The sequence below is a fragment of the Chiroxiphia lanceolata genome, chromosome 3, assembly GCF_009829145.1.
Source record: "Chiroxiphia lanceolata isolate bChiLan1 chromosome 3, bChiLan1.pri, whole genome shotgun sequence".
Classification (NCBI taxonomy): Eukaryota; Metazoa; Chordata; class Aves; order Passeriformes; family Pipridae; genus Chiroxiphia; species Chiroxiphia lanceolata.
In genome coordinates this window covers 2,006,239-2,119,020 of record NC_045639.1, presented here as the reverse complement: position 1 = coordinate 2,119,020, position 112,782 = coordinate 2,006,239, and the positions used below count along the sequence as shown (strand labels likewise).

Here is a 112,782-nt window from a genome sequence, read left to right as displayed (position 1 = left end):
GAGCTGCAGGGGGGAAATACAGGACTGTGAAGGCACTTGGAGATTTACTGGAGCTTGCAGTTTGTCCCAATGCACTTGGCTTAAAATTCTATTTTAAAAAATAATTTAAAAAAGGGTTTTCCCATTCCACGAGACTCATGTTCATCCCTGTTTTGCTTGAGGTCAAAAATTGTGTTTACTTTGGATTTTTTCCTGGGGAAAAAAAACTAAAGGAAGAGAGAGGTTTAAGGTCGTGGTGAGAGAGGAAAGGTTTATCTTTGGTTCTCTAATGTACAAATTTAAATCTGGGTTTGAGGTGATCTTGACTTCAATGATTAATGGTCACTTGGCTATTTTAGAGTGCAAATCTTTTCTTTTCATCTTGAAATTCCATTGAATACCCAAAAGCTTAATTTCAAAAAGTAGCAGTATGCTGGTAGAAAGAGCTCTGGATTTAAGTAACTGCTGCTTTTTCTTTTGATAAAAATAGCATACGAACTGTTGGGGGAGGAACCCTAATGGATATAACATCTCAGAGGGGAAAATAAGGGCTGAAATCCCCACTGTAACTTCCAGGAGAAGGTATATCCATGGCAGGAAAAACAGCATTTAAATCACTTTGAAAACTCAATTCTCTTTATGGCAAAATTGTTAAGTGCATTTTGTTCTACAGGATCTATGAATATTTCAGTTTTTCCTCTTGATTTGGAATGCAAATAGATACTGAATTATCAAAATTTGCCACGGGGCAGCAGATCTGAATTTCAATCAATTTTGCTAAGTACCCAGCAATGAAAGGTTTTTTAAAGGCTCTATTCAATATTTTTCATGTGCATGTGCAAGGAAATGTGATCTTGAGGCTTTGAGATCATCAAGTAATTAGTTTGGGGTTTTCCTGGTGAAAACTTCAGAAGAAAATATACTGAGGAGCCAAAAATGTTGCAAAACATAGATTTTTTTATTTTTTTTAATGGGAAAAATTATATAGAAATTTAAACAGTGTAAAACTTCTATTACGTTTTCCATGAGGGTCCTGATTCTTCCTGATGAAAATTAGTCTTTTGTTCAGAAAGATTTCTATTTAATGCTGAAAATCAGGTTCTCTATCTCACAGCATCTCTGATTTTTTTTTCCCTTTTCTTTCTCCATCTGTATAAGAGCCTTTAATTATTTATGTTACCACTTTTTTTAACATGCAGCTTGTAGATGCATTGGAGGTAGTTGTGAAAACCTTGGTTTTCACACTCAATCCTATATATCATTTTTGTCCAGCACTTCAGTCCAGCTATGTGAGTGCATTAGAAGCACCCAAAATAAGCAGAGGTGAAAAGACATGTCACAATTGCTACTTTGATAAAGCACATTTACTTGTACTCACTGAAAATTCACTGTTTAAAATCTCTTAACACCATGGCCAGACTTAGTGTGGTTTCCTACACCTCCCTCCTGGTGTTCTGCCAAGACATTATCTGGAATCCTGACACCTCCAGTCCTGATGTTCCTGCTCTTATCATGAGAGGAGGAAATCTGAAACGTGGTGGCTGCAGTGGCTGTTTTCCAGGAGGCTGGTGCTAGCACAGGGGATATTTGTTTGAAATAAAAGGTATTGAGAGAGAGGCATGAACTCCACATATTGAGTGAGAGATAAAGTGACATCTCTCCCACTCCCTGCATGGGGATAAAGCAAGAGGGGTGTAAATGTGGATGAATTTGTGTACACACACAAATCTGTTTCATCCTTCAGAAGGTAAAATGTTGTGTGCTTTTCCAGATACATTTCCATTTGCATGTCTTGGTGTGTGTCCAGGGTAATAGGTCCTTGGCCCACTTCAACCAGAAGATGCCTGCTAAAAATTCAAGTGTTCTTTCTGGAAAAGATAGTTTTGCTTTTTTTGGGACACCCCAAGTCAGTGTGATCAGTGCTGATCCCAGTGATGGGCTACCTCCTCCATCAGAGAATTTTTCCACAGGCACATCCTTGTGGGGCCTTTCCTTGCACGCTCCTGACTTACCAGGGATATGCCGAGTGTTTGTCAGCTCCTGGCATTACGGTTTGCTTCAGAAATCCCTTGTGGGGGTGACCAAGGACACCTCCTGAAAGCTCAGCCCTGATTTTGGGGTTACAGGGTGAGCACGTGCCTTGTGTTCCAGCCCTTCCTGCCTGTTGATGTGGTGTGTTTTGGTGGCTGGTACCATTTACCAGGAACTCAGGAGGGATTCCCATCCCACAGCACTCTACCCAGTTTATACTCAGGTCAGCCCCATATTCCATAAGATTTATCCCAAGTGGTGGTGGTGTTTCAGAGGCTGTGAGAGGGATGTTTACACACATCCTGAGCAGCACATCTGAGCCCACCTTTGCTGGGACTGGGGGAAGCAGCAGAGGGAAGAACTTGTGAAAGGGAAGCATTGGAACTTGTGGGTAGGAGCACTTTTATACAAGAGGGGATGTCTGGCAATAAAACTCAACTGGTACCTGCCATTGGTAGGTACAGAATGGAAAAGAGAAATAAATCAGGGATTAATTGCAGGTTTTTCCATTCAGATGAAGAACCAGGTGGTGAAGTGTACACAGTAAGACTCTGAGTTTTCTTGGGTTTATTTGAACATTCAGTATCACTTTGGTACCAGCTCCTCACTGCTGGTTTTTTAAGTTTGTTTAGTATAGTCACAAATTGTATATAATCATTTTCTCCAATCCCCATAGTCTTTTCTCATCCAGTGAAGGATTAAAAATGAAAGTCATTACTGGGAGGTGAAATTAGAGTATTAATGTCATGTTATCCTTTCATGTTTTGCCTTTTTTCATCCTTTATTATTTTTCTGTCTTTAATCCCTTCTCCTTAATTGACTCTTTGAGGCAGTGGGAATGGCTTATAAAAGGACATGAAAGCATGAATGGAGTAATTGTCTCACCTGAGTATTGCAAATGGGCCATGAACCATTTTGGTTCAGAGCTCAGTGCCTCTGATTTCGTGTTTGGCAGTGCTGTGTGAGATGGTGCAAGTCAGGCCCCCCTGCACTCCTGTAATCCCTGCTTTGCCCTGCTCTGCTTCCCTGATATCCACTCCATGGGCATTAAATTGGGATTAAATAGATACAACTCACTGAAAGAATATCAGACTCTTAATTTACACCTGCGAGCTGTTTAACTTACCCTCTTTCCTACACCACCACATTTAGCTCAGCGACGAAGAGACCAAAAGAAAATGTCAAAAATATGACAAATAATTGTTTTCTCTAAAAAACCATCCCATGGATCTGCCATTCTCTGTATCCAGCAGTCCCAGGACAAGGGGGTGCAGAAGCTGTTTGCTCTGACTGTGGGGCAAGGAAGGAATAAGCAGAGGTTGTGTTTATAGGTACCAAGGGAACAGTGAAATTGTGTGTAAAATACTGAAAAGTGGCTGCTTCCAGAATTTGGGACCAGCACCTGGAGCCTGAGAAGGTGTCATTGGCAGTGGATATCTGCCAGTAAGGGGCTGAAAGTAGCCAGGAGAAGATGGGGAATCCAGAGGTTTTCTTTCAGAGCATCAATCAAAAGCTTTTAAGGGATAAGGATCATAACGAGATATGAAGTGAGATATGAAAGAGTACTAGCTGTAAAACCTGCCAAATGATACTTATCAGCTCCATTTGGATTGGCCTCCATTGGGATCAGTCTGACACCATCTAGAGTTACTTTGCTAAGGCAGAATCTCAGAAGAAAAAACTCTTCTAATTACATTGAAAGATTTGGGGTTTTAATCCTGTATTTAAACACTGTCTTTGTCGCTGTCTTGGAGACTGGTAGAAATGTTCCACTTGACTGTGCTGTCAGGCAGCCCTTGATGGATGTAGCTCCTTTAATTGGTGATGCTGTGCTGGCATGAAGAAGGAATTAAGGCCAATTTAGTAATTTATTTTATGAGTGTAAAATCCGTGTCACTACAATGCCAGTGCAGTCAATTGAGCACACAGAGTGCTGCTGGTTGGGTGTGATGTATCAATTTGTTTGTGCTACAAACCAAACAAACCTGTCAAATGCACCTCCTGCTCATCCCCAAGGTAGTGCTGTGTCCCCCGTTTCCTGTGGACACCGAGGAAGTGGAGCCTCAGATATTCCCAGCTGTGTGTGTGTTGTGAAAATAGAGGCAAAGCAAGAGGATTGGGCTTGTTCCCTCTTACAAACCTAGTCCATGGAAAAATGCTCCAGTGAGCTTGGGAAAAGCCTGAACAGGGGCCAAATCTCCATCCTTGGATGCATCCAAAGCTTGGCTGGACCAGCCCTCAGCAACCTGCTCTCCTTTTGGCTCAGGGTTAGACCAGATAAACTGCAACCAATATCATGCCATGCTTGTAATTCCAGAGACAGGAACAGCTCAGGTTTCTAGAATTCCAGTTCTTTGTCTGGTCTCTGCTCTGTCGTGCAAGGTAAAGATATATTTTTCCATCAGAGAGGGAAAAATTAAGCTCTTTTTGGCACACTTTATTTGGCTGGAGCACTGTGGGAGAGGACTTGAGAGCCAAGTCACAGTTGTCGGCAGCTCAGTTCAATCTGTGTCTTGACAGTCAGGGCAAAGCTGGTGCAGTTGGTGGGAAAGGAGTGTGACCACTGAGCAGAAAAAAAGGTTGTTTATTGAAGGATCTACACACCAAGCACCTCCTGCGTCTGTGAAATGCAGCTGTGTCACATTTTGCAGACACCCAGCCACACCGGGGAGCAGCTGCGTTTATCCAGCAGTCAGTCCCGCAGCCCTTGGCTCAGCCAGGGATCCGGTGGCACTGGTAACCATGGCACCCTGCTCTTTGCATTTAGCAGCCTCCTCACACTTCAGCTTGTGCTGGCCTGAAAAAAATAAAGCCAGGCTCAGATCCCTGTCTTTCTGAGGGCAGTGGGGTGCGTGGAGCAGTTGTTCTGGCAGCAGGAAGTGTTTGTGATGAAGGCAGAGGCTGTTTGGTGATCAGTCCAGTGCTGTCCAACACAGAAGTCCCCACTGTGCCCTCATGCTCTTCCCTGGTATTTTGGGCATCCCTGGGGAGTGAATGGCTGCTGGAAGCTGGGAAGCTGCCCCAGGCCCTGTGTGTGCTGTGCCATCTGGCAGCAAACATTGACTTCTCAGTGCCATCTCCAGGGACAAGTTTATTTTATCCACCCACGGCTTTCTATTAAAGACACATCAATCCCCCTCCCAGGAGAGTGTCCTAAGCGCTGGGTTAGCAGCTCTTACACACACATGCTCTGCTCCTCAGAGATTTTGGGGATGGCTTGTTTTGTTTTTACAGTGTGGAGTGGATTTCTCAGCTCTGAGTCTCCCCCTTTTCCTCACACAGATGCCATCCAGGCATCTTCCTTAGAGGTGAAAAATACAGTTGAAACCTCTTAGGCTGGGTAGGGAGTTGCAAAAATCTTTCATGTCTTTGTGGCAGATTTATCACAGAGCTGTCACATAAAAAGGGAGGTGCTGGTGGCTGTGTTTTGAAAGAAATGCTTCGTTATGAAAAGGGGAAAGAAAAAAAAAAGGCGTGAGGGAGGCTTTGACAGACCCAGCTGTCCCAGTGTGGGAGAGGAGACAGCTCTGCCCAGCCCCAAGGAGGGTGTGAATGGTGGAATAGTGACAGCATTGCCCACACTTCCTTGGGTCTTCCTGTGTGGGATGGTTCACAGAGCCCCTTCCCGGGGGCCTGTGCATCACATGGATCATCTCAGAGCCGTCCTGGCACGGTGCAAAATCCTCCTTCTGCTTTTTTGGGGGGTGTGCTGGTGCCCAGGTGAGAGCTGAAAATAGGATATGGCATGGAAACGAGGGCAACTTTGCTAGTAATGAAAACCAAAAGGTTTTCTTGGGGGGAAAAAAAATTAGCAATGCCAATTATAGGTTCAGATGCAAGTTTTCCTCTGTGTTTCTCAGTGAAGAGATTTAATGAAGATTGGTTGTTAATTTTGCTCTTCCTGCAGAGACATTCTCTTCCCTCAGTAAAGTGAGACCCAAATTGGGTTGGTTGTCAGGAGCAGACATTTTTTGTATGTGACTGATGAAGACCTTGCTTGAGGCTGAAGCTCAGTAGGTTTTTAGCTGAAAACTTTAGGAGCCTTCCTAAAAACAGAAAATACTGGCACATGGAAGGAGCCCTTTGAGGAATTGCTTTGAGACAAGAAAATATTCCATGCTGCTCTGTTCTGATCCAAGTTTAGTTTGTGCTTCCACTTATTGCCTGGATACATCTCTACTTGCTTTTTTTTCTTTTTACCAAACTGGATTGCCAGAGCAAAATGAAGCATAAAGCCACAGCCTAATGTTTGCAAAATGCCCTAATTTTTGTTAAAGAGCAGCTATTTTCCTTGAGCCTGTGCCTGCCACTGGCTGACAGAAATCAGATCTTCCCTGAGAATTGCCTTAATGAAGTTGAACGTTTCCCTTAACAAGAGAGAAATAACTATATTGGTGGATGGTATCATACAGAAAAATGGAGCTTTTGCTCTTTTAGTAATAAAAATAGTATTTCCTTAAGCTTTGCCTTAAACCAGGTATGTATAGATTAGTCAGAAAGCTCTGGAAGACACATATTGGCATGTAGTGGCCCAAATCTTTGGAAGCCTTTAGCTGTGCTATCCTGGATGCTGGAGTGCATTTGTGATGGAATTACAAATTGCTCCTCTATAAATACCAAGAGTCTTTGTGGTGATTAGTGCTTTTCAGTGAATAAGAAGTGAATTAATACCCATTAAGTTGCATTACAGAAATAGAACATTTTCACAGCATTGGAAGCTGCTTTGCCAACAGCACTGTGCTGGGTACTGGGAACAGTTTCAAGCTACGTAGAATTAATGAATAAGAATTATTGTGTATAAACATCATCTTTTTTATTATTATTTAAGAGGATGGTTCTCCCGGTCTTGCTGATGTTGAGCTATAACAAGATACGTATTAACAATTTTGACATTAATTATGTAACATCCCACTTGTCACTTTTTTTTTTTTTTAACAGAACATTTTACCCACCTTTAAGCTAATGAGTAGTGGAATTCCACAGTGATTGATGCCTGTTGAGGCTCATAATTCAGCATTTTTACCGTGTGAGATCACTTGGTATGAGGCAAAGGAGAATTGTGCCTGTTCTTAGGTGGTACAAAGAATGCAGAGAGGTTAATGTAACATTGCCCAGTGACAGTAAGAAATAATCTCCATATCTCTGTTTATATGTAGCATTTTCTTGGCTTGCACTGTAAAACATGACTGTCAAAAGTATTTACGGTATGACTTTACCTGAGAAGTCACATAACTGAGGTAACTTTATTTTTTTTTAACATACTAAATCCTACAATAAGGAGTTAGCATTGAAATAGTTGTATTGGTTATAATGGTTATTATCAAATATGTTCTCAAGTTACAGTAGTTACATTTTCAAAGTGTTCTGCATTTTGCTCACTGCACGTTGTCATGAGAGACTGGCAATGAGAGATTTTCTAGAAAAGCCCTGAGACAGAAGAATACAGATATTTAAACTGTGTTTCTTCTCTTTCTGAAGACCCTGTGTTTTAAGGACATCTGTGTAGCACCGAAAAAACTAGAAAGAACAATATGCTTTGAGGATTAACACCATATGCATTGATCCTGGAAATGATCGGAAGGGAAGGATGAACCCACAGATTGAGTTAAATACGCTGGTGTGGGGACATCACTGTGCCCACAAGGTTTGTCACAGATGGAAATCTGCAGATGTTGGAAAGGCAGGAGGAATCAGACAGTGCTGGTGGGCAGAGCCCGGGCAGATTCCTTGGGAGCAGGAGTGTGGGGCGGGAGCCATTCCCCTGGAATGACCTGCTGAGGTTATTCAGCACGACTCAGCTCCACAGATCAATGACAAGCTGCACTTACTGACATCAGCAGATGCTTCCTTAGCAGAGGTGCAAGATTTAAATCAGGTTAAAACACTAATGTCATTTTTAATGTCTGATTTTCCACTGGAAGCTATTCCAGTATCCAAACCAGCAGGCAACCTCTGAACTTGGTGTCCCCCAAACTGGCAGAAGTGAAAGGAACCCCGTGTACCACTGGACTTGGCCCTTTGCTGGGGGCTGACACCCAAACACGTCGTTCAGGCTTGTTTCTTGTTCCCACGTTTCCCAAGCTTTCCTTGGATGATGTGTGTCATTAATTCCTGTGCCTGCTGTGAAACCATCTTTGTATTTTCTATCAGTTTTCAGTAAGAGGAAGTGAAGCACCAGCACTGACAAGCACATTTGCATCTTGATTTGTGAGCAGTGTTTTGGTCTTTACTGCCCCAAAGAAACGGTGTCAAATTTTCCTTTCGCTCTCTCACTGGAAGGAAAAAGCAGAACAAGGAGAAGAACAGAGATGGATTTCTCCTTCCCTTTGCTCCCTTCAGCCCTGTCTGTGATTACTGTGTATCACCTCTTGCTATTTTGTAGCAACATATAGAACGAAATCTTTTCCTTTTGATTAAACGCCAACAAAGCCACAGGATGGCAGAGCACAAAAATAGCAGCTGACAGCCCTTTTATATTCCTGTGCAGACACAAACAGGGGCACAGATCTTCACTGAGCAGGGCTGGCACAAGACAAATCGTCTGAGAGCAGAACCAAACTCGTGCTACCGAGGCTTAATTAATTATATTAAAAATAATAATTTAATTACCAACCAAAATTAACGAGGGGAACAACCTCCTGCCACCTGCTGTGGGAAATTATTTTTGGGAAAGCTCGGGCATTTTTTAAATGCTGATCAGGAGTTTGGGCGTGGTGTTTTCTGTGTGTCTGAGCCGCCAGGGATGCTTTGCTGACCTGTGGTTTGGGATGGCACTGAGTATCCAGGGACCAGCCTCCTGGATCCTTTCCTCAGGGACTGCTCGTGTCCCAGGGAGAAGATCCAGCCCTGCCACCACTAGAGGACACCCTCGCACTTAAGATACAGATCTTGCTTTACATCATCCCAGCCGGGGGGAAGCAGGTGTGTCTGCTGGGAGGGTTCAAAACACACTGAACACACTCGAGGTCTGTTTTAAAAAGTGGATTAGTACTTATATATGAAGCTATTTATTAAGGACAGCTTCAAAACCCATTGGTGCCTCAAATAAATGAAATTTTCCCTGTCTTAACCCAGGTAGTTATTTTTATTTGTATTCCTTAAAATATTGATGACTGTCTCTTATTTTCTCAAGGTGTTTGGAAATCATTCTGCATCCAGTTAGAGTTGAGGTTTTCAAAATATTCAGGGAGGTTTTCAGAATATTCAGCACTGACCTGCTCCTGTGGCAGCTGAAATCCTCTGCTGAGGAGGAGCAGAGCTGGGCATCTCTAATTGCAAAACCAGCCTCTTTGTCCCTCCTCCCCTGGTGCTGAAGCAAGAGCAATTCCAAGGCAGTGCAGAATAAAAGTAGCCTGAATTTTAACACAGGGTTACGGGGTTTATGTTACCATAGCCTGTAATTTGTAGGAAGGAAAATGTAAAGGTTTGCAGAGGGCACCGGGCAGCAATACATACAGCTGAATCAGATCATCTCTGGGGGACAGAATATTAGGTAGAGAGGAATGGAAATCCTTGAGTTAGGAAAGATGGAGATGCAGCAGAAGCCAGGTGAGGAAGACAAGTGCTCAGTGATTAGGGAGAGCCTGGACACCAGGGCTGGCAGGAGTGGCCTCAGTGAGAGATGAAGTGCTCTCTGGAGGAGTTCGGGGGATAATTGGGTGCTGTCAGCAAACAAAGGGACTGGCAAATCACGTCTGTAAATCTACAGCTCGGTAAAAGAGCAGCTTGGGAAAACAAACACTCCTGAGGGGGTTGTTGCCGAGGCTTAAACACAGGCAGGGTGAGTCTGTGCAGGAGGAACCGTATCAAGAGTGACTCTGCTCATGGTCCTCCTGTGATACTGAACAAGGAAATCCCATTCCCTGGATGGAGGATAGGGCAGGTCTCCAGTGGGCTTCGCTGGGAGAGGGATCTTGCAGTACATTTTTAAGGAAAAGAACAATGTGTAATGCATGTTGGTGGTTAATGAGTGACATGTCTGAAGAAAGCAACAAGTCTTGGTTGCCTTGGGAGAAGAAATTCAGTTTTCCTGTTTATAATTGATCACCCTCCAGAGCCAAAACTGTATATTGGATATCTTCTATTTTGGATATTGGGATTAACTATCTACATCTAAAGACTGTAGGTCTTGGAACAATCCTGCTGGGTTCCCCTTACAGGAACACAGGACCAAACTGTCTAGATCAAGTCTAAAGAAAAAAAAAAACACCCAGCATTTTCCCCAGAATCTGAGCATCTTTGGATATTCCTACAGGACCATGGATTGCATTGTGTCAGCACCCCAAAGGCAGCACAGGGTTGTATTTGTTGTGTGGATTGTCACGTTCCCAGATCCCTGAGTGACTGAGCTTTCTCTGGGTGAAAAGTTGTGAAATGCACATTTTTGCAGCCCAACTCTCTGTCACTGAGAAAAGCCATGAATAATTCTGAGTTTGAGACAGACCTGAGGACTCTGCAGTCTGCTCACAAGCAGCAGAAGTTTCCCTGAATAAATAATTGTTTGGGAATTAGCCAGGCCATTCCACTTGTTCCCAAATCCTTCTCAGAAGAGGAGTTTGGCCTACAGGGAAACTACTCACAGCTACAAGCTTTTGGAACACACTTTGGATAGAATATTTAAGTGAATGAAAACAAAATATTACGTATTGAGCAGTGAACAAAAGAGAGCAAAATGCAGCCCTTTGGTGACAGAGCATTAAGATGCAATTGTGCTGTCAGAGCAGGGGAGGCTGAATGCAAACACACCTCTGGTGGCACTTGTTTCCTTGCAGTGTTTCAGAGGTGTGAGGGAACTTCTCCTGGCAGGAATGCCTGCCATTGCTCTGCTGGCTGCTGTCCCACCACTGTGTCCAGGCTATGGCATGTCCAGGAAAGAAAACAGTGGGCTCAAAGCACCTTGGCACTGCAAGAATTCATGGCTGATGATGGATCAGCTTCAGCTTTCTTCCTGCTTATAAACAGAGCAAAGCTGTTCCCTAGGACTGCTCCAATGGAGGAGAGAGGCAGGAAAGTGCAAAGATGTCATTTTTGCCTTGTATCCTGAGTTTCACCAGCTCTATTTGTGTTGGGCAAACAAGAATCCCACCAGCTACAGAAGGGCTCAAACGTGTTTTGTCCTGAATGTAGAGGGGTTGGTCCTTTGCTGCTGCTCAGAACCTTGTGAACAGAGGGAAGTTTCTATCCTGGCACACTGGTGTGGTAGAGGATGTCCAAGGGCACCGAGCTGTGCCCCGTGGCTCTTTGTCCAGCAGAGTGCCAGGAGCTGTTTGTGGGGCTGTCAGAGAGCCAGAAATATCCCCCTTTGCCATCAGGGTCACACAGAGTTTGCAGAGCTGCTGCTTGGAGGAGTCACCTTTTCTTTCTGAGGCCAGACAGAAAAATGCTTCTGTCATTTGTGTTACTTTGCAGAGGAAAGAAGTTGTACTACAGAATCCCTGCTGTCAGTGGTGAAAACTGGGGTGAGTTGTGTTCCTGCTGTGAAATGGCACAAGGTGACACCAGCTGGGGTGTCACCTTTGTCCAGTGAGATCACCCTTCAGGGGGCAAACAGGGAGAGCAACATCAGGTCCCAATACAAGTTTGTTTTGCTTTGAGGCTGCATTATTTCCAGCACTTCTGAAGGAGTTTTGGTAGATGTTTAACTTAGGTAAACGTGTTGGGCTCCCACAGGCTCCTCTGAGGTGCAGTGCTTTGGGGGAGATGCGTTGCCACAGATTTTTTGAGTTTTACCTTCATCCCTGATTTTTTTTTTTTCCAGTCATTCCTGGGGAAAAAAATAAGTAACATGCTGAGTGTACCCTGTAGTAATTTTGTGCCCAGAGATGAACCCTGCATACCTTTGTTCCTCAAAGCACTGGTTCCACTGAGCAGTCCTCCAGTGCTCCCAGCCAGGTGTGTTGAAGTCCTTCTTTCCATTTTAAACCTGCATTTGTGAGTGAATGACCACAGGCTGAATGGCCCCAGCTTTGCCTCCCAAATTACACTCTATTAATCTTCATTTCTAAAAGAAAAGCTGCTGCTGCAGCACAGGAAGACGGGGCAGCCCAGCAAAAATAAGAACTGGTGCTTCATGAGAGGTTCCTCTAAGTAAAGTTTCCCTACCAATCTAAACAGCAGGTCTAAAACAAAAAGGTTTTGTTATCCTAAGAAAGCAGAGAGTAAAGTGATTTATCTTCCTGTTGGCTGCTCCATGATACCATCAGCTGAACAGGTTTCAGTGTTTAATTATCGCAGAGAACCCATTCATTTGGATCCTGTATATTGAAAGACAGCCAAGAGGTAAGAAAAGAACAACCCATGGTCTTTAGGTCCTTTCATCTGCCAAAGGTTTCCAAAACAGAAATAATTCAGCTCAGTCCTTTCTGGTGAAGGGGAATGAATTGCTGGAGGTCCAGCTCCTGGAGGAGGTTTGGGGTGTTAACCCAGCTCCACTCAGTCTCTCCCTGTGAAATTATGGCCAAAGTTGCTCCTCAGATGGCTTTATATTTGCATTTCTATTAAATATTTATTGTTCCTCCTCCTGCAAGGAACCATTATGTGGTAGACATCCTATATATTTTTCTCCTGTTTTACATGTGCTCTTGCCCGCAATAAACATGCTCAATCATAAAAGAAAATCTAATTTCCAAGGTTGGTTGAGCGTTTTCTTTCCTGAGGTTTGATACAATTAGCATTTTTTATTTCCAAAGCATGGTAATTTCCTTGAAAATGAAGGAAAAGGAAAGAGAAACAGGGCAGATATTTCCAAGCCAATGCAGAAACATGGCAGTAATAGTAATGCTGTGCCCTAGGATGCCTCTCCTGTGAGTACCTTAAAATGCAGGGCATACATTAATTATAAATGCACCTTCCATACTATCTCTGAAGAAGTTCCTGCTAATTGAACTTCACAGGCAGAGTAACCAACTGGCAAAGGTGTGTGCTCTGAACCCATCTGCCCTAATAAGTCCCTTAATGCCTTTATTGCCTGTGTCAGCAAGTGCAGTTTAAAACCAGAATTTTCCAGTGCAGCCTTAAGAGGGGGCCCAAGGGTGCCCTGTTGGAAGGGCTGGGACAGGAGGGAGCTTGTTCCCAGCAGTGTGTTGTGGTCTGTCCTGCTGGTGGCTGCTGGAGCTGCTGCCCAGAGTTTTGTCCCTGCCCTTGTTTGCTCAGTTCCTTGGCAGAGAAGAGGGCAGGTTTGCTGCAGCCCTGAGTGCCGGGCAGCTGCAGGATTAGGCCCAGGATCAAAATGTGGGCTTGAAGAAAGCCCAAAGCAGGAGCAAAAGGCAGGAATTGAAAAAGAGAGGTGGAGAGGGAGATGTAGAGGCAGGGTGGTTTTGCATGGTTGGATTGCTGATTAAAGCTCATCCTCAACGGGGCAACTCCTGTAAATGAACCTGGCAAGTGAGACTATCCTGGCTCTTCCAAGTGCAGCAACTTCAGGGGCTGATTTTCAGGGAATGTCCCCAAGCTGATGAAGTGCTGGTGGGTTTTCCAGATTTCCATTTGCTTATTCACATGGAAACACGGGGGTTTGAGATCCAATTGGGTTTCAGCTTTTATTGCAAATTTAATCACAAATGTAAAGTAAGCAAGTACATCTCCCAGGTAATGAACTCCAAACCTGGCACTGTGTTGTCTTGGTGGAGTATTTCTTGCCCAGATTTATCCCATGTACTCATTAAACTGATCTAAGTGTTCTTTTAGAACCCATAGATTTTTTTACTGCCCTATTAAATCTAAATTAAATGCTTTTTGAGGCATTTATAGTGCTATCATTTGCTCCAGCAGGGAATATGCAAAAGAAATACTTTAAAACAAATCAGGGTGTATTCTCAGGAACTCTTAAATAAAGGCAGGGCAAGGCAGTGCTGCACTGGGCATCACTGCAGGTGTCCCCGAGGGGCTCTGCTACTTGATTTTGGGGTTGCTGATTAAAAATTGAATTAAAACCTAAATGAAGTTTGGATGGGAGCCAGGAGCAGCTCCATCTGTACGGAGGTGCCAACAAACAGGGTTCAGACTGTGTTTGGGGTATTCTAGGCATGGATGATGTCCCAGAGCCACCCTTGTCAGGTCACTGGTGCCACTGGAGAAGGTGCAGAATGACTCTGTGCTGGCTGGAGCTTCCTTTCCCAGTGGGAATGCTCAGACATGGTGTTGCTGTTGCTGCCAACTCGGGCCTTTCCAGAGTTTAAGAAAGAACTGGAATTATAGGAGTTATAGCCTGCTGCTATTATTACCACATGATTTTGAAAGGTCCTGTACACCAAATTTAGGATGTTGTCACCTTTAGGATTCCAGCTGTGGCATGGATGCCCGTCCTACATTCAGGATGGAGGGAGGGGAGGTTTGCAGTGCTGTAGGTAACTTTTTTCAGTGTATTGGAGACTTTGTCCTGCTCAGAAGCTCTCCAAGGATCTAAATCTTGTCCCTCCCAAAATCACAGTGAGGTGGACCATTGCACCAGTGGGATTAGGATGTCCTTTGCCTTTTGGCCTCTGACATAACTGCCTGAATTATTAAAAAAAAAAATAAAGAAAAAGAAAAACCAAATAGAAGGCAGCAGCAGCAGCACAGAAGGTCACAACCTGCTCATTTCGTTGGCACCTGGGGCTGAATTGGTCCTTGGACTGATTTGCTTTTACACCACAACAACAAACACCTTGGCCCTGCCCTTGTCACTTCAGTGCTGAGGTTTCCTTTCAAACCCACTGTTTTAGTTTCATTGGAAACCTGCTTTTCTTTTGCCCTGAGTGGATGCACAGTTCTCCCTAATAACAGCATCAGGGTTACCATGGCTACAGCTTTCCACTGGTGAGGTTTAGAGTGTGAAAAAGAGAAGAATGACTCCCAAACTCCCTGTTAGATGTTATTAGGAGAAGCAGGCAGCGATGGATGGATGGAGCAGCTCCCTGGTGCAAGGACTCTGCTCCTCCAGGCACAAGCCTTGGGTTCCTCCATCAACATCCAACTTGTCTCACACAGTCAGGAACCAGGAGCGTGGGGGGTGTTGGAGAGTTCTCTGCACTCAGGGCACAACTCGTGGTGTTGCTGCCGTTCTGATTCATATATTCAGTTCTTCCACACCTTTTTGCCCTTTCCCTGTCTCTCTCCTGGACTACATGGAATGTGGAGGTACAGGGAATTCAGTATCTTTGATTGCCTGTTATCTCCTAAGCAGTTAAATTCGGGGTTGTGTGAATTCCTGAAACCAGAGTATGAAGATTAGGGTTTGAGGGCTTTTTTTTTTTTTTAATATTTAATGTATTTCTGGGAATTAAGGCACTTTGGGGAGGGGGAAAAAAGGTACAAAACCTCTAAATGAACGTCTATTTCTCACTGATTTCCAGTGATACGATGATTGTGCTCTCAAGATATTTGAAAAAATAGCTGTAATTCCTTTAGAAAGTTCAGAGTGGGTGGTACATTCATAGATTTTAGTGTCATATATTCCTGCTATTTGTAGTTTTTAGTGTTATATATCCTAATTTTGCTGGATAAGTGTGGAGGCAGGTTCCTGTGCAAAGTTTGGTCATTTGGGCTTTGAGAAGAGCAGTAAAATAGAGGTGCTGGGACAGTGAACTCAACCACAGCAAAGGGGCCTGAAGTTCAACCAGGGTTTTGTTCACAAGCTGATTTTGTGCAGGGCTGGCCAAGGTCTCACAGCACTCATGAATTATTCACTCCAGAATAAATGACACAATCTGAACAAGGGAAATAGGATAATTTGGAAAAAGAGGGTGTTGCTTCCACCATCCTAATTCACAACATCTGTAATTTTATACTTTGGAAGGGGTTTTTAATATTTTCAACGTTTCATAGGGGAATCTTTCCAGTTATTTAAGAGCTTAAATTGCTTGTGAAGTCCTGGCCTTTAACACTCAGATATTAACAGGTTGGTTTAAAAAAATCATATATTTATAGTGATCTCAGAAACAATTTAAATTATATTTTAAAGTATTTAATTTAAATTATATTAAAGAGGATTTAATATTCAGAATACATTTTAGCATTTGCAGATGTTTCTTGTAATTTTTAATGTGATGCCCTCAGGAGAAAAACGATGTGGTGGGATAATCTGAGCCCATGAGCCCAGGAGATTCCTTTAAAAACTGCATTACAGTGTTTGAGTCCAGGAGAAACTCAGAAGGAAAAATCATGAGTGTGGAGTGTCTGTGATTCCTGGCAGGTTTTGTTCCATGTTGAATGGGACATGGAATCCTGGATAGGTCCCTAAAACACAGGGGCTGGAACACCCCCCCAGCTGTATGGACAGAGATTAATTGAAGGTTTATACATAATCAAGTGCTAGATATAAATGAGATTATTTGAGAGCAGCCCTAGATGGCTCTGAACTGTACTTTTAGAAGGAATAATAGTATTTTGTGAAATATTTTGGAGGGGGGGAACAGGGGCTGTCATGTGGTTGTTTGATGGTTTTATCCAGTGTACTGATTCTTCCCCACTGGGCTTGTTGGCTGCACTTGGTGAATTGAATGTTCCTCAGTTGTTGTGGCTTTTTTTTTTTTTTTTGAGGATAATTTTTCTGAGAAGTCCAAGTCAACTCATCATTCTGGAGCTTGCTCCAATTCCTTGAGCAAAGTTAAAAAAATTATTCATTTGTGTACAGTTGGTAAAGTTTTAAGGCAGAGACCGAGAGGGCAATTTTGGAGAAGAAAATGTGTTCTTTTTAGGAGAAAAATATATATCTGATGTGGAAGTGCTAGGAATTCCCACTGCAGGGTGTGTGAATTGGACAGTGCTGCAGTTGGTACTGGAGCTCTTGTACCTGGACTCCTGAGATGCCCCCAAAACCTGCCCTTTGAATACCCCTCATTTGGAGAAAGAAACCGGAATATTTCTCTGTTGGGAAAACTTGTGTACGGTTACGTATCTTTATGACTTCAGAAATGAATGTACAACATTCCTGGGGAAAGAGCACAAACAAAAGGCAGAGGAATTGTCAAATCTGAGGAGAATGCAGCCCATCAGAGCTGCAGTGCTGGGTGCTCAGCAGCTGCAGACACGAGATGTTAATGACTGCGAGGAAGGCAACCACCTCCTCTTTGCTCAATAAAGCTTTCCATCCAGAATTGCCATCTCTCTGGCACAGACATAATAGAAGGAAGGCAAAGCACAACTGTTTTGTTTCCAGGAGGTTGGGCACGTTTGTGCATTAACTGAGTCATGCAAGAGCGTGTTTGCTCTGTAATAGGGACGCAAACACAGACACAAACGCTTGGACAGGGACTCGGGAGACACTTTTGCCTCTCGACTTTCATTCCTTGAGTTTCTGACATTGTAAGAAATGTTATGGCTCCAAAGATTTGTTTGTCATTTTGAGTATTTTCAGGCCAGGCCTTGAGGGCTGGAATTCTGCACCTGCCAGTCTGCTGGGCAGCAGAGGCACCAGGGCTGGATCTCCATGGGATCAGAGCAGTAAAGTGCAGAGCTTTTCTAACCCTTGCTCTGACATTTCGATTACAAAAGCAGATTTTGGGTTTTGTGAGGGCCCTGGTCTGTGTGAGGACCCTGTCTCTAACACTGGGCCTGCTGGGAGGCCCTGGGAAGGAACACTCAGTTTAATCTCTTGGATTCTGGAAGGAGGTTTTCATTTTCATTTTGTTGTTGCCAGGACTATTTGAGTTCCCGGGTCTTGGTTGCTTTTCTTTCACCCTCCTGCTCCTCCACAGATCCAGTTCTCCAGCAGGAGAATTGGTGGGATGTGGTGAGATCGTTGCTGCTGTTGTCCCTCCCTTCTCCTGGTGGATTTATCCATGTCTATATTTGCCTTATCCATTCTACAAGACTTGAGAGAAGCCTGGACTGGGTGTTTAATCACCTTCTTAGTCTGATGTGATCAGTTGTTTGCCACAGGCAACAAGAACTTCACAAAAGCCAACACTAATTGCTTTTTTTCAGATTTTGGGATCTTTATAGCTATATTTCAGTCATTAAAAAGTGAAAAATAAAAGAGAACTATTTATCTTACACGAGGTGATCATTAGATACAAGTGAAACAGGCTTTTGAAGCTCTCCCAGCGTGGCCATTTAAGCAGAACATCCCCTTTCAAGGTCCTGGTTGATTTGTTTTTGTTGGGTTTAATTTGGCAGCCAAACTCGCTGCGTTCCCACTCACTCCTGGTTCTGCAGCAGCTGCTGCTCTTCCCTGATTCATTATTCAGGAGATCATTAGTGCTATTTGTGGGAACTGGCCCGGGGAGGGCTCCCCCTTCTCAGACCCAGCTTGTTTTGGGGATGTCTTTGGGAAGGGTCTCAATTATCCTTTGGCCTCAGGCCCCCAGGTGGGGCCTTTCCTGGGAACACGGGCTGGTGTCGCCGGCCCGGGAACAGATGGCTGGAAAACTGTGGATGAGGAGATTTATCCCCAGGGGCAGGAGCAGGAGCCAGGACACGGGCTGGCACACGGATCAGCCCTGGCTGGCAGGTGCTGCCTTGGTGTGCCAAGTCCAGGATTCCTGCTTTTTGTGATCCTTCTCATTCCACTTCTTTCCACTGAAAGCCGAAGGACCCCTGGAAGAAAGTCAGAATGTCTTTCCTTAGTCAAACTAAGGCAGAAAAAGGGTAAATTTACACTGAGGGGCACTTAAAAAAAAAGTTTTGAAGATTTGTCTTCTTAATGAGTCACGAATTTATTTTGATTCCTTTGAAAGTCTTAGTTCATTTGCTCACATTTGCAGCATCAAATCCTCTGCTCCCTCCTGACTCTTAGTGGTGTTTAAACATCTCTAACACCCCATTCATGGGGCCTGAGCCTTGCAGAGCCCCCCAGATGTTCTGCTGAGCCTTCATCCTCTTATTTCTCTGGAGACAGCTGGCTTCAGGATGTCATTCAACTTTGTAGTCAGATGACAACATGTTTTGGATGTTTGCAGATGTTTTGGGAAATGGGGCAATGAATTTTGATGTTTTGCTTTCGGTGGTTTTTTCCCCTTCTCTCGTTATTGCCCGTTGAGCAAATCATAAATAGGAAAAGTTATAGGAAATGTAGTAAAATGGGGAGACAGAAAGCTGCTCCTATGGCTTTGACATAAAATTCACCCCAGAAGCCTCAGACCTTTTCCTTTCTCCATCTGCTGCTTTCTCAAGTGCAGCAATTCAGAGCCCCAGCATGAAGAACACAAGTCATAAGAAATTGGAAGCAGGAACTCCCCTGGTACTTCCCCTGGGTGCAATAAGAGTAATTGTTCTGTGGAATTCTTGCAAGGACAATTCTGTTTCCCATTTTACATGTCATTGTATAGATGATGCTTTGTCAGAATTCCTCTTTAGTATCAATTATGTCCATCTTTTATTAATAAGAAATGACCTCTAAGGTGAATAGTCTCGACAAGCAGGACACACAGATGATTCTGCTCTGACAAAAGGTGGTTTTTTAAAATAATTTAAAAAATTATTCTGCTTAAATTACTTTTTCCTGACAATGAATATTAACCCTTCTCACTGCTGTCCTACAACAGCCCATGTCAAAAGACAGGCAGAGATCTTCAGATATTTAGAGACACTTGGAGAAGTCCAGCTGTTGTCTTGGTACCAACCTCACTTATCACTTGAATGATAAATGAAGCAGCAGAGCAAAAGCACGTGTTGAGTGTTAACCTGGGCTCTGAAACCCCCACACAAACCATTTCTAGCAGTTTCTGTGGGCAAGGATATTCCAGTCTGCAGGGCCATGGTGGTGTGGTCAAGTAGAGGAACCAGTTTTAAATGCTGGTACTCACCTTTCCAAGGCATAATTCATAAAGGATATTTATTTATATATATTTAACTTACTGCAGGAAGTACCAGAGGAGGTTTCTTGGCTGCCTTTGTTGCTACCACCACCAAAGCTTGTTGAACAGTCGGCAGTAGAATCACAGAATTCCAGAATGGTTTGGGTTGGAAGGGACCTTAAAGCCCACCCAGTGCCACCCCCTGCCATGGGCAGGGACACCTTCCACCATCCCAGGTTGCTCCAAGCCCCATCCAACCTGGCCAGGGGAGAGGTGGGAGCTGCAGAACTGTGGAAGAGTTACCTTTATGGTACTTTACATACAGGGTCTTTGCTGGTTCTCATTGTGAATAAATAATTGGAAGTAAAAAATAAAAGAGAAATGAGGCGTGGAGCAAAACATTTAATAGATTTCTATCTTTAAAACAGCCAGAAATGTTTAGAAATCCAGGTTTTTTTCTGAAACAATATCCATTTCCCTATTTGTATAAAACATTTCCATATTAGTGGAGCCCTTTAAATTATGCAGTTGTTTTCTTCTCATTGATTTTTCTCTTTGAGCGTGGTAAACATTTATTTCATGAACCTAATTTTCTCTGAATTTAGAGGCAAAAACTTCTCCACAAAAACATGTGAAAAGACCCATCAGTGTGAAGACCTAAAGAGCCATTAGTTAAAGTCCATAGAACTGCACTAATAAATAGAGACCAGATCAATCTTCTGTGCAAACCATGAGAACATTCATATTGTTGGCTCAGCTTCAAAATTAATGGGCTTTGCATTGCTTTGTAAAAAAGCAATTAATGACCTGCCTTTGATCAGTTCACCACAGACATAAAATGAACTGGCTCTGGAAAGATGGAGAGGAGTAAAATCAGGAGTTTGTTGATAAAGCTCTCAATTCTTTCAGGATGAAAAACGAGCCAGATGTGAAACCCTGGTCACACTGAATTTCATGACAGTTTGCATTCAGGGGAGCAGAGTTTAACAGCACTGGGGTGTTGGGGAACATGTCATTCCATAAAGCCCTGTTAGGAAGGTTATATGACCACCTATTTCAGTGGAATCAAACACAGAAAAACTCAATTTATACGTTGGCAAAGAGAAATTATTTTGCAATGTCCCATCCTATTTAAGTCTGCTTGGACAGAGCTGCTCAAATTTTAGCCCTTTAGTTCTGTGCAGTGCAAAATGCTGGTGGTTTTGCTAAACCTCTTGTGCCTACAAATCCAGCCTGGGAATTATCAGTATTCCCACAGTCTGTGGTTCCTTACACAGTGTGCAAACAGCTGGGATGGGGATGGAAACCAGGAAGTCCTGAGCACAGCACGGCTCTGCTTGGCCCTCTGGAAACACATGAGCAAGTGGAAGGGAGCAGGGAATGAAATCCACAGTATTTGGGTTTATTTGGGGAAGTTTCCTGTTTCCAAAGTGAATGCCAGGGATGCTGTAATTAATTAATCTTTTATCTCCCTCATTCTCTGCAAAACCAGTAACTGCACACAGGCAGTAAAAGATGTTTGTTTGAGCACAGCAAGCAGACAGTTATTTCTTGGAAAAAGATCCTTGCAGACACGTTGTCATTCCTTCAATAAACACTCAGAGGGAGCAAGTGGAGCCCTTGATTTCTCTCTGCTTTCCCTCATCCTGGAGAGTCTGGGTCAGTTTGGAGTCTGTCAGGTCAAATATATATTCAGGGCAAAAATTGACAAAGAATATGCTGGAAAAAGTGCTTTCCCAGCTGTGAGCAGCCATTTGGGAGGATTGTTATTGTGTGCAGTGGAATAGCTGTGGGCAGCAGGGCTGGGAAACAGGGTCAGCTTTGTTCTGGGGGGAGAACACTGGGACTGGATTGAGGAGTTGCCTCTCTTGGTTATTTTAGTGCTTTGCTTTGTTTTGTTTTATTCCATTTTTGACCAGACAGATACCTGGTGAAATATAACAATTTCTGAGTCTGGATGAGCTCTTTGCCTTCCTTCCCCCGTTCATAATCCTGGAAATCCCCATGGAAATCACATCCACAGCCTCAACGCTGCATCTCCTTAAGAGCAGAGAATATGATCCCTTGTCCTAAAATCACTTTATAGAAATGTGGTGTCTCTCCATTCACCACTGTTTGCTGCTTCTTTTGGAGTGATTTTGGAGCAAGACGAGGATGTGATGAGTAACTTCAGTGCAGTTCAGGACGTGTTTCTGGGGCTGGCACAGCTGAGGGGTTCTGACTTCATGGCTAATAAAGTATCCAGCATGTCTTTATAGCTAAAGGTATGGCCCCATTCTGGTATTCCTGGGAATCCTAATGCTGGTGGAACACAAAGCATCTCGTGCAGTCCGAGTTTGCCTTTTCCTTTCCAGCTTCCTTTGCTTCCAAGCCAAACATGGGTGCTGGGAGGTTTTAAAGCACAACTGTGCAGCTTCACTTCCTTAACTCCCCTCTTGTATTTCTCTCCAAGCCTTTCCAACATGAACCACCCTTCCTTTGCTGCCCTGCACAGACCCAGGTGGGGATGGAGGGGATTATGGATTTCTTTGAGGGCAAGATTTTGGAGACAACAACACAATGTTTCACATTGATTCATCTCTGATAACATTGTTACTTCTTGACGTATTCCAGAAATCTCCTCCACTATACTATAAACCTTAGGAAGTTTTTCTGTTTTAGGGATGGAGTGGGACACTTCATAAAGCTGTTATTTAGGAAAAAGCCTCTCTAGTGCTATAATTTAATATTATTTGAGGTTAGTTATAAGTAAACACTAACACTCATGTTAGTGGGAAGAGAAACAAAGTTGGGGAGCTCCTCATTTTTGGACAAGTGGGATATTTTCTTACTTTTTGCAGCAGAGTAGCTGGAATCTGTTGGCAACTGGGCACGTGGGTTATGCCCAGGTACCACGTCAAAATGGGGCTCCATCCACACCAGTCCATGTAATTATCACTTCACCTGCTCAGCTGTTCTTCTGTGTGACCACATGAGTCATCTGGACAGTTGATGATCCCTGTGGAGTTCTTCTGTGATTAAACGACTCTACAGAGGAAAATGGATGAGCTTTTAGTTCCAAATGATGGGAGTTGAATATTTGGTGATGTATTTTCCTGTGAAAAAGACAACAGACTCATTCTGTGCCCACTTTCCCGGCCTTTTCTCGCGGTGTTTCCTGATGAACAAACACCACCAGAAAAAAAGCGAAGTTTGCATCGCTTTCTTTAACTGAAGAATGTGTCCCCAGTTACTGAACTTTGAATATTGTGTTAAATATCTTGCTATAAATTCCAGATAAACCAAGTCAGAAGCTGAACAGTTGCCATACAGAACCTTCTGCCATGGCTATAAAAAAATGGACTATTTCTGAAATAAGACCGTGTATTTCCTCATGCCTTGCCACACAGACAGGTATAAAAATACACAGTAAAAACCCCAAAGCATTGACTTGTAGACATACAACAGCCAGTTGCTGACTTGCTCTATGTTGCCTTTTGCTCAGAGCAAAAAAAAAGAAATCTTGCAAATAACCTTTGAAAGCTTTAAAGTTATTCTTGGTACCAGCAGAGTCACTGTCGAATCAAAACATTTCTATTCATTGTGTGCAAGTGCAGTTTGTGGCCTTCGGACCTGATGAACAAAAATTCCATTGAGCTTTTACTTTTAATTTGGCATCTCTGTGAGCAAAGATCTCCCTGGGGACTGGCAGAGGAAACCTGAACCACGATCTTGGTTTCAGCTGCAATGCAGAAATGCAGCTGCTCCTGGTGACCTTCAGGAACAGATTGGCTTTCCTTAGACTTCCAAAGACTCCTGCGCTGGGAAGAAACGCAACCTAGAAAGTTTAAGAATAAGAAAGAACAATCCCTTTCCTTAGAGGAAGGGCTGTTCCACCACCCTGTCGGGAGGCAGAGGTGTGGGAAGGATGTCACTCTGAGATGGCTGGTGCTTGTGTGCCAGTCCTTGTGTCCCATCCCGCAGTGGTGACACAGGATGTGTGGCAGGTGCATCTCCTCACCCCTGTTTTCAGAGGAAAATCTTTCCCAAGGGGGAAAGCTGGTAATGCACAAGACTCATCCCTTAGGTTGTACCAACTTCAGGCAGGTAGAGACTGACAGATCCAGGGGTTTCTGGACTGTGGATTCGGTGGGAATCAGGTGCTTGATACATGTGGAAAATTCCTCTTCCTCAACTTGCAGCTTTACCCCATTACAGCACCCTTCAGAACTCTGCCTCTCTGACACTTGCTGGGTCACTTTATCCAGCAGGGCTCTCAGGGTGGTTATTGTGTGTGTGATCCATGGCTGCAGTTGGAGTGGGAAGCAGGGCCTGGACTCTGCAAGCAGAAGATTCAAAAGGAAGAGTCTTTTCCAGCTTGGCACAGTTCATCCCTTCGATTGCCGAAGCTGCTGTTCACAGAGAGGAAATGCAGGAGTGACTCGTGTTCCTCACCAGGAGGCCTCTCAGGGCATTCCTGCAGCTCCACAAATGTCCTGGGTCCCAGTGGCTGTGCTGTCCCACTGCTGAGGAGACACTGGCTGTGTTCTTTTGCCCTGTGCTCCACTGCTGAATTCCATCACCTTTCCTCACTCACAGACAGCAATTAGAGCAGGGCTGGCCCTGGCAAACAGGGCTCGAGGGGGAGGGAACTGAATAACGTGTCAGGGTAGAGGCTAGAAAGGAGCTAATTCTTTCCTGCACATACATTTCCAATCTTTCTTGCTTTTTTTCCTTTATTTTTCTTCTTTTCCCCAAACAATATATTCACTGATGTCACCACTACTACCTTGTATCTGTCAAACCCTGCCATCAGTCAACACTTAATTCCTTTGCTTATTTATGAAGTTGAACACTTTAAAAACCCAGAGGGGAGATCAGAATGTGTAATGAATGAAGAACTGATGTTATCTGTCAGTGAAGTGAATGAGACGTGGATTCAGGGATTTCAGTGGAAGCGGGACAAGCCCAGGGAGGTGAGGAAAAGGCATTGAGGTGGGGCTGCTGAAGGATGTGTTGACTTTGCATGGATTAAAAAGGGCTGGTTTGATATTTTGTGCTCCCTTAAGTTGTGACCGAGCAGCTGCACTTAATCCTGAACTGTGCCACGTGACCATTCCCATGGATTTCCGTGGATTGATTTCCGTGAAGAAACTCAAGCCACATACATTTTTGTAGGATCCAGAGCTTTATTTAGGATTCTGTTTGGAAAAACAATCGAGCCAAGTGTTATTAACTCATCCAGTGGGATATTTCCGGCACAATTTATTTGGGTGCACAGACAGTAAATATTGAGTTGCCGGTGCCGTCCGTGGGCTGTGCAAACACGGCCAGCCCGGGGAGTTGTGCTCATCAATAATAACAACCCAGCCACGCTGCCCAAGCTCCTCACAACGCCAGGGAAGGACCATCTTCATTCACAGCTGGAAGGGACTTCAGATGAGGTGCCTGAGGTCACAAAATAACTGCGTTAGGTCTGAAACCTGAGCTGACTGCCAACCCAAAATTGAAATGTAATTGTCTCTGTTCAGCTGTAACTTGATTTTCAATTCCTGATTAATGTTCAGATTTAATGGGTAAGAAGGTCAAATCTTTCTGACGGAAACATCTTTAGTCAAATTCACTCTTTTTATCTAAAACTCATTTTTAATTGCTGACAATCTAGAGCTGCACTAATTGTGACTAATTGTGCCGCTCTGTTGTTAAAGTAACTTCAATTCTTTATAGATTTTTGATGTAGTATTTAAAAGCGCCGCTTAAATATCACTTTTAAATTGCCCCCTTTTGATCTCTCACCATCTCCTGCTTCCTTGGAGCGCCTCAAACCCACTTGGAACAACAGCAAACACAATAGTGACTCCAAACCACACGTGGGGCTGGGAGGGACGTGGTTTCATCTGATTACATGAATATTTTAGTGGAAGCAGTGTGACAAACTGGAGGCTGATTGCAAACAGTCCCTGACTGTACAGAATCCTGGCACTCCACTGCCTCTTCAGCTGCTTTAAGGAGCCATCCCAAATCTGCAGGAAAACTTTAATTTTGTAATTTAAATTGCATCTCTCACTTAACGAGGTGTTTAGCTGATTGTAATTATGAAAACACTGTGATACACTCAGTAAAGCCTTAGAAGACCTAGGACAGGGTATATTACCAATAATATTCCTTATCATTTTCACTACAGTAATTTATTTCAAACCAGTGAGAATAGAACTGCTTTTCTTCAATTGCAAAACACTTTTGACTCAATCAGATTCTCTTCCCAGAGATTATGATTTTTTTTATTGTACAACCCTCTGAAATGGTTACTTTAATTATGGATCTTGATTTAATAGATGTAAGACATTTTGTAGCAGAAACCTTTGCTAATTATAGAATGACTTTCAGTGTTTCCTGGGATGCTGCAGTCAGCTCTTAGCAAAGCTCAGCCTAATCCTGCAGTCCACAGCTGTTCCCAGGTTTAGCAGCTCAGAAATGCTGAATAATGAGGATCTTGCAAATGCTCTCAGAATTTTGCAGGGGCTGCTCTGGGTCACTGTTACACCTTTGGAATATTCAAGTGAATTGCTACTTTTATTGGAATTTGGATGATGAAATCAGAGCTTTCCTTTGACATGTCCCTGTCCTCTTCTGGCTTTTCCTGGAGATCCAAGAATGCCTCCAGGTTCGGTTAGAACTGGGAGCAGACGTTTACACTCCTCAAAACAAATTATTTTGTCTTTGCAGAGTAAATGCTTTAGAAAATGTGCTGCTCTTGCTTGAATCTGGGATAGTTTAAAAATTCTTATGGTGAAATTGCACTTTCTATGGTTTATAAGTTCTGCAAGAGGGAAATGTCTCCTATTCACCCTCATTAATGGTGTAAACACAACCATTGTTTATTACTTTAATGGAGCAGAATTTAGTCTGGAGTCACAAACTCGACATGAGATTTGCAATTGTGATATTATCTGAAAGTGGTGCTCCAAAAACTCGCTGTTCAGGAAGTTAATGGGAGTTGTTCCATCATTACTCACAGACAGAACGTTTATTTTTACATGTTTATTCTTGAACAGTAAATCCTGCTAACTTTGTGCTTCCCTCAGTAGGGTTTTAGTGTTCTTTGGGTTTAATTCTTAGTTTTAGTATGTCCTGTTGGTGGAATTCTCCGTCACTGTCTCTCTGCTGCCTAAACCAGCAAGTTTTAAGTTTGTTGTTCATACCCCCTTAAGGAATTTTGAAGATTGTTGGAGTGTTTGATATGTTCTCTGTATCAGATCCTTACGGAATTTATTAACAGACTTTCTAATTGATTTAATTCTTGGACGTGTCTGAAGGGATCCTGGCCACACTTCCATGAGAAGTAAATAAAAAGATATCGATATGAAAAATAATCCACAGATGATCACCTTAATCATCTGCTTGAATTGTGCAGGTGAGCCTGTGGAGGCTGGGGATTATTGCCTGGGAACCAGTGTAAATGTGTTACTGGGTTCTGTCTTATCCCCAAAAGCTGGGCTTAGGGCCTAAACATTCCTTGGGACTGCCAGAGCTCTGTGGGACAGGATGTGATGAATGAGATCAGCTTTGAAATGATGATGGTTTATCATCCACACAGGGACAGCTGCTTGACTGGTTCAGTCCTTTTTGGGTTGGACTTTGCCTTTGGTGTTTGGTTTTGTGGCTTTTTACTGGTTTCAGCTTTCCTGCCTCTCTCTCTCATAGGCTGAAACCTCTCTGACAGTTCTGTGCTGAAAAAAACCCAACCCAAACAAACCCAGAGCAAACCAAACTCATTTTGGGGTGAAAGTGGGTTGGACTCCAGGGTGAGCTCTGAGCTCTTGGTTGCTCTCGATGGCTGATCGAGCTCTGAGCTGAGGAATCTGCCCTGGAGACCACAGGGAGTTGTTTTCATGGAAACTCAGTTTAATACCCTGTCAGTTTTGTTTATTATTTTAATGCAGTAAAATTTATTCTGTAGTCACAGACTTCACACTAAATTCACAATTTTAATATTAATTGAAAGTGCTGCTCCAAAAACTCGTGGTTCGTGAAGTTAATTGGAGTTTTTCCACCCACCCCTTGACAGAACAGAGGGAAAACTGCTCTGAGGTGCCAGTGCCCCCCACTTCCAGCAAGGCTGTCAGCCTAAAACCATCTTCTTGCAGTCTGAAACCATCCCCATCCTAAAGCAGGGCAGTGTCCTTCTCCAGCTGTGCTGCTGTACTGGTAGAAAATTGGGAATATACAAGGCAAACTGCACGGAGATGAGGATTCTCACTGCTCCTGGTGGTCAGGAGCTCTGTCACAAGTGATGTGACACTTGTTGTGCCCTTTGTTTTCAGTGAGTCTCTGATCAGGAGTAGAGTTGAGAATACCTAATTTGTGTGATTGTTCACCCTGTGAGACAGCAGTAGCAGGGCATAATTTGCAAGTGCTCTATAGGTAGAAATGTCTTTGCACGAATTAGGGACCAAATAAGTAGAATTTGTTCAAATCAGCTCATGGAAAAATAACGAAGAGGCCAAATGAACCCATTGAACACCCGGTTGAACACACTTCCCCCATGTGTAGTATTTATGATTTCAGTGCTATGTCACTGGTATCCCATCCCATGACAGGATTTTGTGGAGTCTGTGGTCTTATTTCTAGGACAGTAATCTCCACTAGTAAGCACCCGGATGTCTGGAGTTATGTGACTACATTTCCCTGGCAGAAGGTGTCTCTGTGGGTTTTTTGCAGGATGAGGGAGGAACGGGCAATCTGGGAATGCAGCTTCCTTTCAGTGCTGCCTCTCTTCCTGTAGGGCTGACAAAAATCATCAGTTACTGCTTGTTAATGCAGCACCATTGCATTGGAACATCCTGTGCTGCTCCAGCTTATTTATTAAGCCCCACCTAATCAGATAACAGGAAAACATTCCATCCTGGTGGAATGTTCTCGTATTCCCTAGTGCTGTGCAACGTGCTGGAATCCTTGTTCTGCTGTGGGTTTGGGGGCATGGAGAGGACTCATGAGAGCACTTCTCCTGCCAGGAGGCTTTGTGGCTCTGCCTCTGCTCCAGGAGGCTGGAAGGTGCCCAGTTATCCATCTCAGCTGTCCAGGCAGTGCTGGGTGACCTCACCTCAGGCTCAGGAGCGAGGAGGTTCATGGTGAGGGATGTGCCAGGCTTTTGGGGGCCTGTGGGGAACAAGAGGAGGGAAGTGAAGGGATTCTGGATCTGGTCACCCCAGATGACTCCTGGGAAGCCACGAGTTCCTGCCAAACTCGGTGGCAGTAAAGCAGCAGAGCCCTGGGGGAAGGATGGGGGAGAGGCAGTGACAGTGGTGAGTCTTTGATGGGCTGGTGAGCAAATCAGCCCCTCGGCTACTCCAAAGGTCACACTGCGGAGCTGCCACAAACCTCCTCCTTCAAAGTTGTCTTAGAAGAACCTTCTAAAACCCCAGTTCAACCCTGTATGTTTTTACTGCGTGCAAGAGCAGCAGATATTCTCCCAACACATTCCACAGAGCTCTCCCCTCCCTGCTGCATGGGAATGTGGGATCTTCCTCCTGCCTTTGAGTTCACAGCACCTGTAAGGACACGACCCGATGGGCTGCAGGAGAAGTCCCACAGCTCCAGCATGCAGAAGGCTCTCAGGGGCCCTTGGAGCTGGATGGAACCCACTGGAACCAGCTGTGGGCATCCCAACCTCTCCTCAGAGCACCCTGCAGACAGTTCCCAGTGCTGGCACCCTCCAGAGTCCTGGGGGTGACCCTCAGCCAGCACAGACCCTTCCTCCCCTCTGACCCCCACAGCAGGGTGATGGTCACCCTGCTCCAGCACTTCCCACCCATGGAATGGCTCTTGGGATCCATCCTTCTCCTCACACCTCCTGGGAGCCAAAGGCCCCGGGGGCAGCAGGTTCCCGAATCCCTGGTCCTTTTCTTTGTCCTCCTCCTCTGCCACCTCTCTGCGGGCACAGGCACTGCAACTGTGTGTAACCTCTGAGCCACAGACTGTGTGTTCCTGTGGTTTTCTAGGGCTAAAAATCATATTTTAAGAGACGATAATGTCTCAGATAAGAGATGTTAATCTATTCTGTGAAACCCACGTTCCATTTCCACTCTGTTTTCAACAGAAACCAAACACATCCCATTAAACCCAATAAAAGCTGTAACCAGGTGCCTTGACAGGGCACATTAGAAGCACAGCTTATTTTCCCCTCCTCAAATGCACAGAAGGTTTATTGATAATATTTCCTGTTAGCCTAAAGCATCTCTTTTAGGAACAAGTGTCTCTCTCGTGGCTGTTTATCAGCGTCACATGGAGCTGAAATGTGCCCCGGGCGGGCCAGGAGCGCTTTCGAACCCACGCTGGGTACATTTAGATGTACATATTATGCAGGGCAATAGGGCAGCAGACTCAGTGGAGTAACTTCAGAAATAACTGAAAGCAGGGCCTGTTCCTGGTACTTCGTAAATAGCAGCAATAACTCTTCAGGTCTCACACATTATTTCAGCTTTCAATATTCTGCTGGGCCATTCTGTGGCCAGGAGTGAAAAGTGAAATCCTTTCAGATCTCTGGTGAGCAGAAAGCTTGAAGGGGTAAATCTGAGCTAAAGAGGAATAATTAACTTTTTCAGAAGTCGCTTTCACCCAGGAGAATTTAAGTCTTACTTTTAATCTTTCAAATTGACCCTGAACCTTGCATTCATTTTATGTGTTACAATATTTGACTAAGTAGAGCTGCACTGTGGACAAAATGAAGTGTGGAAAGTGTTTTGGAGGAGATAGAAGCAAGTTAATGGGAAGTATATGAAAAATCTAATCAATAAGATAACAATTTCCAAATAAAAACATGAACTGCAGGAGAGTCCGATAAATCCCATCGGTTGTGTGGAGCAGCACTATTGGATTAAATTGCATAGTGGGGAGAAGCAGAACACATCAAACACAAGGAATTAATTCTGTCTCTCTCAGTCACTTACCCTGGTTTCTGTTGGAGGTGCAGGGATTGGTTTGCCCTGCCAAGGCTGGGAGAAGGAGGAGAGGAGCACAGGCAGAGCGGGTTCACAGTGTCACCCTCTGCTTTTGCAGATGAGCCCCCAGCACACCCCTAACCAGCCTTCTGAGCCCTCCTAACGCACAAATAGGGGCTGATGTCACATCTCATTACTGTCATCTGGGCAAGATTGAAATGTTTTCCTCCCCGATAGCAAATTCCTCATAATTTACCTGCCTGAGACACGAAGAAAGAAATTAGGGAGAGTGATAGTTTCTTCTGGAGTTGCTTAATATTCCCTCAATGGCATTTAATTCACTTTGCTAGAGTGGTGCATTTTGAAAGATTCAATGTGTGTATATAGTGTGTATGTATATATATATACACCCTCCCTCCAAAATTAATAGACTCCTCAACCACTTTAGTTCCTTAACATTCCAGGCCATTCCCCAGAAGCTGGAGTCAGTTTGGTGAATTCCATGGTGCTTCTTAGCTGGAGCGAGCACCTCCTAAGCTGTTTTATTGTCCTTTTAATGTCTGAACCTGAGGATATTAGGGCTGTAAAGTGATTTATAATGATGTGCTAAACTGGAGTCGTTTCAGTCATTTTGTTAAGGCCTCTGTGGATGAAATGGAGGTTTGCTGGGGCTGTATTTTCTTGGAATATACTCCCTATGCCTCTGCAGCTCCTCAAGAAATGAGGATACAAGCCATCTGGTAGAGCCTGGAATGCAAAAGTGCTTTTTTAACCTCTCAGTGATAATTCAGATGTTTTACAGCAGCATCTCCCAAAACACCGAGAAAATCTTCTCTAGTTTTATTGTGTGTTATTTCTCATAGTAAAATGATCTGTCAGTAACTCGAGTGATTAAGTTACTGTTGCTAAAGAACTTTATTCCCTCTCCACATTTTCCTTCCTGTGGCTCCCAAAGAAAAGACCATTTCCTGTGAGGTGAAGTTGGGTTAAGCTCATGTGATTTTATTTCTGTATATTTTTCTGTGTAATTGTCTGTAGGACAGTCGCTTTTAACAAGATTTTTACACATAGAAACGTTAATATCTAAATGTGGGGAAAAGCACTTTTTGAAATTCAGGTGAGGCTTTTCAGTTGTGTTTTTCACACTGTACCAAGAAGCCCCATTCGTAGGAATATGTAGTTCTAAAGCTCTACAGGACCTATTATTTTTTATTATTCATTAAGTGAATCACAGATTCTTTGGGGAAAGAGCAGTTCTTTGGTGAGTTTGGGTCACAAGGCACATCTGTGCCAGGCCAGTGTAAAAAACCAGGATAATTAACAAAACACAAGGGGTAATGTACAGGGTTTTTTCAGTTACCTTTGAAACCATGAAAGACCAATTCTCTTCCAGTTCCTAAATGCTGCTCAATGTTCAATCACTTATAATTGTACAGAAAATCAAAGTGGAAGCCACGGAATCAATACCTTCGAAACCAAAGAAATCCAAAAATCCCTGAGCCTGGGAGATCCTGAAAAGAAGTAAAAGACACTGCTACATATTCATGAGGCTTTACAGAGATGAATCTGAGTGATGAAAAGTGTCTCTGAGTGTAAAATGCCCACGTTCATTAATCTCTTTTCAACACTCCCCAGGGCAGCAGAGCAGCTTTTTGGGAGCACAGCTCAAGGAGAAGGAATTCTGTCTCCAGGGCCATCCCTGGTTGTTCTTCAGTGGGAGTGAGCAGATGCTGCCCAGGTAGGATCCACCAGACAAACATATTTAGAGCTCTGCCAAGCCCAGGATAACTAAGGAAAAAATAAGGGGTTTGGGTTTTTTTTTTCATTCTCCCTCTCTGAGGGATTCATGTTCTGTTTTATTTCTTGTTTAAAAACTATCACCACTATGAAGAGTTGAACTCCACCAGAGACTTTTGGACCATTTTGGTGGTTCCAGGAATGGAGGGTCACCTGAATATAGGGAAAAAAATCCCACAAAATAGCAATTCCCAGCAATCTGTTGAAATTTAGGAGAGTTCTTGTGATAACAAGGCCGTCGGCTGCCGCTCTGGGTGCCATGGAAACAGGGGAGGCTGCTTTCAATCCATTCCTAGGCCAGAAAAAATAAGAAAAAAAGAGAATAGGCTTTTGTGGGATGACTCATTTGAAGGACTTTTCCCACCTCTTTTATCAGTGCATGTAGCTGCTGCCCTGGCAGAGGGACTGAGGGGTGTCCCAGGGCTGGTCAGTGCCTGCCAGAGAAGGAATACTGGGGATTTCTGAGTCTCTGGGCTCCTAATTTATGAGGGAGTTGAGGATCAAATAGTTGAGGGTATTTTAAAATTAATTTTCAATTTAATTTTTAAGTAAATTTTAAATTAATTTTTTGATTCTTTTGCCATTCATACTGAGCAGGTTAATGCACCTTGTCTGGTGCTGTTTCAGTGCCAGTCCCACAGCGCTGGCACACACAAAACCCTGCCCATCAGTGGCAGGAATAATGCACCATTAGGGAAAAAGGAGCTCTTCCTTCATCCTTCTCCTGTGGGCAGCCTTGGGGAAGGAAAGTACAGAGTGAAAGGTGAGGGGATTTCTTTCCTCTAATTCTATTTTTGGTCCATGGTGCAGCCTGAACTGCAGTTTGGGCTCCCTGGAGCTGCAAATCTTGGGCCAAACCCCTCAATTCCGAATAATATTCCATAAGAGAGGGGGAGGAGGAGGCAGGAGAGCATTTCAAGAGGCCCAGATTAGTTGTGCTCCTGCAGAACTGAGCGTTTTAGAAACACGGAAAGATAACAACCTCGAGCACCAGAAGATTTGATTTTGCTGGTGTTGTTACTTCCTCATTTAAAAGTAGCTAAAATGCACTGAGAAACTTGCAGGGGATGAATTCTGCTGAATTCCAGTTGGTTTTGTGCTGAGGGATTTCCTGGCTGCTGTAGCCAGGCTTATCCAGGGCCAGGAAGAGCCTGTGACCCCAAAAAGAGAGGAAAGGGAAAACGCTGACATCACCGTGAACTCCTGCTTTGGTTTTTGTACTCAGATATCCCAAATTTTAGATATTTTTATGTGTTTCAGTGCTCCCCTCCTCCATATTCTCAGTAAAACATCGTCACAAGGAATTTCTGGCTCCAATGACGGGAATCAGTGTGATGGTTTTACCATTTGGAGCCTCATAAATGTGTTGTGCAGAGGATTGGAGTTGTTGTCCTCGAGATCCTGTGATTGCTGCACTAAATGTTCAAAATCCATGCAGCTATTCATGTGCTAAGTTTTATGGCTCTGAGGGAACATCTGCAGATTTCCATTTGGAGTTTCCTCAGCTTTCTTTGCTGGGCAGGATGTGGGATTTCCCTCCAAACTCAGAGAATGAAAGCAGAGAGATGAATGTGAGGGTTTTGTAAGACATAATGATCCCATCCTTATATAAGATCTATGACAAAAATCCAGGTTTCTCTGCAAAGTGCACATGGGTTGTTTGTTCTTCATGTTCCTCGGTAATACAGTAATTTGTTATGCCTAAGCTGATGTTTTTCCAGTTTCTTTACATTTGACTCACATTGTTTCTGTGCTTACGTGGAGATGAAGCCAAAGAGACAGATAATCTGGAGCAACATATCCTTGCTCTCCGTGCTTCAGCCATTTATTTCTGCTCTCTGTGATTTTCAGGGTCTATTGGAAAATAATTTAAATAAATTGGCACATACAAACCTTGAAGGAAACCTAAATAACTTTAGCAGGTAACAGGAAAAATGTTTTTAAAACTGACAGGTTGCCACTGCAGAGCCTTCAGCTGATGAGCTGCTTTCTGGCCCACTGGAAATCAATCACACTGGAATCCTTGGGAGCAAATCATCGGATGGAACGTGGGAAAACTGGTCTTTGTTGGGATATGGAGAAAGTTTGGGGAGAACAATAGTGTTTATTTACAGATAACTGCCAAGATTGGCTGTTTGGTTCCACATTAGCCCTGCCAAGTGTCGGTGTTTGGAGGGATAAGGATGTGGGTGAACTGTGCTGGAGGGGGAGATGGCTCTGCTTTGGGCTCTATCCAGTGGGATGCTGCCTTATCCAGCAATCAAGGTAGGAAGTCACAGGAAATCCCTGGAGTGAGTATGTGCTGGCTGGAATCTCCAGGAAGGAGGAGCCCGGAGTCCACAGTTTATTTCCATAGGAAATAAGAATTCCCGTATAAAGGTTTGGCAGGGAGAACTGCACACACACCTGGCCATAAATTTAATCCCATCAGATGGAGTTGGTTTTTTGTTTTAATTTACAAATATTTGCCTTTTTTCTTCTCTTTTCTTTCTTTCTTTCTTTTTTCTCTTTTCTCACTTAAAAAGTTTTCTTTGAGAAGGGTTTGTTTAACTCAGCTCAAAGCTCTCTAGATACTTGATATCCTGGCACTTTTGTGATATTCTAGAACTCCATTAAACTTTTCATTTTATTCCTTTAAGCCCAAGGGTGCAAAGCAAAATCCTTGGTTGGGGATTCATCCCCCCTTCCCCCAGTATTGTGGGTTAACACAAAAGCCACAACTGAGCTCTGGGTCTGCCAATTATTGAAAGATAAAATAGCAATTAGAGGGGGTGAAGAAGAAGGATGACAAACCTTTGACATGTTATCGTTCTTCCTGCTGGGAGATGATTATCCAAAGGGAGCTGGAGCTGTGGGAAGCCACCCAGCCATCCTTCAAAACGGGAATTTTGTCACTCATTGCAGATTCCATTCCTTTCCTGGGCTGGGGTGTTTCATTTATTTCAATTAATGGGCGCACTTGAGCTGACAAGATATTCACTTGTTTCTTTATTTTTTGCATTTTACTGTATTTTAGTGTCTGTGACTTGTCTCAGCATTGATGTTTCTCGCCATGATGTGTCTCCTATGACAAGGAAGGTCACACAACTGGAGATGCATCATCCATCCTTCAGGGCACTGAGAGGTTCTCAGCCCTGCCTCTCTGTCCCACTGCTGCTTGTCTGCCCATCTGGAACACCCAATTAACACCTGGGCTAATTAACAATGCTGGGGGGGCCTCTTCTATTACCTGGTTTCAACAGGGATAACTCACACTGAACACCACAGGAATTGTGCTAGGCCATGCTGGAGAACATAAAAAAATGCACTTGTAGATTTTAAATATTCATAAAATTTGTAATAGAAGATTTTGTATGGTGAATAAAGCTGATATTTTACTTCTTCTTTGTAGACCACTAACAGGGCAGGCACTGTGTACCTTGGGCTCAGTGCAGGGGCAGTATCAGCTCATGGAGAAATAGCTGATTGGTATTTTTTTTAAGTTTGGTTGTTTGCTGGTTTTGACAGTGGAGTTTGGCCTTTGGAAACTGTCCATTTGAAATGTATTGGTCTGTACAAAACTGCAGATGAAAGGTTGAGTGCAATTATTCCCCATGGATTATCTCAGGGCAAAACACTTGGTCATTGAAGTCATGGATCCACAAACTCTTTGTATGATCACAAACTCTTTGTATGATCACAAACAGGAGCATTTCTGGTTTACAAATCAGCTCCTAAAGCTGAAAATATATGATTTAATTCCTGTATTATTTCCACTTTCATGCAGGATCAGGTTTCCCCTTGTTGAAGAATATTTCTTTTCAGTTTAGGTCATTTTTTTATAGAAAAAAAAATTCCTTGTGCTGGGAGCTGCTTTATAGAAGGAAAATTGCCTTTCTCCTCATCAGTTTTTCCAAGCCTTTTGCAAAGATGAATTGGTGACTGTATTTCATTTTAACTAATCACATGTTATTCCAGTTTTGTAGATTAAATACACAGACTGGCAGTGGGACTTCAGAAGTCGCAGTTTCAGCGTTCCTGAAATCATCTTGAAAAAAAAGAAATTGAAATTATTTCTTGTTTCCCACCCTGTGTTGCTTTGAATGCAAAATCTTGGTAGGGCAAGAGGCAATACATTGATTTTCAGGGAATTCCAATCAGAGATTGTTGAGGTTTGGGTGTTTAGCACCAGGATTAAAGCCTGGAGTGGTACCTTGCTCTGCTGGCACTTCCTGGGAAAATGGGTGTGAAGAAACTGCTCCATAGACTCTTCCTCAGCAATTTTTTCTGGAGGAAAATGAAGATATCCTGGCCCAGGGCTCCCTTCCCGTGGCATTTGACTTGGAGGCAGAAGGAATGTGATGGAGGTATTTGGACACTCTCCTTTTATCAGGAGCTGTCTCTCCTATTTTGCTCATTACCAGAGTGATGAGCCCTGTTAAATCCTCAAAGGAAATGTTCCTTGCACCAAAAGAGCTTCAGCAGAACAGATTGTTTGAGCTTTATCCCCAGCAGTTTAAATAAGGCATTACCTCTCCCTTGTCCGTGTGCAGGGGCTGAGCAGAGCTGGAATTCAGCAGGTGGGAGATGCAGGATCAGCTTTGGAGCTGACTCAGTAACAGCTCAGTGTGTGCTGGTGCTGGGTCTCCCTTCAAAACCAGCAGTGATTTATTTATTTTTAAAGAAAAATGATCCCCTGTTTTGTTTAAATCACATATGGAAGCCAAAGGAAAGATAAAATAGCAAGAGGAGGCACCACTTCTTTCTGCTGATGAGGCAGTTGATGGATGGCTCTCTGAGGACCTGACTGAACTCGGTGTTCTGCCCACCAAATGAAGATAAATCATTGGTGAAGGGTTTGTGGAGTACATGCCCCAAATCAATTATGCTCAACATGGAGATCTATTAATCTATTCCTTCCTCTTCACTCTCCCCAGCCTCCTTTAAATGGCTTTTTATCATTCCAAACACAGGTTAGTTAAGTGATGGTACAGTTAGCACTAAAATCACAGCTGTGAGGAGTTCTTTCACCCCTTCCCTGTGCTCTGCCCAATTACCTGAACTCAGTTTTATAACATTTCTCCCCAAAGAATCCCTAAGTGTCTCCAGTGAGATGGTCCCATGGACACTGATCTTTCTGCATGGCTTTGGTGGGTGTTGTCACCTTTCCTTGGAAACACAAAGATTCCTGTATGGAGAAAAAACAGCAAATCGTGCCTATATAAGGCTGTAGAGTTGAAAACACTGCAATGAAAAAGTCATATCCAGGAAATTGTCTCTATTAAATGATTTTTTAGGGAAATCCAGTGGAGTTCAAAGCCAGACTGTATTAGATGCTCTCAGTTCCCAGGGAAAAATAGTCTATTCGTGGTCAATGCCTAACCAAGGAGGATGAGGGAGGCAGAGCAAGCATTGAAGGGAGGGTAAATAACAGCTGGGAATTTAAAATTTTAATTTTGACAGTTTTTTAAATTCTGAGGTCACCTTATGTTTCTAAACCAGGGACATTTCCTTGGTGAGCAGCTGCCTCCAGTCTACCTCTTCCCACCTGATATTTCCCCATGTTAACAGTGTTAAGGTTGTTAATCCATCAGGTAGGGAAAGCATTCCTAATGAATTCCAAATCCCAGCCCAGATCATTTCTGTCCTGGCAGTGAATGACTGGCATTAGAATGACCCACTAGTTCTGATGCCATAAAAAGCAGCCTCTTTTAGGATGACTTTTGTGACTGTACTCAGAAGTTCAAGGAGCCATGTAAAGTCTCTAAATCCCACGAGAACATATTCCCTGGGAGAATCCCCTTAAGGATGGGAGGCACTCAGGCATCTTTGCAGCCTCTAAGGATGGAGAAAAATCACCTTAATATTAAAAGGTGATGCTTTGCAGCTCCACAGGTTGGAGCTTTCACCCAGACATGATCAGCCCCCTGTCTGAGACCTCTGGGGTCTCTTCCTAGAAAGTGTTTGAAATGCTATTTTTGTCTTTCAGTAGCTCAAGAGTTCCTGTCAATAAAGCCTGAGATACAAAAGCAATACTTTGAGTCTTTCAGAGCAGGGTTTCAGTTTCGTGGCTCTGAATTTCATTGACTTTCTAAACAGAGTTGAGCTTTTGTTGGTAATTCATTCAAAGCAAGTAGCCACTGCGTAAATCCTTAGTTCTGTGGTAAAGCCCATGCATACAAAATTAAACTGGATGGAATCTGTAAGGCTGGGGTGGAATTTCCAGCTTTTATACTCAGCCTTTCTTCTGATGGAATTAATGAATGTTTGGGATTGTTGCAGATGCAGTCAAACTCTGTAACATATTGATTAGTGGTGTATTGACAAAAATTGGTCTCTTTGTTAACAAGAAACAACACAGTGATTAATAGGTTACATAAGTTGTACGCAGTGTGCAGACAGATGTTTGAAGAAGTGAAGCATCCCAAATAATCAATGATGATGGAAGCAGGAGAGAAATTTTCCATCTCAGTCTTGATCATCATCAGCAGAAAATGATCCCAGTGTTTTAGGGAAGGACTAACTTATTTTCATTTCGTTCTCATTTATTGTTATTATTTTAAATTTTTTAATTTATTATTATTATATGAATTTGCTGAGTGGATTTTCCAGCCACCAAGGGCCACCAAGAAAAGAGGTTTTCTCAGATTGTACCATCAGGAATTTCTGATCCCAGACAGATCTGGTTTGGCAGAGCAAAAACTGGCCTCAGCTCTCTGGTACGATCCAAGTCAAATCCATGTTTGACATCACTTCAGCATGACACGAGAAGGAAATCTAGTTTAAATACAGGCAAATGACTTCAAAATACGTTGCTTGAGCTTTATTTAGCATAAGGATTTTTTTCCACATGAATTCACATGGGAAAGGGCTGTCAGTGAGGATGTTCCTGTTTTCCTGCCTTTTTCAGTCTGCCGGATAAAACCACAAAGGTTATTGTTGTTAAGATTTCCAGTTTGTTTTCCCAATTTTCAGATGTCATTCAGAGAAAGAAACTCTACAAAGGTAAGAATCGAGCCAAGTGTCAAACTTGCTCAGCTCCACTCCTCTTTTTTTACTTTCCTCAGTGTAGGAAGAAAGAGGCAGAATGAGCAGAAAGGAGTCAGAGCTTATGAGGGAGAAGAAGGAATAAAGCAACACCTCTTTTTCAGCTGAAACCTGGCTTAGAGAAGCATTGACTTTCTTAGCACCGCTTAGGGCTGAAAAGATCTATTCATAGCAAACTCTGGCCCAGGAAACCAATTTTTTTACTCATTTGGCTTTTAAGGCCTATTTTTCATTTTCCTTTTGTTCTGTGGCAACAAACGTATTCCAACCTTTGCGTGGAAGTTTTTTCTGTTCCCAATACCATCCCCCTTTATGGGTAAGGCACTTAATGGACTTTACTCCCCAAGACAGAATTAAAAAATACTACAATAATGACACTTGCCACCGTGTTTCCAGAGCCTTGTGCCGTTTTTGCTTTCACTAAACAATATATTCATGTGGGTATTCTCCGAAATCACTGCGAATTCAGCTACCACAAACGTGAGGGCAGAGAAAACCAATCTGAGGTGGCTCAGTGAAAACACCTTTATTTCTTCTGAGCTATCCTGAAGGACTGAAAAACAATCCCCTGATTTATGGAGTGTAGATGGAGATCTAAGGATTGTGCCATGTTCAGAAACTGGGAAATAGATATGGGGATATCTAGATATAAGGATGGGAAATATTATCCATACACTGATATCCACATCCCCTGGATTAAACACAATTTATGGAGTTGATACAAAGACTCTATAAAACCACAGTTCAAAGGCAGGTGAACAAAACCTGATGGTTTTCTGAAGGCCATTTCCAATGCAATGATCCCCCTCAGCTGTGGTGCCAGGGCACTGCTGAGGGTGCATCGCCTGCAGCTGGGCCTCATCCCCTTCCCCGGCTCCATTCCCCTTCCAGCACCCGAGCAGGGCTGTTCTCCTGCACTGTTTCCAGGATATTTGTGTTCTTGGATCCCTCGTGGCTTCAGGATGTTCCTCTGTCAAGGTAAGAGCCTGTGGCTGAGCCTGCCCTCATGAGGGGCCTGGTTTGGGGAGAGGAGGGGAATAGGGATCTGGGGCTTTAACTTGGACATGAGACATTTTGAGGCATTTGTGTTGGCTTTATTATGTCTCTGCTTTATGAGGTTTAATTTAACATTCTGTGTATTTGGATATGAGGTTTAATTGAATGTTCTGTGTGTTTTGACGTGCTGGGTTTTTTTTTTTTTGGGGGGGGTGTTGTTGGTGGTGGTTCTTGTGGGTTTTTTGCTATTGAGCTTTTAATGGTTTGATCTGTAAAAATGCTTAAATTAGGAGCAACTTGTGTGGAAAACTTGCTTTTTCCTGGAGTATCCCTGAGAAATGTGGTCCTTTAGTACATAAGGGGAGATTTTGTTTGTGGGGTTTTGGAGTTTTTCTCCAAATGTCAGTAATGGTGGTCTGAGGGAAGAGCTGTGTTTGCACTGTGAAGTAGCTCTGGATTGGGTGGAAAGGCCTTTCTCTCCTAATTTTGCAAGTATTGGAAGAACTGTGGCTCAAAACTTAGCTGTTCTTGGGTGTCTTTTAAAGGTTTCTTCCTGCATGGTAACAATAAACAGAATTTAAAGTGGTTTATCTTGCCGTAGAAAATAAAACTGAACCCTTTGCATCCACCTATTGTATTTGCTTTGCAAAACTACTTGGCAGCAGCAGTTAAAGAGCAAAGTGGGGTATGATGGTGCTGGATGGGCCCTTAGAGGAAAGTTGGAATTGTGTTAATGCCGTTTTTGCCAAATGAAATATTCCTAAGACATTTATCATGTGTTGTTTGTAAATAGTGAGTAAATATGTGCAAGAGCTTGTTAGTATTTTCCTTCCCTGTCTTGCTTCTGAAATGGTCCATTACTGGCTTCTCTTTGCGTTCATTTTTAATATGAAAATCATTTCACTATGAAAATCAATAATAGTATTTTGTGAGGTTGTTGGAATGAACAGAACATGTGTTTAATGGGTTGTGGGCATGCATGTCAGAACAGCTGAAAAAGCTTGGCTGCAGAAACCAGTGCTGATGTGGTTCTGATTAAAAGCCATCAAAAATAGTATGCTACAAAAGGAAATTAGTAGGTGCATGGTAACATCTATAAGTTTTAAACTTTAGTGTTTAAGCTGTAAAGTGGGGTTTTCTAATAATAAATTGGGATTTCTTTATTAAAAAAAAATCTCTTACCATAGTATTTTTCTTCATGAGCATTTGAACCTACTGCTATGCTACAGAAACCACAAATCTGAGCTACTTCTGTTTTAAAAAATAAACTAGAAAAGATCCCCAAAGGTCAGGCTTAAAATATACTCCTGGTAGTTTTTGCTTGTTCAAGATCTGTGGTTCAGTTTTTTCCTATTGAGAATTATTGTAGAGCTTCTTTTTTGTCATTTTTCTTCCCATAAATATCTGTGGGGTTTTTTTTCTTTATTCCCTGGAGGAAAAGCTGATACATAATTCCAAATATACACCTCATGGTGTTATTGCATTAAAGAAAAACCTCAAAATCCCAAAGCTATCTCAGCTAATGATGTTTGATGCCTGCTGATTGAAATTACAACTAACAGAATAATAGATGTTACTTGTACTTGTTTAGGTTGTCGCCTAATCAAGTGTAAGAAATGCATTTAACTTTGACCACAGAAACTCAGTTTTTTGATCAACTGTGTGTGTTAGTCTCATATTTTGGGAAAAATATATTTGGAACAACAATCTTTTAAGATTAATTGCCCCATATCTAACTATTGATTACTAACATTTTTTTCCTGCCTTATGAAAATACTCTGATTTTTATTTTGATGACCTTTTCTAACAGTGAAACGGGGAACTCACAAGGACCTTAAAGAAGTATAAAAAAACATTTTAGTGGATGGTGGAAATAGCTGGAAGTGGAGGGGTGCTGGAAAAAAATTCCAAAAGCTGAATTTATTCTGTTTGGCAGGAGGCAAGAACAGTCCAAATGGACAGTGCAAAACACTGAAGGTCGCAGCATTTTGCTCTCTCAGCATCCTTTGGTGCTTTAATGAGCATTTTTTGATTATTCATCCAATTATATAACACCTTACACTGATTTTACTTGCAAATACAGTCAAATGTGCCAGAGGACTCTGCAGTTCTTCATTTCCCCAATATTTCATGAGTTTTAGTGAAGTCATTATAATAGTGGCCTTTACGTGCACAATAAATCCCAGGCATCAATTATATCCTAAGAAATAAAAGGGACGTTATTTGTGGCTGTGAAGTTGACAATAGAGACATATTTTTCCCCCAAAAAAGAACTTCTTGTGCAGGTCTGAGCAGTGACTTTCTGGGCCCGAGGTGAAAGTCCTTGAGTTTGTGCTGGATCAGAACCTGGTGCTGCCCTTTGCTTACACAAGAGATTGAAGGCTCTGCTTCCATATTCCTGACTCTGCTGGGAGTCAAGCCCAGCATTTCCCAAAGGGAATCTTGGTTCTCAGCTCCCCCTCATTCCCACTACTGCCCCCCCCCCCCATGTTTGAGGACTTCACTTGCTTCCCCCAATGGAAAATGCTGCTCGTGAACACCCACCTCAGCAATTCCAGAGCCACTGGCACTTGATCCCAGGAATATTCCCGTGTTCTGGGAGGTAAAATGTGGTGCTTCCAGCTGGTGTTGATGGTGCTCTGTTTTAACTGTGTCTGGCAGCTGAAGTTTAGCCATCTCTAGGCTCTTTCTCACAGATTAATTCTGCCCTTTTATCCTCATTGGTACTTTATATCTTGTTTTAAATCCAAACTAATCACCTTCACTAACTTTCTTTTCCAGGTTGGAAAAATCTTAACCACCCTGGTGCTGTCATTGTGTTAATTGTGGGCAGCTCCTTTGTGCCCAGAGGGTTGTACTAAACCCCTTTACCTGCAAAGTGATTAAAAGCCAGATATGCTCCTTGAAATCAGCCTTTGTGCTCCCTGAAATTGCCATTTCCATGTTATGTGTGGGATGCAGGAGCCCCTTCAGCATCAATCACAGCGGTGATTGGAGACAGGGACTTGCAGCAAGTGATCTCCATAATCTTTCTTTCTGAACCCATGGCAGGAAGGCCAATATTTCTGCTTTCCCTCAGAAATTATTATCAGGTGGTAGGAATAAATCACCAGGGAAATTTTTGCATCCAAGATGCTGGAGGCAGCTGTTCTGGGAATTCCAGGGAATATCTGCTTCTGTGGCCTGGCTGCAAAAGCTGCTTGATCCAAATGCAATGGCAGTTTGGAAAGACAAGTCCAGAGTCATCAGCTTGGATTTTCAGCTGTTTGACTGATTTATTTTCTAGTAATAATTACCCTTTCTCAGTGGACTGATCTAGCCTTTAGTTTTCCATGTATGACAATTCTTTCCACCAGACGTTAGTCCTAGATTGCAGTTTGCTCTAACAGGAGCTCAGTATCCCTTACCCTGGGAGCAAGAATTGTGCATTCAGTGCAAATTTCCTTTATAAATGGGAAAATCATACCACTTTGAGTTATCCTTGGGATTTAATAGACAAACCCCCAAACAAAGCAGGTTCCATGGTTAACAAGAACAGCCCTGGACTCCCTAAAGACCTGCAAAGCACTCCCGAAACTGCCAGTCCTGTTTCAGGACTGCACCCTGCCAATGTTTTCCCAGTTACATGTGGGACAAATACAGAATTCCAGGTGCAGTATAAAAACCCTGTCAGATTCCTGAAATGCCCAAACCAGAGCAGTTAAATATTTCCCAGTGAGGACTGAGAATGTTTTGCTTGATTAAACTGTATCCAGTGTTCCTTGGTGTAAATCATATTCCCAGTTTCTCTGCGTTCATGTTGGGCTGTTTGGATCCCACCGATGTTTATTTTTGTCCCATTTCCCATCAAGTAAGAGGAACCACGATCTGAAATCTTGAAATATCCTCTGTGCCATCTTTAGCCAGGAGCACACTTGGCAGTATAGGGAATTTCTTGGTTCAGAGCATAAAAACAATTATTTGGCTGAGGGGTATCAATCCGAGGAGCGTGTTCAAAGTACAAGGGTGTGTAAACTAGTGGGTTTAGAGATAAAGCAATTTGTACATGGCTTCAAGTGATTCACTTCCAAACACTCCTTGAGTGTTTTTGTGGATTCTGGTGAGTGTTTTATGTCATGTTGGGGGCTCTGTGCTCTCAGAAGAGTTGCGATGCGTGGTTTACGTAAATCAAATTATACCCGCTTTGATGGTGGAAACTACCAGCAATGAGTGACCCCTTTCCTCCAGCTGATATTAAAAATGTTCTTTGATATGATGGGAATTGCTCAAACACTGGGATTTTTCCAAAGGCTTGAAAGTCACTGAGATGCTCTGCTGCTGTGTGGGAGAAAATATATTATTTAACATCAGAAACTGTGCCTGGCACCACTGGGAAGGGTGGTTGGCTCGAATGCATTGGAATTCTTTATTGTGACACTTTGTGCTGCTAATGAGGAGCTGTTGGGAGTGAGGGCCATTCTGCATGGTAATGAAAGCCCTCACACCTCGAGGCCATAGGGTTTGCCTTTCCCTCTCTCATGGAAGGAGATCCCTCACTCTGGCAGAACCCACAGTTAGAGCTTTGCTGGAAGGGATTGTCCTCTGCTGTTCACTGCCCTCGTGGGTGTGAGTGGGAAGAAAGCCACCTTGGGCTGGAAAATACAGACACTTTCAGTCTAAAGTTGCTCAGAAGAGGGGTTTTCAAGTGCTTAAAGTATTTTCCCCTGCATTTACTTTAATTATTATTCATTGTATATATTTATCATGCATTAAAATCCAAGCTGTGCCATATTTTCTCCTGGTTTGTACTCTCATGGCACATCCAGGATGTGTCAGGTCATAACCAGAGTGATTCCTTCCTGTCTCCCCTATTTCCCCGAGGGCTGCACAATACATTGTACTCAATGTACTCCTAAAAGAGAAGCATTCCAGGGGCCCTGACCAAACATTCTGGGTCCAGCTTGCTGGAACAGTCATGGAAACAAAAGTTTTTCCCCATTCCAGGTCCAGGACCCAATCTAGTCTAGGTTTTCCCCCATTCCATTTTCCGGTCCCAGGTAACTTGGAAGATTCTCAGGTAGCACCTTTTTAAGGACATTATAGCGAGAATGAGTATTTTATAGTCCTTCCAACTCCATCCAGTATCATCTTTTCTTGGGTAATGAGGAGGACGTGCTTTCAAGGACTACATTTCCAAATATCCCATTTTTAAAGGTAATTACCAACAGAGAAAAGATCCTTCATCTTTAATTATTTAAGAGAGCAACATCCCCCAGCAGGAGCCCAAGCACAGACATGGCACTTCCTAGGATTGATGTCTGCAGGGGTTTGTTCCCAGTAAACAAGGCTGGAACACCATCAATTCCATGTGTCCACAGGGTGTCCAGGACAGCTTTTAATGGGATGTGAGCCCTCCTGCCCAGGCAATGAAGCTGTTTCTCTCCTCAGGAAAAAGGAATCTGCTCTTGGAATAAGGTCTAATTCAATTTTTCTGGTGCGAAAGGATCCCTGGGAGATCCCTCCCCTTCTCCTGGACTTTCTTGTCTCCTGCTTTGCAAACTCTGCCATCCCGAGTCTGTGATTCCAGTGGGGCCGGGAATTTGCAGCTGTGATTTACAAGGCTGTAGAGCTGCAGTGGGTTTGGGAGGTGCTCACTCGGGGATTCTCTGGGGACTGGAGATCCCAGGAAAAGGAGAGGTTTTCCAACAAATCATGACAGAGTCTGGAAACAAGTATTTGTGATACTCTACATACAAACCATCAGAAAGTCCTAATCTGAAGGGGATCTAAATTTTGTGGTACAAAGCAGGGTTAATAGTGTCAAGCTGATATTTGCATTAGCTACCTAATTATTTAATTCATCTGAATGTTAGATGTCTGGCTTTTATGTTAATTGGGCACATTTCTGGCAAGGGAAAAATAACATCTGACAGTGACATTTAGTGACACTTGAGTCTGGCTCATGTTGGAGCAATAATTTCTGTTCTGGTATTAGAACAGGCTAAAATGCAGGTGTTCAGGTGCTTTGGGAGTGATTCCCCACATCCCCCAGCTGCAGGGCAGAGGTGGACAGAACTCCCCCTGTGCCACCACTGTCCTTTCATTCTCTTCTGATGATGCAAATATAAGGATACACTTTCTCCTCCTCTTCCCTCTGCCCTCCATTGTGCTCTTGGCAGACAGAACAGAAGGAATAAATTGTAATTTTCCAAACTCCATAATTTAATGATTGTGTTTGGCCTGTGCTACCAGGCTTGCATTTTACATCCCATTAAATTAGAGCAACTCCTGAAATGTTAAACTTGGTGGAGATCTTGGGGAAAAGAGCTCCCTCATTTTAATAATTAAATGGCAACAAACCAAACAAACCCGTTGCTTTTTCTGCCACTTGGATAAGAAGGAAATAGCACCAGGTGGTTGTGACATGGGTTGGGTTGTTTGCAGGACATGAGCTGAGGGCCTGAGACATCAGTGAGGGATGGAAGGGCTCAGGGAGGCACTTCCAGACGTGACTGAGCTTAAACACCTTGGACAAAATCATGACTCCACAGAAGTCAATAGAATTGAGCTCTGGTTCCTCTGGGACAGAGATTTATCTGCCCCCTGAGCCATTGGGAGGGAGAGGAACTCTTGTCGTTTGTGGTACCCTGGAAGCTTGGGAATATTCTCTCAGCAAACAGTAGGTTTGAGCCTGTGGAGCTGTGTGTGATCTTTGTTTCATTGATTTCTGTTGGTCTGCAGTTTCCTGAAGGACAAGATAAACTTCAGAATTTCCCCTGCCCCTTTGATGCTTGTTTTCCCCAAAAGCTGCTCAGAGCAGCCCATGGGCCCCAAGGCTGAGTTCTGTTTGTGTCCCATGAGCTGCTGAGAGCACAACCCCAGCCCCAGGGCTGTCCCAGAACCACACAAGGTCCTGGAAGGTCTGCAGTCCACTTCTTCCTGGATCAGCAGTGCCACTGCCTCAGCCAGCAGTGTCTCAGTCACAATGCCTTCTGCACACTGAAGGTTTCTGCCTTGGCAGAGTTGGTTTTGGTGGCAGCGAGATCTTTTGCGTTAGAGAGATGTTAAATTGAGAGACTCGGTTGTGAGACTAAATTGAGAGACTTGGTTGTGAGACTGATTAATGTCGAAATCCAAAGGCATGAGGGGTGTCTTAAGCATTCAGGGTGATGTAAATACCAACAGTTCTTTCATTTCAACAATTCTTAAATTTCTTTTAAAAGAAATTTAAATCTCTCATCTAAAAGAGAATGCACCCGAAAGAGGGTATGTGAAGTCTTACCTCCCTCCCAGGGAGAAATACTTACCTACAGCTTGACTTAGGTGTGTTGGAGGATTAAAATCCAGAGCTATTTATTGTATTGCTTCTTGACTCCTCAGTTCTCTTTCTGGTCCTGGGCAATTGGATCAAACTCTCTTAAAGCAGAGAACAGCACTGGCTGCTTTTATACAGGGACTTAAAGGATGCATTTGAGAAAGTGGGAGAGTTGGAGTTCCTCTGTCTTTTTGTATGTCCAGAAGTGGCATTTACGGGCCCCATAAATCACCTCTTGCTGTGAAGAGGAGCAATGGGATTGCTGCACTAAGAATACAGGAATATAACTTCATATCCCAGTGGCAAAGGTACTTTCCAGGAGGGAAGCAATCCTGGGTTCTGGACAGCTAGAATTGCCTGGGTGTCCTTGTGTGCACTGGGATGTCAGGAGAGGAGGGGGTTTGGTGTTCACAGCTCTAGAAAACCAACCCAGAAGTGACCTGTGCATTACACACCAAACATCCAGAGTTTGGGACAGGGATTTAGACACCTAAAAGCTTCAGTTTTGAGGCAGCATTTCCTGCTGAGTTATTGACTGTATCTGTACCTCCCTGCACAGGGCTCCAGGTAGAATAATTTGTTTGTATTGACAAGAGCTGAGGTGGAAGTAAATTAATTTAGTCGAGCTCATCGATTTTTCCACACTTATGAAGAAGGGAGGTAAGATCATCTTGATGCTGCCATCACAAGGCTTCTCTCAAAGGGTCATATTCTACTTTTTCTGAAGGTAATTCAACAAAAATAACGGTGGGTTTGCTGAATTTTCCCAAAGAGGAGCCAATTCTGACACGGCACTTAAATTAAGGGTGACTTTCACCAAAAGCTGAAACATGTTTGAAAATCAGAGTGATGTGGAACCTCTGAGTTCCAGTCTCAACAGAATGAGCAGTAAACCTGGGAGTAAAACACCAGGAGCAGGAATTTTGCAGCTTCAAAGGGTATTTGAGTTCTGTCTCTAGTCTGGAAATATGGAATAATCAGAACCACAGGGTCGAATTTACCTCAACATGTCATAGAGCAAGTCTGATCATAAATTCTGACTTGTGAGCCTGCAGTACCTTTCCAGTTAGGGCAAGCCTTGGGAATGTGGGATAAAAATGGATCCATTATTTACCTGTGGATATCTCAATTACTGCTGTCCTTGACTGGTCTTGTTCTTTTCATTATTGGCCTTCTGAGGGGTATTAAAATTAACCATATTGAATGGTTCTTACCATTACTCCAGGTGACTTTCTGAGGGACATTCACTGATCATAAGCAGTCAGTTTAATTTCATTTATTGATTAAATGAAACTAATGAATTTCCTTTATTGAAACTTGATTGGGGGAAACAAATATGTGAAAGTTATTTATCTAACTTATGTGGAACTTCCTTAAGAAACACCAAAGAACCATAATGTAGATTGTATGAAGTATGTAGGAAGTGGTCTTGTTATTTATTTCATTTCCTATTTGAGAAATTATCAAAAATATGTGAAATTATTCGAAAGGCCAGTCTGGTGTGTTCTGCATCAGCCCCATTCACAGGAAAGCGTTTAGTACTTAGCATTTCTATAGTGCTGTGTGGGTTCATATTTGTCTGACTCCCCCTGGCAGAGATTTTTGACACACTCCTTAGTCTTCATCTGTCCGTGAAATGGGTAATTTAGGCAGCATGGCCGATTAATTACTCAAAAAAAAAAAAAAAGCCCTTTTGTGCTCAGGGTGATGTAACTGCAATTACCTCTCATTTCAGTGTGGAAAAGGTGTGATAACCACTCATTTGTGCAGCTGAAGGGTTTAACTGGGAGTTATTACAGTGCACAGTGCAATTGTAATTAAAGCACGCGGGTTTCTGGTATGAAAAGTCCTCATACATCAAGTGGCAATAAGAGATGAATCAGTCATATTAAATCCCCAGTTTCTTTGTTCACATTGTGTCAAACCCCAAATTTCCAGTGTTGTCAGTGCTCACCTGGTTAAACACAGAACTCCTGCAGAGCACAGGGACACGGGGCAATAATAATTTAAATGATATTTACACATCTGAAGTGATTCAGATGCTTCTGATTAACTGGGAATGGATGAGTTTAGGAGTAAAAACATCAACTTCTTTTTAGAAAGCATCCCCCGAAGAACATGTGCACTGGAAGTCTGGTTGCTTTGCATGACATCATGGGTGGGTTCAAAAGGTTGTACAAGTTTAAATCTGCAGCTTGCAAAGCCAGTTTTCTGTGAGTGTGAAGGAAAACAAATCCTGTCCTGCTTTGGTGCTGAGGCTGGCAAGGAAATCAGGACGTTGGCCCTTGGCACAGGGTGGTGAGCGCTGGGCTACTGCCTGGTCATGTGGGAATTAAGGCAGTTGCAGGGCTTGGTCTAACTGTGCAAAGCACTTCCAGCTTTCCCTAATTGTAACTATGCAGGAATAAAGCCCTTATTTTCCATAGGGATGCAGAAACACCCTCCAGCCACTTTTTCCTCAGGGTTTTGGAGGCATTTTATAAGCAAGTGATATTTGCCTGGCTGCCAGCAGTTATCATAAATTGATAAATAATCCATTTATGCCAAGTTGAGTTTGAGTGTGTTGAATGGTGAGTACAAGGGCTCCAAATAACCAGGCAAATTAGAGCAAAGACTGATAAGAGAACAGACAATCTGATCCAAACCTGCTCCGTGGGCAGAGATCAGGTCGATAATATTGTGCCACAGGACACAGAGAAAGGAGTTTGGGTCATAAAACAGCGGAAAAATTGGCACATTTATCTTTCCTCACCACTTTTCTTCTGTCTCTAGAGAGCAGGAACAGCCCTGAGATCCCATAATGTGCAGAGTCATGTGTGGAAACATAAATATAGAAGAGGAAAGACCTCAGTGGGGTTGTCCCAAAGTGGCACCCGAACTGTGTCCACCAGGAACTGGATGTTGTAGGGAGAGGGAATTCCTGTGGCAGCAGGAATGAGCTCTTTGCCATTTTATTTAGAAACCAGCACAAACTGCTCTGTTTTTAAAGGTGTCTTTGAGGATATAAAAGTTCTAATCTTGGTCTGCTCCAGAGGCTTTTGTGGAGCTGGTTAGTGTTGGATATATGGGCAGCTCCACCACATTCCTTCCATATCCGACACCGATACCTCTTCAAGAGCTTTTCGTGGCCCACTACACTAATTCAGGAGCTGCTGCAGGAAAGGTGGAATGTGGACACTACAGCTCCCTGCTGCTCTGACTGGACAGAGCAGACATTCCTTGGCCTTGAAATCCTCAGTAATTTCGGGATTTGTTTGGCTAAAACAGTGTCTTTTGCTCTGCAAACATCAGAAGCACTGACCTTTTATACAAAATAGGCACTTTAGTGATTTCCCCCCCTATTTTTCATGGCAAGTTGTCATTTGTTGTTCAAAGCCCTTTAAGGTTATCCTATTATTTGAAAACTTTAGAGGTTTCTTCAAAGAAGGAAACTGTGAAGAAAATGTTTGAGCTCATAATCCTATTTAGAGATGGGATTTTAGAGGTAAGAGGTCACCTCTTAGTTAAGGATTCCTTATTAGATTGTTGTTTAAAAAAAATAAAAGAAGAAAGTAGGGAGTGGGTAACACATACTTTTGATTCCTTTTAATTAAAATGCTGCAGTATTTTTATTTTCAAAGGTATATGAACCCAGTTTTAAAAAGTGCCTGATTTTTCTGGGCTGATCATCCAAATAGAAATCACATTTATTTAGAATAACCTTAGTGGTTTAAAATATTGCAGTTTGAGTTTTCTCTGCTGTCTGGGTTGGAATAGAAACAAAAGCCATCTGCTTTTTAGCTTGTCAGGAGATATCCATCATCCCACTGGCAATTTTGTTCACTGTGCTCCCAGCTGATGGCTTCCCTCTGACTAAATTCCCTGGCAAAGCACAGAATCCATATGTTTGCTTGTCTCAGAAGTGGCAACGAAAAGCACAACGTAATGAAACAAAATAAATACATTTCAGGCAATAAAGATGGAAAAATAACAAAGCAAAAGGAGCCCAAGGGATTTGTTCAAACGAACAGAGCAATTTCTAAAAGCCTAATGGTGCAGTTCAGACTGTATATAATTGTATATTTGAAAACTCGGATTCGTTGGGGAAAAGAATTTGGTATTTTCTTCCTGTAATTTATAGTGGTTTGTTGGTTTGGGGTTGGTTTTCAGAAGTGACCTGGAAACTCAGTGGGTCAGGTTCCAATGGCACAGACGTGACCCCAGCGTGCGTGGCTGGAAGTGAGCAGGTAAAGTAGCAAACAGTGATTTGAAATGTGTTGATACTTGTATTTTTACCCCCCGTGGGGTATTTTAATACAGCAGGAATTTAAGGCTGATGTATTTTAATCAAAGCCTTGAAGCAATAGTTCAAGTCACAAAATGGCTTCTGTTAAACTTCCCTGTTTTCAAACACCCAGAATTTCCACTGGCAGCACAGATGGCCTGGATTTGATCTATACCCCAAGCAGATTTCTTGGGGTTGGTTACTTAGTTTTATGCATTATTTAAAAAGAAATAAAAAGCCTTGGCTTCCTTTGAGTCATGACCATCATAAAAACTGCACTTTGTATTGTACTTTATGAGGTAAAATTGCAAATTTGCTCTTCTTGGCCTTCCACGAGAGACCAGTTAAGTTTGAACCCGCAGAGCTGCCTCAGAGCCACGTCCTGTCTGTATTTTCACATGTTTAAGCTTCCCCTTAGTGAGGAGCTGCCAGGATGAGGATTTGAAGGTCTTGCTGCAGTTCAGACTCTCTCATAAAGCAATTTTCTATTTTGACAACTTTGAAAAATGACGCAGTTTTGCATATTCAACATTTGGAGAGCTAATCCAGTGGTTTTTAAAGGAGGCAGGTGATTGTTTTCCTTTTTTAAACCCAAATGAGGTGAGATGTGAGTAACTTCAGTGGTAAATTAACTGTAGATGGTTTCTGCCTTTTTTGCAGTGGCTGAAGAGCCGATTTCTCTTGTAGCTGATTCTGGCAGGTTTGTTCCACTTAATGGTAAAAAGGTCAATTGCATGAGAATAAAAAGGAAGAAAAAATCTAAAATGGCATCTTTGAACTAGACAGGCAGTGAAATTAAAATTCTAAATGGTTGATAGGAGGCTTGGAATGCCCCCTGAATAGAAGACTAAACGCAGTCGCCTCCTTTATGGAAGAATCTTTTGTTGAAGGTTGGCTTTTCTATCTTTTTGCTGAATTTCCATCAGCTATTTCATTGTCTAATTACTGCCAGTAAAAGTTATTTATTTCTTTTGTCTAACAGCCATTTCTGCAAGTTCTGTGCCCACCTTGACCACAGGAAAACCTCTTTCCTTCATTTCATTGCCTGTATCATAAAGCACACTCTGTGTCTAATCCTTGTTTCCTTTACATCTCGATTTTAGCAATAAATATTGCCTGAAAGTTTAGATCTAGTTATTGAAATCACTTGGGAATCTCCTACGTACAGAAAGATGATCAGAACTCTAATTTTTATTTATAGTCTCAGTTCTAATTAATGCACATCTTTGTCTGAGCAAAATTATGCCCTTTCTGATATTTTTTTTCCATGCTTTATAGTTTGGGATCATCTCTATGTTTCATCAATATCCAGTTGGATTTTTTCCTCCAGTTCATTAATAAAGATATTAAATTGCCCCAGCCAACATAACAACAAACATTGCTGGATCTGTTCTTTCCTCTTGAGGTCTACACCCTTTGTTTCCTTTACAGTTAAACATTTTCCACGTTGATCAGGTATTGTCTTGCCAGATTCCTTACTTTAAAATTTCCTGGGTATGAAATTTTAGTCCAATTAAAAGCATCTTTCTCCTTCTCCTTCTTTCCCCTTTGCCCCATTGAGCGAATTTTTTTCCTCATTTGTATTTTTTGCAAAATAATTCAGTTTCATCAAAATGTTGAGTCTCTGCCAAACCCGAGAGGGACTTTAACTGGAACACTGCAGGGTTAGAGGTGGAAGTATCCATGGAAACAAACTTCCCTGCAGATGTTCAGATATTCCTCGGGCATCCCAAGCCCGGGTAGAACGTGGGGCTGGTTCTGTCTTTGAAGGTTCACACCTGACCAGCACAGCCTGAGCTCTGTTTAATGTCAATTTTTAAAGTTCTAATTGCTCAGGAGCCCCTCACATGCTCCTGCAGGGAGCTTGGCACCATACAGGCAAAGTCCAGTGAAAAAATTGGGGATTTAGGTAATTTATGATTCCCAGGAGGAGGCAGTGTTCCTAATCTGCTCATAAACTAAACTCTGAATCTAATTTTTTATTAGTTTCTTCATTACTCTTCAAAATAATCTTAACCTGGAGCTCAGGTAAAGAATTCTCATGTTGATAAAAGCTGGCAAAGAGAAATGAGCTGACAGCAGAATTGCTGGCTTGGTGTCCCCCCCCTTCATCCCATTCTCTGTTTCCTTCCTCTGGTTTTGTAGCCAAAATAACTGAGTATTTATGAAATAAATTCTTATTTTAATAAGCATTAACTAGACAACATGTAATTATCGACACGGGAGCAGAAAATAAGGTGCTGCGTTAAGGAATGTCAGTGAAAATAATGGATCTAAAACTGCAGAGACTTTTTTATAAACACATCAGAAATGCTTGAGGCTTCTCAGATGATCCGGGGGGGGGTTTCCCAATTCCTGCCTTGTTTGCATCCCTCCTTAGTTCAGTTTAGACTCTGTTCCTTTCCAGCCACGTGTTCTTCCAAAACACAACAAGATGTTCTGGCCCGTTGCAGTTGCTCCCTGTAAACGGGACAGTGAAAATTAATGGGGTTTGCCCGACCCCGGGTCAAAGAGCTCTTTAACTTGGTTCTTTCTGTTTAACTTCCTGGCCTGATAATGCTAGAAATAAATCCTTCAGGGAGATGCTCTGGGTTGTGTCTTAGTCTGTGGCAGTTACATCATGTGCCCTGAAACAACTGCAAAGAAATGAAGCTTCATGTGTAGTTTGCTGAGTAAATCTTCATGGTGTTGGTTTTTTTGCACCAGTCTGAGGAAGCTGAGTTTGGTGTTTGCCACTGAATCTTTTGCAGGATGTTTAAAATGAAATTTTTTTACAAAAAAAAGAAAAAAATAATCTAGACCCTGTTAATGAGTTTAAGATTTCTTTTTTTTTTTTTTTACTCAAAAAACAGTTCTTAAATAGCCTGAGAGTTCTGCAAGGTTGTCATTGTCTTCATCCTGGTGTCCCTGTAGGCCCTGGACATTGAGCTGGTCAAACAAACGGGCTCAGCTGGATGTTGGGAATGAAGGACATCCCTGAACTTGGGTGAGATCAAAGGAAATGTCGACCATGATCTTCCAGGGAGTGCTGCACTTTCCCAACCGCTTAGGAAATGAGTGGAATTCCCTCCAGGATGAACCAGGCTGGGGTGAGTGTGGATATTACACATCCATATGGATTTACATCAGAGCATGGAATGCCTTGGCACTTGGCAGAACCTGGCACATCAGGGAGTGGGGAGTGACTGCAGAGCATTCCAAGTGCCTGATAAATGTAATTAATAATTAGCTGTTTCCCTCAAGGACTGATTTTGCTGTAGGAATTGTTCCTAGGTAATTCACAACACTGCTAGTTTGGTTTGGTTTCCCACAATCCTATGGGATTGTGAGACATTTACATTATAAAGGACTGAAAAATGTGGTCACTGGAGTCAGGATAATTACAAGTAATTATTATGGTAATTAATAATGGTAATTTTAGTGCCAATGGGTCCCATCCTTTCAATTAGCTGGGAATGAGATGAAGGTCTTCTGGCAGAAAAGGAGGAAGAAAAGGTGCTTTTTGGTTTACTTTGCTCATATCCCTGGAGAGGAGAGGAATTACAGCAGGAAGGAGCCTGTGATTGCCATTGTCATTTGTAACTGGGTTTGTTGTTGTTCCCTTATTTTTCCAGGGGCAGTTGTATAATTTGTTGACATCATTAGTTGATAGTAACTGTGTCTAACCTGCATTTTCCTTGAAGTTTGCTCTTGCCTGCTCAGCCAGAAGAAAGGCTGGTGTGCCCAAAGCTGCATTTGCTGGTTTAATAGGGCCTGAAAACTTGTTCATAGCAGGGGAAAATTGATTAAAGAGGGTTGTTCCTGGGAAAAATCCATTCTGCTCCTTCAGAAAGCAAGAACAAAGATCTGTGTTTAATTCTCATGGGCTGCCACCTGAGAGCCAAGCCAAGGACAACCAAAGCAGTCACTTCACCTGGGCAGTGCTTGGAGTGACCTTGGGAACACTTTTACGGAAAATAACGCTCACAACCCTTAAAAAGACAGGCAAGGGGATGGTGAAGGTGGTAACCACTCAGGTGGGCACAGAGTGCCTGCAAATGCCTGGATAAAATGGTGTTGGGCCTCCTCTACTGGTGCTTTTCAAGTGTCCTTAAAAATTACAGCTCCAAGGCTGCCAGAGCTCAGGGATTGTTTGGCTGATCCTCTCAGGGACAGGGTGTGACCGCTGGGATGGGCCTGTGCAGGGCTGAGGGCTGGACTGGATGATCCTTGTGGGTCCCTTCCAACTCAGCATATCCTGGGATTCTGTGACTTCTTGCTGTTCTATTCATCCTGCCCAAACAGAGCCTGTTCCCAGTGAACCCCTGGGAACTGATGGCCCATGTGCAGGGTGGGTTTTCAAGGAGCAGGTGGGAAGGTGTGACTCAGGAATCATTTCTCAGGGCACTGATCAACCGTGCAGTAGTTTCCTGCTGCAAGCTCAGCCTCTGTCATCCTGAAATACTGAGAGTGGGAGATTGGAATGCTCTGCAAATACAGGCCTGGTCATAGGGAAAACTGGAGACTGGCATTGATGGCACTGAAGGCATTTTGCTAGTGCAGAACTGTGTCTGCTGCTCCTCCCTGCTCTGGGCGTGTGTCGCTGCTGCTTCCCGGGAGCTGCCTGTCCTTCTGATCCGAGTCCGAGGGGCTGGATCAGCACAGCCCCTTTCCCGCTGCTGCAGGAGGGGCACCCATCCCATTTGTACCAGCAGTTCAGGGCAGGAGGCTGGGTTTGCTGAGTTGGGTTTTTCCCAGTCTGACTTCTGTAGGAGCGTTCAATCCTGGGAAGTTTTGTAGCTCTCCCACTTGAGCTTGTGGAGCTGTTTTCCCTCCTCTTCCCTCAGTCACACTTAGAGTGGCAATTCTGTTCTTTTTTATTTTGGCTAATCAAGCCAAAGTCTCTCAGTTCCTGGTTTCCTTCTGTTCCCCAATTACCCTGGTAATCCTTTTCAAACCAGTTTGCCTTTCTGTTACAGCTCTGGTAGCCTTTGCTCAGCCTCTCAAATGAGGTAATTAGGCCCTTGTCCAGCAGCTTGCAGGTTGAAAATGACTCCCATAGCTTTAATTCCTCCTTTTTGTCACTGTGTGGGAACTTAGCCTGAGATCACCTGGGTGGGCGTTCAGTGAGTTCATTTGACACAGTTACACCAGAACACTTTGCTGCTGCCTGAGCCTGAGTTTGTGCCTTGTCCTGCTGAGTTTCACCCAATTCTGGTTTCCCTCATCACTCATAAACTTGGGGTTACTTAAGCAATATACAGGTTATGATATATTTGCTGAGCCCATGATTCTTTTTGTGGGTTGACCAAACAAAATCAATATTGGAAGATAATTCTGCTGAGAAAAACGGGTGAATTTAACAGGGGGAGCTGAACTTTGTAATTAGCACCTTATCCAGCAGTTGAGGATGTGTTGGTGTAAATTGGCTTTAAACAAAACAACAGTAAACTTGGTTTCTGCAGGGTTTAGATGTTGCAGGAGATAGCTTCCAATTTCATTTCCACGTGTCCTATGCAGCCAACAGAGTGCAAAAGGCACAATAAGAGCTTTGCACTCCAGCAAAATCCTTTTGGATTATCTGATTTAATAACACAGAGGAGAAAATAAAATTTCCTTCTAGGTTGGTATAAATAGACATAACTTTTGACTTCTGGAGGCTCTTCTTACTTAGTGTGGCTGAGGCTGTGGCTGTAATATGTTATTTTTTGTGACATTTTCTGCCACAGGTGCTTTTAAATGGAAAGTGGGGCTCAATTTAAAGGGAAAAGGGACAAAAAATGAATGAAAAAAAATTTCCATTGTGAAAATTTAGGCATTTAAAAGTCACTTGAAGAAAGAAGGTTCTTTTAGGTGCTGGTGCCGCCGAGTTAATATTTATCTGGTTGCAAATGACCTGCCCTTGGATCACAAAGCTCAGGATAATTTAAGACCTGTCATTATCGTAAGTTGTTATTAATTTTGGATAGCTCTAGACCAGGTTCTCAATGAAAATTCAGTGTGGTAATGGGACTTTCTGGGTGAGAATTTCTTTCTGTGGATGGGGAAATCCTCATTGCATCAATGACTGTTTATTAACCTGTTCTCTATTAAGTCTGAGCTGCAGCTTTTTCAACAAGAAATACCAAAAATAGGAGCATTGGAAAATAGTTATTTCTGAACAATTTTTGAGCCACGTTGGTTTTGACTCATTTTTTTATGGCCAAAGATGTTTCCTGACATGTGAAAAGTCTGTTTTCAGGGGGTCTATGAGGTCTATGTAAAACACTTTGCTGTAATGATGGATTAATATCCTTGTGCTAACTAAGGCTTAAAGCCTGATTCAACTTCATTAATGCAGCCACTTCATTGTGCATCCACTTCCATCCTGCTCAGGCACATAAATGGGACCCCTGATATCCTGGAATAGAGCAGGACATGTTGCATTAACAGGGAGAAGTGAATCCTTTCTCATTATTTAATTTTTTACCATATTCCAGGCAGGCAGGATAATTAACATGCAGCAGGGCATGGTCTAGATGACCAATTAACCTCAGATAAATGTGCTCTGGTAATTACTCCCCACACAGCAATGCAAATATTAGAATAAGTTTTAGGAGGGGATTTTATGGATCTTCGAGTTTGAGTAGTTTAAGATTAAATAAACTGCCTGAACTTCACCTGAAATTTTCACCCCCAGACCATTTTCTCTCCCTTCTGCCTGAACATGGAACTACACAAGTCAGCACTGCCTGAACTTCCCAAACCTTTGGCTGTTGAATTGGACGCAGTCCAGGCTGGATGCTCAGACAGACCCATTTCTGGAGACAGGAGAGGTTTCTTTGGATTCTTTTCCTGTTGCACACATACCCAGGCAAATGCTCCTGACAATCAGTCGAGGCCATGGAGTTTGTACAGACCCAACCACCCTTTCCATTAACAGCAGCACCTTCCTGCTGGCACTGGCACCCAGAGCCACTTCCATGGGTGTGACCTTGCTCACAGCTCTGTCTCCAGGGCCAAAATTCCCTTGCTTTTCCAGACATCCCTCTGAATTCCTCATGGCCTTTCCCTCCTGAGATCCACCAAACCAGTCAGCTCTGCTGTCAGGTTTGTGCTCGTGCAGCATCACTTGATGAAGGAGGAGGTTGGTGCATCTTACAGTGGGGCCTGGGGAGTAACATAATGTAATAATATAAAATAATAATTAAAGCAGTTGTGGTTGGGTGCTCTCAGAGCTCTTTACAGGCAGGATCTGCAGAGGGGGCAGCTCTGTGCTCTAGGAAATAAATAACTCTTTTCCAACGGGTCAGATTAACACAAAGGAGAAGGAATATTTAATTATACCCTTGCAGAGGGACCAAGTTCCAAACTGTACCCCTGCAGGAGAGAGATCTGGAAACCCCATTTAATAGGGGCATGCCCCTAAGGCATGTTGTTCAGCCACATATTTCCATTTCTAAACAACCTGCTAAAAATCCTGCTCTGTGTTCACACAATTATTTCCACTTTGTATTTGTGGGAACTTTAATTTGGGGAGTTGCAAGAAGTGGAGCACCTAAGCTCTGCCTGGGAGTGGATGTTGGCCCCCCCATTCCACCCCCTCACAATTAGTTAATATGATTAACATTAGCTAATAAGCATTGCTTGAGTCCACTACGGGTTTTCTTAGCAACTGATCCAACTGTCCAAAGGTGCTTAAAGTCAATTATATAAATCCATCTCTCTCCTGTAAAGTACATTTAGAGAGGCTGACACCAGCTGCTGCTGCAATGAGCTTTTTTAGCAGCATTAAAATTGTAAAACTCGACATGTTTCAAGTGCTGTTTAACAATTAATTTGCCTAAATATCAAATCTGATTTAAATGTCTTCAGTCAAAGCAGAGACATGCATGAGAAATTCCAGATGAATGGGTTTAACCCAGATGACATTACATGGGATGTCACAAAGACTGGGCATCAGGAAGGAGGTGGTTGTTGTGAGTTTGGCATTGAAGACCTGTCTGATTTTTCCATGTGCCCTAGAAACTGTTTAATTCCTGAAAAAGCAGCAAATTTACAGCCCTGGCAAAGGTCATTCAGAGCAGGAGTAATTCTGTGCTACACCAGACTTGATGCCAGGCCTTCTGAGTCTGAAAAATAGCAGGGGAAAGGGCTCTTTTTAATCTGTTTTTCAGAAATTAAACCCTTTTTAGGATACATTATCCTGCCTCTTGAAAGCACCAAAGGACAGGCTGGGTGCCAGGATGTAACAAGCTGCTTTCTGAGGTACCAGCTCTCACCTTTATTCAGGTTTGAAGGGATTAAAAGCTGTGCTGGGAAAACTCTTTGATCAAAGGAGCCTTTGGAAATTTGACAATCTGCATCTCTAAGTTGCTGTATCCGGTTCATCCCAGCCTGGCATCACACTGACACCATTCTGCCATCCCCACATGCTCGTCTCAAGCCCAAAATCCAAATTCTCCATCAGGATACTTTGGCATTTAAAGGGTTTTTTTCCTAACTGAGACATATCACAAGTATTAAAAAAAAAAAAAAAAAAAAAAAGGAAATTAACTGCAGAGTGGATTTTTTTTTTTTCCCAGACTTTGCCAAGGTTTTTGTTACATGGGAGGATATGAGGGAAAGATTACTATAATGAATGTCACGTGCCTTTGATTTACCTGCTTGGTTTTAGTCTTTTACTGTTGAATTACACCAAGAAAAGACCTTTCAGGGCAGCAAGAGCAGGAAATGAAGCAGCAACGAGTGATAAAGGAGACTTTGGGGGAAAATATATCAGGGACACTTCAGGAAACAGCGAGATGTTCTTGCTTAAGGAGTGTGCAGCAGTTTGGGTTTGTTTGGATTCTTGTTTTATTTCCTAAAACTCTCCCTGAGCTGAGCCAGAGCTCGAGTGCAGGTTTAAGAGGTGAATGTTGGTGAGGGATGGCCTTTAGACAGACCCTTGCTGGGAAACTTTGGGGCTCTCATTTGTTTTCAGAGTGGTTTTAGATGATGCCATAAAGTGTCGTTTTGCAAAGTGCTGTTGGGAACCACTTGAAGTGAACGTGACAGGATGCAAGATGTAAATATTCCTGGAAGGGCCTGAGGTTCAGTTTGCCCACAGTATGGAAATGAGGACATCAGGACTGAGTACATGGGAACGAATTCCAGGAGAAACCCACGGATCTGGCCAAGGAGCTGTTGCTGATGTTTTGGGTGCTTTCAGTTCATGCTGCATGAAGGGGTTCCTTTCAAAAACATTAAGACCCTCATGGATGGTTTTAAAGAGCTGCTCTGTTAAATCCAACCAGTAAAGGTTTGCAGGTCAGTGCAGTGGTTTGGGTGAAGAACCTCCTCGTGGCACAGAGGTGGCAGCAGATGTGAAAGAAGGGTTTGGCCCCTATTTTAAAACAACACCTTTCTTCTTTGCTCTGCCTCTGCTGTGGCATTTCCCTACATCAGAGCCAAGGCTCTGAATTCAGGCTGGGGGTTTGCACCCCAAGGAAATGCTTCAGAGCTGAGCACAGCAGCTACAAAATGGCAGAGCCATGGATTCCAAAGAGAACTGGGACAGTAAATTTGGTTTAGTTGGAGCATGTGACCAGCAGATGGTTTGGGATAAACTGGAGGACGTGGAAACCTGGGGGGGGTGTCAGGAGAACAAGTCACTGCCAGGTGAAGTGTTGGAATTCTGTGGGATAACCCACAATCCAAGCTCTCAAACAGTACTGGCTGTGACCCTTTCACAGATGTGAGGGGTTTGTAAGTACCTGGGGATGCAGAGGGACACTGAGTGTTCAGGTGGCAGGAGAGCAGGATCATTCTGCCATTCCATGCAGCTCTGTGGTTTGGTGTCTTTCTCAATAGCTCAGCTGACCTACTTTGACTTAATTCCTTGGAACTGCCACACCTTAAATGCACTTAAACTGGAGGAAATAATTAGTTTGATTCTTGGAGGCTCTCTGTAGCATTTGGGCTTAGAACAGCTGTAGCAGTCAAAACTGCTTGGCAAGTGTATATGTTTTTTTTAAATCAGATAAATGCACTTTTCTTGTCTTATCTCTTGTTTATCCCAAAGCACGTGGAACATAGGGAACCTTGCTGATTTTAAGTCTTTTTTTTTTTTTTTAAATGAACTTCAAAGGAATGGAAACAGAGGGTGGCTGTAATTCAGTAGTTTGGGAAGAGGACAAACATTAGCCTTTAATTATTAGTCACAAACTTTACTGTCAAGACTGTGAAGAACTGGAGGAAAGTTCCATGAGCACAAACTGCTTGCAGGGAGAGGAGATTGCACAACTGGGCTGAGAGGACAGAGAGCTGTTGGGGAAATCAAACTCCCATGTCTGTGGGGAATTATAATTCCCAGTAAAGATGTAAAGGCTCCATCCCTCAGTTACAAATGTCTGGAGGCAAAGGGTGTATCTTCACTCCCTGCAGCCTCCTCAGGAGTTTTGGGTGTCTCTGTCTCCCACACTGGGTGAATAACCTGCATTAAGTAGTTTTTCTGTTGTGGGATCAGCACTGAGCTACTGAAATCCTGTGTAAAGCACACCTGGAATCATTTAATTCCTACTGGGATAAGTGAAGATTAATTGGGCTGTAATTGGCAACTTGGCCATCTGTGTAATGTCACTGTGAGCAGAGCTTTAGGCTCAGCTCATGAGAGGAGGATTCAGCTCTTCCCATCCCTAACCACACATCACTTTATTTCCTTGGGGTTTTTTTTTTTCATCTTCCCCCTCACTTTTGAAAGCATATATGGGAGGTTTTGAGGGACTTCTGCCTTTCCTTAGAATCAAAAAAATGCAATTTTTAAACCTAAGAAAACTTTTATGGAACAATGAATGTCCATGTGCTGGTATTAAAGAAATGTTCCTGAGACTGTGTAAGGCAAACCCTGGAAGAGATGGGGCCAAAATGACAACAGCTGGAAAACTGTAATAGGAAAAAAAAATAACAGGGATTAAAGCCAATTCTAGGAAAAAATTTACTCTTGTGCTTTAAAACACATGTCTTATATCCTTAGTTGCACTGGTTTTCATGAGACTTAATCACTTGAATGCTTGAAGTGTCTATAGAGTTTATTCTTTGAAGTACTTTTCTGTATCGGGATTTTAAAAAAAAAACACAAACCCAATCCTGTTGCTGGACTTTTCTTCCATCCAGCATTGCAGCACTTTGGTGTCCCATCCATCCTCAGGCTTTTCACCTGTGTCTGTAACATTTTACAAGGATTTCACTGAAGTCAGTAAAATCAGCCTGGATTTACACTCAGTTTGCAGAACGAGAACTGCTGCACCTTGTTTTTTATAGAGGGTTTTCCTAGGTGGTTGCCTCTGTCCCAAACACAGGCCTTGCCTGTAAAGGTGGGGGGGGGATTTCTGGGGAGGAGACAGGACCAGGTTACTGCTGAGGTCCTGTCCAGCCTCAGCTGTCCAGTGGATCCATGTTCCTTCAGCTCTGCAGTGCCCAGGAGTGCAGGATAAAAGCACAGGAGCTCTGAGGTGACAGTCAGGACTGTGTGCTGTGGTGTGGGAAAGGTGACACACAGGACAGCTAAAAATACACATGTGGCACAGCCACCTCGCTCATTATGCACCTTGGAAGCTGGTTTGCAAATCGACCTAATAGTATTTAATCAGCTTTGTTTAGAGATGAATTAGCATTTGACTTTGAGTTTGCAGTTGCAGAAGTCGCCTGAGTTCCTGGGGGGTTGTTTTCATGGAGTTGTGAAAAGCTGGAACAAGTGATAACTTCCCATTTCCAGTGGGATCCACATCTGTTCATTTCTCTCTTTTCTTCCATGCAAAATCTGTGGTTCTTCTACCAAAACTTTTTGTTAGTCAACCAAAAGTCTCACAAGACAAGGGTCTTTCAGGCTACCTGGGGAAACTTCATATCCTGCCAATTCAGCTTTTAAAATGCCAGGTTTTAGCTGTTAAATTGCCAGTTGTAGCTTTTTAAAATGCTTTTCATAGCACCATTTATTCTTAGAAGGTAAGTGGCACCAACACAGAACATCAGATTGGGACAATATTCTTTTTTTCTTCTTTTTTCTTTTTTTTATAACACAAACTGCATTTCATCCTGTGGATTTGTTGAGGTGGATTTGTCTGTGATGCTCATGTAGACTATTTACACATATATGGAAATAAAACTACATTCTAGCCCAGAAAAGATCCCTTGTAATTAGCATTTCCCTGGGTGTTTTTTCTGCTTTATTGTTTGCATGCTGCTCCTGCTCCAGTCCCCCAAAGCTCCTGGGAATGTCTGTAGTTTATAGGATATGACTCACCGGGCTTTTGACGCTGAGCTGTTTGACACAGAGGTTTTATTTGCTCTGCCTTGGAGAAACGTGTGTACAGATAAAGGTTTCAGGGGGAGGGCAGTGACCCTCAAACCATGTTACCTTTGAACAGTCTGATCTCCCCTAAAATGTTAAACAGGAGCAGTGGGGCTCAGCCCTTGGCCCTGCAGTTGCTTCACATACACCAGAATGAAGGTAGGGGGTGAAAATAACCTTTAATCTGTTTACTTCCCACAGAATCGAGATAGGAGTGAAACAACCCATATTTGAAATTACTGCTGTAAAACATCCCTGCCTGGAATTTCAGTTTGGTCCAACGAGCAGGTAGGAATGTTAAGTGAGGGGATGGGATCATACTGCACTGTTCTTCTCTGCTGAGATTTCCCTGGACCTGCTGTGGTGCCTTTTCCACCTGGTTTCCCTTCCAGAGGCAGACTCTGCTCCATGTCTCTCTCCCACGTGAACACCTGATGGTGGGGCTGCAAACTGCAGTGCACTTTCACCTCTGGATTTAATTCCCACTGGGAAACCCTTGTCCAGCAGTAGAAGGTCTAAAAAGGATGCTTGGCACTATAGGGCAGTGACTGAGGGAGCTGATTTTCCAAGAGTCTTTAAAAAGAATGAATTAACCAGTGTGTGGCATTCCTGCCCATTCTGTGATCTGGATTTTGCAAAGTTGTCAATAATAGTTGTGGTTTTGAAGGTGTCATAGGTGTGAATTTTCCAGGATTTTTAGTGGTCAGGGCATGACCCAGAGCATTGAGTCATCTGGAATTCTATTCCAAAGCCTTGTATTTCAGGCACTTCAGGTTTTGGTCAGGCTTCCTGATTTTGGTCAAACCTTCCTGATGTGTCCCAGAGGTTTGAAGTCAACTGTTTCCTCAGAAAAGTAGAAAACCATGTAATTCTCTCTTCAGATCCTTGGGGATTCAGAGGAAGCAAACATTGGGCCAGAAGATTCATAGTCTGTATTTTGTGTGTTCAGGCTCTACATTTTGGGCAGGTCAAGTCTCCTCTCTGTGCCTCGGTTTCCCCTTTCAGCACTTCTGTTGTCCCTATAAAAAGGAAGTGTGAGCACCTTTATCCTGTCCCTGTGGGATGTGAAATGCAGAGGCAGCATCTAAAAGAAATTCTGACCTACGTGGGACCTTGGAGTTGATTAAATTTTCCATCCTCTGAGGAAAGGCCTGTTTGGAGGTTGGGAAAGCGAGCCGGTGCCTAATTAGAGTTGGCTGTGGATGTGCTCCAGTGGGGGCCTCTCCTGGTAGTGTGGAAAAGTTGAAAAGGAGCCCGTGGTTATTTTAAAATTAATTATCACTCCTCTGAAGTCTCACTGAAAAAAGAACAGCTCTGCAAAAAGAGGCAATAAAATTACTCCCAGACGAGGCAAAAATGCACCACATGTCAGGGACACCTTGGAGCCAGGGGGGGGCTGCCTCCCTCCTGCCCACGTGGGGTTTGTGCCAAGGAGTTCCAGGACACCTCGTGCTTCCCACGGCGCTTGGTGGGTGTCTGACACAGCAGCAACGTGGAGCTGCCTCTCTGCCTTAACATTAATTCCTTGTTTTGCAATCAGCTGCTCGGGCCTTGCAGCACTTGCAACTGTAAGGGAAATATTGGAATTTTTATTCATCGTTGACCACCTGACTCGAACGTCTGTGGAGTAATGAATGGATGCAGGAGCTGAGGGGAAGAAAACAGGGCTGGATCTTCTCGGCAGGGCGTTGGCTCAGCTCTCCTCAGGTATTCCCTCCTGATGTGCTGGGCACTTATTCCCTGCTGGCATCCAGCCTGTGGCTCCGAGTGCTTTGTGTGCTCCACGTCATTTACACCACGGAGCAAACAGGCAGCAAAGCTTTCTGAGAGGCCCCTGAGCAGTTCCCTTGGCAGAGAACAGCTCCAGGTGGGAATTCCCTCTGGAGAAGGGGAGAGGCCTGGCACACACTGTTGGAAGTGTGGCTGCAGGTAACGCTGTGCTTGACCAGGACACCCCCAGCCAAGGACAACACAGGAACCAGCAGGGAGAAAAAGGTCATTGAGATGTTTGGCCTTGGAGAGAGGAAGAGAATTCTGCCTTAAATCCCTGGGGATGGGGAGAGTTGTCACTTTTAAAGCTCTGTGTCTGATCACTCGTTGTGCAACACCATCCCAAGCGTTCCATTAAATGATACTGCATTAAATGCAGCATCCAGGGGATGATTTGTCCAAGAAGTTGTGCTGGGAAAAGGTGCAGGAAAATCCTGCAGCGGAGTCTCAGGGCAGTAAAGCAGCTGCCCTAGAAGAGCTGGGAATTCTCTTCTTTTTGTTTCCTTATCTTTGCCCTCCTGGATAATAAACAGGCAAAGCCAACTGTTGCCTCCTCCTGCGAATCTGTGACTTGTAGGAACAGCAAAGCCGCCTCAGCGTTGCCATGGAGTGCTGATGAAATCCCTGTTAGAGGGGTCTGCTAGTTATGGACATTCTGTTGGAGCTGGAGTGGGGGTTTCCCTGTGGATCCGTGTCCCAGAGAACTGACTGCACTGCAGATGAGGAGCTGAAACTGTGTTTTATAGTCTGGATCAGCAAGTCTTTTGATATTCATTGATTAAAGCTTGGCAAAAAGTTATTTTGGGATGGTAAGCCAGACAGGTCTGACCTCTCCCTGCCTTTGCAGAGAGAGCTTAACCCCGGACTGCGATTTCCAAGGGGCCTGGCAGGTATTCCAGGCTTTTTGCCTCCTTGTCCTCCAGCTCTGGACAGAGGGAGCAGCTCCCATAGTCATCTGGAACTTCCCATAACCAAAATACAAGATGATAACACCTGTGGTCCTCAGGTGGGAAAGCTGGTGTCAGATGCCTTCCTCCGAGAATTGTTTGTCCTCATCTGCTGCCTGGTAGGAGTTCCCTCCCTCCAGGTCAGTGCAGGAACACGGTGCACAGCTCCCTGGGACCAACCAGGGGACTTGCTCTGCATTGGATTCATTTCAGGCTCATTATTTCCACAAGAACAAAAAGAAGGTGGAGACATTTAATAGGATCAGTTCTCCTTGAAGATAACTCCAGATCTTTCTGTAGTTAATGAGCAAGTCCCAGGAACCTAAAGAAGGAGGTGGTTATGGCAGTGCTGTCAAATCTGCACAAAAAGGACTGAATAAAGTCAGTCCTTTATTCAGGACTAAGAATAAAGTCATGGATTTGTACATAATTAACAGAAAGTTCTCAGCTATTGGCATTAATGTTCACAGGAAGGTGATTCAGCTCTTTGCTTATTGGACTTTGTCAGCTTTCCATGGCTGAAGCAGAATCTGATGGAAGGACACAGCTGTAAGTCACTAATTCCTATCCAAGGGGGTTCCTTGGCATCACCAGGGCAGGGACAGATGCACTTGGGATGATGGGAATGGGAAAATTCACCACGTGGATGCTTTGGAGTTCAAAAGAAAAGCAAAGCTTCCATCCCAAACTGCCACTTAGACACTGTTAAAACTGATATCCCAAACCATGGGACATTTCCAAAATTCCCACTTTGTAGAACTGTAGGTAGCTTCCAGTCTTTACCTGTTGGAGAAGATGTCTCGGGTATTTCCTGTTCTGTGTTAACCTTGGTAAATATTTTTGTATTTTATCCCTGATTCCCATCATGTGAACTCTGGAACTTGCTTGTGGCAAAGACTATCCCAAGGATGTTTGTATTTTATACTGGTTTGACCATGGATTTGTGTAACTCAGGTGTTTTTGCTGTGCCCACTGGTGGTTTTGAGATGCTTTTATTGCAGTGGATCAGCTGGGAAATCTTGATTTACTCAGCCCCTTTTCTTTGCTCTAACAGCCCTGTCACTTGCAAAGCAGGGATGGATTTCTGAAAGGAACTGTCCTGCGCTGGGAAACGTCTCTGAGAAGCCCCTGGGATCTGCTGGGTGTTCCTGGAGAAGGGACACGAGGGGACTGTCCCTCCCTGGCCACCGCAGGGCTGTCTCCCAGAAGATGGAGCTCTTTCCCCAGCACTGCTGATGGAGACCTTGTAAGTTCAGTATCATATAAAACATGGGCATTCTTACACATGGCACAATTATTCTTCACAGCTGAGAGAAAGGAGAAAAAATGCACCTGCTGACCAGAGTTATTTCATTATAAAAGACAAGTCTGAGTTATTTTTTTATCAGTAACTTCTTCTTAACAGTAATAATGGTACGTGGAAGTAAATGCAGCTATTCCAGATGCCAACCTTGTTTTTCCCTTTGAAGCTCCACATGACTCTTGGCAGGTTTGGGTCTTTAAAGCTTTGCCATTTTCGTGAGTTTATCACTTGATTGGGGAGGTGCTGGTTTGTCTCATTGACAGCAGTCGCTCCCTTTTTGCTGGAAGCAAATCCTTCACTCCTCCCTGGCTGCAGAGGGGTATTTATTTCTGCTGTGCTTGGGTTTCCACCTCTGAATGCTAAAGCTGAGAGGGGTTTTAAATTTCCACATTGGAAACCAAGTGACAAAGCAATGAGCAGAGGAGATTGAAAGAAAAATGTGGATGTTGATTCTTGGGGACCCACAAATCCTACAGGAGGAGTCCCTTGTGGTGGGACTGGAGCAGCAGAGCCCTCAGATGATGAAGGAAATAATAAACACATGGGAATTTGACTGCCTTTATAATATGTGTGTTTAGTGTCTGATCCTCTTCCCTTAAAATCAGGGTTAACCCTCTCCCTCCTTCCCTGGGGGAATCTGGGACAAGGCTGTTGGTCTCTCTCAAGCCTGGACACACTGGGGACCCCTCTGGGAACTGGACAAAACTTGTTATTCCTGACCCCAGAGAACTGCCAGTGTCTCAACTCCCCCTGCTTTGGTGTTATGGACATTCTGCTTCTCATTCCATGGCTGGAGCTCAGATCCTCGTTTTTACAGCTCACATGTGTGTTATCTGAACTGCAAAAGAGATTAAGAAGAAGGGAAGTTTTATAAGCACTGACATGGTTGTCATGACTACCTAAACCACTTTGCTGGTACCATACAAGTCTTTCACTTTATCTGTAGCTTTTATATGAAAAAACACCTTTTTTTTTTTTTCTTTTTTTGCATGAGAGTCTAAAGAAGCAGAGCTCAGGAAATCTCTATAAACATAAATATGTGTGTGAGGGGGGGTGTAGCATCCAGGTGAAGATAATGCTCAGCTCCTCAGTCAGATGACAAATCTGTGTGTTAAATTCTTTGGACAGTGAGAGGCAAGTCCAATCCATCCTCTGCTTTTGCCTGTACTGACAGGATCTGAAGCCCTGGCAATCAGGGCAACAGATGATTGAATGGAGTAGCCTGCTCTGCCTTATTGCAAGGGGCAGATACCCCCCTAAAGCTGCAACATGAGGAAGTTTAAAATTTAATTTATAAATATATAAATGTATTTAAATTTGGTTTTTAGGTCTGTATCACAGGCCCATAAGGCTGGGACAGCTGGGACATAGGAATGCTCCTTGTGAAGCACTTGGAAACATGCAGTTGAGCCCTCAAAACCTCTGATGGATTTTTTAGACGTGTTTCAGGTAAGCCTTGTAGTGTTTTTAAGGTTCTCTGAGTTTGCCTCATTTCTAAGGGAAGAAACCTTAGAGACCTGTAGATAAATGTGGGATTGAGTGTCCACTTTGTTGCACAAATGTACAGTAGTTGATCTTGAGCAAATAATTCTCCAGCTCTCAGACTCTGATAATCTGTGGACCGAGTATCTAATGCTGCAAATGTTGTTTGGAAACTTTTAAGCCCTGTCCTGTTATGCAAGAAATGAGAAGTGAACATTTATTCACTTGCAGTTTGAGCTGTACTGAACTAAGTCTGTGGAATGCATTGTGAGATGTAAAAAACCAACAAAACCGCAAAAAAACCCACCCCCAGAACCCCGAGTCTCAATAAAGCTTCTAGACAGAATGTGCCCTGGGTATCTGGTGTCTGAGGCAGCTCTAACCCTTTGTGTTTGTTGGGAGGTGGTGGGGTGGCTCCAGGCGGTGCCAGCCCTGTCCCTCGGCTCCTCCCGGCTCCTCCTCTCCCGGCACTGCAACCAGGTGGGGCAGCTCCAGCTCCCAGTAAGTCTGAGGGGTCTTGGTTTCTTTGGGTTTTGACACAATGTTTGGGGCCATTTTCTGCTTGGAAGGGAATTGTAAAGCAAGTCCCAGGAGTCTTTCCAGATCAACTTGCTATTTGGATTTAAGAACTGGACATGGAAAACTTGTATCCAAATTTATTTGAGACAGAGATTTTCCTTTAATGGCACCTTGACCATTGAAAATATAAATTCATGCATTAATGTTTTAGTTTACAGTTTAATACAGCGTTCCTTGGAACACTTCATACGTGAAGCCAGAGCAGAGAAACAGAGACTGTGTTTGCCTGACACACACTATTGCTTTAAGGTACTTTTCACATCACTTGATTAATTAATTAATGAATTCTGCCACACAACTGCAGTTATTTGGGATACAATCACTGTGGAAGGAAGGCAAAGATGATTGATTAGAGCTCAGTGAGGAGCTCACTGATGTCACCACGCGACAGAACAGGATTGGATCCCAGAGGTTTCCCTAAAAACAGACTGCACAGGGACTGCTCTGTGTGTGCCCAACTGCTCTGCTGTGCAGTCATATAAGGCATTAATAAATTCAGCTGTAAAAAAGGTGATTTTTGAGGTTGCTGAAGCACTTTGTGTGTCAAACAAGCAGGGATCCACTCCTTTAACGGGATGTTTTCGCTACTTTTCCATGCAGTGGCAGCAGAGTGGCCTGGCAGGAAGGTTCCAGAGCTCAGACCCTGTTGTCCTGAACTGGGACTAAAGCACTATTTAGCATTGCTTTGCGAAGACTAAATGTAAGTAAGTCTACATGGTTTGTTTTAGCCTTTATTTATTTTAATTAACAAAGAAAGGTAATTTAAAAATCTGGTAGTGGTTCCACCCCAGGAATTTTAAGTGGCTTAAATGCCAGTTTTGACATTGCCCACGTTTGCTGTTCCTTTCTGAACAGTTTCCGTGGAAAAAGCTCAACTTGCTTTTTCCAAGTCCACTGTCCCTGGGGGTTTTGGTTCTGGCAGAAGGTTGTAACAAGTGGAGAGTGACTTTCCTTTCCTTTTGGGAATGTCTGTGGTCCCAGTCCCCCCCGGGGCAGCTCCGGGCTCAGTTCAGCTGCCCCAGTGCCCGGGCTGGGCCGAGGGGCTCCGGGGGCAGCAGGATGGGGAGAGGAGCCCAAGGGCCCTCCAGGGACATTCCAGGGAGCCCCTCCAGAACGGGAAACAGGGCTCCTTAGGGGCTTTTTCCAAGGTTCTGGCTGGCCACTGCCTGTGGAAGTAGCTCCCTGTAAAGCACATTTTCCCAGGAAGAGCTGAGGGCAGGAGCTCTGCGGGAATGAGCCTCGGTGTGGGTGTGGAGGTGAGTGTGCCCGGGTGTGCAAACCCTGTGTGCCCCCTGCCCAGGAGGGGCAGTGCCATCAGCTGGTCCCTCTGGCAGCACGGAATGCTGTTGGAATTCCCTGGGGAGGTATTAAAGGCCAGGCAGAGCCCAGGGATGGGGTCAGTCCAGCTGGAGCAGGGGGTGGCTCAGCCCTCCTGGGCCCAGAGTCGTAGCACCGTGTGTGGAAAGCAGGGGGTGGGAGGCAAGGCTGGAACCCAGACTGCTGGAAAAGTATTCCAAGGCACTTCATGGAGAGAAATTTAGCCAAATGTATGTATTTAAAAGCAAAATGGGCTTAAAACCATGATCCTTTGCTCATCCAATTCCAGAAAGCTGCAGAGTGCCCCCCTCCTGCTCGGGAAAGGCTCCCAGCTTTCCTGGGGACCCCGGGTGGATTCAGCAGTGGGTGTGGTCAGAACCTCCCCCTCCTGCCCAAACGGCCAGGCCTGAAATTTGGGAAGGGAAGAGCCCGGAATTTTCTCAGTGTTTTCTCCCTTTGCAGCCCCGGTTTGAACAGCACAGGACTGGGCCAAAGCAGCTCCATCGAACACCCGGCGGGAGAGAGAGCAGGGAATGAACCTCGGGCACAGCCCAGGGACACGGGAGAGAGGGGGATAAAGGCAGGGTGGTGGGGGTGTGAAATAAAGACAATTTGGGGGAGTGAAATAAAGACATTTTGGGGGGGGGGTGAAATGAAGACAATTTGGGGGGGTGAAATAAAGACAAGTTGGGGATGTGTGTGTGAAATAAAGACATTTTGGGGGGTGTGTGTGAAATAAAGACAATTTGGGGGGTGAAATAAAGACATTTTGGGGGGTGTGTATGAAATAAAGACAATTTGGGGGGGTGTGAAATAAAGACATTTTGGGGATGTGTGCGTAACACACTTGTTGCCCCCCTGGAGTTGCACCACGAGGTGACAACTGGACCCTGCAGCTCCTCCCCAACTGCCGGCACTGGATCCTTCCCAGGAGAGAAGGAACCACTGTGGAGGTGATGAGAGTGTGTGTGTGTGTGTGTACGGTGTGTGTGTGGGGGGGGTGATGTGTGTGGGACGTGTACATGTGTGTGGGATGTCTGTGTGGGATATGTGTTTGGGGGGATGTGTGTCTGTGTGGGACGTGTGGGGGTGTGTGTGTGTGTGAGAGAGACGTGTTGGGGGGATGTGTGGGGGGGGGGACATGTGTGGGAGGTGTCTGTGTGGGTTGTGTCTGCATGTGATGTGGGGGGGGGGAATGTGTGTGTGTGTGTGTAGAATGTGTGTGTATGGGATGTGTGTGGGGGGGGATGTGTGTGTGAGTGAGACGTGTTTTTTGATGTGTATGCGATGTGTGTGTGACGTGTGTCTGTGGGATGTGTTTGTGTGATGTGTGTGTGGGATATGTCTGGGATGTGTGTGGGGGTGAGTGACGTGTGTGGGATGTGTGTGACGTGTGTGGGTTGTGTCTGTGTGATGTGGGGGGGAAATGTGTGTGTGTTGGACGTGTGTATGGGATGTGTGGGGGGGTGGTGTGTGTGTGGATATGACTTGTGTGGGACGTGTGTTTGTGTGATGTGTGTGTGAGACGTGTGTGCGGGATGCGTGTATGGGATGTGTGTGGATATGACGTGTGTGGGGGGGGGTTTGGGATGTGTGTGTGGGATGTGTGTAGATATGACGTGTGGGGGGGTGTGGGATGTGTGTGTGTGGGGTGTGTGATGTGTGTTTGTGACATGTTGGGGGTGGGATATGTGTTTGTGGGATGTGTGTATGGGATGCGTGTGGATATGACGTGTGAGACGTGTGTGATGTGTGTATGCGATGGGGGGGGGATGTGGGGGATGTGTTTTTGTGACATGTGTATGGGATGTGTGTGTCTTTGTGGGACGTGTGGTTGTGTGATGTGGGGGACGTGTATGGTGGGTGTGTGGGATGTGTGGGGGACGTGTTTTTGTGACGTGTGTATGGGATGTGTGTGTTTGTGTGGGACGTGTGTTTGTGGGATGTGTGTGGGGGCGTGGAATATGTGTGTCTGTGGGATGTTTGTGTGTGAGACGTGTTTTTGTGACGTGTGTATGGGATGTGTGTGTGGTGTGTGTGTGACGTGTGTCTGTGGGACGTGTGTTTGTGTGATGTGTGTGTGGGTGAGTGACGTGTGTGGGTTGTGTCTGTGTGTGACGTGGGGGGGAAATGTGTGTGTGTGGGACGTGTATGGGATGTGTGGGGGGGTGGGACGTGTGTAGATATGAGGTGTGTGGGATGTGTGTGTTTGGGATGTGTGTATGGGATGTGTGTGGGACGTGTGTGTGGGGGATGTGTGATGTGTTTGTGACGGGGGGGTGGGATCTGTGTTTGTGGGATATGTGGGATGTGTGTATGGAATGTGTGGCGTGTGTGTGATGTATGTATGGGATGTGTGGGGATATGATGTGTGTGTGTGACGTGTGTATGGGATGTGTGTGTGGAATGTGTGTGTGTGATGTGTGGGGGGGTAGGATGTGTGTGTGTGGGATGTGTGATGTGTTTGTGATGTGGGGGGGTGGGATGTGTATGGGATGTGTGTGGATATGACGTGTGTGTGTGTGATGTGTGTGTGTGGAATGTATGTGGGATGTGTGTGTGTGGGACATGTGCATGTGATGTGTGTGACGGGTGTATGGGATGTGTGTAGTGTGGGTGTGTGAGGTGTGTGTGTGTGGGGTGTGTGGGACGTGTTTCTGATGTGCGTGTGCCGTGTCTGTGTGGGACGCGTGTATGGGATGTGTGGGGTGTGTATGGGGGGCAATGTGTGTGGGGGTGGGATGTGTGGGGGGATGTGCGTGTCTGTGTGTGTGGGAGGGGGGTGTGAGGGATGGGGGGTGGGGGGGTGGGATGTGTCTGCGAGCACACACACGTTAACAATACGCTGAGCACGCACCGAGAACGTGCTTAAACACACAAACACACTAAGAACATGCTAAAAAAGTGAAGCATATGCACACACCAAGAACATGATCAAAAACATGCTAAAAATGAATGTTCCAGGGACACAAACATACTACAATCATGCTAGCACCATGCTAAGAACATGTGAAATTCATGCTTAGAAAAAGTGAAACTAAGACTTTCAACATGCTGGTCTTAGTGTGACTTTAGCATGTTATTTAGAACATGCTAATGTCATGCTAAGAACACGTGAAAATCATGCTAAGAACATTTGAAAATCATGCCAAAATATTAATGTCACTTTTTGTAAGCATGATTTTTCACATGTTCTTAGCATGGCGTTAGCATGTTAAAAATAACATGCTAAGGACAGGCTAACGTCATGCTAAGAACATGTGAAAATCATGCGAAAAATAAGTTTCCCTTTTCGTAAGCATGATTTTCAAATGTTCTTAGCATGACACTAGCATGTTCAAAACGACATGCCAAGAACATGCTATCGTCATGCTAACAACATACTAATGTCATGCTAAGAACATGCTAATAGCATGCTAAGAACATGCTAATGTCATGCTAAAACATGCTAATGTGCAAAGAACATCCTAACGTCATGCTAAGAACATGTGAAAATCATGCGAAAAATAGTGAACACGCAACAACACACAGCGACATGCTAAGAACATGCATCAACATGCTAAGAACACACAAAACACGCAATGACACGCTACAACACGCTAAGAACATGCAACAACATGCTACAACATGCTAAGAACTTGCAACAGGCTAAGAACATGCAAAGAACATGCTAAGAACACGCAAGAACACCCTAAGAACACACAACAGGCTAAGAACACGCTAAGAACACAATAACAAGCTAAGAACACGCAACAACACACTAAGAACATGCGACTACGTGCTAAGAACACGCAACAACATGCTAAGAACATGCAACAACACACTAAAAACACACATCATGCTAAGAACACGCAATTCTGGAAATTTCTGGGAAATTCAGGAAAGGAAATAAAATCTCAGAAAAGTAAATACCTGGAACGGTCTGGAAAATTGAGGAAAGGAACGAAAATTTCGGAAAAGGAAATTTCTGGAAATTTCTGGAAAGTTCTGGAATTTTACAAAAGGAAATAAAATTTCAGGAAAGGAAATTGCTGGGAAGTTCCAGAAAGTCCCGGAAAGTTCTGGAATGTTCTGGAACTTTCCGAAAGGAAATAAAATTTCAGGAAAAGAAATTTCTGGAAAGTCCCGGAAAGTTCCGGAAAGTTCTGGAATTTTCCGAAAGGAAATAAAATTTCAGGAAAGGAAATTTCTGGAAAGTTCCGGAAAGTTCCGGAATGTTCCGGAATTTTCCGAAAGGAAATAAAATTTCAGAAAAGGAAATTTCTGGAAAGTCCCGGAAAGTTCCGGAAAGTTCCGGAATTTTCCAAAAGGAAATAAATTTTCAGGACTGGAAATTTCTGGAAAGTCCCGGAAATTTCTGGAAAGTTCCGGAATTTTCCGAAAGGAAATAAAATTTCAGGAAAGGAAATTTCTGGAAAGTCCTGGAAAGTTCCGGAATGTTCCGGAATTTTCCGAAAGGAAATAAAATTTCAGGAAAGGAAATTTCCGGAAAGTCCCGGAAATTTCTGGAAAGTTCCGGAAAGTTCCGGAATTTTCCGAAAGGAAATAAAATTTCAGGAAAGGAAATTGCTGGGAAGTTCCGGAAAGTTCCGGAATGTTCTGGAATTTTCCGAAAGGAAATAAAATTTCAGAAAAGGAAATTTCTGGAAAGTTCCGGAAAGTTCTGGAATGTTCCGAAAGGAAATAAATTTTCAGGAAAGGAAATTTCTGGAAAGTCCCGGAAAGTTCCGGAATTTTCCGAAAGGAAATAAAATTACAGGAAAGGAAATTTCTGGAAAGTCCCCGAAAGTTCCGGAAAGTTCCGGAATTTTCCGAAAGGAAATAAAATTTCAGGAAAGGAAATTTCTGGAAAGTCCCGGAAAGTTCCGGAAAGTTCCGGAATTTTTCGAAAGGAAATAAAATTTCAGAAAACGAAATTTCTGGAAAGTCCCGGAAAGTTCCGGAAAGTTCCGGAATTTTTCGAAAGGAAATAAAATTTCAGAAAACGAAATTTCTGGAAGGTCCCGGAAAGTTCCGGAATGTTCTGGAAATTTCCAAAAGGAAATAAATTTTCAAGAAAGGAAATTTCTGGAAAGTCCCGGAATGTTCCGGAAAGTTCTGGAATTTTCCAAAAGGAAATAAAATTCAGGAAAGAAAATTTCTGGCAATTTCTGGAAAGTTCCGGAAACTTCCGGAATGTTCTGGAATTTTCAGAAATTTCCAGAAATTTCCTTTCCTGAAATTTTATTTCTTTTTGGAAAATTCCAGAACATTCCGGAACTTTCCAGAACTTTCCGGGACTTTCCAGAAATTTCCTTTCTTAAAATTTTATTTCCTTTCGGAAAAATCCAGAACTTTCCGGAACTTTCCAGGACTTTCCAGAAATTTCCTTTCCTGAAATTTTATTTCCTTTTGGAAAGTTCCGGAACTTTCCGGGACTTTCCAGAAATTTCCGGGACTTTCCGGAAATTTCCTTTCCTGAAATTTTATTTCCTTTCGGAAAATTCCGGAACATTCCGGAACTTTCCAGGACTTTCCAGAAATTTCCTTTCCTGAAATTTTATTTCCTTTTGGAAAATTCCAGAACTTTCCAGAAATTTCCGGGACTTTCCAGAAATTTCCAGTCCTGAAAATTTATTTCCTTTTGGAAAATTCCGGAACTTTCCGGGACTTTCCAGAAATTTCCTTTTCTGAAATTTTATTTCCTTTCGGAAAATTCCGGAACTTTCCGGAACTTTCCAGAAATTTCCGGGACTTTCCGGAAATTTCCTTTCCTGAAATTTTATTTCCTTTTGGAAAGTTCCAGAACATTCCAGAACTTTCCGGAAATTTCCTTTCCTGAAATTTTATTTCCTTTCGGAAAATTCCGGAACTTTCCGGAACTTTCCAGAAATTTCCTTTCCTGAAATTTTATTTCCTTTTGGAAAATTCCGGAACTTTCCAGAAATTTCCGGGACTTTCCAGAAATTTCCAGTCCTGAAAATTTATTTCCTTTTGGAAAATTCCGGAACTTTCCGGAACTTTCCGGGACTTTCCGGGACTTTCCAGAAATTTCCTTTTCTGAAATTTTATTTTCTTTCGGAAAATTCCGGAACATTCCGGAACTTTCCAGAAATTTCCTTTCCTGAAATTTTATTTCCTTTCGGAAAATTCCAGAACTTTCCGGAACTTGCCAGGACTTTCCAGAAATTTCTTTTCCTGAAATTTTATTTCCTTTCGGAAAGTTCCAGAACATTCCAGAACTTTCCGGGACTTTCTGGAACTTCCCAGCAATTTCCTTTCCTGAAATTTTATTTCCTTTTGTAAAATTCCAGAACTTTCCAGAACTTTCCAGAAATTTCCTTTTCCGAAATTTTCGTTCCTTTCCTCAATTTTCCAGACCGTTCCAGGTATTTACTTTTCTGAGATTTTATTTCCTTTCCTGAATTTCCCAGAAATTTCCAGAATTGCGTGTTCTTAGCATGATGTGTGTTTTTAGTGTGTTGTTGCATGTTCTTAGCATTTTGTTGCGTGTTCTTAGCGCGTAGTCGCATGTTCTTAGTGTGTTGTTGCGTGTTCTTAGCTTGTTATTGTGTTCTTAGTGTGTTCTTAGCCTGTTGTGCGTTCTTAGGGTGTTCTTGCGTGTTCTTAGCATGTTCTTTGCATGTTCTTAGCCTGTTGCAAGTTCTTAGCATGTTGTAGCATGTTGTTGCATGTTCTTAGCGTGTTGTAGCGTGCCATTGCGTGTTTTGTGTGTTCTTAGCATGTTGATGCATGTTCTTAGTATGTCGCTGTGTGTTGTTGCGTGTTCACTATTTTTCGCATGATTTTCACATGTTCTTAGCATGACGTTAGGATGTTCTTTGCACATTAGCATGTTTTAGCATGACATTAGCATGTTCTTAGCATGCTATAGCATGTTCTTAGCATGACATTAGTATGTTGTTAGCATGATGATTTTTAACATGCTAACGTCATGCTAAGAACATGTGAAAAATCATGCTTACAAAAAGTGAAATTAATATTTTGGCATGATTTTCAAATGTTCTTAGCATGATTTTCACGTGTTCTTAGCATGACATTAGCATGTTCTAAATAACATGCTAAAATCACACCAAGACCAGCATGTTGAAAATCTTAGTTTCACTTTTTCTAAGCATGAATTTCACATGTTCTTAGCATGGTGCTAGCATGATTGTAGTATGTTTGTGTCCCTGGAACATTCCTTTTTAGCATGTTTTTGATCAAGTTCTTGGTGTGTGCATATGCTTCACTTTTTTAGCATGTTCTTAGTGTGTTTGTGTGTTTAAGCATGTTCTCGGTGCGTGCTCAGCGTATTGTTAACGTGTGTGTGCTCGCAGACACATCCCACACACACCCCCCACATCCCTCACACCCCCCTCCCACACACACAGACACGCACATCCCCCCACACATCCCACCCCCACACACATTGCCCCCCATACACACCCCACACATCCCATACACGCGTCCCACACAGACACGGCACACGCACATCAGAAACACGTCCCACACACCCCACACACACCCACCTCACACTACACACATCCCATACACCCGTCACACACATCACATGCACATGTCCCACACACACACATCCCACACACATTCCTCACACACACATCACACACACACGTCATATCCACACACATCCCATACACATCCCACCCCCCCACATCACAAACACATCACACATCCCACACACACACATCCTACCCCCCCACACATCACACACACACATTCCACACACACATCCCATACACACGTCACACACACACATCATATCCCCACACATCCCATACATACATCACACACGCGCCACACATTCCATACACACATCCCACATATCCCACAAACACAGATCCCACCCCCCCGTCACAAACACATCACACATCCCCCACACACACGTCCCACACACATCCCATACACACGTCACACACACCTCATATCTACACACGTCCCACCCCCCCACACATCCCATACACGTCCCACACACACACATTTCCCCCCCACGTCACACACAGACACAACCCACACACGTCACTCACCCACACACACATCACACAAACACACGTCCCACAGACACACGTCACACACACACCACACACACATCCCATACACACGTCACAAAAACACGTCTCACACACAAACATCCCACAGACACACATATTCCACCCCCACACACACATCCCACAAACACACGTCCCACACAGACACACACATCCCATACACACGTCACAAAAACATCCCCCACACATCCCACACACCCACCATACACGTCCCACAAAGACACACACATCCCATACACATGTCACAAAAACACATCCCCCACATCCCCCCCCCATCCCATACACACATCACACACGTCTCACACGTCATATCCACACACATCCCCCACACACATCCCACAAACACATCTCCCACCCCCAACATGTCACAAACACACATCACACACCCCACACACACACGTCCCACACCCCCCCACACACGTCATATCCACACACATCCCATACACGCATCCTGCACACACATCTCACACACACATCCCATACACACATCACACAAACACACGTCCCACACAAGTCATATCCACACACACCCCACACCCCCACACATCCCATACACACGTCCAACACACACACATTTCCCCCCCCATCACACACAGACACAACCCACACACGTCACACACATCCCACACACGTCACTCACCCCCACACACATCCCAGACGTATCCCACACACACATCGCATACACACGTCCCACAGACACACATCACACACACATCGCATACACACATCAAAAACCACGTCTCACTCACACACACATCCCCCCCCCACATCCCATACACACACATTCCACACACACACACACACATTCCACACACACACACATTCCCCCCCCCACGTCACATGCAGACACAACCCACACAGACACATCCCACACATGCCCCCCCACACACATCCCCCCAACACGTCTCTCTCACACACACACACACACGTCCCATACACACACACATCCCCCCACACACGTATCCCACACAGACATCCCACACACATGTACACATCCCACATACATCACACACACACCCCCCACCCCGTACACACACACACACACTCTCATCACCTCCACAGTGGTTCCTTCTCTCCTGGGAAGGATCCAGTGCCGGCAGTTGGGGAGGAGCTGCAGGGTCCAGTTGTCACCTCGTGGTGCAACTCCAGGGGGGCAACAAGTGTGTTACACACACATCCCCAAAATGTCTTTATTTCACACCCCCCTAAATTGTCTTTATTTCACACACACATCCCCAACTTGTCTTTATTTCACACCCCCCAATTGTCTTTATTTCACACACCCCCAAATTGTCTTCATTTCACACACCCCCCCCAAAATGTCTTTATTTCACTCCCCCAAATTGTCTTTATTTCACACCCCCACCACCCTGCCTTTATCCCCCTCTCTCCCGTGTCCCTGGGCTGTGCCCGAAGTTCATTGAGTGCTCTCCCTCCTGCCGGGTGTTCGATGGAGCTGCTTTGGCCCAGTCCTGTGCTGTTCAAACCAGGGCTGCAAAGGGAGAAAACACTGAGAAAATCCCGGGCCCTTCCCTTCCCAAATTTCAGGCCTGGCTGTTTGGGCAGGAGGGGGAGGCTCTGACCACACCCGCTGCTGAATCCACCCGGGGATCCCCAGGAAAGCTGGGAGCCTTTCCCGAGCAGGAGGGGGGCACTCTGCAGCTTTCTGGAATTGGATGAGCAAAGGATCACGGTTTTAAATCCATTTTGCTTTTAAATACATACATTTGGCTAAATTTCTCTCCATGAAGTGCCTTGGAATACTTTTCCAGCAGTCTGGGTTCCAGCCTTGCCTCCCACCCCCTGCTTTCCACACACGGTGCTACGACTCTGGGCCCAGGAGGGCTGAGCCACCCCCTGCTCCAGCTGGACTGACCCCATCCCTGGGCTCTGCCTGGCCTTTAATACCTCCCCAGGGAATTCCAACAGCATTCCGTGCTGCCAGAGGGACCAGCTGATGGTACTGCCCCTCCTGGGCAGGGGGCACACAGGGTTTGCACACATGTGGCATGTGTGGCATGGCCTGTGCACGGCCTGTTCTTGGCATGTGGGTGTGATTAGCATGTCTGTGGTGTGTGTTTGGCACATGTGTGTACTTGGCATGTGCGTGATGTGCAAGTGCTTAGCATGTGCTTGGTGTGTGCATGGTATGTACTTAGCACACGCTTGGCATGTCCCGGTGTGCGTGTGGTACGAGCTTGGTGTGTGCACATGCTTGGCTGTACTTGGCGTGTACTTAGTGTGTGCTGGGCCTGTTACCAGCGTGTGCTTGGAGTGTGCTCAGCACAGCCCCAGGGGTGTGCCAGAACCCACGGGAGATGTCCCTGGCTGTACCTGGTCCACGTGGCCCAGGTGATCTTCTCTATGGCTGCAGGGTCTGTGATTTGCTTCCCCAGGGGCACCTCGTGAACCTGGCGCTTGTAGGCGCCCGTGGAGACCTGGGAGTGGGAAAGGAAACAGCTGAGACCTTTGCCAGAGATCCAGCATCCTCTGCAGGATTGCCAGCAGCAACCAGTTTGACCAGGAATGAAACATCTGGGATAAAATCCCTCCTTTCTCTTGGTTGTGTAGAATCCATCCCATGCAACGTGACGTCGGTGTTACAGGAAGATGGTTCCTGGCAGAGCTGACAGATTCCTTTCTGTTCCACACTCTCTGCCTTATCTCAACCCAATTTTACTAAATCAGAACCATTTCTGAGGAAACCTCCCCAGTCAGGTGAGCTCTCACAGTCCCAGCCATCCCCCAGGGTTATAATCCCCAGCTCCTTTCCCAGTGTCGTCCCCGTTCCCTTACCCAGGGGATCCTTTGCCCTCGCACACCTCGTGCCTCCCTCCTGTCCTGCTGGCACAGTCAGTCCCACCCTCCAGGGCCATCCCAGACATACCTGGATGTACCTGCTGTCTGCAGAGAAGTCCATCTGGATGACAAAGCTGGCAATGTCCTTGCAGTACCCGATTCGGTTCAGGGTTGTGCCTTGGGTGAGATCATAGAAATCCACAGTGTGTTCCTGTGACCCCACTGCCAGAAACCTGTTATCTGGGCTGATCCTACACAAGAAAACATGGAATGGGGATGTCACTGGTTCTGTGCAAGACTTGCTTTTGTTTCTCGTGTCAACACAACCAGAAGTAGGAATCTGAAGTGTGTGTCTAAATGCTCACATATTCCCAACGCTTTATTTCAGGCAAGCAATAGGTGAGGCAAATGAGGAATAAAAAGGAAAAATAAGGAAAAGCAAGGAAAAGTACTGTTTGTAAAAAGAAGAGCTGTAACATACTCTCGGTTCAGAGCTCCAAAACAACAAGGGTCAGTTTAAGATAAAGTTTTGTTGCCAGGAGACTGTAACCACGGACCAGAAATGCTGATTAGTTGAAGTACTTGAGGGATGATGAAAAGAGACACCTCAGTGTCTGTGTTATGTCAAAACATAAACCAACACTGTTATTTTGGAAAAGTTAAAGACAACAATACAAATCCTAACAGCATAAATCCGGGGCAACTAGTCACAGGCTCTGATTTAAAGTTTGATTATAAGACGTTGCTGGAATTAATTATTTAGGTGAGCCAGGAGCTAAATCACTGGAGGAGGATAAAAATAAAGAGGTTAAACTTATGCAGCTCTATCATTCTTTTGGCACTAAATAAACCCCAACCTGTTGGAGATTGGGCAGCCAAGGTAAGAGGAGTTTATATAACCTGTGTGTGCACAGCATTGTGCCTTCCTAAGGAGCCAGAAACTTCTGCAGAGAGTCATTACAGCATACAAAAAAAAGGCATTTTAAGTTCCATGTGGGCATCAAAGAGGAAAGTTTAGAAAGAAATCTGAAGGAAATCAAATGAAAGGAAATAAGGATAGAATTTCAGAAGACACAGGTCTGGCCATCAGGTTCTTTTAATGGTAACAGGAAAATAATAACTTGCAAAAAAAGTTAAGAAGTTCCTCTTTTATGTTCCTCTGGAAAGGCTGTCGTGGTCAGAGCAAAAGAAAATTGCCCACCATGAGGCAGGTTTGGATTCCTTGCTGTCATTTAGTTCCTGGCAAAGCTGGCAAATATCTGTGGAAAAGAAAACATCTGCAAAATGCTTCTGTAGAAGTGGGGAGAAGAATGAACATTCAAGTCAAACCATTCCCATATGTTCATCTGCTTTTACACCAGGTGTGGGGAGAATCTGGACTCGTGAAAGCTTTTGCAGTTCCTAAAAAACCCTGTAGCCTTTTCAATAATGATATTAGAATAAAATCAGTGATTTATACAGAGCATTCTTAAAAATTGCAAAATGTAATTGAATTATTTTGCCAGTGGAGAAATGGGGAATAAATGAGCTGTGCTTGCTTAACCTAATTTTGGTTTCTTAGCACGAGGTTTATAATTGCTTTAAGTAAGCAAGTTATTTGTATTCATTAGCAGTAATTGAGGAGTAAATGTGATAGGAACATATTTTCTCTTGGAAAACTCTACTAGTAAGCCTGTGATCTCAAATGTATCATTCCCGAGACTGAGCCATCCTTACCATAATGGATCCATCACTAGTTATACTGCAGGGTCAGATGGAACACACAGACACCCCTGAAATCCTGAGGGAGAGCAGGCAACGAGTTCTTATTGATAGTTCTCATCTCATCTGATTTTACCGTGACTTTGGCAAGAAATACAAATTGGGTGTGGATCTGTTTTCTACTTGTGGGATGGGTGGGAACTGGAGTGTGTGACTCCAAAGGGCTGCACACTGGGCTTTCCTTCTGGGACACTGGGGGGGATTCACAGCTTTGTTATTCCCACTGCACTGAGGGCACTGGACACTCAGTGTCTGGGGTAGAACGCTCCCAATTCCTGACCAGCATCCTAAATCCTGGGGTCCCTCTGCCCCTCCAGATGCTGGTTCCCAGTACTGTGTGTGATCAGCTGTTCTCTTCTACTGATTGATACCAGCTTAGAGACAACCTGTCAGGCTTGGCTTCCTGGAAAAATGGGTGCTAGAGGCTGGAATTATTTGTCACTGGGTATTTGCTCACATAAAAGACTGTTGATACCTCCCTCTAATTCAGCTTCTGTAAATCCTAAATAAAACTGCCTTGGAAAATCCCACCGTGTCCTCCCAGCCCCAGAGGAGTCACTGAGGCTGCTTTTAGCAACCTGTGGTTTAAAATCCACACTGTGGCAGAGTCAGTAGGGAATGCCCTCAGAAACTCATAAATTATGCTGGAGCTCCTCAAAGCTGGAAGTCATAAAGCAATTTTAAAAGCCAAGAGTTCATAAGAATTAAGGGTTTTTTTCACAGGCAAACACCAGAGTAGCACAGAGCATGCCCTTGGAGCTCACCCCCAGGGAGGCAGGGAGTGAAAAATTACAGCAAAAAAGCAAAGTGGGGGGACATGCCTTGCCTGTTGCTTTATTCTCAATTCAACTGTTTCCTGCCATGAGGTTTCTACAAGAAAATAAACCAAATTATCACCCAGGAAAGGACTTACCAATTGACTGTGTTGCAGGAATCTCTTCATTGCACTGGGAGATGACAAAACTCGTTCATGACGAGGGTTTTCCTTGCTGGCAAAGGCAGAGACTGCTGCCCAAGGGATTAGTGATGTCCATGGAGCAGCCAACTGTCTGCAACAAAGCCCTGCATTTTCTCAGGATACAAAAGCAAGCTGAGGATTACAAGAGCCTAAGGCTCCTTATCTCCACACAACCCTTGTTTCAGGTTTCTTACCTCTTCTTGAAGGCTTGGAACAAATACCAATGAATTCATTTAAACCTTCAGAATGTTTGCTGGGGAAGTATTCACACTGCTTATAAAAGAAAAGGGATTATCTTGCTTTTAAGCCTGTAATGTGAAAAGATCCCTATTGTCCACCATCTTATGGATTTCAGACAGGTATTATATATACATTTATATTTATTTAGCCTGTTCCTACAGGGATCACTTCTCAGCCACTAACTGGAGGTGAAAACATATTTGGAAACTGCCTGTTCCTACCATTTTGTGTCAATGCACACATGCAGATGCAGAGGAAGGCCCTTAATTTGGGCTCAGTGGAGCTGTTTGCTTGAGCCCTTTCTTGTGCCTAAGCTGCACTTTGAGCTGGCTTTTCTGGCAGTGCTACCTCTGAGTGCAGAGGATAAACCAGAGTGTGAAGGAGTGTTGTAAAAAGTCTCTCTGTATTTACAGATTATGGTTTTTTGCAGTATGATTTTGTGGTTTCTTAGTGCTGAACTCCCAGCCTGTCCAGACCACGCGGCTGCATTTCCACCCTGGGCACAGGAACTCTTTGTGAGAGCTCTGGTTCTGCAGAGTCAGGAAAGATATTTGCAGGGGCTGCCCCACAGCCAGATGGATGAGCAGATATGGATCACCTGGTGGGCAATAATTGATCCCAGCTGCTGCTTTACGGGCAGAGAGATCGAAGCTCTGACCACTGGGGCTTTGCTTGGCTCTGGGCTGTCTTTCTATTAAAGCCACACTGTCAATGATCCACCCCAAATCCCATTTACCTTCCCAGACAAAGGGATGCACTCAATGGGGAGAAAAGTAACCCCTGGGAGGATCATCAGCAGTATTTATTCCAAGTGAGGTGCTTGGTTCTCAAGTAGAGATAAGCCCAACATGGATTATTAATACCTTGCTGCCACTGGCATTTGGATTTCCAGGGATTCTCTGTGGCTGGGACACTGATGTCACATCTACAGTTCAATTGTGGCTTGTAAGCTGCTTAAATATTAAATAGTTATTGATTCCTTATCCTGGGAAACCTGAGAGTTAAAGCCAACTGAAACCTTGCAGGAAAGACTCTGTCCTGGATAAAACTAGAAGTGATGGGGTTTGAAGAGAGAATGTTGTGGAACAGCTGGAGAGGGAGCAGGAGAATGGATATTACTGCAACCAGGGGATTACTTAATGCTGAAACATGCAAAATAGCCTGAAAATCTTGGTTTGCCTTGGCCTGTGGTTGGTTTGGGACCAAAGGCAGGGCTCAGGGGCTGCAGCAGCAGAGGATCTGCTTGTAGGGGACATTGGTGCAAAATGGATTTGCTCTGCAGTTAAACAAACCCAGGGACTCGTCATGGAGGTAGAAATAAGGTCGTTCCCAACTCTGAGCCTGGAGCTGAAGGATGTCCCTTGTCCTGTGGTTCAGGTTGTCCCTCTCAGTGACTTCTATCAACTACCAAGAGTTTCCAGGAAAGGTTACTCACCATTAAGTGTTCAGCCCTTGGAGACCTTCAGAAAGACACCAAGGAAATAAAGAACATATTTTGGCAAAGACAGAGTGTTTTTCCATCCAGCCCTGGCCCTTTGATGTGAAAAGTGTAACCTGCAACATTCTTGTTCCATAGCAGCATATCCAAGCCCACAGTTCAAGTGTTGAAAAGAGGCAAGTCCAGTTTGCAGAGTGGATTTAAACTCCCCCCGAGTTTGGGCAGGTTCTGTTTTTAATGCAATTCTCCTCACTAGCTCCGTTAGGTTACAAAATCCCTGCCGTACACTTTGATTTTCTCACCCGACTGGGTTTGATATCGCTCTCCAGGCTGTATTTTTTCCTTCATTTTTAAATAATCAGACATTTTAAAGTGAGCAAGCTGCTGATTACTAACTAATTGGCTTTAGCAAACAGATCCTGCTGGCTGGTTACCTCGAGCCAATCCTCATTAATATTCCCACACACGCAGGAGCTGCCCTCCCTCGTTGGAGGCTGATGTTACATCTCTTTAGCCACTTAGAAAATAAACCTAAGTGAATTAGGATTGACTCCTTTACCTTCTAATAACAACACTTGCCCCTCTAAATCACCCAGGCATTCCTGACTGAGGATGGAATGGAAAACATGTATGGAGAAGAAGGAATTTGGTGTTGCTGAGGGTTAAACATCTGTGGCAGGGCTTGCTCCCCAACTTGGGCAACGAGAAACATGTTTAATATTATAGTTTCTAGGTACAAGAAGTAGGTTTGCCTTCCATATTCCATGTTTTCTTGAGTTATGTTTGTTTGTTATATGGGCAACAAAGATTAATTCACGTTTTACAGGTTTCACTCAAGTTCAACCTCTCACAGCATTTCCCCCGTTTTGTTAAACATGTGGATTCACATCCTCACTCTCTTGGAGGGTGTTTCTTTATCCATCTTGCTGAGCTGGTCAGGAAATTAATTGCTTTTATTACAGGCTAAAGGCCCTTAAATGCAGATACAGTTGAGAGAAAGAAAGATATAAAAGTGTCCAGATTTTCTGAGCAATTTCTTTTTCCACCTGAATAGTAATTCCCTTCCTCAGTCTTAAATAGGCTCAAACTCCCTTCCTGCAAATGCTGAAACCCCAAAGCAGAACAGTATTTTATGCTGGACAACTTACAGAGGTTGTGCTGTGCATCCTGAAAATCCTCTTGCAAGGGCCTGAATTCCTTGTGCTGCTGCCAGAAGTGTTGCTGTAAAATAAAAATAATAATAATAATAAAAAAAGAGTGCACAGAAATAGAGGTTGTCTTAAGAAATGCTGAGCAGGGGGTTTTTTGTGCCCAGAATTTGAGAAGCTACAGGAAACTATTCTTGGGTGATTTCTCCTGGTAAAGGTCACACGAATATTCCAAAAATGCCAGGAACAGCCTTTGCAGGGAATTTGAGGCCTAATGGAACTGCACCAACGAAATGAGTCACTTCTGTAATTATAATATAATTGTTCTAATTGTATAATCTAGTTATTGTAATAAATGTGTGGCTGAGGAATGCCATAGGGAGCCCATTCCCTGTCTCTGAGCAGTAACCAGGATACATTTCAGAGGCTGGAAAAAGAGACTTTGCCTGCACCTCCTCCCCAGTGTGTTTGTGAAAACAGGCAGGAGAGAATAATCCACTGGCCACTTCCTCAGCCTCAGGATCTGTGATCAAACAGCTGCTCCGTTTGCCAGTGGGACATTCCCACCTGCCACAGAGGAGCCCCAAATGTTTGGGGTTTTTATTCCAGAGTGCTTTCAAAACACAAGTGAACCCAAATTTATTCGATGTTCTTGTTGTTGACTCTGTGAAGCCCCAAAGTCTACAGCAGTTTACCATAAATGCATCGGTGGGGGAAGGAATTGGCATTAAAAAATCCCAGGAAAAACTGCAAATTAAAAATAAAGTCAAATGAAATTGTTGTTTTAGATGGAGACACGCTCAGGGGAGGTGGAGTGGTTAATTTAGTCATCTGTATTTGATGTAGATACCAGAATTCTGCAGCCTCTCCCATCTGGAATGTCACTGGGAAGTTGCCAGTGTTGGTATTTATGTCACACATACAGTTAAAGAATATAATATAAATATAATAATATAATATGATAAAAGTAAATAATAATATAAAAGAATAACACTAACAGTAATTATAATAATATAAAATAATAGAATTAAGATAATATGAAATATTAAAAGTAATAAAATAATAGAACATATTAAAAGTAATAATATAAAATAAAATAATAAAACGTAATAAATATATAATAATTAAATATAAAGTAACTTCTTTCTGTTTTCTTTTCTTTGCTGTGATTATATGACCTGAAAGAAATTATTTGATTCTTTAAGTTTGTTAAAATGTACTTCAAGTCCATTTTTCAGCCCTTTTTCACTCCACACATTCCACTGCTTTCCCTGTCACTCTGTTGTTACTTATTCAGTGCTCCTGACCTACAGATGATGTTTCAAGTTAAAATGTTCATAGCACAGGATGAATCTTTACCCATCTCATTGCTGGCACTGCACAAAAATAATTATGGGGGGGACACTCTGCAGATTAAACAGAGTGATTTTTAATATTAAAAACCTCTTGTGCTACAGCACCAAAAGCTTTCTGGTCTCTTGTTTTGCTCCTTAATGGAGGATCAAACACTGTCTGTCTGCATGTTGCAGGAAGCAATGGCAGCAGAAATGCCCTGTACCTAATTTTCATTACTGGGAAATAAAAAAATCCCTGTTTTATTCTCCAGGGGAATAAGAGGCCTCAGTGCAGCTCGTTGCTGTTCTTGGTACTGGCATCAATAGGGGCAGTTTTCTGGTCCTCTCAGCTGGAAGTGCTTCCAGAAGTGGTGTTGGAAACAGCAGAGTGCCCAGGAAATGATGGAGCTCGGAGCACACTTGTTCTCTAATGGGAAAAATGCCATGAAATCCTGGCCCTGCCGAAGCCACAAATGCATCCCTCGCATTCTCAGTAGGATTAAATTGGTGCTTTTTCTTCCCATTTCTCTTCCAGCAGCAACAGGCACCTGGAATTGCCCTGAGCCATCTTAACACCGCTATAATTGACTCATTCAGCCTTTTCCCCCTTCCTCTGTAGAATTCACTTTTTTGTTGTTGTCTAGGGTGGTCTTTTGTTTCACTTATTGTTAAAAGTGAATCATTTCACTTCTGTAATTCTCTTTTCATAATTAGACATCAGTCGGGTCCCTTTCTTTCCCTGGAGCAGTTTTAGCACTTCCCCCACGTGCTGTTCCTACTCATCCACACAATTTCCTTTTTTTTTTTCTTTTTCAATTATAGAGAGGGAAATGTTAGCACAGCTCAGCTTCTTATAAATCATTGATCCAGATCATTAACTGAGCACTGGAACATCAGCAGGGAACAGGGCATATTTTACACAGTGCTAAGGGATAGTGGCTTTCAAGGGAGTTTTTCATAAAACCACAGGCTCTTTAGGTTGGAAAGGCCCTCTAAGATCAGAGTCCAACCACAACCCAGCACTGCCAAGGCCACCACTAACCTGTGTCCCCAAGTGCCACATCCACACAGCCTTTAAATCCCTGATGCTCCAGGGTGTAAGAGGAGGCTTTCCTCAGAGCCTACCACTAATTGCTAATGATGGATTACATGTAAAATTCCCTTTCCTTTGGAAAAACTCCTCCTTTGTGGTGAGCAATGCAAATAATTCTTCTTTGGTCCAGCTGAATGTATTGATGATTAATATCAAATTAAGATAAATCAGCTGTGAACAGTGCACTCAATATGCACTGCAATCAATCAAATGAACATCACATCCTATTAATTCCCGAGTTTCTCTTCCACCAGCCTGTGTTGTGCTGTGTTCAGCGTTCTCCTCCTCCTGAGCCACTTCCATGCTTATCACACCTGGAGAATCTTTCATCCCCGCGGCCCCTCAGCACCTCCTGCTCTCCCAGAGGGTGTTTATTGCCCTCAGCACCCACTCACAGCTCAGCAGGAGGTAAATCCTCATGTCCCAAACACAGCCTCATGTTCTCAGCTGGGGCTCTTACCTTGTTCAGGTGCCAAGCCTGGCAGGCTGGGGCTGCTCCTGCTGTGACTGTCACCGACCCACACACGTGTCCCCGTCCGCTGTGTCCGTGCCGTGGGCTCCGTCATTCCCATCCTCTGGCATTGTCCTGCTGTGGGGCTGCAGAGCTGGCTCAAGTTCCACCAGAAGACCCTCTCAGGTCCCTGTAGCTGGTTCTGTCGTGGTTTTTTTCCGTTTTCAGTGTGTTGGACACTTTGAAGGCTGAGCCTCGTTGCAGACCCTGGGCTGGCAAATGAGTTCCGTGGGATGGGAACACCTGAAACAAGGGAAAAAGAGGGGCTGCAGAATTCAAATGAGATTTGGGGCACGCTTTTGTCCCGTGATGGAGTCCTGGGTGATATCTGTTCAAAACAAGGGACTAGAAACCAGAGACCTTAAAATGAGAGCAGAATTGATGCCTCTTTACTGAGCATTCGAGACAGAGACATGTTTAGTTCATTGTGGAGCTTTCAATGCTGAGAGCACAAACACTGTTCCTAATGCAGCAACAGAGGCATTTGCAAGGCCAATGGTGCTCCTGTGCTTGCTATTTTTTATAACCCAGCTCTCCTCTTACCTCACTGTACAGAAAATGCTGGTTTCTGCCAATATCCAGTGGCTACTGCAGCAACAAACTCCTGTGCCACAGACCAAGGGAAGGCTAAAGCAAAACACTGCTCCAGTGGATAAAAAAGCTGCAGCTCCTCAAATCCTGGAGCAAGAAGGCAGAAGGCACAATTGAAGTGTTTGCTACTATATTAACGTTTCAGTGACAAATTAAATTTCATTCCCAAGCTCCGTTTCTGCCTTTCTCAGCCTCTTAATGAGGGTGATCTGTCTTCTGAGAATGTCAAACAGTGGTTGCAAAATAGAATAAATTCTTAATAATGCAATCAGATAGTTAAACATTAGCACTTGCAAAAATTTTTGGCACGAAGTGTTCTCATTAAAGGCAGTTTCTCTCTTGTTTATGGCAAAGAGGGTTAGGAATGCTGAGGCAGCAAGATGTGAGTCTCCTTCAGAAACACCCAGATCCATAGTTAAATGCTGTGGCAATGCTGGAAGGGCTGGAGGAAACCAAGCCCGTATCCAGTAATGTCTTAATTCAGTTTGAGCTGAAAGAGTGCTCAGAGACTCTGTCAAAAGTCACTGAGTCCTTACAAGGATGAAAATCAACTGCCCTGGAAATGGGGCGTAGCTCCAGGAATCCAACAAGATGCTGGGACCCATTTTTAATTTATTATTTGAACCCTTGAAAGTGTTTCTGTGGCAAACAGATCTTTTAGGAGCTATGATAGCTACTGAATAGGGACAATCTGGCTCTTCCTGCTATTCCATAACATCCTAGGAATACCCACTGCATCACCAAACGTGGATAAGATGCCAGGATGAGTAAATGTAGAGTTGAATATCTGGCAGATTAATAAAAAGCAAGCACATCCTCTTTCCATGTGCAGGGAAAATGTATGTGAGGAAAAGAAAGTATTGGAAAAATAAAGCCATCTGGTGTGAGAACAGCAGAGCTCGTTGAAAAATAGTGTCTGCTCCGACAGGGGCACAAAACAAACAAACAAACCCCTCCCTGGGCTCCTAATGTCTTCCAGTTGCCTTAGTTCAACAAATATATTCCATGTTTTCCTTCTCCTCCACTGAAATGGAGTTTCCAAGCTTTAGAAGGAAGAGCTGCTTTGGAATGAATAATTGAACCATTCAATTTTCATTCCTGTAAAACAAAAACAGGACTTTTTTTTCCTAAACCACTTGAGTGTGAAGTTTGACTCCATCCAAAACATGCATAAATCTGGGGAAAGTTTATATTTAAAGACAGGGGCATTTTTCAGTGAAAAACATTAAGATGGAAAGCATTAAATGTGAAATTTTCAGCCAGATGTAGTGAATAGGGTCCAAAAGCAACTTCAATCAACATAATGCTGAAGAAAAGCCATAGATGGTACAACATCATCCTGAAGTAAAATTTAAATGACAGCCCTAAGGCATGAAACAAATTGAGTCACAATTATCAAATCAGGCTGTCAATATTTTGATCCTCCAACAGTGCAAGTTTGCTGAAGAAAATTCCAGTCAGGCTCCAATTTCACACATCATTGGGAACAATAACAAGCAGTGACAGATAAGAACCACTCCATGTCCTAATCCATGGGAATGTGAGCTGAGAGGAGCAATGAGACAATTGTCCCAGTCAACTAAAACTGAGAGCCTATTACTGAGCCATTTTCTTCGGCTTGCTAATGGGCAATAATCATCTATAAACGTCTATTACCAGTAGGACTTTAAAATTTAAATTTCACGGACATTTTCAGGAGGGGCCACTCTCAAAACACTCCTTTCCTGCACTGTTGCTGCTCTGTTCTAACACCATGAACATCACACAGCTTGTGCGTTGTTCCCAGAAAAGGGGAAAACTCAGGATCCTGCTGCTGTTTAGCTCAGTTCCTAATTCTGTGTGTTCAATGCTGGCTCCTGAAGTTACTGAATTAAAGAGCACAACATTCCCAAAGTCAAACAAAAACCTGACATCCTTTCCCTTTACCATCATTTTCTACGCAGTCCAAATAGTCCTGATTTATTAATGGCAGCTCTGGGGGAAGGGAGAGATCAGAGACACTACAAAACCTGCCCAGCTTTAGAACCAGCTGTAGTTGGAATTCATCAGAGTGCAGCATGTTTTTATATTTCTGAGAAATACGCATTGACAACATAATCAAATATTTATCCTCCTCTAAAAAGCCATTATTACAAATCCATTCTCATCTTCACATGTTCAATGCCACAGCTCCTGAATATTCAGGCAATTTCAGGTTTTATTGGTGATATAAGATTTGCTCTTTCCTTTCCTGAAGGATCTTCCTTGACTGCCTTCCCCCAATTGAATTTGCCATTGTGAAAGGAATGTTTTTACATCTTGTGTTACTTGTACTGATAAAACTGGAGCTCCACTGATGCACACAGGTATTAACCAGGGCCCAGAGCCAGTTTGCACCTTGTTTTTTAAATGGAGTGAAGAAAGTGGACATGTGGGGGCAGTAACTTTTTAAATTTACATTTTTTTAATGACCTAAAAAAGCTAATTCAGAGCCTCATTAAAGCTAATATTAAACCTACCTCTATTCAGGAAAGCAATTAAGCAGTTTAGAGATGAACATGTCCCCAGATGTCCTCCCAAATCACAGAGATTAGGGCTCATCACTCTGGATTAGACACTGGATTACAAATCAGAGAAAAAGATACTTCATTAGTGGGGTTATGTCAAGAAAAGGAAATTATACCATTTGATTGATGCCCCCAATTAAAACTGTCTGAAAGAGCTAAAAATGCAATCACAGGCACAGGGGAGTGCTCAGAAACGCTCTGAACAGCAATAACTGTTCATACAAATTATTTAGCAGGGATTCTGCAGAGCAAAATGTGCTGGGAAAATCCAAACTGCTCCCAGTCAGTCCTGGAGCACAAAGTGCCCAGACCCCCTGAATTATTCACCACTCAGAATCTGTTGGGCTGGGGTATCCCAAAAGTTATTGATGAGGTACTTCAGAGGAGTTGGAGGGATGTTGGGAAATGTGTTTCTCTTCTCTCTCGTTATTTTGTAACACGTTGGGGTTTCTCTAAAAAAATGCAGAGGGCTTGAACCTGCATTATTCATGGCACTCAGAGACTGAGCTACTGGGGATGGCACCGTTAGAAGAATTTCCAACCTACTCAATATTGCATTTCACTTGTGAAATTAAATTATTTTTTTTTCCTAAAAAATATATTGCAGATAATGACAGAACAGCCAAGAAAAAATACCAAGTCATAATAAACCTGATAGACCAAAAGCTTTCTGGTGGATATCTATCAAAACCTTTTTGGTTTGGAAAGCATGATTTACTGTTTTCTTTTTCCTCTCTTTACTTCCCCAGGTGGAATTCAGCAGCTTTTTAACCTACAGCAGAATAAATTTTTGATTCTTGGGACTGGGCAGTGTTGGGTGTAATATGTCATAAGTACTTGAAAGTGTCTGACATCTACAGAGGAATCCAATTAATAAATAATAGAGAGAGAATTAATAATATAACGTATAATTATACGTTATGGGAATATATAATTAATAATATATATGATAATATATAATTAATCATGTATAATACAATTAATAAATTAATGTCTCTATCAGGTGATCAGAAGAAGCTTTTCCCAGTTCACTGGCAGAGACACCAAGTGTATCAGCTTGAACTTTACCAGGGAAATTCAAGTGTTTGGGAGGAAATTCCCTCCTGACCCCCCAAGATGTAAGCCCCCATTCCAAAATGCACAGAGATGCAGAATTCCTGCAGCACTCCCTGAGATCAAGGAGGGGACTGCAGTGGGACAAAACAACTCCTCAGACTGGCAACCTCCTCTGAAAGAGGGAGGGAAATAGGACAAGGAATGTTCAGCCTCTAATTCCTCTGATTCGACATATGTTTTTAATCTCTTGGAAGGAGCAGGAGAGTTTAAGCCTAGCAAGGATTAGTGTCATAGTTCTCTGTTACTCGTGTTTTGTAAGCACAGGCTTAATATTGGATGTGCCTTTACCGTGTCCCAGATCTCCCGAACTTTATCCCAAAGTTATTTCTGGATTTGGCCCGTGTGCCAAATCAAAAAGAGAACAATTCCCTTGGATTCCTCCAGGATGGAAAGGCAGGCTGTGGGTGTGGATCTATAATTACCATCTCCCTGGCTGTGACATGCTGCAGTGTGGGTGTGGCTGTGGCTGGGGAGCGGGGTGTGGGCTGGAGGTGCCAGACTGTTCCCGACGATCCCTGACTGTCTGCTCAGCAAACACACTTTGTTACACCATGACACACACAATAGTAGGGGCTGATTTCAGTGGATCTCCTGGGAATTTCCAGGCCATCAGCCACATATGCTGGAGGCCTAATTTTAATATCTGTGAGCGTGTAAAATGCCTGATGCTTTAATTCTCCATTATTTTAAAGCTTTTGTTTCCTGGAGCTCCTGCAGCTGACAGGATACACACAGGACAGCGTAGGGCACTGGGCAAGGAGGGGCTGGAGAAAGGCAGTGACTAAAAATGAGGAAATTCCTGTCCCTTTTCAGAGCTCTTGTCCCTTTTCTGGGTGCTGTGGGAAGGCTCTTACATTGCAACACTAAACCCATTTCCATCAGTGGCCTAAAAGCAACAGATGTTTGAGTGTTGCAGATTATTTAGACAATCTCCTCCTGGTCCATAACTGCTGGAGCAGCAGCCCCAAGGAAAAAGCAGAGTTATGCTCACCCAGCTGGAAGTGCATCCCGTGACTGGAGCATCTGATGACAGGGCTTAGGTGGAGATCCAGCCTCCGGAATTGGAGTTGCTCCCAAAGCAGTTGCAGGAATTAAGCAGAAATGATTTCTAATGAGGGTCTGCAATTGGTTCCTTGCTCCTTGGCAAACCAAAAGAGACACAAAATCAATCAAAACTCAGTGTAAATTATTCATCTGACTTTCCTGAGTTTAGCCCAAAACCCCAAGCTGGCAGCAATAAAAGGCCCTTTGCTCTGAGGGGCAGCAGATCCCAAACCCCAAACGGGGCTGGGGAGTTAAAACCCTCCAGTTTGAGTCTCAGGTCCCTTTTTTCCTACCCACATTCCAGCTACACAAACATCTGATATTTAATTTCCCAGGCTATATGATGTGGGGAAAAGTAGAGGAACCATCAACATTTCACACCCAGCCTTAAAATCCCAGGTACCATTTTGGATTAGGGGAATAATAAATCTTTCAGAGGAACAAATGTTCCAATCCTGGAGCAATAGGCCAGGGAGACAGAGGTTTAATGAACTCTTTAGAGATGGGTTTTCAGCTGGTGTAAATTGGCTCAGCTTCAACGGAGCCCACAAAAAACCTCTGCCTTATATAAATATACAGTAATGATCTCTCTCTCTCTCTTCTGTTGGGAAGCTTTTATCCTCAAAAGCCGTGTTCCATGTGAATTATCTTCATCATTTTAAGATGTAGGCTCTGGCCTCTGTATTTAACTGCAGCACTTGCTATCAGAAAATCAGGCAGTGCTTCCTAACGGGAGCTCATGCCTTGAATTCAGCTGTCACAGCCACTCGAGCTGCCTCGGGTAATTGGCTCCTCACAAATCTTTATCTAAAATAGAAAGGCAAATAACTATTAAAACCTTAACCTAAACTGAGGCAGTAAATTAGCCCACAAATTTCTTTTACTGCTCCGTTTTGCATGGATTTCCTCAGCCTATAAATCAGAGCTGAAGGAGAAGTTTGCAGGATCCACGAGGATCTGTGGGGTCTGGAGCCAGAAATGTCAGAGCTGAGGAGGCTCCAGCAGGTTCCTGAATGGGGCTCTCAGCCCCACTTTTTAAACCCTTGTGTGAGTGTTTCAGGGTTAATTTTTGAACTGTGGGAGGACTTGAACAGTCCTGCAGTGACGTGGCTTTTATCTGAATAAAATATATTGATCTTTTTTATGCGAATCCCACAGAAATGTATAATCCAACACCTCCAAGATTAAGGCATCCAGCTCAATACCTGGATTGGGAATTGTTGCAGGTAAAAATCCTCCTTGGAGTATTCCTGTGATTTTTAAATACTGCATACTATGTTCTCTGTGATGGAAGTAGGTCAAGGAGTTTGTTTTCTGGCATTTTCCCCTCTGTATCTGTTATATCTTTGCAGTCAAATTCTTCTTTAAAGTACATGTCAACTAAAAATTCAGATCTTTTCTCTTGGAGAACAGGGTCTGGGTGTTAAGGCCTGAATTTGTATTTCAACAGCTTTGCTTGAAGATAAACTTCAGAACACTCATGTTTTTCTGGACCTGTAGTGTCTTGTTCTTTACAGCTGCTGTTCTTTAAATGCTGGTTTTTTTGACATGTGTCTAATAGCAGATTCTTAGACAAACTCACCCAATTTAGCCAATAAATATTTCGTAATTCCCACAGAGAAGATAAAAAACCAAATTTTCCCTTTCTGTACTGGGGCTGGATTTTGCCTCCCAGTATTTGAAATACATTTCCCTCAAGATGTGAAATGGCACCTGAATTTTCTATCGTTGTGCTTTATACCTTTTCAAAATAGTGTGTGCAACCTTTGCTAAATTATAAGATAGAGCTTATTAAAATCACAGTCTAAAATTGCTTGTGACCTTCAGACTCAGTGCAGGGGGGCAGCTCCAAACTGCTTGTTGGTTTTGGAGGGTTTCCTGTGAATTTAAGTCTCACATTTGCTTCCCTGGGTTAGTTGGCTTTTCCTTTCCTTGTTTCATGGACATCCCTCCCTGTGTCTTAGTGCAGCCCCTGCACCTTGGAGTGTTGAAATCCCCCAGTGGTTCACAGAGTAGCTAAAGCTCATTTTATTGATTTACTTTCATTTATCCCCTTTGGGGCAGCAGCTGGTGCTGTCTGGGGGGTCTGTGTTCCCTTTTTAGCTCCCTCTGTCCTGGACTGAATTGCCTTCTCTTGTGGCACATGCCTGGCTTTCCAACAGCCCTATTTCCCTGTTGCTCCAGAGCTGGAATGGGCCGATTCCAGGTGCCTGAGCAGGGCAGTGAGGGAGGTTTCAGTGCTGACATCAAGGAAAGCCTGTCCAGCCTCACCTCCCTCAAAAGAATTCAATTTTGCTGAGTAGAAGGAGATTTTGAGCAACTTTGAAAGGCTGGTGAGGGTGGAGTGATAGAGTTTTGTGTTTCTATGGAGTATCAGGAATTCTGTTACCTCCTTTTCCCTGAAAACACCCACTGTGTGTTGCGGGCTGATTCAGCCCCACAGCTCCTGTTTTTCCTGGGAATGTCCATGTGGACACATCCAGTGCAGAGGAAAAAGCATAGTCTGGCTCCTCCGGTTGAGGGAGAGAGTCACAGGTAACCATGGCAACCAGGCTGGCCCTGGGAGCAGCAAGGCTTTGCATTCCAAAAAATAAAATAGCCCAAATTCACTACAACAGCCATTAACACTCTGGCTCCTTTGGAGGTCTCTCCCTCGGATCTGTTCCTTAGGAATGCTGACAGCAGTGGCTATCACACCTAGGTAAGGATGTTTTCCCCTGCTCTACCTGCTGCATCATCATTTATCTGCTGATACATCTAATCATGGCTTTGAATTTAACGGGGATATTTGAATTTCAAGGGGGAGAAACATCGAAGACAATTTTGTGTTCCCCTGAAAAGTTTCCATCTGTCACACACTTCCAAAGCCCAGGGTCTCCCATCAATATTTATAACACTCAGCTCTGTGTTTTCACAAAAGAGCTATTAATGCAACATTTCAGCTCTGGTGACAAGTTACATTTAGTGCTGTCAACCAACAAAGATGTTCTTTGTTTGCAAAATCCCCTCTTTTCCTTTTTTTTACTTGACCATTAGGTTTCAGTTTTGAAGGAAATGTGTAGATATGCTTTCCAATATTTTCTGGAAGGCTACTGGAGAGGTGACAGATGGAGGTTATGGATTAATTTTCCTAGGAGGTTAAATAAAGTTTTTTGTGCAGGTTCTTTGCTTGGGATGAAACTCCTGAATTCCTAAAGGGGACCAGGGAACTTCAGGAGGGGAAAGTCTCTGAAAGAAGGATTTAATTTGTCACTGCTTATTTTTCTTCCCATGCTAATCAGTCTCTCGTGAGGGTCATCAGTGTGTATGGAAGCAAGAAATTCGATGTAAGTGGCTCTACAAAAGCAGTTTAAAAAATGTTACTTTTGCAGGTTGGAATTAGGCAGCTCCAATCACTGCAGTTGGATTTAAGCAGCAGCAGGAAACACACAGCATAATTTCTGTCCTGCCCCCCGTGTCTGTCCAGCTGGTTAATTGACCTGTGAGTGTGTAATGAACCCCTGCCAATATCCAATCTTTAAACCACTTCCAATCCCATCAAACCGCTCCGTTCCACAGAACCCTCCACTTGAGTCCACGCTGCCTTTCCCCTTTCCCGGTCCTCGTGGAGCTCTGCAGCTGCCAGGACTGTTCTGCAGCCAAATGACCTGCCCAGCCCTGCTGCTGCTCCTGACTGTGTGCAGAACCAGGGAAAGGGACAACTGGAGAACTGTGGGACAGGCAGGGCCACCTGGGAGCATTCCTGGGAGCATTCCTGGGAGCATTCCTGAGCCTCTGCGGGGTTTGGAGCTGGTTACACACACTCCACCTCTCTCAGGGAACAGAGGCCTTGGGGTTTTGCCAGACCCTGGTTAATTGTTCTTCATTAAGAGCAGCCCCAGGCTTGAGATGATCCCTAGAGAGGCCACGATCCATCTCAGCCATCCTATGGCTTGGGAAGAACTTGCTCTGTGCCTTGGTCTGGTAAAACCCTCTCAAAACTGCAGTTCAGATAAATGCAGGGGGGTCTCCTTCGGGGGGTAAAAGGGCTCATGATTTTCATTTGCTATTAATTTCATTTCCTCCACCATCCTGCCACGTGCTACATCTCTTGTAGCATTTGGAAAACCAGTGGAGAAACGGAAACACAGCCAGAGATCAACAAAACTACTCTGACAGTGACACTGATGGGAAAATAATCACTCTGAGCTGTGCTGGCTCATTTGGCTCTCACTCCAAGGTCATGGCTTTGAGTATCTCTGCAAATGCTGCACGGAACTGTGATCAAAGTAGGGGGGAAATCAGGAGTAAGATCAAAATCTGGAACTCTTTTTAAAATACTCTCCAAACCCCATAGCTGTCCATACATAAACTATGGAGTGGTTGTAATTTGGGCAGCCTGGAGGCCTACCCAAAGCCATGAGCTGTCATTCCAGCTGCTGCAGACTGACTGCTCTGGGACAACACAATCCAGCTCCAGCTGACTTTAAACAGGGAGCTGGGGATCTCCCCAAAATGCAGTTTTGATCCCAGCTTTCCTGAGGTCAATAATCAGCCCCACTGAATTTCAAGGCCACTGCTGGATATGCTGAGACTCAGGAATCAAGAAAACAACAAAAGGGAATTAATCACTTTAAATTTTTTTCCTTGCCTGATTCCAGTTTCACAGCACAAGCCCAATCAGGAAATGTATTTGTGCACTTCAGCTGGATCTGTCGTGGAATATTTTGACTACCAACGTGGGCAAAAGGCAATTTGAACTAACCTACTGCCAAAATAATTTTGGTACCTTGCTTTAAAATTGAGAGGCTCCAGCCCAGATTCAGGGAGCAAGGCCAGTGTCATGTCCTCAGTGGCAAAGCCATCGTGGTCATCAGACCAGGAAGGACAATACTGACTTTAAGGTGTATGAGGGTGGAGAAAAATAAGGAGATTGAAATAATCAACATGTAGCATCAGAAGTGAATCTGGTTTCCTTGGCAACTTCTAGTGTGTGGTCTGTGTATCCCTGAGAATTTTACTTGTAAGTGGGAGCAGGTACTTACTGGAAACTGGAATGCTTTGGAGGGAGAGAATTCCTGTTTCCTGTGTAGTCATTGTCTCCTCCCTTGGGAACTGGGATGGTTGTTAAATTGCGTCATTTGAATAGTTACAGCAGAAGAGCTTTGGTTAAAAATACCTCCCTACCCCAAAATAGACCAAAAGCAATTTAAAAAGCAGGTAGAAAAGTACTTTGTTTTGGTGTTTGGGATACAGCAATCCCTGGGACTGGGCTCTGGGCTGATGTTTTCATCAGCCCCTCTGCTTCCAAGCATTAAATCATCGTGACTGAAGCATCAAAGGCTCACGAGGCTTTAAAAAATGGAAAGTGTTGGGTTGTTTAGCTTTTCCCATCCATCATTTCAATCTTTGCATGATATCTTCAAAGATTTTCTTTTTAATAAAAATGGAATTGCTCTGCAATCCCATGAGAGGAAATAAAATTGCAAGATGTTAAAAATCACAAGGAATGACAATGAAGTCTTAACTGGCTTTAAGTGGGAGCAAAAAAAAAGAAAAAACACCCCAACAAAATATACAGTGACTCCTATATAAAATATTGTTGGGATAAAAAAAGTTTAAAATACATTCTTTAATGAGGCACTTTCCTATCTGTGGTACCTGAAATGAAAATGGAGATAATTCTGCTTCATGTTTGGACACATTTCATGCTGCTTCACATTTTGATTTGACCCAGTCACAGAAACTGCTGAAGTATAAAATGTAAATAAAGCAGAGACAGCAACGAGCAAAGTAGATTTACCTTTTGGTCCTGACTTCAGTCTGAGTTGTTGGTGCTGTTTGCCAGGTGATGGATCTGCTTGAACACCTGTGTGGAGGCAACTCCCACAATGCTGTTGCTGGAGGGGCTTCTTGGTCGGAGCAAAATCTCTGCAGGGGTTGGATGTGCTGTGCTGAAAAAGAGGATTTACTGTGACTACAGAGAACTGTGATCAGGATTGACATCAGAGCATCTCTGATAAACCACAAGCGGTAGATGCAGGAGCTTGTGGGGTATTTCTTTAGCTTCTCCAGGGCACTAATCCAGACCTAATGGCAGCTGCTCATTTTCCTATGAATATTTCATGGTGTGTTAACTCTTAGACTAACCCACTCAAATAGCCAGTTACTTTTATACTGTAATTTATGTGTGACCTTCGTGATCAGAGTGTCTGAGAACACATGGAAATTAATGAATTCTCTCTTCTCACCAGGGTGAGGAACTGAGGTAATAATTTCTCATTACAGAAGGGAAAAGAGGGCACACGTCGTGTCCAATCTTTTAGCCTGTGGCTGAGCTGTGAACTAAGCCCAGCTCTCCAGAGCCAGGCTCATGCTGAAGCAAATAGGTCAGACTTGCTCTCACTAGACCGTGCACGGGCCGAATTGCAATGTAACATTTAAAAAGCACGTTCAAGTTTTTTAATCCAGGAGCCAAATTTTCCTTTGCAAACGTTGCCTCTCTTGCCCTACAGAGCTCTCGGGGGCGTTTGAGGGGTTGTAAGCACTGCCAAGGACAGCAGAGTTTCTCTGGCTCATTCTCTCCTCACACCATTCCCTGTAGGAGTGTGCAGGAGGAAGAGCCTCTCTCACTACACAGACGGTGCTGAAACACTTGCACAACCTCCCATTAACACGGTGGCTTTGTTACTGCGGGAGAACATTTGCAAATGAAGCGCAGAAAGGTTCAAGTTACCGGTCCTGCCCACCCACAGCAGGTCATCTCACAGCATCACATCAAGAACAAGCGTGTCCCCTGCTGTCACCAGACTGGAGCGGGGCAGGACCCACAGGGCTGACAAACCTGGGAACAACAGGTGATTGTCTGCCTTTCTTTCAGTTTGCTATTCCTATTTTTCCGTCCTCCATTCCCTGCTTCCAACAGCTTCTGTCCTTCTGTTGTTCCTTCTGTTCTACCCCCATCTTCCATCTGCCCTTACATCAGTTTTTATCCTCTCATCCTTTCTTCCTACACTCCATCCTTCCTTCTGTTCTTTCTTCCATTCTGTCCTTCTTTCTGCCCATGCTTCCATTTGACCTCCCTCCCTACTTTTGTTCTTCCATGTCCTTCCATCTATCCTGCCTTCCATCTTTGTACATACATTCCACTTTCTACCCTTCCATCCTATTTTCCATCCCTCCATTCTTCATTCTGCCCTACTCTCCTTCTACTCCTCTTTCTTCCTCCTGTTGGCTGTGCTTCCATCCCTCTGTCCTTCCATCTGGTTCCTCCAGCTTTCTATACTTCCTACCATACATCTTTCTATCTATCCTTCTTTCTGCCCATCCTTCTTTCCTTCCATCTGTCACTCATTCTTCCCTTCTGTCCTTCTTTCCAAACCATCCACTTTCTATCTTTCCCACCTTCCTTCCCTCCACTGATGCCTCCCATGCATCCTTTTGTCCTTCCATATGTCTTCCTTTCCATCCATCTGTTCTTCTACCCTTCCCTTCCTAGGTCTGTCTCTCCTCACTCCCATCCATCCTTACATTTCTATACCCATTATATATCAAATACATCTATTTATCATGGGTGACACTCACCTTTCCCTGGTGCTCTCCCTGACCAGCAGCAGCAGATCCCTGTTTGTGCTCCATTTGAGGGTGTCTGTCTGTCCATCTGCACCTCCCTTCTTCTGGCCTTTGCTCCTTGGACATGTCCTTCTATCCTGGTGGTGGTCGCTGGGGGCAGTTAAAGGCCCTTCCCACAGGGCTGTGAATGGTGTCAGCAGTGCTGAGTGACTCCAGCCCCAACCTGCAGAGTGCAATTGGAATGAAAGGAGTTTATTTCCATGCAGAGACACAAGTTTTGTGCTACAATGCACGGCCTTTTCCCAAGTAATACCCCACACCCCTCACTAACAGCACCCCCTGCCCCTCTGCACACCCCTCTCCTTGCAGTGTCCCCAGTGCACCTTCGAGGAGGGGAGGAGGCACCAATAGTCTGGATTTAGGAAACGTGTGCTTTTGGCAAGAACCTCAGCCAGAATTGCTGCCATCAATCTCCCATTACTGTAATGACACATTCAAATGGCACAGGGCTTTACAGGCTGTGCTGGGAATTATCCATCCACCTGCTCCCTCAAACCGTGCTACATGTGTTTATCCTTCCCATCTCCCATCTTTGGACCACACTGACTCGCCAAGAAGGAAAAAAAATAATAGGTATTTCTCAACACAGCCCTGTTTTGTGCAGCATTCCAGCAACTCTGTCTGGATCTGACACCCAACACTGCTCATCTGAGATAAACAAAGGGAAAAGCACAGGGCTGATAACCAGCAGTAGCTTCTTGCAGCACACACAGACACCCCCTCCTGCCTCTCCCCGGCCATAAATTGGAAAGGACACTGGTGGGAGGAGAAGGGTTTTACTCCATCTGAGCCAATCCTGAATACCTTGGCTGAATTATGGGATGTACACCGATGGGGCTGTCAGCCTGCTCCTTTTGGAGTGACAGAGCTGCAGAGAAAACCCCTTTGTTTGCCTGAGATAATATTGTGTTTTCCCCGAGTCCTTTATGAGGGAGATGACATATGAGGGACGTTCCTCCTGAAACACAGAGACACTAAGTCAGCAATTGCTGAACAGCCCTGACTAAACAAGGGCCTGCACTGAGCTCTGCAGCCAAGTGATGCTGGTGTCCCCCAACAGCCTGACAATGGGATTTTCTCCCAAAATACTGTCTCTCAATTTGCACAAAGCCATTGCTTAGAATCTTAGGATTTCCTCAGCAGTAATCACAGCCTTTAAACCAGCTTTTCTACAAGCACATGTAACTCATACCCATAGGAAAAGGAAGTTTCCTCGGAGAAAACTGAAATAGGAAGGCACTACACATTCATTTTATCAAATTAAAGACAAAAATTATTAAAAGGCAAGGGAGGACATGTTAAAAAAAAAAAAAGGCTACATTTCTTCGTATTTAAAATCACAAATAAAAAACTTTTCAAACCTTTCCAGTACCTGATACAAGGCACAGCTCCAAGTATCCAGTGTAAAGGAATTTAGAGGACACCTTTGATAAAAGCAAAGAGATCATGTAGGTTCATTGTCTTCCCTTCTGTTAAAAGAGCAGATTTACTACCAGGAGCACAAATGTATGAGAAAGCCTTATTGCAGGTACAAAGGTTTGTTCTTTCTGAGTCAGCAGAATAAATACAAGAATCCTGTTTCCAAAGGCCTCCCAGGAGTCCCTGTTTCCATAAGCACAAGGTGTTCAGTCCCAGTTAAATTCCAAGGTCTCCCTTCACCATCACCCCAGGACACATCTCTTTTTTTTTTTTCCTCTCCCCGGATGCTGCAGGAACAGCTAATTTCTGCCCCGTCCAAGGCAGTGGGTGTGTTTTATAAACTCTGCAGAATGTGGTGACATCCCTCAAGCCCCTTCCTTCCCTCTCCCGCCCCCCCCCAACAAAAAAAAAAAGGCTAAAGAAAACAAGGAAAACACTTTTGAATCCATACCCTCCAATCCTGTTTGACACGCTGTCCATTGCTTCTGGTGGGATAATGATTTCTTGATGGACTCTCACAAATGGGCTGTTTCCCACATTATCTGAAATAATTGCTTCAGAGTGACCACAAAAGGAACAGCAGGTAGGAAATGAGGCTGCAGTTGCCAAAACATAATGGATCATTTAGTCGTTCTCTGCAGGTTTTAACACTTCTCTGGCCATCAGGAGCCCTAATGACTGTTCTGATGATAAATGTGGCTGGAGGAATCAGCTCGTTCACATCGCTGACTGTCACAATAAGGCCCACAGAAAATAAACATTTAAAGATAGATGTATTCAAAATGTACTCCCAGGCACTAAAGCCTCTGGTTTCCCTGCCGGGTGTCCCAGGAAGGGTCTCCCCTCCTCTTTGTGGCACTTTGATGAGGTTGTCCCCAAGGCTTACACTCCCAGAACACACAGGGACAGAGCCAGCTGCACAGCTGGGGCAATTCCAACTTCTTTACCACCATTTCTCTGTATATTTGGAGGTAAACCCCCAAGAAACACATTCCTGCTGCTCCAACATTTCCTCTTGCACACTCAGTTTTTCTGGGGATGATCTAAACACACAAGCTGGGCTGTCATTTAACTTGGACCAATCTTTTCCTAGAAGAGCCTTGTGAGAAACCTTTTAACCCTTTTTTAAATATATATATATATATCTTTTAATATCTCCTTTCTTTTATTTTTCCCTCAAAGCCACTTCCAGCCCTTCTTCCCCCAGCTACCAAGACTGACAAAACCCACAGTCACTTAATATCCCAAAGCCTTGAAGAGTTTTCCTCTTTTTGCCATTAAAACCCCTGAGTCAAGCACTGGTTCCATCCATGTCCAGGGGACAAAAAATAACCCTTTTTTGGGGTGAGCCACTTGATGAAAACAAGCCATTTAAATAAATGTATATTTTAATTGTGTCCTGTAACAGAATTTGGATTATATTCTTTGTGTGGAGCTTTCCAAGAGGCATTGTGGTGTAAGTTTGAAAACAGTCTTGATTTTTTGAGAGTGTTTTAGTGTACTTGTGTAAGCTGCAATTAAGACTTAAAGAAATGTGTTCCATGCCTTCCATGTTTTTTTTGGGGAGGGTTTTTTTGTGTCTCAGAGGCCTGTGTGCTGCCTCTTGATTCCCTGCACACTTTCATCCCTGGAGGTGTTTCTCACTGTGGCTCCACAATGAAACAGGTTAGGAGGAGCAGAAGCAGCTATTTAGGAAGCTTCTGGGCCAATTTGTACATAGCAACTATTCTGGGAGCGCAGGCTGGATAATCAGGCCCCTAAATAGCCAAACTATTTGTGTGGAGCTTCCTCCACGGCTGGAATTCCACCTGCATTTGGTACAGCCAATTTACTGCATTGAAAAGCTGCAAAAATTGGCTGCCAAGTTTTGCAATAGAAGGAAAACTGAGATGCTTTGAAGGAACAAACCCACGATAAAACGTCAGGACAGTCGAGGACCTTGAGCAGTTGAAGAGGCATCGTTTAGAAGGAGGATACAGGAAAGGGAGTGGCAAACAGCCCAAACTCAAAATTCCACCCAAGGCTTTCCAAGGGAGAAGGCAAGGGAGGACTTTTACAATTAGTTTGAGGCAGAGGACACCAATTGCAATTTGTGCTGTAGGAACAACAGACAGCTGACAGTTGGGATCGGTTCCATTGGCCTTCCTGTCACTCGTCCCTGGGGAAAAGCCCCTGGTGGGATCCTGCTCCCTGGAGCACACTGCTCAGCCCAGGATTGCTACTGTGAGACCTTCCCACGTGGGAGAAAGGGAATCATTCAACCACTTCACTCCTTTCTAAGAGAATATGTTGAACTCTTATCCCGTAAAAATCAATTTTTCTATCAAAGTGCATGTGTCCCAGGGAGGAAAAGCCAATATTTACATTCTAGTTCCCAACTTAAACCACAGCAGAGCAGTACAACTGAGCCTGAGCCGCAGGAAACACTTGATAGTCACTGTAATTTTGGCCTGGGTCTCAATTTGAAGCCCAGAATGGAGGAGGGGGATTATTCTCACCAGAAGCCACTCACTGGGAGGCTCCAGCCAGTACCTTGAACTGCAGAGTCACTGGGGATGAGGATATTCCTTGTCTTCCCCAGGCAGGTGCCAGCATGGAATGAAGTCTGGTCCTTGTGTGGAGTGAGCTGAACTCCTGCAGATGCTGTAAAATAAATCCTAAGGGAAACTGGTGACTGAACTGGAACATTATTTTTGCTCTTACCACTTCTGGTCCTACTGCTCCGAACCAGGATCTACCTCAGTGGCTAAATTAGCTGTTCCAAGGGGGATTTAATTTGGGAAACCCAAAACAAAACCACCAGCCTCACAGAACTCGAGGGCTCAAACATTTTAATGATAGAAAAACAAGCCTGAGTTCTCAGCACTTGATATGCAAAGCTCACAGAGCTTCCAGAATAACTCCCAACAACCCTCTCAGATCAAAGGAGTCTCCTAGGCTGATGTGGAACTGCACAAGCCTTTCTGTTACAGATTTAGATGATAAACAGGATTTATCCTGGAAGTGTGTGCACACAAACACACACATGTAGGTATCTATACATTCCCATCACTCCAGAATCTCTATAGATCTATCTCAGCACACCTGTGAACACACACAAACCTGTGTATTTGGGTTTGTACACACACAGACCTCAAAAGGCTCATCAATTTGGGATCAAATTCCACTCGACAGCCAATTAGATATTTTTTTCCCCCTGAGCAATACTGTAAATATGAATGTGGTTTCTTTTCCCTTTTAGGGAAGTTAAGGCTGTCACCCAACTCCTGGAACCTGCTGGCTAATTCAAAGGGAAAGAACTGCAGCTCCACTGCCAGGACTGCAGCAGACAGGTGCTGTAGGACACGCTGCTTTCCAAGGCACAGAAGCCCTAATTTTCAGCACACAGATGTCAGTGCCAAGTGTGTGAGTTCAGAGGGTCAGCAGCACCAAGTTTGATCCTGGACAGAACACGTTTCAGACACTTCATCACAGCGGAACAGCCACCACAAACCATCGCAAAGAGCCACGTTAATCAAGTCAAAATGGGCCTTACAGGAAGGTTTATGTGCAGCAGATATGAAAAGGGAACTTGCTGATTATTCCAAATCCTGTTTTAATTAACACCTACTCCTAGTCTGCCTTTATTTTTTTCCTTTTCATCTCCTGCCTGTCATTCATTTGACATCTCTGGGGTGATGGGAGTGATACTTCAACTGAATGGGAACCACAAAAAACCCAAACCATTTCCAATCCTCTGTCTGCTTAAAGAGATTCTGCTGATCCACACTGGCCCCTTTGTCCCGTTATGGGGCAAAAGATGATTTGGAAACACATTTTTTCACTTCATTTCAGACTAATTCTAACAGAAACCACAACTCTGGACAGAATTTCAAGAGCAAGAGTCAGCTTTGTCTCTCCCCAGCTTTTTTCCTACCAAACACCACTCCTTGGCTGCTCAGTGCCTCCAAAATCAGCCTGATGCCGAGGTTTTTAAATGATGATGAAACAGAAAAGTAGGGCAGGCAAGGAGAGGGAATTTTCCAAACATATTCATGGTTGCTGTGAGTCCTGATTTCACTGCAGTCAGAATAAAAATGGGCATCACTTCCAGCTCTCCAGAGCTGGGCTCTCATCCCAAACTCAAAGCCCTGCCTGGATTTTAGACTCAGACTAATGTACAGGGGGTCAGCTTGTGCTGTGGGAAAGGCTGTGGCAGATCATTTTCCCTGATGCCAAGCACATTGTTGAGTGCTGAATTACAGGTGATCTGACCTTCACTCACTCACTTTACTCTGGGTCTACATTAAAGGAGAGAATAAATGTGGCTTCTAAAGGCCGGAACAAAAATAATCACCTCCTGCTGCAAAATGGTAGATTTTATATTTTGGTTGCAACACAGCAGCAGATTGTGAGACTCTTTTCTCTGGATTTCCTCTCCTCTTTCTCTTTCCATGTGCTTTCTGTCAGTAAACAATTACACTGTCAAATCTGTTTGCAAACTTGCTCCTGAAGAGGCAAACCCCTCCTATTCTTAGATATACTGCCAATATTTTTTCCCATACAATTTCTGCCTGGTTTGATGCTAATTAAGCACCTCAAAGTGCACTTTTCCAGGTGATGCCAAGGGGAAAATTCCCTTTGATTTTGTCTGTGCCCATTTCATTGTTGCCTCACTGCCAGACTGACCCTGGAACTCCCAGCAGCCTCCAACAAGGTGCCACAGACTGGGGCAGTTGTGGCACATCCCTCGTGTTCCTCAAGGAAGAGAAGGCTCCCAAACCAGGTCCTACCTGGCTGTGGCACCCCCAGCTGGAGTCTGTCTGTGCTCTGAGGAATTATTGAGGCTCTGCATTTACAGAACTGCAGGATCTACCTAATGACCAACAGAGGAGCAAACGTGACCTTGTAATGTGTGAAGAGCTGGAGCGCCCGTGCAGGGATGAAAGGCACAGCCCAGCTCGTGCTGCTGGGAGCTGTAACACTGACAGCAGTGCTGCTCCCCCTCGGTGCTCACCAGCCCTTTAGTTAACTGGGCTGGAGCTCCCTTTCCTCTTTAGGGAAAGCAAGGATTTTCCTGGGATCGTTTGAACAGCTTATCTTGCTTTAATCACTTCCCTTTCCCTGGGTTTAAAGCCAGGGAACCTTTAAAGCCTTTCACTGTGACTCAGAGTGCTCACTGCCTTTATCACAGGCTTTAGACAAAGGAAACACTTCCAGAACGGGAAGAGGCAGCTCCTCCATCCTGCCAGAGGGATACAGGGAGGAATAACCCTTTCTAATTGTTGGAACAGCGAGTCAGAGCCAGAGCTGTAAGGCCTTTGGGTATCTTTAACAGGTCAGACAGGTGTCTGTCAGCGTGGCACAAGTACCAAACCTCTCTGGGGCTTGGGGATACCTCAAGGTCTCTTGGCACTGGATGGTTCCATGGGTTTTGTCAACAAATTGGGGAATTGGGATAGGAATTTTGCACCCATTTGGTTCATTCCTGGTAGTGGTTAAATCCCCAAGTCTCTCTGGTGTTAAGCAAAGCCCCAGCCCTGAGGTGACCCAGACTCAGAGAAGCACTCTCCCAAGTATTCACAAACATTCCTCAGCCCCACATCTCCCACCCTGCATGGCCCTGGTCATTCCAGCTCCAAAACCATCCTCCTGGGTCCCTGTCCAGACAACCCAGCAGCTTTACAGACATCACCATCAAACAGCAAGAGGCCACGAGCCAGGATTCTGCTCCAGGGCAGGTTTGGGAACAGGTTTTTTAAGGATTGGGGCAATTTTGGCCCTGAACTGTTAAATATATGTTATTAAACCAAGTGATCTGATAGAAAAATAAAAATATCTTACTGAGTTTCAGTTGCTCCTTTATCTTTGTTTGGGGTATTGACCACACATTAAGGTACACATGATCCTGAGGAAGATAAAATGGAAAATCTGCCACATTATGAGAAGTGAACAGTGTTACCCTGAATCTAATTATAATATTATAATATAATACACCTTTGAGAGCCCCTGTTGGGAGCAAGTATTTAAAGACCAACGTTAAAGGGAAATAAACCTTTCCAGTCAATTGGGAAGGTAAAACCAGTAGTGAGGCAACTGCAGAAATGGAAGCACAGCGAGAGGAAAATTAAAACCAGCATCCCCAGAATACCTGCCTTAATTAAACGTTGCCTGGGAATATGGGAATTGAAATAGGAATGACATTTGAATTCATAAAAGAGCAGTAAAAATATTCGGGATTTTTTTCCTTTGATTGATGGTGTAATTTCCTGAGATCCAAGGCATGTTGGCTTTGCCTGAAGGACAAGTGTGTACAGTGGTCAGGAGAGAGAGAGAGAACCTCAAAATGCAGCCAAAACACTGCTGTGCTGGGGAATTTTTGCTTCCCTTTGTTCTGAACATACCTATTGAACACCACCAGAAAGCCCCACAAAACAGCACAGAACAGTGAGATTAAATATCACGCCAGAGCTACTTCAAATTCTTAGAAAAACTAAAATTAAAGATAGGGCCTTAAAGCCACGGGGTCAAGTTTATGTCATCCATGACTTTCCACATTTTAAAGGCCACTCTTCTATGAGATGAAACATTTCACTAGGGAGGTGTTGTAAATACTGAGCTGGGCCACAAGTGTTGTCAGGCTGCTGTTGGACTGGATTGGTTTATGCTGCCATAGTACCCAGGACCTTAAAAACAGGCTTAATGCTTTGAATCAATACAGATTGAATATTGCTGTCCACATCTTTGTCCGTGCACAGTTAAATGCCATGTGGGAATAATGTAGCCCTTCTGTCACATGCAGCAGGGGCTTTATGCACCAGTTTTTCCTTTCCTCCCTACGTTGCTCCAGTCCCTGGTACCATAAACCCGTTTTCCTGACTGGAAGTGTTGGATCCCGAGCTCCCCCTGGGCAAGCCCATGTTTCAGCAAGAGAAGAAATGCAGGCTGATGCTCATTAAAAGTCTGTTGATGGTCTCAGCCTCTCCTACTGAAGCTTCACCCGTTTCTGTTTCCAGGAGGATGTGTTTGACTGCAGTGTTTGGAAAGTAGAGCAGCAGGTACCAATTATCTGCCTGCAAAGGCTGTGTCTGCATACACAATTTCTGCTGGGGTGGGATGGTATTAAATTCACTGGGAGATTGCCAGAGTTTAGAGGTATTAAGCAGGAATTCTGACTCAGAGACAAAGCCACGTTTCTGCAGGGTGAGGAGGGTGTTTGCACACCCTGCACCATGCACAGGGAAACACCCCCTGCTCCACAGAGCTCAGGAACCCGCGCTGAAAAAACCCAGACAAAATACCCCAAAGTATCAAGGGGTTTCTTTTTAGGGCTGTTGCAACGTGTCACAATAAAGCTGCCCAGCTGGGAGTCCCTCTGCTCCATCTGCTCAGGTGTTTGGAGCTGCAGCTTTGCCTCCAGTCGCTCAGTTTCTGTGCTG

General features: G+C 43.9%; 2 long non-coding RNA genes across 4 annotated transcripts; one reads left to right on the top strand and one right to left on the bottom strand.

Annotated features, from left to right (window-relative positions):
• The first annotated feature begins 51,867 nt into the window (after positions 1–51,867).
• Positions 51,868–72,364, top strand: LOC116785089. 2 transcript variants are annotated; one of them, XR_004356374.1, is made up of 8 exons: positions 51,868–51,982; positions 54,934–55,109; positions 64,511–64,597; positions 67,497–67,575; positions 68,081–68,272; positions 69,658–69,778; positions 70,991–71,090; positions 72,170–72,364. It is a non-coding gene; the product is annotated as an uncharacterized LOC116785089 (long non-coding RNA). The 2 variants fall into 2 exon arrangements; XR_004356375.1 differs by lacking the exon at positions 67,497–67,575.
• An 8,816-nt stretch (positions 72,365–81,180) lies between these two features.
• Positions 81,181–91,273, bottom strand: LOC116785119. 2 transcript variants are annotated; one of them, XR_004356390.1, is made up of 6 exons: positions 90,987–91,273; positions 88,100–88,172; positions 85,229–86,043; positions 82,643–82,805; positions 82,090–82,193; positions 81,181–81,247 (listed from the first exon to the last, which is right to left on the bottom strand). It is a non-coding gene; the product is annotated as an uncharacterized LOC116785119 (long non-coding RNA). The 2 variants fall into 2 exon arrangements; XR_004356389.1 differs by having other exon boundaries at positions 85,229–88,172.
• Positions 91,274–112,782: the final 21,509 nt, after the last annotated feature.